Source organism: Loxodonta africana, chromosome 1 (assembly GCF_030014295.1).
Source record: "Loxodonta africana isolate mLoxAfr1 chromosome 1, mLoxAfr1.hap2, whole genome shotgun sequence".
NCBI classification, from domain to species: Eukaryota; Metazoa; Chordata; class Mammalia; order Proboscidea; family Elephantidae; genus Loxodonta; species Loxodonta africana.
In genome coordinates, this window is record NC_087342.1 from 52,267,327 (window position 1) to 52,411,505 (window position 144,179).

General features: G+C 40.8%; 4 protein-coding genes across 26 annotated transcripts in view; 2 read left to right on the forward strand and 2 right to left on the reverse strand.

Moving 5' to 3' along the window:
* Positions 1-6,909: 6,909 nt before the first annotated feature.
* Positions 6,910-63,605, reverse strand: C1H6orf52 (chromosome 1 C6orf52 homolog). 19 transcript variants are annotated; one of them, XM_064280573.1, is made up of 8 exons: positions 63,456-63,604; positions 59,880-60,022; positions 56,402-56,500; positions 55,617-55,735; positions 55,209-55,389; positions 52,288-52,324; positions 50,835-50,897; positions 43,228-43,481 (listed from the first exon to the last, which is right to left on the reverse strand). In XM_064280573.1, exons 4-8 carry the CDS (start codon positions 55,685-55,687, stop codon positions 43,339-43,341), a joined length of 495 nt encoding a protein of 164 aa, XP_064136643.1. In that variant the 5' UTR covers positions 55,688-55,735; positions 56,402-56,500; positions 59,880-60,022; positions 63,456-63,604; the 3' UTR covers positions 43,228-43,338. The 19 variants fall into 19 exon arrangements, with proteins under 19 accessions (XP_064136665.1, XP_064136674.1, XP_064136643.1 ...); XM_064280550.1 differs by having other exon boundaries at positions 62,712-63,604; XM_064280541.1 differs by having other exon boundaries at positions 59,880-61,695; positions 62,712-63,604.
* PAK1IP1 (PAK1 interacting protein 1) lies at positions 63,368-82,970 on the forward strand. Of its 2 annotated transcripts, none has more exons than XM_010597572.3 (10): positions 63,368-63,789; positions 66,182-66,347; positions 69,303-69,423; positions 69,498-69,572; positions 70,091-70,143; positions 70,567-70,712; positions 70,806-70,903; positions 74,047-74,146; positions 76,395-76,518; positions 76,699-82,970. In XM_010597572.3, the coding sequence occupies exons 1-10, from the start codon at positions 63,706-63,708 to the stop codon at positions 76,953-76,955; spliced, it is 1,224 nt and encodes a 407-aa protein (XP_010595874.2). In that variant the 5' UTR covers positions 63,368-63,705; the 3' UTR covers positions 76,956-82,970. The 2 variants fall into 2 exon arrangements, with proteins under 2 accessions (XP_010595874.2, XP_003417902.2); XM_003417854.4 differs by having other exon boundaries at positions 66,185-66,347; positions 76,699-82,964.
* A 961-nt stretch (positions 82,971-83,931) lies between these two features.
* On the forward strand, positions 83,932-91,934 carry LOC100676540 (transmembrane protein 14C). Of its 2 annotated transcripts, none has more exons than XM_064280613.1 (6): positions 83,932-84,037; positions 85,763-85,831; positions 86,105-86,181; positions 86,978-87,079; positions 90,460-90,547; positions 91,421-91,934. In XM_064280613.1, the coding sequence occupies exons 2-6, from the start codon at positions 85,809-85,811 to the stop codon at positions 91,476-91,478; spliced, it is 348 nt and encodes a 115-aa protein (XP_064136683.1). In that variant the 5' UTR covers positions 83,932-84,037; positions 85,763-85,808; the 3' UTR covers positions 91,479-91,934. The 2 variants fall into 2 exon arrangements, with proteins under 2 accessions (XP_064136683.1, XP_064136688.1); XM_064280618.1 differs by having other exon boundaries at positions 84,002-84,037; positions 85,749-85,831.
* A 10,165-nt stretch (positions 91,935-102,099) lies between these two features.
* The window catches only part of MAK (male germ cell associated kinase), a 65,198-nt gene continuing 23,118 nt past the window's right edge, over positions 102,100-144,179 (reverse strand). Inside the window, exons 6-14 of one of the 3 annotated variants that reach the window (XM_023557688.2) lie at positions 139,907-140,078; positions 138,733-138,900; positions 135,979-136,290; positions 131,138-131,310; positions 127,509-127,657; positions 112,406-112,537; positions 110,559-110,633; positions 107,125-107,244; positions 102,100-102,375 (exon numbers count right to left, since the gene is read on the reverse strand). In XM_023557688.2, the coding sequence (XP_023413456.1) occupies positions 102,221-102,375; positions 107,125-107,244; positions 110,559-110,633; positions 112,406-112,537; positions 127,509-127,657; positions 131,138-131,310; positions 135,979-136,290; positions 138,733-138,900; positions 139,907-140,078 (1,456 nt within the window). In that variant the 3' untranslated portion in view covers positions 102,100-102,220. The remainder of the gene's footprint in view (positions 102,376-107,124; positions 107,245-110,558; positions 110,634-112,405; positions 112,538-127,508; positions 127,658-131,137; positions 131,311-135,978; positions 136,291-138,732; positions 138,901-139,906; positions 140,079-144,179) is intronic. The other 2 variants (XM_023557689.2, XM_064280634.1) reach the window with 2 other exon arrangements.

Sequence of the window (144,179 nt, forward strand, 5' to 3'; positions counted from 1 at the left end):
GTTCGTATATTGTTAGTTATGGTTTGTATCCTGTTAATGGCATTATTAGGGCCTCTAGAGTTGATCTTATTTTTTCTTCTATGATCTTTATAGTTTTTGGTTTTATATTTAGGTCTTTGATCCATTTTGAGTTAGTTTTTGTGTATGGTGTGAGGCATCAGTCCTGTTTCATTTTTTTGCAGATAGACATTCAGTTTGCCAGCACCATTTGTTAAAGACTTTCTTTCCCCCATCTGATGGACTTTGGGCCTTTGTTGAAGAACAGGTGACCTTAGGTAAATGGATTTACATCTGTGTTCTCAATTCTGCTCCACTGGTCAACATGTCTGTCGTTGTACCAGTACCAGGCTGTTTTTACGACCATAGCTATACAGTAAGTTCTGAGGTCAAGAAGTGTGAGCCCTCCTACTTTATTCTTCTTCAATAGAGCTTTACTTAGGGCCTCTTCCCTTTCCATATAAAGTTAATGATTAGTTTTTCTATCTTTTTAAAGAATGCTGTTGGTATTGAATCGAGATTGCATTGTATTTGTAGATTGCTTTGGGTAGAATTGACATTTTCACAATGTTGACTCTACCTTTCCATGAGCATGGTATGTTTTCCCATTTATGTGGATCTCTTTTGGTTTCTTGTAGTAGTGTTTTGTAGTTTTCTTTGCATAGGTCTGTCATGGATTGAATTATGTCCCCCCAAAAATGTGTGCATCAATTTGACTGGGCCATGAATCCCGGTATTGTGTGATTTTCCTATATGTTGTAAATCCTGCCTCTATCATGTTAATAAGGGAGGATGGGTGGCAGTTGTATAAGGCAGGACTCAGTTTAAAAGATTGGATTGCGTCTTGACGCAATCTCTCTAGATATAAATGAGTGAAGTGAGCAGAGAGACAGGTGGACCTCATATCACCAAGAAAGCAGTGCCAGGAGCAGAGCGTGTCCTTTGGACCAGGGGTCCCTGAGCAGAGAAGCTCCTAGCACTGGGGAAGATTGATGAGAAGGCCAACAGAGAAAGAAGGCCTTCCTCTGGAGCCGACGTCCTGAATTTGGACTTTTAGCCTACTTTACTGTGAAGAAATGAACTTCTCTTTGTTAAAGTCATCCACTTGTATTTTTGTTATAGCAGCACTAGATAACTAAGACAAGGGCTTTTACATCTCTGGTTTAATTTATTCCTAAATTAAATTTTTTTAGGGGCTATTTTTTTTATTATAAATGGTACTTTTTCCTTATTTCCTTTTTGTCACTCTTTTTATTGGTGTATAGGAATCCACCTGATTTTTGTATGTTTATCTAATATCCTGTGACTCGGCTGAATCTATTAGTTCTAGGAGTTTTCTTGTGGAGTCTTTTAGGTTTTCTACGTATAGTATCATATCATCCACAAATACGGACAGTTTTACTTCTTCCTTACTGTGATGGTTAAGACTGTGTGTCAACTTGGTGGGCCATGATTCTCTGTGTTTATACGTGATCACTCCTGTGATTAAATCTGCTGTGAGTAGCCAGTAGTTGAAAGGGAATTTTCTTTGGGATGTGGCCTGTATCCAAATATAAGGAGACGTTCTGGATTTTTGCTCACTGTGGATCCTGCGGCTATCTCCTGTTCGTCTGACTTCCAGATCTTGGGACTTGAGCTATCAGCTTATCTGCTGATTTTGGGATTCATCAATCTTCACAGCCTGTGAGCAAGAGCCCTGATCTCCAACCTACTGATCTTGGGTTTGCCAGCCCCTGTGGCTACACGAATCTAGAGAAGCCTCTATTCTGATCCACGGACTTGGGACGTTCCAGCCTCTACAATCACGTGAGCTGTTTCCTTGATATAAATCTCTCTGTATGTATTTACAAGCCTTACTGGTTTTACTTCTCTAGAGAACCCCACCTAAGACACCAATTTGGATGCCCTTTATTTCTTTTTCTTGTCTTATTGCTGTAGCTAGGACTTCCAACACAATGTTAAATAGGAGTGGTGATAAAGGGCATCCTTGTCTCACTCCTGTTCACAAGAGCAATGTTTTCAGCCTCTTGGTTTCGTATAGATGCCCTTTATTATGTTGAGAAATCTTCCCTCAAAACCTATTTTATTGAGCATTTTTACAGGAATGAGTGTTGCACTTTGTCGAATGCTTTTTCAGTGTTGATTGACATAATCAGGTGATTCTTTTATTATATTTATGTGGTGGATTACAATGATTGATTTTCTAATGTTGAACCCTGATATGACTCTGACTTAGTTGTGGTGTTTTATTTTTTTGATATGGTGCTGAATTCTATTGGCTAGAATTTTGTTGAAAATTTTTGCCATTTATATCAATGAGAGATATTGGTCTATACTTTTCTTTTTCTTTGGTGTCTTTGCCTGGTTTTGGTATCAGGGTTATGCTGGCTTCATACAATGAACTCTGAACTATCCCTTCCTTTTCTATGTCCTGAAATAGTTTGAGTAGTACTGCTGTAAGCTCTTCTCTGTTTGGTAGAACCCTCCAGTGGAGTCATCTAGGCCAGGGCTTTTTTGTTGTTGCTGTTGTTGGGAGGTTTTCTTTTTTAATATCTTTTTTAACCTTTTCAATCTTTTCTCTTATTATGGGTCTGTTTGGATTTTGAACTTCAGTTTGTGTTAGTTTGGGTAGGTAGTGTGTTTCTAGAAATTTGTCCATTTCCTCTAGGTTTTCAAATTTGGTGGAGTATAGTTTTTCAAAGTACTCTGTTATGATCCTTTTTATTTCAGTTGGATCTGTTGTAATGTCCCCCATTTCATTTCTTATTTGGGTTATTTGTGTTCTCTGCTGTTTTTCTTTTGTCAATTTGGCCAGTGGTTTGTCGATCCTTTCAAAGAACCAACTTTTGGTTTTGTTGATTCTTTCTATAGTTCTTCTATTCTCTATTTATTTCTGCTCTGATCTTTATTATTTCCTTTCTTCTGGTAGCTGTGGACTTCTTTTGTTTTTCTCTTTCTATTTGTTAGAGTTGTGTAGCTAATTTTTTTTGTCCCTTTTTTCTTTTTTGATGTGTGCATCTATTGCTATAAATTGACCTCTGAGCACTGCCTTTGCTGTGTCCCAATGGTTTGGTATGATGTGCTTTCATTCTCATTTGATTCTAGGAATTTTTTATCCCATCTTTGATTTCTTCTATTACCCAGTGGTTTTTAAGCAAGGTATTATTCAGATTCCATGCATTTTTTTCCCTTGCTCTTTCTGTTAATAATTTCTACTTTGATGGTGTTGTGATCAGAGAAGATACTTTGTATTTTCTCAATGTTTTGGATTTTGTTGAGGGTTGCTTTGTGGCCTAAGATCTGATCTATTCTGGAGAACGTTCCACGTGAGTTGGGAAAGAATGTGTACTGTGCTGCTCTTGGGTGGAGTGTTCTCTATATCTATGAGGTCAAGTTGGTTGACTGTGGCCTAAAGATCTTCTGTATCTTTGTTGAGTTTTTCTCTAGATGTTCTGTCTTTTACTGAGAGTGGCATGTTGAAGTCTCCTACTATTATTGTGGAACTATCAATTTCTCTTTTCAGTGCTGTTAATTTTATGCCTTTTGTAGACCTGTCATTAGGTGCGTATATATTTATTATGGTTATGTCTTCATGGTAGATTGCCCCTTTAATTACTATGTAATGCTGTTCTTTGTCTTTTATAGTGGATTTTGTTTTCAAGTTTACTTTATCTGAGATTAGAATTGCCGCTCCTGCTCTTTTTTGGTAGCTGTATTCTTGATGTTTTTTTCCATCCTTTAATTGTCTCTTGTAGACAGCATATTGATGGGTCTTGTTTTTTTTAATCCATTCTGTCACTATCTGTTTATGGATGCATTTAAGCCATTTATGTTCAGTGTGATTATTGATAGGTGTGAGTTTATCAATGTCATTTTGTAGTGCTTTTTTGTGGTTGTTGTTGTGTTGATGTTTTCTTTGTTCCTCTTACTCTTCTGTGCTGAATTCCTTGTTTGTGTATATTTATTTCTTTCATTTTTGTAGATTTTGCATTTACTGAGACTTTGTTTTTCTTCTTTGATTATTAAGTTTGTTAACTCTCTTTGTGGTTACCTTGAAATTTACCCCTATCTTTCTAAGTTTAGACTAGTCTTTTATTACTTCATCACACCTTGACATCCTGTCCTTCTGAAAGTTCTATCCCTACACTGTTTATTTCCTTTTGTTGTCTTGATTTACAGATTGACATCTGGTTCCTTGTAAATTTTTTAGTTTTATTTTATCCTTGAGAGTTCGTTATCTAGGTTGGTATCTGGTTGATGCTGTCTAATGTGCTAGATTTAGGTTGTTGTCTGATGTTGTTGGTTCTGTAACCGAAAGACTCCTTTTAATAATTCTTGTAAGTTTAGTTTGGCTTTTATGTATTTGCTTAACTTCTGTTTATCTGGAAATGTCCTAATTTTGTCATCATATTTGAGCGAGAGTTTTGCAGGATATATTATTCTTGGTTGGCAGTTTTTTTCTTTCAAGATTTTATATATGTCATCCCATTGGCTTCTTGCCTGCATGGTTTCTGCCAAGTAATCAGAGCTTAGTCTTCTTGTTTTCCCTTTGTATGTGACTTTTCATTTTTCTCGAGCTGCTCTCTGGATTCTTTGTCTTTGGTTTTAGCGAAACTGATTATGATAAGTCTTGGTGTTTTTCTTTTAGGGTCTATCCTACATGGGGTTTGTTGAGCTTTGGATAGCCAGCTTTTTGATGTTCATATTAGGGAAGTTTTCTGTCAGCAAATCTTCAATGATACACTCTATCTTTTCCGTTTTCTCCCCCTATTCTGGAACTTCAATCACACACAGATTTTTGCTTTTGTTTATATCCCACACCATTCTCAGGGTTTCTTCAGTTTTCATCATTCTTTTTTCTGATTTTTCCTCAAAAAAAAAAAAAAAAAAGTGGTATCCAAGGATTTGTCTTCAATTTTGCTGATCCTGTTTTCCATTCTTTCAAATTTGCTTCTAAAACCTTTTATTGCAGGGTCCATTTCTGAAATCTTGTTGCTTATCTTTTGAATTTCTAATTGTTGTTTTTGTACGATTTCTTGTTATTTATTTTGCCGTTTTGTTCCTGTATTACTTGCCTGATTTCTTCCATTGTTTGTCTTTTCCTTGATGCTGTCTGTAATTTCCATGATTTTGTCTATTTTTCCTTATTTTTGTCTGCATTTTCCTCCATCTGTTGGAGAAACCTGAATAGGAGAGTTTTGAATTCACTATCAGGTAGTTCCAGTGCCTTTTGTTATAGCAGAAGGTCCTCTGGTGTTTAATGCTGGATGCTTTCTGGAGGCATTCTCTCCTGGTTTTTTGTGTTTTGATGTTTTCTGCTATCTATGGGACATTCAGGAATTATTTTCTTTGTTTACTGATTGTAGATTTGATTGTTTTTGTCTTGCGTTTTTGTTTTATTTAGTTATATCTGGGCAGGTGGGTTGGGTGTGATTTGTTGCTTGCTCCGCTGTGGGCATGATACTTCTCACCACCTCTTCCAGATGGGCGGGGCCGGTCACTCAGCTATGCTGCAGCTAGGTAGGTTCAGCAAGGGTGGAGGAGCAGGGATGGGTCGTTTGCCAGACAAATTGGGGGCGATGGGATGGGGCTGGGGGGCATTGCAGGGTGGGGCCTGGGGGTGTGCATCGCTTCCACTCAGGGGTGTGGCACTCTGTGCAGGGTGCAGATAGACAGTAGGGAAAGGAGAGGTTGTGATATGTGTAGAGCTAAGTGGGTAGGTGGAAGAAAAGACAGAAGAAGGAAACAAGGGCAAAAAAATGTTTAAAAAAACCCAAAAATGAAGTAAAACAAATAAATAAGAAAAAAGTAAGTAAAATGGTGGTGTGGTAGGATTCCGTGGGTGGGGGAGGGACAGACCTGGTGAGGCTGTGTGTTGGAGGCTCTCTAGCTGAGCAGTGTGGCTCAGCATGTCAAGAAGTGGCGTGGTGGCCCACAGGGCTAGGTGGGCAGGGGAAAGGAAAGAGAGGAAACAGAGAAGAAACCAAGAAACAAATTTAAAGTTCATAAAAAAATTAAAATAACGACAAAAAAAAAAGTATGGTGGTGGGGGTGCTGGCCATTGGGGCACAGCAGAATTGCGGTGGTGGCAAGCTGTTGTCTCTCTCACTGGTGGCATGGCACGGCCTGTCAGGAAGGGGTGGAGGTAGCACAGGATCTAGGTGGGAGGGAGAAGGAAAAGTGGAACAATAAAGAAAAATATAAAATATGGCACTGAAGGAGCTGGCCTGTGGGGGCAACAGAGACCCAGTGAGGCTGTTGGCCAGAGGCTCTCCAGCAGAGTGGTACAGCACAGCCCACCAAGAAGTTTGGGGAAGCACACAGGGCTGGGTGGATTGGAGAAAGGAAAGGAAGGGAGAGGAAGAAACAAGAACAAGAAAACAATAAATAAAATGGCGCTGAGGGGGCTGGTTGGTGATGGCAGTGCAGACCAGGGGAGGCTGCACACAGTGACCCTCCAACCAAGCTGTGCAGCATGGCCCCTCCACATGGGGCAGTGGTAGTGCACAGGGCTGGGTGGATAGGAGAAAGGAAAGGAGAGAGAAGAAACAGAAAAAGAGAAAAAAAACAAAAAATAACAAACCAAAAAATCACAGCCTGTCAAGAAGGGGAGGGGATGGCATGTAGGGCTAGCTGGGCAGGAGAAAGAAAATAAAGGAAGGGAGAGAGAGAAAAGCAACAAAAAAGCCATTATGTGTGTGTGTATATATATATATATATAAAATAAACAAAAGAGCACAACAAACAAAACAAAAAATCACAGCCTGTCAAGAAGTGGAGGGGATGCCATATGGGAGAAAGGAAAGGAAGGAAGGGAGAGAGAGAGAAGCAAAAAAAAAAAAAACAAGATCAAGAAACAAACAAAAATACAAAAAAAAAAAAAAAAAATGGCACTAAAGAGGCCAGCTGGTGGGAACAAGGTGGACCCTGGCAGCAGTGAGATAGTGTTTCTCCAGCTGAGCAACAGTGACCTGTTGGCAAGCAGTGGGAGGCTGCACAGAGGGAAGAAGGATGGGGGGTGGGAAAGCGTATATCCCTCCTTACAGGGTGCTCTATCTTCTGCTGGGAGCTCCACAGAGTTGCCTTCTCATACTCTCTGTCTGCAGTCCTTGGTGGCTAAGGTCTAAGATGGTGAATCCAGGTGGCAGTGAGCTGGTATCTTTCCAGCCGAGCAACCATGGCCTGTTGGCAAGCAGCAAAGGCCTCATACAGGGAAGAAAGGTGTACGGTGGAAAGTGTATATCCCTGGTTACCAGGTGCTCTGTCTCCGGTTGCAAGCTCCATAAAGTTGCCTTCCCTACTCCCTGTCTGAGTTCTTTGGTGGCTGTAGCCCAACCAAGATGACGAATGTGGCCACATTAGCTGGTAGGGGACCTCCACTCCATAGCTGTCATCATTCTCTGTTCTCCTTCTGTTTCTTATTCCATTTGGTGCTTTATTTGGTTCTTACGGTTCCAAGATTGATGTTTGTTTTATCTGTTTTACTTAGTTTTGGGGGTCTTTCCTTCAGAGAGACGGCATGGTGCTTCTGTCTGTAGTGCCATGTTGGCTCCACCTTAGCAGTAGTTTCTTGATAGGAGAATAATTACCTGCAGAAAAGGGAACAGATATGCTTTAAAATCATAGAGGTCTCACAAAAAGAAAATCTTTGGTGGTTATGAGGGAGGGAAAAGGGGTGGAAGGGAAAAACACTAAATAGACAATAGATAAGGGATAACTTTGGTGTAGGGTAAGACAGTACACAATACTAGGGAATCCAGCACAATATGTCCAAGGAAAGGTCATGGAAGCTCCATAGACACTTTTAAACTCCCTGAGGGACCAAATTACTGGACTGAGGTAGGTGAGGACCATGGTCTTAGGAACATCTAGCTCAACTGGCATAATATAGTTTATAAAGAAACTGTTCTACATTTTACTTTGGTAAGTAGCATCTGGGGTCTTAAAGGCTTATAAGCAGCCATCTAAGACACTGCATTGGTCTCACCCCATCTGGAGCAAGGGAAAATGAAGAAAATCAAAGACACAAGTGAAAGATTAGTTCAAAGGACTAATGGACCACAACTACCACAGCCTCTACCAGACTGAGTCCAGCACAACTAGATGGTGCCTGGCTACCACCACCAACTCCTATGACAGGGATCACAATAGAAGGTCCTGGACAGAGCTGGAGGAAAATGTAGAACAAAATTCTAACTGACAAAAAAAAAAAAAAGACCAGACTTACTGATTTGACAGAGACTGGAGAAACCCTGAGAGTGTGGCCCCTGGATACCCTCATAGCTCAGTAGTGAAGTCATTCCTGAGGTTCACCCCTCAGCTAAAGATTAGACAGGCCCATAAAACAAAACAAGAGTACATGGTCACACCAGCCCAGGAGAAAGAACAAGAAAGGACCAGAAAGCAGGTAAAAGGGAACCCAAAGTCGAAAACGGGAAAATATTGATGTGTCACGGGGTTGGCAACCAATGTCATAAAATAATATGTGTATTAATTGTTTAATGAGAAACTAGCTTGCTCTGTAAACCTTCATCTAAAGTACAATAAAAAGGATTCAGGGCCAAGATGGCAGAGTAGTCAGATACTTCCTGTGGTCCCTCTTACAACAAAGACCAAAAAAACAAGTGAATCGATTATATATAAAAATCTAGGAGCCCTGAACACCAAAGGCAAAGGTGAGGAGTATAACTGAGCGATAGATGAGGGAGAGGTTGTTTAGAAGCAGCGAGGATTTACCAGACCTGACCTGGCCAGCACCTAGCAGCCTGGATCAACGGACACATTTGGGCTGAGGCAAGCAGTAGCATTCAGGACGCATTTTCCACACTGGGAGAGACCAAGCAGTGAAGAGTCTGCTCAAGCCTCTGGATCCCGGGAGAAGCAGTGCTGAATCTGCCAAAGCTAAGGGCAAGCATCTAACCTACTGCAACGGATGAAAAAAAAAAAAAAACCCTTTCCCCCTCTGGGAAGTACCATTCTCCCATTCACCCACTCCCTCTCCACTCTGCTCCAACCCAGTCTGGCTTCAGCAACTGCCATGCCCCTTGGGTCGAAAGTGGAACCCATTGTGCTCCCAGAGCATTCTCCTAGCTTTGGAGAGGGAAGAGATTAACAAACAGGAAAAAATAATCTCCTAGCTCCCCTAATCCGGGAACTCTGGGCAGGCACAGCCCCTTTGCCTAGGCACAGGTATAAGGGGTCCACAGATTTTGAATGCCTTTCACCCTGGCCTAGACCTGTTGTTGTTAGGTGTCGTCGAGTTGGTCCTGACTCATAGCGACCCTATCACAATAGAACGAAACACTGCCTGGTCCTGAGCCATCCTTTCAATCGTTGTTATGCTTGAGCTCATTGTAGCAGCCATTGTGTCAATCCACCTCGTTGAGGGTCTTCCTCTTTTCTGCTGACCCTGTACTCTCCCAAGCATGATGTCCTTCTCCAGGGACTGATCCCTCCTGACAACATGTCCAACGTATGTAAGACACCGTCTCGCCATCTGTGCTTCTAAGGAGCATTCTGGTTGTACTTCTTCTAAGACAGATTTGTTCGTTCTTTTGGCAGTCCATGGTATATTCAATATTCTTCGCCAAAACCACAATCCAAAGGCATCAATTCTTCTTTGGTCTTCCTTATTCATTGTCCAGCTTTCACATGCATATAATGCGATTGCAAATACCATGGCTTGGGTCAGGCGCACCTTAGTCTTCAAGGTGACATCTTTGCTCTTCAACACTTTAAAGGGGTCCTTTGCAGCAGATTTACCCAATGCAATGTGTCTTTTGATTTCTTGACTGCTGCTTCCATGGCTGTTGATTGTGGATCCAAGTAAAATGAAATCCTTGACAACTTCAATCTTTTCTCTGTTTATCACGATGTTGCTCATTGGTCCAGTTGTGAGGATTTTTGTTTTCTTTATGCTGAGGTGCAATCCATACTGAAGGCCGTGGTCTTTGATCTTCATTAGTAAGCGCTTCAAGTCCTTTTCACTTTCAGCAAGCATGGTTGTGTCATCTGCATAACACAGGTTGTTAATGAGTCTTCCTCCAATTCTGATGCCATGTTCTTCTTCATATAGTCCAGCTTCTCGTATTATTTGCTCAGCATACAGATTGAATAGGTATGGTGAAAGAATACAACCCGAACGCACAGCTTTCTTGACTTCAAACCAATCAGTATCCTCTTGTTCTGTCCGAACAACTGCCTCTTGATCTATGTAAAGGTTCCTTGTGAGCACAATTAAGTGTTCCGGAATTCCCATTCTTTGCAATGTTATCCATAATTTGTTATAATCCACGCAGTCACATGCCTTTGCATAGTCAATAAAACACAGGCTAACATCCTTCTGGCATTCTCTAGACCTGTGTGTGCCCATTTCAATAGCATATGTCCTCATTAGCACAGTACAACAGTGTACATACCTGAAGCCTATTTTCAATTGCAATAGACAAGGAGGAGTGGCAGATTCATGACAGTTGACACCACTCTTCCCATTAAGCAAGGTATTCACCTACCCATATCAGGGGCCTGAGGACTGGTGGCTCCACCCATTCTTCCTATCCACCCGCGACAGGGGTCTAAGAATACATGGTGCCTCCCAGTCCTTCGATCCAATAGCATTGGGTTCCCAAAATCCAGCTGCAAAACTCACTCCCTGCACGCTCTAGGGAAGAGGGACACGTCAGCCACATAAGCCGCAGGGGCAGCCGTCAGCCCCCTAAGTTGCTTAGCACATAACCCCCTATTGCAGCCAGATAACTGTGCCTACTCCAATCACCCGTACATAGCCCTGCCAGTCTAGAGCTGTAGGTGAGAGCCTGTACCACACACTTGGAGATCAACAACCTGGACACCTGAGCTGAATCCACACAAGAAAAGTAAACAAACTTCTGGGCTCACATACCTAGTAACAGCTCTAACCACTTCGTCACAGGACACGAGAGCTTCAAAGATGCCAATAATCAAACTAGCTCACATGACCAGCTTATTTGGGCATATCAAAACAAAACAATAAGCTAGGACACAGTAAAAAAAGATAAAATACATAAATATAATAACTTATTGATGGCTCAGAGACAACAGTCAATATCAAATAACATAAAGAGGCAGACCATGATGGCTTCAGCAAGTGACCAATGCAAAGAACCAAGAAACTTTCTCGAGGAAGAGAAGGTCTTGGAGTTACTGGAGGTCAAATTCAAAAGATTAATATACAGAACTCTTCAAGAGATCAGGAAGGAGATCAGGCAAAATGCAGATCAAGCCAAGGAACACAAAGACAAAGCAACAGAGGAACTTAAGAAGGCTATACAAGAGCATGATGAAAAATTTAACAGGCTGCAAGAATCCACAGAGAAACAGTGAACTGAAATCCAAAAGATTACCGATAAAATTTCAGAATTAGAAAACTCAATAGAAAGTCATAGGAGCAGAATTGAAGCAATGGAAGTCAGAATCAGTGAGATTGAAGATAAAGCACTAGACACCAATTTATTTGAGGAAAAATCAGATAAAAGAATTTTAAAAAGTGAAGAAGCCCTAAGAATTTTGTGAGACTCTATCAAGAGGAATACCCTACGAGTGACTGGAGCACCAGAATGGGGCGGGGGGGGGGTGGGTAATGGAAAACACAGACAGAAATTGTTGAAGATATTTTGGCAGAAAACTTCCCTGATATCATAAAAGATGAGAAGATATCTATCTAAGAAGTTCATCAAACCCCACACAGGGTAGATTCTAAAAGAAAGTCACCAAGACATGATCAAACTCGCCAAAGCCAAAGATAAAGAGAGAATTTTAAAAGCAGCTAGGGATAAATGAAAAGTCATCTACAATGGAGACTTAATAAGACTAAGCATGGACTACTCAGCAGAAACCATGCAGGCAAGAAGGCAATAGGATGACATATACAAAGCCTTGAAGGAAAAAAAAATTGCCAGCCAAGAATTATATATCCAGCAAAACCGTCTGTCAAATCTGACAAAATTAGGGCATTTCCAGATAAATGGAAGTTAAGGGAATTTGTAAAAACCAAACCAAAATTATAAAAAATACTAAAGGGAATTCTCTGGTTAGAAAGTCAACATCAGATAACAACCCAAGACTAGAACACAGGAGAGAACAACCAAATATCAATCTAGATACAGAAGTCACAAAAATAAATCAAACCTAAAACACTGAAAATAGGGAAACAGAGACATCAATATGTAAAAGATGACAACATTAAAACAAAAAAGAGGGACTAGACCTGTCATATGGAGAAGAAATCAAGGCGATATTAAGAAATAAAAGATAGGCTTTAAACTTAGAAAAATAGAGGCAAATGTTAAGGTAACCACAAACAAGACTAACAATCCTACACATCAAAATAAAAAAGAAGAAAAACATAAAGAATCAGCAAATACAAAATCAACAACAGTGAAAAAGATGAAAAGAAAATACATGAAGAAAAGCGACTCAGCACATAAAATTAAGTGGAACAAAGAAACTGTGAACAACACACACATACAAATACATCAAAATGACAGCACTAAACTCAAAGTTATCAATAATTACACTGAATGTAAATGAACTAAATGCACCAATAGAAAGACAGAGTGGCAGAATGGATTAAAAAAAAAAAAACACGATCTGTCTATATGCTGCCTACAAGAGACACACCTTAGAATCAAAGACACAAACTAAAACTCACAAGATGGAAAAAAAAAAAATACATCAAGCAAACACCAATCAAAAAAGAGCATGAGTGGCAGTATTAATTGCTAGCAAAATAGGCTTTAAAGCAAAATCCACCACAAAGGATACAGAAAGACACTTTATAATGATCAAAGGATCAATACACCAGGAGGAAAAAACCATAATAAATATTTACCCATCCAATGACAGGGCTCCAAAATACATAGAATAAATTCTAACAGCACTGAAAAGGGAAATAAACAGCTCGACAATAAAGTAGGAGACTTCAACATACCACTTTTGGTGAAAGACAGAACATCCAGAAAGAAGCTCAATAAAGACACGGAAGATCTAAATGCCACTGTCACGGATTGAATTATGTCCCCCCCAAAATTTGTGTATCAACTTGGCTAGGCCATGATTCCCAGTATTGTTGTCCTCCATTTTGTGGCTGTAATTTTATGTTTAGGATTAGGGTGGGATTGTAACACCACCCTTACTCAGGTTACCTCCCTGATCCAAGGTAAAGGGAGTTTCCCTGGGGTGTGGCCCATACCACCTTTTATCTCTCAAGAGATAAAAGGAAAGGAGAGGGAGCAGAGAGTTGGGGACCTCATACACCAAGAAAGCAGCACTGGGAGCAAAGCACATCCTTTGGACACTGGGTCCCTGCAGTGAGAAGCTCCTCAGTCAGGGGAAGATTGAGGACAAGGACGTTCCTCCAGAGCCAACAGAGACAGAAAGGCTTCCCCTGGAGCCAATGCCCTGAATTCGGACTTGTAACCTACTAGACTGTGAGAAAATAAATTTCTCTTTGTTAAAACCGTCCACTTGTGGTATTCCTGTTATGGCAGCATTAGATGACTAAGACAGGCATAATAAAGCAACTTGACCTCATAGACATATATAGAACACTCCACCTAACAGCAGCGAAGTATAATTTCTTTTCCAACTCACGTGGAACATTCTCCAGGATAGATCACATATTAGGCCACAAAACAAGCCTTAACACAATCCAAAACATCAAAATATTACAAATCATCTTTCTGAGCATAAAGCCATAAAAGTAGAAATCAAAAATAAGAAAAGCAAAGAAAAAAAGTCAATTATGTGGAAACTGAACAACACCTTGCTCAAAAACTACTGGGTTATAGAAGAAATCAAGGACAGAATAAAGAAATTCATAGAATCAAATTAGAATGAAAACACATCCTACCAGAACCTTTGGGACACAGCAAAAGCACTGCTCAGAGGTCATTTTATAGCAATAAATGCACACATCCAAAAAGAAGAAAGGGCCAAAATAAAAACATGAACCCTACAACTCAAACAAATAGAGAGTAGCAAATATGCCCACGGGCACCAGAAGAAAGGAAACAATAAAAATTAGAGCAAAAATAAATGAAATACAAAAACAATTGAAAGCGTTGACAAAACCAAAAGCTTATTCTTTGAAAAGATCAACAAAATCAATAAACCACTGGCCAAACTGACGAAATAAAAACCTGAATAAGAAATTAGATGGATGATACCAAATGAGACCTAACTGAAATTAAAAGAATCATAACAGAATACTATGAAAAATTGTACTCCAACAAATTTGAAAACCTAGAGGAAATGGACAAATTTCTAGTAACACACTACCTACTTAAACTAACACAGAGGTAGAACAACTAAATAAACCTATAACAAAAGCAGAGATTGAAGAGGTAATTTAAAAACTCTCAACATAAAAAGCCCTGGCCCTGATGGCTTCACCGGAGAATTCCACCAGACTTTCAGAGAAGAGTTAACACCAGTACTACTAAATGTATTTAAAAAAAAAAAAAAAAAAAAATTTTTTTTTTTTTTTTTTTTTTTAGAGCATAAGAAATGGTGGAATACTCCCAAACTCATTCTATGAAGCCAGTATAGCCCTGATACCAAAACCAGGTAAAGACACCACAAAAAAAGAAAATTACAGACTAATATCCCTCATGAACATAGATGCAAAAATCCTCAACAAAACTCTATCCAATAGAATTCAACAAAATATCAAAAAAAATAATTCACCGTGATGAAGTGGGATTCATACAAGGTATGCAGGGATAGTTCAACATTAGAAAATCAATCGGTGTAATCCATCACATAAATAAAACAAAAGATAAGAACCACATGATCTTATCATTGATGCAGAAAAGGCATTTGACAAATTCTAACACCCATTCGTGATAAAAACTCTCAGCAAAATAGGAAGAGAAATTTCTCAACATAATAAACGGCATTTACACAAAACCAACAACCAACATCATCCTAAATGGAGAGACTCTGAAAGCATTCACCTTGAGAATGGGAGCCAGATAAGGATACCGTTTACCACGATTCTTATTCAACATTGTGCCGGAGGTCCTAGCCAGAGCAATAAGGCAAGAAAAAGGAAAAAGGGCAACCACATTGGTAAGGAAGAAGCATCCCTATTGGCAGACGATAGGATCTTATACACAGAAAACCCCATAGAATCCACAAGAAAAGTACTGGAACTAATAGAAGATTTCAGCAAAGTATCAAGATATAAGATGAACATACAAATCAGTTGGATTCCTCTACATCAGCAAAGAGAACTTCGAAGAGGAAATCACCAAATCAGTATCATTTACAATAGCCCCCAAGAAGATAAAATACTTAGGAATAAATGTAACCAGAGACATAAAAGACCTATAGAAAGAAAACTACAAGGCATTACTTCAAGAAGCGAAAAGAGACCTACATAAGTAGAAAAACTTACCTTGCTCATGGATAGGAAGACTCAACATTGTGAAAATTTAAATTTTACCCAAAGTGATCTACAGATACAATGGAATCTCGATCCAAATTCCAATGACATTTTTTAACAAGATGGAGAAACGAATCACCAACTTCATATGGCAAGGGAAGAGGCCCCGGATAAGTAAAGCATTACCGAAGAAGAACAAATTGGGAGGCCTCACACTACCTGATTTTAGAGCCTATTATACCGCCACAGTAGTCAAAATAGCCTGGTACTGGTACAACAACAGACCAATGGAACCAAAACAGCCCAGTACTGGTACATAGACCAATGGAACATAATTGAGAATCCAGATGTAAATTCATCCACCTATGAGCAGCTGATATTTGACCAAGGCCCAAGGCCCATTAAATAGGGAAAAGATAGTCTCTTTAACAAATGGTGGTGGCATAACTGGATATCTATCTGCAAAAAAATGAAACAAGACCCATACTTCACACCATGTACAAAAACTAACTTAAAATTAATTAAAGACCTAAATATAAAATATAAAGATCATGGAAGAAAAAATTGGGACAATACTAGGAGCCCTAATACATGGCATAAACAGAATACAAAACATAACTAACAATGCACAAACACCAGAAGAGAAACTAGATAACTGGGAGCTCTTAAAAATCAAACACTTATGCTTATCAAAAGATTTTACCAAAAGAGTAAAAAAAACAACCTACAGGCCAGGGAAAAATTTTTGTCTATGACATATCCATTCAGGGTGTAATCTCTAAAATCTACAAGATACTGCAAAAACTCAACAACAAAATGACAAATAACCCAACTAAAAAAATGGGCAAAGGATATGAACAGGTGCTTCATCAAAGTAGGTATTCAGGAAGCTAACAGATACATGAGAAAATGCTCACCATCATTAGCCATTAGAGAAATGCAAATCAAAACTACAATGAGATACCATCTCACCCCAACAAGGCTGGCATTAATCTAAAAAATACAAAATAATAAATGTTGGAGATGCTGTGGAGAGATTGGAACACTTGTACACTGCTGGTGGGAATCTAAAATGGTACAACCACTTGGGAAATCAATTTGGCGCTTCCTTAAAAAGCTAGAAATAGAAGTACCATACGATCCAGCAATCCCACTCCTTGGAATATATCCTAGAGAAATAAGAGCCATCACACAAATAGATATATGCACTCCCATGTTCATTGCAGCAATGTTCACAATAGTAAAAAGATGGAAACAATCTAGGTGCCCATCAACAGATGAATGGATAAACAAATTATGGCATATTCACACAATGGAATACTACGCAACCATAAACAACAAAGATGAATCCTCAAAACATCTGAGAACATGGCACCCTGAATTTGGACTTCTAGCCTCCTAAATTGTGAGAGGATAAACGTCTGTTTGTTAAAGGCATTCACTTGTGGTATTTCTGTTATAGCAGCACTAGATAACTAGGACACTATTGTTGCAACCACTGTGTTAATTCACCTCACTGAGAGTTTTCTTCTCTTTTGCTGACCCTCTACTTTACCAAGCTTGATGTCCTTCTTCAGGGACTGGTTCCTCTTGATAACATGCCCAAAGTACATGAGAGGAAGTCTCATCATCTTTACTTCTAATGAGCATTCTGGCTATACTTCTTCCAAGACAGATTTGTTGCCTTGTTGAGTTGGCTACAATTTCCTTTAAAATGTTGACTATAATAGTAATAGTAGACATCTTTATTACTGACTTTCTGAAATATTCTGCTGAGATTTCACATTTAAGAATGATGTGGTTGATAAAAGGGTCAATTAGTCAAGAAGATTTAACAATCATGAATATATATGCATCCAACACTGGGTACCTAAATATATAAAGCAAACACTGACAGAATTGAAGGGAAAAATAAATAGTACTACAATAATTGTTGGAGACTTCACTACACCACTTTCAATATTGGACAGAACATCTATAAAGGAGATCAATAAGGAAACAGAGGACTTTAATGACACTATAAACAAACTAGACTTAACAGACATAGAATACTGCATGCAAAAATAGCACAATATGCATTCTACTCCACCGCACATGGATTACTCTCCAGGATAGACCACTTGTTATGTCACAAAACAGGTCCTGATAAATTTTAAAAGACTGAAATCATACAAAGTATTTTCTCTGACCACAACAGAATGAAGCTAGAAATCAATAACAGAAAAAAAAAACCTGGACAATACAAAAACATGGAAATTAAACAACTCAGTATTAAACTACCAGTGGGTCAAGAAAGAAATCAGAAGAAAAATCACAAATTTCTTAGAGTCAAATGAAAATGAAAGCAGAATGTATCAAAACTTAGGGGATGCAGCAAAGGCAGTAAGTACTCAGAGGGAAAGGTATAGCAATAAATGCCTACATGAAGAACGATCTCAAATCAACAGCCTAACTCGACAACTCTAGGAAAGAGAAAACTAAGCTAAATTTACCAGAAGAAAGGAAATAACAAAGATCAGAGCATAAATAAATAAAACGGAAAACAGAAAAACAGTAGAAAGAATCAATAAAACCAGAAGTTGGTTCTTTGGAAAGATTATATTGACAAAGAAAAGATGCAAATAACCAAAAAAATACTAATAATAATAATAAAAGAGGGGACATTACAAAGGACCTGATAGAAATAAACAGAATTACAACGGGCTATTATGAAAAACTGTATGGGAACAAACTAGATAACCTAGATGAAATGGACAAATTCTTAGAAGCACACAACCTACCCAAACTGACTCAAGAGGAAGTAGAAAGTCTCAACAGACCCGTAACAAGTGAAGAGGTTGAATCAGTGATCAGAAATGTCCCCAAAACAACAAAAAAAGTCCTGGGCCAGACAGCTTCATTGGGCAATTCTACCAAATATTTAGAGAATTCTACCAAATATTTACACATCAATACTGTTTAAACTCTTCCAAAACATAGAGAAGGAAGGCATATTTCCTAATTTAGTCTATGAAGCAAACATACCCATCATACACAAACCAGACAAAGACACCACAAAAAAAGAAAATCAGAGGCCAGTATCTCTTATGAATATAGTTGCAAACATCCTCAACAAAATACTAACAAACAGAATCCAAAAGCATGTTAAAAGAGTCATACACCAGGACCAAGTGGGATTTATTTCAGGAATGCAGGATGGTTCAACATTAGCTAATCAATCAACATAATACACCATATCAACAGAAAAAAGGAAAAGAAGCACATGATCATCTCTATGGATCCAGAAAAAGCATTTGATAAAATGTAACACCCTTTCTTGATGAAAACCAAGAAGATTGGAATAGAAGGGAAATTCCTCGATATGATTTGGGGCATATATGAAAAGCCAATAGCCAATATTATACTTAATGGAGAAAGACTGAGAACTTACCCCTTGAAATTGGGAACAAGGGTGCCCACTTGAACCATTTCTAGTAAATATTGTATTAGAAGTCCTAGCCAGAGCAATAGCACAAGGAAAAGTAATAAAAGGCATCCAGATTGGAAAAAAAGAACTAAAATTACCTCTATTTGTGGAAGATGTGATCCTATAATAGAAAATCCCAAATAGTCCACAAGAAAACTTCCAGAGCTAATTAGAGAAATTTAGCAAAGTTGCAGCAAACTAAAATCGATTGGGTTTCTACACACCACCAAGGAGAAACCTGAAAGGGAAATTAGGGGAGGAATTCCATTTACAATAGCATCTAAGAGAATAAAATACCTAGGAATAAATCTAATCAGGAACGTGAAGGACTTACACAATGAAAACTATAAAATATTGCTTACAGAGATTAAAGAAGACTTAAATAAATGGCAAGATCTTCTGTGTTCATGGATTGGAAGACAATATTGTTAAGATGTCAATACAACCCAAAGCGATATATAGATTCAACACAATCCCGATCAAAGTTCCAACAGCCTTCTGTACAGAAATAGAAAAACAAATCCTCAGCTTTATATGGAATGGCAAGAGGTCTCAAATAGCTAAAACAATGTTGAAAGAGAAGAACAATGTAGGAGGACTCACACTTCCTGATTTTAAAATACACTATACAGCTACAGTAATCGAAACAACCTGGTACTGGTGTAACAATAGACACACAGACCAAAGGAACAGAATTGGGAGTCCAGAAATAAACCCACACATTTATGGTCAACTGATTTTTGACAAGGGTGCTAAGTCCATTGGTTGGGGAAAGAGGGTCTCTTCAATAAATGGTGCTGGGAAAATTGGATTTCCACATGCAGAAAAATGAAACAGGATCCATGCCTCACACCAGACACACAAATTCAAAATGGATTAAGGACTTAAGTGTGCAATTTAAAACTGTAAAATTCTTAGGAAAAAAAAAGTAGGGGCAGCAGTGTCAGTTGTGCTTTTAACAATGGATTATCTAATAACAAAAGCACAAACAGCAAAAGACAAAATAAATAAATGGAACCTCACGACAATTAAAAACTTTTGCTCATCAAAAGATTTACCAAAAAAGTGAAAAGACAAGCTACTGACTGGGAGAATATCTTCAGAAACCACATATCTGACAAGGATCTAATAACCAAGATATATATAAAACTTCGACAACTTAACAACAAAAATACAACCCAATCAAACAATGGGGAAAGGACTTAAATAGACATTTCACCAAAGAGGACATTCAAATGGCCACCGAACACATGAAAAGATGTTCAGTGTCATTAGCCATCAGAGAGATGCAAATCAAAATCACAATGAGATACCATTCCACTCCCACCAGGATGGCTAATATTTTAAAAAAACAAAACAAAATAACAAATGTTAGTGAGGATGTGGGAAACTGGAACTGTTATCTATTGTTGATGGGAATGCAAAATGATACAGACATTGTGGAAAACAGTGTTGCAGTTCCTCAAAAACCTAAAAATAGAACTACCATATGACCCAGCAAACCTGATTCTAGGTATATACCCAAAACACTTAAAACCAGAGACTCAGAGACTTGTACACCAATGTTCATTGCAGCACTATTCAAAATAACCAAAAGGTGGTAACAACCTAAATGTCCATCAACATATAAATGGATAAACAAAATGTGGCACATACATACAATGGAATACTACTCACCCAGTATGAGAAATGAAGTCTTGATACATCCTACAATATAGATGGACATGGAAGACGTTATGCTAAGTGAAATAAGCCAATCACAAAAGAACAAATATTGTATGACTTGACTTACATAAAAATAAAAGAAAATGCAAATATATAGAGAACAAAGCTTATTAGTGGTTACCAGGGGGCAAGAGGGAGGGGGAAAGGGGTTGTTAACAGTGATGGAAATATCCTATCACGTTGATTAAGGGTAGAGTCACACAGCCAATTAGTATAATTGTTGTCAATGAATTGTACGCATCTAAAAGTTGAGTTGGCAAAGGTTGTGTGATATATTTACAACAATGACCAAAAAAAAAAAAAAAGAGTAGCTGCTGAGGCTGCTTATATACAACCAAAAACCTCATGGGATTTGGTTTCTTGATTTGGAGGTTTAGGGTCATGGTTTCATGGGACATCCCAGTTAATTGGCCCAATAATTACATTTAGTGCATCTGTCCTACCTCTTAGTTCATTGCATAGTGCCTGTGGTCTTAAAAGCTTGCAAGCAGCCACCCAAGGCACAACAATTGGTCTATATTCACCTGGAGCAACAGAGGAAGGAGAGTCAGGAATAGAAGGAAGATACGGAATATATGGCTAATTGCCTCCAAGAACAAGCACCTCTTTTGCCATGAGACCAGAAGAACTGGATGCAACCCAGCTACCATTAGTGAACATTTTGATCAAAGGTTCTGTAGAAGAATCCTCATCAAAAGGGAGAAAATGCGCACAGAATTTCAAATTCTCATGGACTCCAGGCTTCCTGGAGCCACGAAGGTTGGATGAACCCTGAAACTATTGCCCTGCCATAATCTTTAAATCTTAAACCAAAAAATCCCCTGAAGTATTCTTAAAAACAATAATTTAGCTTAACTTTAGTAAAAAAGTATCTGCGTTGAGCATTAAGCTTGTTTAAGAACTATCTATATGGGATCCAAGTGACAACATCAACTCAAAAGATTAGATAGAAACCTTAGATGACCATGATTTTATGTTAATGTAGGAGCTACAACTCAGAAAAGGAAGGCGATAAAGCTTGTACAAATCAAAGAATGTTTAAGGTTTAAAGATTATCTCAGGGCAATGGTTTTAGGGGTTCATCCAGCCTCCATGGCTCCAGAAAATCTGGATTCTGTCAGAATTTGGAATTCTGTCTGTATTTTCTCCCTTTTAATTAGGATTCTTCTACAGAATATTCACCAAAACATTCAGTAATGGTAGCCAAGCACCATCCAGTTCTGGTCTCATGGCAAAGGAGGCAGTTGTTCATGGAGGCAATTAGCTACACATTCCATTTCTTTCCCCCATTCTTGACTCTCCTTCTTCCTCTGTTGCTCCAGGTGAATAGAGACCAATTGTTGTACCTTGGATGGCTGCTTGCAAGCTTTTAAGACCATAGGCACTGCACAGCTAACTAGGAGATAGAACAGAAACACTAAATGATGTTAGGCTAATTAACTGGGGTGTTCCATGAACCCATGACCCTGAGCCTCCAAATCAAGAAACCAGAACCCATGAGGTGTTTGGTTGTATGTAAGGAGCCTCACAGCTGCTCTTGTTTTTTTTTTTTTTTTTTTTGGTAAATACATTTATCACACAACCTTTGCCAACGCAGCTTTTTACAGGTGTACAACTCACTGACAGCAATTAATTAGCTCTGCAACCTCACCCTTAATCAATGTGATTTTTCCATTGCTATAAACCAAAACTCACTACCCCATAACCAATAGCCCCACTTTTCCCTTCCTCCCACCTCAGTAACTACTAATAAACTTTTGCCTCTATTATTTGCCTGTTTTTGTCTTTTTATATAAATGAGGTCATAAAATATTTGTCCTTTTGTGGTGGACTTATTTGACTCAGCATAATGTCTTCAGCTTCCACTCATCTTGTAGCATGTATCACGACTTTATCTTTCTGGCTGAGTAGTATCCCACTATACTTTGTTTATCCATTCACATCCTATTCTCATTGATATTAAAAAGGTAGAGATTTTTGGTTTTGTACCTCTGGAAGTATCTCCTCACTTTGACAGATGTGCTTTTCTGGCTCTTTCTGAGATTTGTAGAAATGAGCATCTCCTCTCTACTTCCCACATGCACTTCTGTTTGATCTTCACTGCTTTGGAAGCCTTTCCATATACTTTGTGGTTTAGAATTTCAATTTCTTCCTTTTTTAACAAATTTAGTTCCTAGTTCTCATTCTCCTAGTAGCTTTTAGATATTATCCAAAAAGAAGGATTATCAATGTCTTACTGCCTTCTTTAAACTAAATGTCCCTGTACTTGTTCTTAGTTTGCTTTATTAATTCTTTTTTCTCAGGTGTTAGTGCTGTTCATTGATTTGGGGCTTCCCTTTAATGTTTTAGTTTTCTTCAATTTTTTTTTTTTTTGGTGTGGCTTCATTCTTAAGATTCCTTGTTCTCCTGTTTGTGAACACTAGTTAAGTTCATCATAGTCTGTGATTATGAGAAAAGTACAGGATATGTTTTCAGGTAGTGAACATTGTGTAATTTTCTGCTGTCATTCCTCTTGGGTGTCACTAGCCATTCAGGAACTACCTGATTTCTCTTTCCCACCCATCTGCACAATGAGTTAGCAAGCTTTTTCTGTAAAGGAGGCGATAGCAGTAAATGCTTCAGAATTTACAGGCCACATATGCTCTCTGTCACGTAGTCTCCCTTTACTATTGTTCTTTTTAACAACACTTTAAAATGTTCAAAACACTGTTAGATTTCAGGCCAGGTAAAAAAATTCAGAGGCCATATCTGGTCTGTAGACTGTAGTTGACCTTTGATCTGATTCTACACTCACTGCTCCAACCTAGATGAATACCTCTGCTTCTTATATTTAACGTAAGTGGAGGATGAAAGACAGGACCGACTTGTCGGGTTTTTCATAGTTTAGTTTTTTTAATCAATTACTCTGACTTTTGCCCTGGGGTCCCATCTTCTTCCTTCTGAGCCTTTCTTCTGTTTCTGAGCCTGATGCACTCCCAGGATCTTCCTACTCTAACCAGAACTCCTGCCTGCCATAAGCTTTGAATTTTAATAGACACTCTTAATCCTGTTCTGTTTTCTTTCCTCTAAAGGTCTCCTGATTTTACTCTTTTTTGTTATTAATGACTAATTCTATTTAAATATATATGTATCATATATATATATTCTAAAATAGATATGCAGATAGAAAGACAGGTAAGATAGATGATAGATGGATAGATTCATACATACATACATACTGATGGATATCTTTACTGTCATATGTAGAAATTAGGAGCGGGAGAGGCAAATACACCACGTTTGTCCAACCTTTGTCCCTACTTTTTAGGGCAATTTTCTTCACAATTACCATAAGCTTCAAAAACATCATCAACAACTACTTAGACTTAACTATGAGTTTAACTTACTTCTCCATGTATCATTTATTTATTGTATTCATATTTTCAATTCTCTTTCTTAGATTCATATTTTATTAAGTTGGAGTAATTCTTTAATAAATATTCTGAAAAAGGTGCGAACTATTTGAGCTCTTGCATTTGTTTCACTCTTGAATCATAGACTAGTTGGGTAGACATTCTGAATTTAAAATAACGTCTCCAGTGGAACTCTGCTTTGACCACTTTTATCATCAAGTGTTGCTAAGGAGAAATCTGATTCAATGAGATCCTTTTCCTACATAAAGTAACCTATTCTCTCTCTTTATACAGAATCTTTTAGAACTCTCTCATTGTCTTTGAAAACATAAAATTTCACCAGGAAGTGTCTGCCATGTAGATTTTTTAAAAAACTACTTTGCTTGGCACCCAACTGACATTTTCAATCAGAATATTTTGATTTTTCTTTAGCTCTTGAAAGTAGTTCTCTATTATTTCTTTGATAGGTTCTCTGTCACTCAAATAGAAGCCTTGGGGTGTTGCCGCCTGGGAAAGGAACTTGACAAGCCATGGCTGCAGCAAGTAGAGCAGTTTACATTTAAAAATTAAATATTAAATCTCTACTGTACTAAATTTCAATATCTCATTAAGTAAAATATTAATGAAAGTTGACCAAGGAGAGAATGGTTCTGATTTTGTTTTTAAGGAAAAAAAAAAAAGAGCACAAGGAAATACAAACTGAGCAAAGGGAACAAACATGTGAATCCGTAGGTCCCGAAGAATCTACATTGTTTGGTAAACCTCTACAAGTTTTGGTGACTTATTTCACTTGCTACTGCCTTTCTCCCCGTTGATTCTATAGGTGTTCCTGGGTCTATGGCACAAGGAATCTCAGATACGAGTCTTAGAGCTGTGAAGTGGAGTTTCCAGGAAAATATTCATAAAGGCTGCCATGGTAAAAATTTCTCATTTTTTCCCTACTGGAACTACATTTTAATTATTAGAATAAAGACAGGGAACAAGATGGCATTTAGCATGATAGTGTATGGCTAGAAGGACTGTGGAAATGATTGTGACTGGGTCATAAAACAAATGCGTCACCTTGTTACCATACAGGAGAGAAGTCCTGTCACAAGGAGGATAGTAACCCACTTCCTAGTTTGCAGGTGCCAGGGTTACTGACAAAAGCATGACTTACACACAGGCATTGGGTGTAACAATTCACATATAGAAGACACAGAGCAAGGTCAGCTTTAATAGTGGGCATCCGTCACTTCCCACAGCAGCCTACCCAGGGAGTTGGTCTGCACATAACTCTTCTGTGCTGCAAGAGAAGGACCCCATTCTCTCGCCACCAGGAACAGATAAAGAAGTGCAGTTGGCCAGGTGCCATATAATACACACATGTTTTATTAAACAGTTCCTGGGAATGTTGACATGTGCTCAGGGCAGGAGGAGAGGGATGTGCTAATAGCCTACCAGCTGCTATGGGATGTGTTTGGGTCAAGACGTCCCAATAAAAGGGAAGCAGCCCACACTGTCACCCCATCCAAGAAGCCAGGATGACACATCTGTTCCTAAGCATAAGGTTCATCTGTGGGTCACAGGGAAAGGCAGCAGGCTGTGCTCAGACTGCCCCCTTCCACAGAGTGATCGAGAATTAATAGCGCTGAATGCATTACAGCATACTTGCAGCAATTATTTCATCTTATAGATTTATAATTTTAGAACTTTGAGAAGCTTTGGAAATCATCTAGTCCTCTTCACTGGGAAACATGGAACCTGAAGCCCTAGATGATCAAATGACAAGCCCAAGATCAGCTACTGAGAGGGAGAACAAGGAATGGGATATGGCCATCCTGACTTTGAGTCTAGGATTTTTGTTACTATAACCTGCTTCCCTCCTAAATCTGTTTTCTATAGTAGTATCTATATGGAACTGGGAACACTTTGGAGTGTTAGGAAAGTTCCATAACTTCTAAAATTTAACTAACCTTCCCTGCTCACACACATCTGTTTGATGTGGTACAATTTACAAAATTCTTTGGCATATGTTATCTTCTTCTCTATGAGTTGAAATTGACTCGACGGCAACGGGTTTGGTTTTGTTTTATCTTCTTCCCAGCTCATGCATCATCCCTAGTGCATATACAGGCACTGAAATGACCTGGTAGTGGTTTGTGAATCATAAACAGAGATTTTCTCTGGTCTCGCCCTTAGTCACCTTAAGAAGAATGGTTTCTGGAAAGCCCCTCCTCTCTTCCTTCTCTTTTTTCTCTCTCCGTTTGTGCCAGAAACTGACAACTCATTTCTCTGTCAGAGTTTCCACAGCTCGGTCTGTGGAGGATACCGCCATGTGACAAAGTTTTCATTGGTCCTTAGAAGAATGAGAAAAGAAACACAATGTAGCAGGCTTTTCACTGAGCCATATTTCCTAAGTTTAAAGGACTGTCCTTTATTTGAAATTAAGTCCTTTCTCCTTTGTTTGTATATTAAGATAAAAAAAAATACCACATGAAAAAATGAAATGATGGGAACAGTTGATGTAAGTTATTTAATTAAATGGTAAAACAAAAAATTAGTCATTACATATGGATCCTACCTTTTTTTTTTAATTTCTAATCCATGAAATTTAAATGTCTGTGAGACACTGCTTTTTTTAAAAAGTGCCTCCAAACCATTATGGACTGATGTTTTTATAAAATATGTAAATGAATTATTAGAAAAATAAGATGCTGCTTGGACTTGGCAGCAATGTCAGGTTGCTATAAAAGTTTCCAGACACTCTCAATTTCTGCATTTATCTTGCTGCAGACTAGTAAAAGTCCGAGGACCAGTCTGAAGACCACACTTTCAGTGCCTTGATCTAGAACTTCATGCTCTTTACAACACCAGGTCCTGCAAATATTAACACGGGAGATGGGCAAAAAGCTTCTGTAGCCCAGTCCTTTTGGGAAATCCTGAGAAATACTGCAGAAATTTCCAGAACCTTCCATATAATAATAAGAGGAGTAATATGCAGTATTTCTTGAACTTGTTTGACTACAGAACTACCATTTCCTTTTTGGTAGAAACCCTGGTGGTATAGTGGTTAAGAGTTCAGCTGCTAACCAAAAGGTCAGCAGTTCAAATCCACCAGGCACTCCTTGGAAACCCTATGGGACAGCTCCACTCTGTCGTATAGGGTCACTATGAGTCGGAATTGACTTGACAGCAATGGGTTTGGCTGGGGTCTTCGTAATGTATCTCTCCTAACTCTAGTGTTCCATGGATTGCAGTTTGGGAAACAACACTCTGGGCCATAGCATCTGTCTGTTTCCTAGGAAAGACAGTTGATGTCATCTCCCTCTTTACCAACTTTGTATTTAGAACATGGAGATGGACCACACGGGAGGGTGTGGAGTTGTTGGTGTGCCCACACCTCTTCCCACAACATCATCAAGAAGCAAGATGAAACCAGTGTTTTCCTCTTTTATGCCAACTGTTATCACCTCTAAGCCTTGCCTTGTTTGTATTACCTAAACCTGCTGTTATCATGAAAACTCCTCTGGCTTGCTCTCTTTCCCTTTTCTCCAATCCAGCTTGACCAACCCCTTCCCACAGCCATTTCCCTCACCTGTTCCTGTTGTGCCCTGTGAATCTGCCATTTTGTTGTCAGTAAAAGCCATCTTTATCCTTTAAATTCTTTACAGTGTTGCCAAAATGTTCTTTAAAACCACAAATCTAGCCATGCCATGCCATTGCTTACAACTCTTCCCTATATCAAAGGTGAAGGATCCTTTGGACAAACAAGAGCATCAGCGTCCCTCTCCAGACCCATGCTTACCAGCCCTGAGCTATGCCCCACTGTAATTGTGTGGCCAGAGTCTGTGAGCTGTACAGGTCTCAGTTTCCCCCACAGGGTTGGAGAGCAACTAAAACAGTAATAGAGATGAAAAGAAACAGCTGAGGAAGGAAGAACATTCTGAGAGCAGGCTTCTCAAGGAACTGCCAGCCTGATCTCTGGGTTTCTATCAAGGTGAAGAGTTCAGGGGAGGAAGTGGGAAGTTTGTGGCTTCTAGTTCTAGCTTTGCATGTGAAAGCTGGATAGTGAATAAGGAAGACTGAAGAAGAATTGACACCTATGACTTGCGGTGTTGGTGAAGAATACTGAATATACCATGGACTGCCAAAAGAATGAACAAATCTGTCTTAGAAGTACAACCAGAATGCTCCTTAGAAGTAAGGATGGCAAGACTGCGTCTTACATACTTTAGACGTGTTGTCAGGAGGGATCAGTCCCTGGAGAAGGACATCGTGCTTGGCAGAGTACAGGGTCAGCGGAAGAGAGGAAGACCCTCAACGAGGTGGATTGACACAGTGGCTGCAACAATGAGCTCAAGCATAGCAACGATTGTAAGGATGGCTCAGGACCAGGCAGTGTTTCGTTCTGTTGTGCATAGGGTCACTATGAGTCGGAACCGACTCGACGGCACCTAACAACGACAACAACAGTTCTAGCTTGGATAGAGGAGGCACTCAATGGGAGGTGGACTATTAGAAGCGGAGTAGATCCCTTAGGACAGATGAGTTTCACTTTGGATGTACTGACTACAGACTCATTAAACCAAAAAATCAAACCCGTTGCTGTCGAGTAGATTCCAACTTATAGCGACCCTACTACAGGACAGGGTAGAACTGCCCCATAGGGTTTCCAAGGAGCGCCTGGTGGATTCAAACTGCCGAACTTTTGGTTAGCAGCCATAGCTCTTAAGCACTATGCCACCAGTGTTTCCAGACTCACTGGGAGAAGGGAAATAAGTCACTTTGCTTCCTAAACTTCCAACTACTTGTGCAGCATAACAATAGTGGGTCTTCCACATAAGACGATGAAGTCACTGATGACTTGAAGAAAATCCCTTCATAATGGTGACCAGCATGCACTGAATGATCCATACTTGTGTACATTGGCTATATCAAGATGGTTAGGTGAAACCAAGGTGCAATTTGAGACAATAAAAACAAAATCAAATAGACTGCCTCATATAGAGGTTTATTTGTACACCTTGACCTCATTATAACTTCCATAGTGCTCTGTATGTAAAATACTTTGTATTTTACTAGTTCAGGCAGTTCTCTCCTCATTAGCCTAGGCACCCCACCAGGACTGACTAGAGGTCCAATTCGTCCTGTAAATCTGAAGTGTTTTGTACCAGTAATATTTGCTTATTGAATGACTTAGTGCTATAATTTTCTATACCTTCTCAGTTTGAATCTTGAATTCTCCCACAAAATTCTATTTCAGACTCAGCCTTGCTGCCTTCGAAAACCAATTCAATTGATAGATTAATTTGCAATAATGAGTTCTCATTGAAAAACTAACAAAAATATATCTTATACAATTAGCAATAATTTTAGAGACTGATAATCCAAAATGCCATCTGTCTCAGAAATGTTTAAGAGTGTTGTTTTGGCTGTTGTTTTACTTTGTTTCTTTCAATGTCTTGTTCTTTTGCAGGCCACTATTGGCAAGATATGTGTGTCTATGGGCCTGGTGACTTAAAGTGGCTCTATAACTCTTCAAGCATGTTTGCCAGCAAATTCGATTTGGGGAAATACCCACTTGCTGTGGAATGCCTAGAACTGAGGATTCGAGAGAGAACCCTAAATCAGAGTGAAGTACCCCTGGCACTAGAATGGAAATTTTTCCCACATTACAGCTACTTCAAAGAAGACAGCATGAAAAAACAATAAAAGAACCAGTAGCTCTCATTTTGGACTATGTGTTCTACTTTCTTCGTAACTCTTAACTGCGGCACATGGCAGACATGCGGACAGCCTAGGAAGCTGCAGTGGCAGTATCTCCAGGTCACTGTGAAAGTAGAAGACAGAACAAAGTTCAGCTAACTGCACTTGACCCTTAACCACAAGTGGCTGCTTCTTAGCACTTAATTCCTGAATTAGCTCATTCTAATCAAAGCCATAAATACTTACATCCTGACAATATATATGTTGTGAAATACCCTTCTAAAGGATTATCCCCTCTGAGATTAAATCAGTGGCATCTCCCCTCTTCCTAAGAGAAGGAGGAGTCCAGCTACTTCATACATAGGTAAGGACCGAAAATTATCTTAAAGCAAAGCAGAAACTTCTTGTTGTGCCAAGATTTGCTAAATGCCTGAACGCTGAGTTAACACAAGTGTAAAGTCAAGAGCTTTGTTATCCTGGGACAAAGGTTCAATGAAACCCTTTGAATTTTGACAGATTTCTGACAATTAGTGTTACTTCTTAGTGGATGAACTGGTCACCAAGAAGGAAGGAAACAGTGGAACTGGTTGCTGAGGTGGAAAAGGTCTGGCCCTCCTGTGACCAGCTTGCCTCTTGTGAAGTGACCTCATGAAAGAGTTGACAACATTGATGGAGAAGGGCTATACGATTTGGGGCTCAGGTCTTTTTGTACAAGGTGCCCTGTTAACAGAATGCAACCCTCAGACACTGGTTTGTCCTGAAAACCTCCGCAAGAGGGTTCTATTCTAGCACCGGTGAGGGCAGCCACATCAGGGGGGTTGGCCTCCACCAGCCCACCTAGGACCAGACGGTCACTAGTGTGGGCAAAAACTTCATACCCTACACCATTCCCCAGAGCTAAATGCTCAAAACTTATCCTCCATAAACAAAATGTGGTATATATGTACAATGGAATATTACTTACCCATAAAGAGAAATGAAGTTCTGATGCATGCTACAACATGGGTGAACCTCGAAAACATTATGCTGAGTAAAGTAAGTCCATCATAAAAGAACAAATATTGCATTATCTTACTTACATGAAATATCTAGAATAGGCAAAGGTATGGAGACCCAAGTTTTACTAGTGATTACAGGGGCGGGGGGCGGGGCACACATCTGTCAGTTTGTTGTACTGTGCTGGCTTGCATGTTGCTGTGATACTGGAAACTATGCCACCGGTATTTCAAATATCAGCAGGGTCACTGAAGGTAGATAGGTTTCTGCTGAGCTTCCAGACTAAAACAGGCTATAAAGAAGGACCTCATGGTCTACTTCTGAAAAAATTAGCCAGTGAAAATCTTATTAACAGTGGTCGAAGACTGTCTGATACAGTACCGAATGATGAGCCCCTCAGGATGGAAAACACTCAAAATACCACTGGGGAAGAGCTGCCTCCTCAAAGTACAGTTGATCTTAATGACATGGACGGAGTAAAGTTTTGGGAACCTTCATTTGCTGATGGGCACTACTCAAAATGAGAAGAAACAGCTGCAAACATCTGTTAATAATAGGAACATGGGATCTCCAAAGTACGAAACTAGGAAAATTGGAAATAATCAAAAAAGAAATGGAACATCGGTACCCTAGGCATTAGCAAGCTGAAATGGACTAGTATTGGACATTTTGAATTGGGCAATTATATGGGCTATTATGCTGGAAATGACAAATTGAAGAGGAATGGCATGGAATTCACCGTCAGGAAGAACATCTCAAGATCTATCCTGAAGTATAATGCTGTCAGTGATAGGATAATATCCATATGCCTACAAAGAAGACTAGTTAATAAGACCATTATTCAAATGTACACACCAACCACTAAGGCCAAAGATGAAGAAACTGAAGACTTTTACCAACTTCTGCAGTCTGAAATTGATCAAGCACGCAATCAAGACGCACTGATAATTACTGGTGATTGAAACGCAAAAGTTGGAAACAAAGGAGAAGGAACAGTAAGTAGTCAGAAAATATGACCTGGTGATAGAAATGATGCCGGAGATCGTATGGTAGAATTTTGCAATGACTTCTTCATTGCAAATACCTTTTTTTCCAACAACGTAAACGGTGACTAACACGTGAACCTCACCAGACAGAGTACATAGGAATCAAATTGACTACATCTGTGGAAAGAGATGATGGAAAGGCTTAATATCATCAGTCAGAACAAAGCCAGGGGCCCACTACTGAACAGACCATCAATTGCTCATATATAAGTTCAACCTTGAGTGTACATATACAAGTACAACCTTGAGAGTATCCTACCTGAATTTAGAGACCATCTCAAAATAGATTTCATGCATTCAGCACTAATGACTGAAGACCAGACAAAGTTGTGGGATGATATCCAGGATATCATATATGAAGAAAGCAAAATGTCATTAAAAAAGAGAGGAAAGAAAGAAAAGACGAAAATGGATATCAGGAAAAACTCTGAAACTTGCTCTTCAACATAGAGTAGCTAAAGCAAATGGAAGAAGTGAAATAAAAGCTGAACAGAAGATTTCAAAGGGCAGCTTGAGAACACAAAGTATTATAATGAAATATGCAAAGACGTGGAATTAGAAAACCAAAATGGAAAAACACGCTTAGTTATTTCCCAAGCTGAAAGAGCTGAAGAAAAAATTCAAGCTTCAAGTTACAATATTGCAGGAATCTACAGGGAAAATATTAAATGACAGAGGAAGCATCAAAACAATATGGAAGGAATACACGGAGTCACTGTACCAAAGAGAATTGGTCCATGTTCAACAACTTCAGGAGGCAGCATATGATCAACAACCAATGGTACTGAAGAAAGAAGTCCAAGCTGAACTGAAGGCACTGGTGAAAAACAGAGCTCCAAGAATTGATGGAATACCAGTTGAGTTGTTTCAACAAACAGATGCAACGCTGGAGGTGCTCACTCGTCTATGCCAAGAAATTTGGAAGAGAGTTATCTAACCAACTGACTGGAAGGGTTCCATATTTGTACCCGTTTCAAAGAAAGGTGATCCAACAGAATGCAGGAATTATCGAACAATATCATTAATGTCACATGCAAGTAAAATTTTGCTGAAGATCATTCAAAAGCGGTTGCAGCGGTGCGTTAACAAGGGAGCTGCCAGAAATTCAAGCCAGATTCAGAAGGGAACGTGGAATGAGAGGTATCATTGCTGACATCAGATGGATCTTGACTGAAAGCAGAGAATACCAGAAAAATGTTTACTTGTGTTTTATTGACTATGCGAAGGCATTCAACTGTGTGGTTCATAAGAAATTATGGATAACATTGAGAATGGGAATTCTAGAACACTTAATTGTGCTCATAAGGAACCTGCACGTAGACCAAGAGGCAGTCATTTGAACAGAACATGGGGGTACTGCATGGTTTAAAGTTAAGAAAGGTATGTGTCAGGGTTGTATTCTTTTACCATACTTATTCAATCTGTATGCTGAGCAAATAATACGAGAAGCTGGACTATATGAAGAACACAGCATTAGGATTAGAGGAAGACTCATTAACAACCTCCGTTAAGCAGATGGTACAACCTTGCTGGCTGAAAGTGAAGAGGACTTGAAGCATTTACTGATGAAGATCAAAGACCACAGCCTTCAGTATGGATTACAACTCAACATAAAGAAAACGAAAATCCTCACAACTGGACCAATTAGCAACATCATGATAAATGGAGAAAATACTGAAGTTGTCAAGGATTCCATTTAACTTGGATCCACAATCAACAGCCAGGGAAGCAGCAGTCAAGAAATAAAACAACACATTGTGTTGGGCAAATCTGCTGCAACAGACCCCTCTAAAGTGTTAAAAAGCAAAAGATGTCACCTTCAGGACTAAGGTGTGCCTGACCCAAGCCATGGTGTTTTCAGTCAACTCATATGCATGAGAAATGAATAAGGAAGACCAGAGAAGAATTGATGTCTTTGAATTACAGTGTTGGCGAAGAATATTGAATATACCATGGACTGCCAAAAGAACAAGCAAATCTGTCTTGGAAGAAGTACAACCAGAATGCACACTGGAGGCAAGGGTGGGGAAGACTATGTCTTACATACTTTTGGACATAGTCATCAGGAGGGACCAGTCCCTGGAGAAGGACATCTTGCTTGGTAAAGTAGAGGGTCAGTGAAAAAGAGGAAGACCCTCAACAAGACGGACTGACACATTGGCTGCAACCATTAGCTCAAGCATAACAATGATTGTGAGGACGGCACAGGACTGGGCAGTGTTTCGTTCTGTTGTACACAGGGTCACTATGAGTTGAAAGCAACCGGAAGGCACCTAACAAAAACAACAGGGATGAGGGATGGGAGGAAGGGGACCCATTGTTTAGGAAGCAGTGAGTTTCTGTTTATGGTAACAGGAAATTTGGCAACAATTACTGGAGAGGGTTATACAACATGATTAATGTAATTGATTATCACTGAATTATATACATGAAAAAATGAATTAGCAGATGTTGTGTTATATATATTTTGTACAACAAAAATAAATATAAAAAAAAATCTTATTCTCATGATAGCAGTAAGTTCATAGAGTTAGTCCACATCCCGTCTCCCAGGTCCAAAGCCCTCTTGCTTTATAAAATGTGACATTTATTGACACAGGGAAGACAGGGAAGGATCCATTACAAATGTGCCTGCCCTAGGATGCTGTGATCATTAAGATTGTGCGTCAGTCTGGCTGGGCCATGATTCTCAGCAGTCTGGCAGTTATGATGTAGTTTGTAGTGATGATGTGATCACTTCCATGATGAGATTTGATATCACGTGATCACCTCCACGGTGACATCTGCTCTGAGTAGCCAATCACTTGAAAGGAAATTTCCTTGGGGGTGTGACCTGCATGGAATATAAGTGAAGTCTCTGGCAAGGCTCGAGGGCTGTTGCTCACTCTGGATCCCGCAGCTGGCTCCTGTTCGTCTGATCTCTGGCTCTTGGGACTTCAGCTAGCAGCTTACCTGCAGTCTTGCCTGTTGATCTTGGGATGTGTTGATCTTCACAGCCTGTAAGCAAGAGCCCTGCTGTCTAATCTGCTGATCTTGGGTTTGCCAGTCCCCGTGGCTATGTGAATCAGGAGAAGGCTTTGTTCTGACCCACGGCCTTAGGACGTTCCAGCCTCTACAAATGGTTAGCCATTTCCTTGATATAAATCTCTCTCTCTAAATATATTTATATGCTTTACTGGTTTTGCTTCTCTAGAGAACCCAGATTAAGACAGATGCCTAATGGCACCCAAGATGAGTCTTCCTATAAGGCTAGACACACTTAATGTGGAGCATAAAAGCAAGATCTGTACTGCAAAAATAAATGTGGGCTTCTTGCATAGAATGCATGGAATAGAAAGGAATTGGAATGGATGAGCTCACCCTGAGAAGTGTGCAGAGATAGAAAAGAACAAGGCCTGGGCCATATTAACTTAAGGAACAAAAATGGAGGAAATAGCATCCAAGGCTTCCTAACCAAATTAAGGATTCGATTTAATTAGGACGCTTTTGGTTCCGATGAGGGAGATTGACAACGAAGGGAATTGGATTGGAAGCTTTGTGATTAATGAGAAGAAGACGGGTAAAGAAATTGAAACACCAGAAAATAAAACAACACCAGGACTCTCTCCCCTTAGCATTAATATCTGCTTCTCTCTATAAATCAGCTTTATCTCATAGCAGGAAACATCACCACTAGCAGCTTCTTGGCCTCATCTCTTCCAGCTTCACCACCAGGGGACTGGATTTCTCTTCAATTGCGTGCAGTTCAAAAAGTTCTAGGGAAGAATTGCTTAGTTCAGTTTCGGTCATGTGATCAATCACCTCTACCAATCAACTGAGGCAGATACTATGATTGGCTTAGGTTGGGTTGGAGTCCACTCCTAAACTAGTCATCAACGGTGACCAGAAAGGAAGGGTCAGATAAAGATATGGAAGGTACAAGAACTGAATGAATCAAGCACTTCCTAGAAAAAGGTAGGAAAAGGCATAAGCAGACAAACCAACTGTCCACTGTACAACACCCAGACCCCTGAGGCAGAGGCCTGTTTATTGGAAGGAGAGAGCAAAGGAAGTAGAGACAGTCCCTGTCCTATAAGGGGGTTTTGTTCTGACACCGTCATAAGTTGGTTCTGACATAAGTTGAATACCTCATTTTTTTTTTTTTTTTTTAGTTTTCATTATTATTGTCTTTTATTGTCAGAGGAGCCCTGGTGGCAAAGTGGTTAAAGCACTCAGCTGCTAAACGAAAGGTGAGTGGCTTGAACCCACCAGCCACTCCACGGGAGAAAGATGTGGCAGCCTGCTTCATGAAGATTAAAGCTTAGGAAAACTTATGGGGCAGTTCTACTCTACATTTTTAGGGCGGGGGGGAAACACAGTTCCAATATGGCCTCACTTACATTTCTGATCTTTGGAGTTGGCTGTCTCCTGGGCCATGTCAGTTCTCCACATGGCTTCTCATCCTTTAGGCTTAAATGGGCTTCTTCACATGATAGTGGCGGTATTCCAAAAGAACAAGCCCCAGTGGGCTGGCACTGCCTTCAGGTTGTTCCCCTTATAGTCACAAGATGGCTGCAACAGTACCAGACATCACATCCAAATATAAGACCCAGAGAAAGCAAAAGCACCTGTCTTTTGTTTCTCCTTTTAAAGTGAGGAAAACTACTCACATCTCTTTAGCCAGAGTTTTGTCATATGTCTACACTCAAACCAACCACTGCAAAGAGGAATGGGACCGCTGCAACTGGCTTAGACCACTTGTGATGGTTAAGGTTGTACATTAACTTGGCTGGGCTATGATTCTCAGTGGTTTGGCAGTTATGTAATGACATAATTTGGCAGTTATGTAATGATGTAGCTATTCTTATTTTGTGATATAATGTAATCACCTCCTTGACGTAATCTGATGTGATCAGCCAATCAGTTGTAAGGGGCATTTCCTCAGGGGCGTGGCCTGCATTCAATATATATGGACATTCTGGCAAAGCTTGCTGGCATTTGCTGGCTCTGGATCCTGCATCTGGTTCAACATCTTCTGACCTCTAGTTTTTGGGACTTGGGCCAAGGACCTGCCGTATTACTTGCCAATCTTGGAATTCCTCAGCCTTAGCAGCCTGTAAGCCAGCAGCCTACTGTCTGACCTGCCAATCTTGGGTTCATCAGCTCTTGCAGCTACGTGAGTCAGGAGAAGCCTCCAGCCTAATACCTGACCCATGGACATGGACTTGAGACTTGCCACCCTGTACAACTGTGTGAGCAACTTCCTTGAGATAAATCTCTATATATACTCATACAAATATATATACACACACACTTCACTGGTTTTGCTTCTCTAGAGAACCCAGCCTAAGGCATTTGGTACTGCGAGTAGTTCTAGAGAAACAAAATTCTAAGGATGAGTTTTCTAAATAGGTCCTCAAGTCTGGTTAGTCTTAAAGATGTTGATGACTCTGCTTTCAGTAGTAAAGAGGGGACTGCTAATCCATGATGTGAGGTGGCAATAGAAATAAGCAAAATATCACCACCAATAGATCAGGTATTGGTGAGAGGTGAGGCTCTGGGTGATCTCATTTTTAGTACTTTTCTACAATTTTGTCAGAATGAGAAGTATAAGGAAGCTGGTTGGTTGGTCCCACTTTGACTATAAAAGTAGTGAAAGAGATGAGCTCAGGGCTTCAGACTCACAGTGCCACATAAATGACCACGAAACTGCCACTTGGATCCTGAAAGAAAGCTGTATTTCTTGTTAACAGAGCTAATAAATTGCCAAAAATCAAACCCAGAGTCTTATGAGTGGCTGGATTACAACACCAATTGGATTCCCACCCTCAAATGGTGTCAGAAGTTAAAGTGACAGCATTGATTGGGAAGAAATGGGATCTGAGACTTGGGTTGGGGACATATGGGCAAATAATCAGGAAGCAGGGTACAAGGAGCCTCTAAATTCCATTGAATCACTCCTGCCAATAGAACCAGCTTTCTCACTCCCATCTGAAGAGATTACTCCCATTTTTGCCTGCTAAGCCACCCTCTCCAGTAAAACCATTAGCCCCTCTACCCCAATCTGATAACATTAACCCAGATTTGTCTGAAGAGCCTACGTCTGAGATATCACCTGGGGTGGCATCTGAGTCATTGCCTGGGGCATCACCTGAGGCAGATGACTTACAAGACATTGCTGAATGTTCTTAGAACAAATCACCTCCATCCATTTCTCCTTCTAGACCTGTAACTAGACTTATGACCCAGCGAGCCCCAAAAGGTGAAGTATAAAATGTGACCCAGGAGAGGGAGGTACGCTATACTCTAGAAGAACTGCTTGTCTTTTCTAATATGTACAGAAATCTGAGGATGTGGGAAAATGTGCAAGGAACATAAAGTTGGATCAGTCTGAGTTTATTGATATGGATTCATTAAGCACAGATTCTTCATTTAATACTTCAGATTGAAAGGTTAGGAAAGGATCTAATAGTTTATTTGGTTGGGTCACTGAAGCATGGCTTATGCGGTGGCCCACACTAAATCAAGTTGAAGTACCAGAACTGCCTTGCTATACTGTAGAAGAAGGTATCCAAAGGCTTAGGAAAACTGGCATGTCAAAGTGAATTTATCAGGTCAGACCCACAGACCTTCATATGGAGTGCCCAGAGGATACACCTTTTACCACAATGGTGAGGAGTAAATTTGTGAAGGGAGCCCCAGCATCCTTGAAGACTGCTGTGATTGCTAGTTGATGTAAGTCATATTTGACAGTGGGAACTACCCCAACTGAATTAAGACACTTAACTACAATGTGGCTTGTTGGACCCCATAATGGTTAGGGCCCAAGTGGCAGCACTCAATTGACAAAGACAGGATGGGTATGGTTATTGTAATGTACAGCAGAATCAAAGCGGTAATCAGAATAGTCTGACTCATACTGACTTATGGCTTTGGCTACTTAGACATGGTGTCCCTAGGAGTGAAATAGATAGAAATTCTGCCAAATACTTACTTTATCTGTACAAGTGGAAGAATTCTAGATCAAGTGAATGGCAGTCTAACTTAAATCACCAGAATAGAGAGTCACAGCCCCACAACAATTTCCAGACTTGAGCCAGTTTACAGACCCACAGTGCCTGGAATAAAGGGGAAGCCAGGTCCTCTTGAGAAAGGACTCCAATACACTGCCAAAAATTTATGCTGTTAATCTTTCTCCCAGCCTTCCCCAAAGGGATCTACGGCCCTTTAAGAGGGTGAGGATGACTGTTAATGGAGGAAGAGGAAATAATCAGACTTTTTGGAGATTACTGGATACTGGCTCTGAACTGACACTAATTCCAGGAGACCCAAAATGTCACTGTGGTCCACCAGTCAGAGTGGGGGCATATGGAGGTCAGATTATTAATGGAGTCTTAGCTCTGGTTCATCTCACGGTGGCTTCAATGGGTGCCCAAACCCATCCTGTAGTGATTTCCCCAGTTCCAGAATGCTTGATTAGAACAGACATACTCAGCAACTGGCAGAACCCCCACATTGGATCCCTGACAAGTGGAGTTAGGCTATTATGGTAGGAAAAGTCAACTGGAAGCCATTAGAACTGCTCCTACCTAGGAAAATAGTAAGCGAAACACAATACCACATTCCAGGAGGAATTACGGAGATTACTGTCACCATCAAGGACTTTAGGGATGAAGGGGTGGTGAATCCCACCACATTTCCATTCGACTCACATATTTGGCTTATGCAAAAAACAGATGGATCTTGGAGAATGACAGTGGACTACTGTAAACTTAACCAGGTGGTGACTCCAATTGCAGCTACTGTTCCAGATGTGGTTTCATTGCTTGAGCTAATTAATACACCTCCTGGTACCTGGTATGCAGCTATTGATCTAGTCAATGCATTTTCCTCTGGAACACCAGAAGCAGTTTGACCTCAGCTGGCAAGGTCAGCAATACACCTTCAGTTCCTACTTCACACATATATTAACTCTCCAGCCCTCTGTCATAATTTAGCCTGCAGGGACCTTGATCACCTTTCCCTTCCACAAGGTGTCACACTGGTCCATCACATTGATGACCTTGTGCTAGTTGGACTTAGTAAGGAAGAAGTGTCAATGACGTTGGATTTAATGGCAAAATGTTTGCATGCTAGAGGGTGGGAAACTAACCTGACGAAAATTCAGGTACCTTCACCTCAGTGAAATTTCTAGGAATCTGGTGGTGTGGAGCATGTCAAGATAGTCCTTCTAAAGTGAAGGATAAATTGTTACGTCTGGCCCCTCCTACAATTAAAAAGGAGGCAAAGAACCACAACCAGCTCAGGTGCTTGCTGAGAGCAAAGGGAAAACAGAATAGGTGGTGGAAGATGGTAGTTCTAAATACTAGTTACAACCATGTGACCAGTTGCAGAAATGAGGACTGTAATTGTTAGGAGTATTCCTTCCTTGCATGCATGCATCAAGTATTTTTGTCTTCTTCACTCATAAAATATAAGATGTGAATGGACCTAGTGTATTTTCAGTTGCATGCATGTTAGTTGTATCACGTTAGGCGCCAAGTATGACTTTGTCTTTATTTAAAGATTGTGTATGGTTTAAAGAAATGTCAAGTCATACACAGTGCCAACAGGTGCCAAGTTGACAAGGGGTTGACTGTGGTGGTTAAGGTTGTGTGTCAACTTGGCTGGGCCATGATTCTCAGTGGTTTGGCAGTTATGTAATGATGTATTTTGGCAGTTATGTAATGATGCAGTGGTCCTCCATTTTGTGATGTAATCACCTCCTTGATGTGATCTGATGTGAGGGCAGTTTCCTTGGGGGTCTGGCCTGCATTCAACATATATGGACATTCTGGCAAATCTCACTGGCTTTTGATCATTCTGCATCCTGCATCTGGCTTGTCATCACCTAATCTCTGGTTCTTGGGACTTGAGCCAGCAGCCTGCTATTTTACTTGCTGATCTTGGATTTACCAGCCTCCACAGCCCATGAGCAAGCAGTCTGCCGTCTGACCTGACAATCTTGGGTCTATCAGCCCTTGCAGCTACATGAGTCAGGAGAAGCCTCCAGCCTGACACCTGACCCAAAGACATGGAACTTGCCAGATTCTACAACCTCATGAGCCAGTTCTTGACATCTCTCTCTCTTTCTATATATATATATATATATATATATGTATGTGTGTGTATATATGTATATACACATACGTATGTGTATGTATATCTGTCTGTCTGTCTATCTATCACTGGTTTTGCTGCTCTAGAGAACCCAGCCTAAGATACCACTGAAGAGCCATTCCCTGGAGCTGGAAGCACTGCTAGTCCCCCAAAACATGAGGCTGTAGGAAGGTGGATACCTGAATAAATCAGGGCTCTGTATGAAGGTGGGAATTTGGAAACCTTATGTTGGAATAGGGAATACAAAATGAGAATCTCACCCTCTGTTCAAGAGAGAATTAAACTGAACCAGTTGAGAATTTCTCTGGGCCAATGGTTCTCAAAATGTGGTACCTGGATTAGCAGCATCAGTATCACCTAGGAACATTTTAGAAAAGAAATCCTCAGCTCCCACCCCAGACCTCTTGAACCAAATTCTAGGGGAGGCGCCCAGGAATCAGTGTTCTAACAAGCCTCCCAGGTGATTCTGATGCACCCTAAAGTTTGAGAACCATTGCCCTATTCCAGTGATTCTCAATCGAAGGTAGTTCTGCATTGTATCTGGCGATCTCTGAAGACATTTCTGGCTGTCACAACTGGGGAGTGGGTGCTACTGGTAGGGGGTAGAGGTCAGTACAATGCACAGGACAGCCCTCCAGAGCAAAGAATTAGCTAGCCGAAGACGTCAATAGCGCCAAGGTTGAGAAACCTTGCACTATGCTATTAGGCAGAGGAAGCATGTCACAAGGGCTGCTGCCCACCTGGCTCTCCATATTAGATTTAGGTCTTTGAGTCTAGTTAGCCCAAGGATTAGCATCTCCTAAGCATCCTCACTCTCAGGGGGGCACTGGGGGCTCAGTGGTAGAATTCTCACTTTTCATGTGGGAGACCCGGGTTCGATTCCAGGCCAATGTACCTCATGCACAGTTACCACCCGTTTGTCAGTGGAGTTTTACAAGTTGCTATGATGCTGAATTAGGCTTCAGCTGAGCTTCCCAACTACGACAGATTAGGAAGAAAGGCTGGTGATCTACTTCCAAAAGTCAGCCAAAGAAAACCCTATGAATCATAATGGAACACTGTCCCATCCCCAACTGATCACAGGGATAGCGCACGACCAGGAAGCTTCTGTTCCATTGTGTGTGGGGTCGCACGAGTTGGGGGCCGACTCGATGGCAGCTAACAACAATAACAACAAGCACTTGCACAGCAGCAGAGAGCTCAAATTCCCTTTGCCCACAGTCTGACCAAGTCTCCTTCTAAGCAAGAATTCTCTGGGCCTTCAAAATTGTCAGCTCAGTCTCAGGGTTTCATTAGATCCTTCCACGGCAAAGCAATAAAACAGGGCACAGAGTTTATCTTCAGGACCAAACTTGACATATTTTATAAAGTCAACAGTTAATATACGCATTGACATTTTACAACTGGCTTTTATGGGGGACCAATTCCTCTATTGCAGAAGGTCAACAGGCTATTTTGACCAAGCAAATATTTTCTATCCTTAGGGATCTTTCTGTTCAAGTGAGACAAGTGAGTCCCCACTGTCTTCTGCTGCCACATCTAGCTCTCTGTCAGAAGCCCAAGGGTCAGGACATAGAGGAGTAAGATCAAACAGCCAGTTCCAAACTACATTTCCTACACAAGGTATAGGCAAGACATCTGGCATTGCTTGCAAATAGAATTTCTCCCTGTTATGGATTAAATTGTGTTCCCCCAAAATATGTGTTGTAAATCCTAACCCCTATACATGTGAATGTAATTCTCTCTGGGAATAGGAATTTCCATGTTATGTTAATGAGGCTATATCTGTGTAGGGTGTGTCTTAAGACAATCACTTTTGAGATCTAAAAGGAACAGTTTAGGCACAGAAGCCAGCAAGGACAAACTGGGGATGATTGATGCCATGTGGAGATCACCAAGGAACTGAGGAACAGAAGCTGAGAAGGACAAGGACCTTCCTGCAGAGCCAACAGAGAGAGAAAGCCTTCCCCTAGAGCCAGTGGCCTGAGTTCAGACTTCTAGCCTCCTGAGAAAATAAATTTGTGTGTTAAAGCCACTCGTGATACTTCTATTACAGCAGCACTAAGAAACTAAGACTCACCATTAGAATTTAATGTTAGAGGGAAGCAGCGAATCACAGTAGCTAAGGCCATAGTCAGTTCAGCTCAGGCCTACCTTCTATTAAGCCTACTCTCAAATATCTATCTTATGTGCAGCTTGTTCTACTATGATAATTACACGAGCCCTCTGACACTTATTTAATATACCACACTGTCAGGAATGGATGTGCTGGTCAAGTTTATTTACATTGCATTCAATCATGTCAATCACATTTAAGTTCCTGGAAGTTTGTATTTACAAACAGAATCCAGTACATTTTTAGGAGTATACATTCCTGGGAGAATCCTTTTTTTTTTTTTCTCCTCTGCAAAACCAAAAATGGAAATAGAATGATAGGATACCAAGCAGCTGAATGAACACCTTGCCTCACTCTGGGGTCTTCTCTGGGATTTCCGAGTGAACTGTATCCAGAGGTTGCCAGTGGCAGTTCATGAGGGAGTTGTAGAGTTCTTCGCTCTTCACCATAAACTCCTTGTTTAATGTCTCAATACTGACGTGAAGATTTGGGTCTGCAGAAGTCAATAATGCATACGGACAAAAAATAGAGTTTTACAGGACACATATCAGAAATGGTTTAAAATTAGAGAGGGTTTTTTTTTTTCCTCACATTAGTAGGAAGCATTGCAGACATTAAATGTTAAATGTTTTAAATTGTGTGTCTCCCTTCAATTAGACTTGAAATTTGAAATTTAAGCTGAAAAAGTAGTACCACTAGCCTCAAGAAACAACCTGTAAATGGGGGAGGAGGTGGAAATAAAGGAACAGAGTCAAGAAACGCTTTGGAAATGAAATGGACAAAACCTGGAGAGAGCCTCAATATGGGGAGAAAGAGACAAGGAGGGTCAAGGATGAGCCCTGCGTTTCTGGCAAACACACCTGGGTGGATTCAGTGCCCAACGCTGAGCCAGGACCAAGTCAGACCAAAAGTAAAACACGCTGCTTTACCTGCTTAGTTAACACATCAGTGTAAGTGAATAAATTATATGTAGCAAGTAATTTAGAAATAGAGGAGAACCTGGCCTGCCTTCTCTGGAACCTGAAACTCCGTAATAAGGAGGTGGCATTATGTTACACAAAGGCATGAGACCTGGATTTTCATTCCAAGGTTGCCACATTTCCAGAGGTTTCCATGTTTGTCAAGGTTAATGACTTTTTAAATGCAATCAATTTTTTCTCTCCTTCTAGCAAAGGTCATTGAAAAAGCCCTTTCTGTCTCCTTTGTAATTTTTGCAAGCCTTAGCTCATTCCAGACTGTCATTTACTTCCTAATACTCACATAAGCCAGTTGCTGTTGGGTCGAATCTGACTCATGGTGACCCCATTTATGTCAGAGAAGAACTCTGTCCGCAGGGTTTTCAGTGGCTGATTTTTTGGAAGTCAATCACCACGCCTTTCTCCTAAGGCACCCCTAAGTGAATTGGAACCTCCAACCTTTCGGTTAGCAGCCAAGCACATTAACTATTTGAACCACTCAGGTTCATCTATTCACTTGTGTTTGTATGCTGGTCAGTCTTCTATCATTTTAGAACTGAGATCATCAAAAAGTCCCTGGACATCATAACTTTCATGAGCTACTTCCAACTTTGCTTCATTGGAGGCATTTGTGACTGTTTTGTCTGATTCTTGTGCTTTACAGTGCTCCACCCCTCTTGAGCTTCTGGTCATAAAATTGAACGCTGCTGTTTTTTTCCTGGAGCCCTGGTGGCCTAGTGGTTAAAAAGCTTAGCTGCTAAGCAAAAGGTCAGCAGTTCGAATCTACCAGCCGCTCCTTGTGAACCCCTGTGGGGCAGTTCCACTCTGTCCTACGGGGTTGCTGAGTCATAATTGACTCGACAGCAACGGATCGTGGGTTATTTTTTTCCTGAGCTTTCTGAAGTTTTCTTTCCTAAAGTCATGCCCCAGCGTCCTTTACTGTTACAGGCATTTGTTTAAGAGCCCCTGATTCAGATGGTTCAAGGTGGGGAAGCAGCGTCGGCCACATGCTCATGAGTACCCTCTATCCTCTAACTTGTGGCCTGGAAAACAGTACATTCTGGTCAGCTATGTAGATCCGATTGTATGATCAAGGTCCTTCCCGGGATGTTAGCCATGCACTGTAATAAACCAAAAAACCAAACCAAACCCGTTATCATCGAGTCAGTTCCAAATCACAGTGACTCTATAGGACAGAGTAGAACTGCTCCATAGCATTTCCAAGGCTGTAAATCTTTACATAAGCAGACTGCCATGTCTTTGTCCCATTGAGCAGCTAGTAGGTTGGGACTGCCAACCTTTTGGTTAGCAGCAGAGTGCTTTAACCACTGTACCACCAGGGCTCCTTGAACTGAAATAAATGCCTATAAAACACAAACTAAGGGCATTATCCCTAAACCTGTGGGCCTTCTAGACCTATGCTGTCAAATACAGTAGCCACCAGCTACACACGGCTATTGAGCATTTGAAATGCTGCTGCTGGTCCACACTGAGATGGGCTGTAAGTGGAAAATACACACTTGAATTTCAAAGACTTGGTATATAAAAAAGAATGCAAAAATCTCCTTGATAGTTTTTTAATATTGATTACTTGCTGAAATGACATTTTGGATATATTAGGTTAAATAAAGTATATCATTAAAATTAACTTCACCTGTTTCTTTATGTAATTTGGCTACTAAAAAAACCCATCTCGATGGATTTGGGGCTCCATCACATTTTTACTGGACACTGCTGCTCTGGATGTGTAATTAGCTAAAACAGGAATAGCTGTTACGTGTCAGACACAATTAAAACATTAAGAGAACTTTAGGTGTGTCATCCTCACACTTCCTATGACGTAGGTTCTACTGTCATCTCCATTTTACAGACAGGAAAACCGATACACTGAGAGATGAAGCAATTTGTCTGGAAACACAGAGCTCGTAAGTGGGATTTGAACCCTGGCAGTCTGTCCAAAAGTACATTCCGATTGTATGTTTTCCTCTGTTATTTTTATACACTGTCTGTATAATGGATGGAGGCAGGAAGGCTGCACTCATACTTGAACCAGAATGAAATCCCCCTGAGAACTAGAATAGCAGCTGCCATCAAGTCAGAAGTGATTCATGGCAACTCCATACATATCAGAGTAGAACTGAGCTCTATTGGATTTGCAATGGTTGATTTTTCAAAAGTAGATAACCAGGTCTTTCTTCCAAGGGGCCTCTGGATAGACTCAAACCTCCAACCTTTCAGTTAGCAGCTGAGCTTGTTGACTGTTTTTGCTGCCCAGGGGTTTTGAGAGCTGGAATAAACCCCCTTTATTCATATTTATATCAAAGTACTAACACTAGAACTGCCAAGCAGCGTTTAAAGAAGATGTCTTTTATTTTGGCCCTTTCCTTTTTTTGAAGGAGTGCATTTATTGCTATAAATTGACCTTGAGCACTGCTTTTGCAGTGTCCCAAAGGTTCTGGTAGGATGTGTTTTCATCCTCATTTGATCCTGCGAATTTCTTTATTCTGTCCTTAATTTCTTCTAACCCAGAAGTTTTTGAGCAAGGTGTTGTCCAGTTTCCGTGTATTTGATTTCTTTTCCCTACTTTTGCTGTTATTGATTTCTACTTTTATGGCTTTATGGTCAGAAAAGATGCTTTGTAATATTTTGATGTTTTGGATTCTGTTGAAAGGCTTGCTTTGTGGCCAGTATGCGGTCTATTCTGGAGAACGTTCCATGTCCTTTGGAAAAGAAAGTATACTTGTCTGCTGTTGGGTGGAGTGTTCTGTATACGTCTATGAGATCAAGTTGGTTGACTATGGCATTCAGATCTTTGCCTTTATTGAGCTTCTTTCTGGATGTTCTGTCCTTCACTGAAAAAGTGCTGTGTCGAAGTCTCCTAATATTGTGGCGCTGTCTATTTCTCTTCAATGCTGTTACAGTTTGTTTTATGTATTTTGGAGCTCTGTTGTCGGGTGCAAAAATATTATGCTTATGTCCTCTGGATGTACTGACCCTTTAATCATTATATAGTGTCCTTCCTTCTCCTTCGTGGTGGATTTTGCTTTAAAGTCTATTTTGTCAGAGATTAATATTGCCACTCTTGCTCTTTTTTGATTGTTGTTCGCTTGATATACTTTTTTCTATCCTTTGAGTTTTAGTTTGTTTGTGTCTTTAAGTCTAAGGCGTATCTCTTGTAGGCAGCATATATATGGATCACGTTTTTTTAATCCCTTCTGCCACTCTCTCTTGATGCACTTAGTCTATTTACATTCAGTATAATTATTGATAGGAATGAATTTAGTGCTGTCATTTTGATGTATTTTTTTTGTGTGTTGTTGACAGTTTCTTTCTTCCACTTAATTTTCTGTGCTGAGTCATTTTCCTTTACATATTTTCTTTTCATCTCTTTCATTGTTGTTGATTTTGTATTTCCTGAGTCTTCATGTTTTTCTTTTTATGTGCAGGACTGTTAGTTTCCTTTGTGGCTACCTTAATATTTACCCCTACTTTCCTAAATTTAAACCAATCTTTTATTTCTTTTCATATTGCCTTGACTTCCTCTTCATGAAAGATCTATGACTACATTTTTTAGTCCCTCTTTTTGTTTTAATGTTGTCATCTTTTACATATTGGCATCTCTGTTTCCCTATTTTCAGTGTTTTAGCTTTGATTTATTTTTGTGACTTCCCTATCTGGGTTGATATCTGGTTGTTCTGTCCTGTGTTCTAGTCTTGGGTTGTTATCTGATGTTACTGATTTTCTAACTGGAGGAGTCCCTTTAGTATTTCTTGTAATTTTGGTTTGGTTTTTACAGATTCCCTAAACTTCTGTTTATCTGCAAATGTACTAATTTTGCCATCATACTGGAGAGATAGTTTTGCTGGATATATAATTCTTGGCTGGCAATTTTTTTTCCTTCCAGGCTTTATATATGTCACCCCATTGCCTCCTTGCCTGCATGGTTTCTGCTGAGTAGTCAGAGCTTAGTCTTATTGATTCTCCTTTGCAGGTGACTTTTCATTTATCCCTGGCACTTTTAAAATTATCTCTTTATCTTTGGTTTTGGAAAGTTTGATTACAGTATGTCTTGGTGACTTTATTTTGGGATCTACCTTGTGTGGGGTTTGGTGAGCTTCTTGGATAGATACGTTCTCATCTTTCATGGTATCAGGGAAGTTTTCTGCCAATAAATCTTCAACTATTCTCTCTGTATTGTTACTCCTCCCCTCCCCCCATTCTGGTAATCCAACACTCCCTCCCTCTATTCTGATAATCCAATCACTTGGAGGTTATTTCTCTTGATAGAATCCCACATAATTCTTACGGTTTCTTCATTTTTTTAAATTCTTTTACCCAATTTTTCCTCAGATGAGTTGGTGTCAAGTGCTTTATCTTCAATCTCGTTAATTCTGACTTCCATTTCCTCTGCTCTGCTCCTATGACTTTCTATTGAGCTGTCTAATTCTGATATTTTATTGTTAATCTTTTGGATTTCTGTTTGCTGTCTATAGATTCTTGTAACCTGCTGAATTTGTCATTATACTCTTGTATAACCTTAAGTTCTTCTATTGCGTTGTCTATCTGTTCCTCGGCTTGTTCTGTGTTTTGCCTGATCTTCCTGGTCTCTTGGAACAGTTCTGTATATTAGTCTTTTGAGTTCTACCTCTGGTAATTCTAGGTAATTATCTTCCTCTGGAAGGTTTCTTGATTCTTTGTTTTGGTGGCTTGCCAAAGCCATCATGGTATGCCTCTTTATGTGATTTCATATTGACTGTTGTCTCTGAGCCATCAATAAGTTATTATATTTATTTGTTTGCTGTGTCCTAACTTCTTGTTTTATTGTTTTGATATGCCCAAATAGGCTGGTTGTGTAAGGCAGTTTGATTATTGGTGTCTTTTAAGTTCTCACATCCCATCTCCAGGTGGTTAGAACTGTTACTAGGTATGTGAGCCCAGGAGTTCATTTACTTTTCTTGTGTGGATTCAGCTCAAGTGTCCAAGTCATCAGTGACCAAATGTGTGGTACAGGCTCTCACCTACTGCCGCAGATGGGGCGGGGTGATTGGAGTAGGCACAGGTATCTGGTTGCAGTAGGAGGTCATGTGCTGATCAAAGCAGGGGGCTGGCTGCTTCTTCTGAGTGTCTGGGTGGAAGGCGTGTCCCTGTTTCCTACAGCACATGCATAGGTGAGTTTTGTAGCTGGACTGTGGGCACCCAATGCTGCTGGTTGTAAGGTCTGGGAGTCACCACTTATTCTTGGACCCCTGTGGAGTGGATGGAGCCACCAGTTCTCAGGCCCCTGATGTGGGTAGGTGAAGACCCTGCTTAATGGGGAGGGTGGTATCAAATGTCACAAATCTGGCACTCCCCCTTATGGCAGATACAGATGAAAATAGGTATCAGCTACATACCCTGTTGTACTGTGCTAATGAGGGCCTATGCTGTTAAAATGGGCCCACACAGGTCCATGCAGAGGTGAAGGGCATTCAAAGTCCATGGAACTCTTATGCCTGTGCCTAGGCAAAGGGGTTGTGCCTGCCCTGAGTTCCTGGCTTAGGGGAGCTGGCAGGTAATTTTTTCCTGTTTGTTAATTTGTTCCATCTCCAATGTTGGGAGAATAGTGCAGAGCATGCAACAGGTCCTACTTCTGGCCCAGGGAGCACAGCAATCGCTGAAGCAGGACTGGAACATAGAGCAGAGTGGGGAGGGGCCAGGAAAATTAGACAGAGGTACTTTCCAAAAGAGTTTTTTTTTTTTTTTATTCGCACGGTAGTCTAGACTTTTGTGTTTCCCTTTCACCATTTCTCACTGCTTCTCCAGGGCTTGGTCTCTCCTGATGTGGAAAAGCGCCACTGCTTGCCTTAGCACTCATGCCAGCCGATTCAGCCTGCAGGGTGCCAGTTCTGGCCAGGCCAGGTCTGGCAACTTCTCGCTGCTTCTGAACTGTCTCTCCCTCCCTCTGCTGCTCAGTCTGATTCCTCAACTTTGTTTTTGATGTTCAGGGCTCCTAGATTGTCAAATATAATTGATTCACTTGTTTTTTCAGGCCTTGTTGTATAAGGGACCACAAGAAGCATTTGACTACCCTGCCATCTAGGCCCCACCCTTAGAAGATGTCTTTCAAACATCAATTTCATTTCATTTAATAATGAATACTTACTAATATGCCAGACTCTGTATTCATCACTGTGGCTACAAAGACTAATACTGCTCCCTTCTTCAGTAAAATCACAAAGACAGTTGGGGGATCTGTCTGGGGCAGGAGGTAGACAGACAGTGTGATAACAAACAGGCATAGGTGTTCTCTGTGTTCCTCCTCTATTTCTCTTTCTCATAACTTAAACATTAAAAAAATAAAGGAAAGCAAAACTTTTTCTTCTCTTCCTTAAATAAGGCACATTCAGAAAGATGCAGACAAACATCGTTCTTTTCAAAATACATCAAGGACCACAGGCAGACGTGTGGGCCTAACACTGTGGGTGGGCCTGTGAGAGCCCCCGGGAGCCAATGACCCTGTAGGAAGCTGGAAGCCAAGACCTCTACAATCTTCCTTTCCCCCTTAAAAAACAAAATCACCCTTAAAAAAAAAAAAAAAAAAGCACCATTAATCCTTAAGTCTAAAGTTATAGAGAAAACGGACCTTAAAAACAACTTACTGTCTTTCTATTGTTAGGGAATGTCCCCATTTCTCAGTCCTTCAGAAAGACCCAGAGTAGCAGTTTAGCTGAAGCTGTTCCCATAGAAGCTGTTTCCAAAAATAGGACAAATTGCTGAAGAGACTGGCTTAGGCAATCTACACTGGAATTTTCCAGTTGGATCTCTCAGTCTCTAGCAAGTTGAGTGAATGAACAGCTTAGAAATAAGGTTACGTTCTGTTTTCAACCTCTGTAGCACAGGGCTTACATTACCTTCTAATGGGTCTTCATCTTGGTTTTCAGCCAGAGCTGTGGTTCCCTGAAACAAGATCAGTTCTGTAAGAAAAAACAATTTTACTAGTAAAAAGCTTAAGATCACCACATGCTTTTTTAGAAAAATCTAGTTCTCAAAAATAATATCTAAAACACTAAGCTCCCTTTCACTCAAATGTGTTATGAATTTTGATTAAAAAAATCTTTAAATGGATATGACAACTATGAAATGGGTGAACAGAGTCAATAGAAGAAGTCACAAAGGAGAAGCAAGCCCAACAAAGGCCTCTGGCCTCCCAGAAGCTTCTAGAAACTAACTGGCATCCTAGGGAGCCAGGCTAGGACCCAGACACCAGGGACCCTGGAATCCAGACCCATAGCCTCTCTACCAGGTGCCCCACCCTCTGCCTGGAGCGATGCCTTTCCTTCCAGGAGACGATCTGCCAATTCTATAGGAGCGCATTCTCCTCATGGTCTTCTAATCATACCCCAGCCCCATGTCTCACCCAAGGACCAGTACAATAGATGCTTAAGGAAATGCAGAGGCTACAGAAAAGCAAACCCAATATGTTCTTATATAGTCAGAGAAGTAAATTCCAGAAACACTCCAGGAATAAATCTAAGTTGGTTAACCTAGGCCCTATTGGCTCTCCTGGGGGGAAAAAAAATTTCTTGACTCTTGTCTATCCATATCTATTGAGAACCTATTTTTGTTAAGGGCATAAGGGTGTCCCATGGAACCACACCATCCAGGAAGGACGCTTAGCTCCTGGCACCAGTAAGTTTAATTAAGCCTCTCTTGCTAATAAGAACAAGATTCTATTGAGAGCCAAAGATCCACTCTTTCTCCTTTCCAATCTCTGCGGAATTATGCCCACTCCCCCTCCCCCGTCTGAAATACATCCTGGCTTGGAAAACATGCTATATATTTACCATAAATTTAATCACACCATCTGTATTTTTTCTATTTAGAAATGGCTAGGACAACCAGAATCTGTGCTTAAATGAAGCTTTTCCTATGATACGATGTCCACGTTTCCTCCTTTTCAGTGTATGCTGTGGTGAATGTGGACCCTAAGTTACCAGAGTGAGAACAGAAGCCATCTGGAAATAGAGCATTTTCTCCGGAAGTGACACAAGGGAATTAAAACTCCAGCAGCAGACAGGATAGCCACTCAGCCCACCCCATGTCTGGAACTCCCTGAAGAACTACAGCAGATCTCTTCTCCCCCAGACTGAGATGGAACAGAGCCAAACGAGACACCAGTGCTTTCTGAGGCCCACCTGGGCAGTGTATGCTGCTGGTTTTCCCGTTAGTGGTAGTTTGAAAAAGTTGAGCTGATGGACCTCCAAAACCGGAGAATCATTTTGAAGGCAACCATTTTCTCTAATCATAAGCAAGTTACAAGGACAGGGCACTCGGTGGTGGGGGGGGGGGGGCCTAATCCATTACCTTGGGGGAGATAAGGGCCAAGGACAGGTGCATACCGCTGTGGAGGAAAAGGGGAGGTGAGAATAGGGCTACGGCATCCCATAAAGGACACACTTTAAAAAAAAAATAGGGAAGACTAAAATGAGGAAGTGTGACTAAAAGAGGGGCCACCACAGAGCCTCGCCATGTTTAGTTCTGCTAACCAGTCTCCTAACTGGGAACACATACCAGGGCGGCACAAATGTGGTAACCACAGTCACTCAACAGAGAACATTTATAATTCTATTTCACAAGTGACAAAGTGCAGACTGTGGTAATAATTTGACCAGAGAGTGGGAGACAGATCCAGAATGTGCCAGCAACAATGGGGAGAAGAAAGGAGAGAAGGGTGGCAGGGAAAGTAGAAAGGTGCTATTTCTTAACTTTCTCCTAAACGGAGAGACATGAGATAACTTTCATTTCTGAAGCTGATAATATACTCAAACTTTACTTCCCTATTTAAAGATATAAAGGTAACCACTAGAAGACAGACCACCTCCTAAATAAGAGCAAAAAGGGAAGTATGACAGAAAAAAATAAAGCCTCAGACAATATAGCAAAAAAAAAAACAAAAAACATGATGCAAAAGTGACTTGATAGCAAGTTTATCTGTTAAAACAGTAAAACCCAAATTTAGGTAAAAAAGAAAAAGGAAAGATAGCCAACTAGATATTTTACATAAGAAGCACACCTAAAACAGACATGAAAAATTGAAAATGAAAAGTTGGGATAAAAATATCCAGCAAATGCAAGTTTTAAAAACCAAGGGTCTAGATTCTAAATTCAATTTAAGTGTTAAGGTAAAGACCATCACGAAGAGGGTATCACTGCGGATATGCAGGAAACAAACTAGGGAAAATATTTACAACACTTTGACAGCAAAGTGCTACTTTCCCTAATATCTTAGAAGTCCCTTAGTAGTTCTAGGCTATTAACTAATAGGTTGGCAGTTCAAACCCACCCAGAGGAACCTTGGAAGACAGCCTGGCGATCTGCTTCCCAAAGGTCACCATCTTAAAAACCCTGTGGAGCAGTTCTACACACGGGGTCGCCGTAAGTCAGAATTGACCCAACAGCAACGAACAACAACATAAATCTCTTACATTCAAGAAAGAGAAAGGGGCACAATCCAATAGATGAAAAGGTCACAGAACACAGACAGCCAGTAAACGTTTAAAAAGATATTTGCCCTCGGTAATAGACAAATGCCTTTCTCACTTTGGGGACTGGCTAATTGTACATCAAAAGCACCAAGAAGCAAACACACCCACAATAGTGATGAAAAGTGTAAACTTATGAAGACTTTCTGGCGAGTAAATTGGCAATAAACTCCCCCCCCCCAAAAAAAACCCAGTGCCATCGATTCTGACTCATAGCGACCCTATAGGACAGAATAGAACTGCCCCATAGAGTTTCCAAGGAGCGCCTGGAGGATTCGAACTCCTGACCCTTTGGTTAGCAGCCGTAGCACCTAACCACTATGCCACCAGAGTTTCCAAATTGGCAATAGCTGTTAAAAATTGCAAATGTTATTTCCTTTAACCTAGCGCTTTTGCTTTCAAACATGTATTATTAGCAAAAAAAAAAAAATTTCAATTGCTTGAAGATAGGTAAATGGAAGTTTGTGAAAGCGCTACAACAGATGCCAGTCAATAAGAAAACCAAAACCAAACCCACTGCCGTCGACTGCATTCCAACTCATAGCGAGCTGACAGGACAGAGCAGAACTGCCCCATAGGGTTTCCAAGGACTGGCTGGTGGATTCGAAATGCCAACCTTTTGGTTAGCAGCCGAACTCTTAACCACTGTGACACCAGGGCTCCCAGTTGATAAGAGAGGAGCTAAATCACAACATACCTAAACGCACACTTTTTTAAAGAAAGCTCTCAATACAACATACAAAGAAGAGGAAAGCTAACCAGTAAGTACTGTATAGTCTGTCCATTCTTATCCAAAACATCTCACCTCCCCAGAGACAAAGCCCAGCCATATTGGATTAGCTGGAGTACAGGGGGAAAATCTAGAGGGTGAAGATTCACTTTAACAGGGCTTTCCTGTAGGTTCGGAGGTATTTTGGGGTGTGGGAAGGCTTTCCCTTTCTCCATGGTCTCTTTGAATATAGTTTTTAAAATACATTACTTTAGTCATCAAAATATTTCAAATCTCCTTAAAGTGTGTTAATGTTTGCTGTTATAACCAAACAAAACAAAAAACTACTTCCTGTCCTACTTTCAATGTTTAAGAGTAAAATCTGCTGAAAGATGACAATTATTTTGTTTGTGGAAGTGAGAGTTTATAATTGCTAGCAAGTTACAATTTCTTAAGTCATCTGCTTTATTTACTCTAGTGTTAACAGTACCACTTGCCATCAAGTTGACTCTGACTCATGGCGGCCCTGTGTGTGTCAGGGTAGAACTGTGCTCCACTGGGTTTTCAATGGCTCTATTTTTTGGAAGTAGATCATCAGGCCTTTCTTCCAAGATGCTTCTGGATGGACTCAAACCTCCAAGCTTTCACTTAACAACTGAGTGTTAGCCGTCTGCACTACCCTGGGACTACTGATATTAACATCAAACCAAAACAAAACCCATTGCCACAGGGTCAATTCCAACTCAGCAATCCTACAGGACAGAGCAGGACTGCTCCATAAGGTTTCCAAGGCTGTAATCTTTATGGAAGCAGACTGTCATATCTTTCTCCCACAGAGCAGCTGGTTCCAACCTCTGACCTTTCAGTTAGTAGCCAAGCACTTAACCACTGCACTGCCAGGGCTCCTGGTATTAACATGGGGGGCGGGGGGAACATGGCTGTGGGAATTTGAGGGGACTTGGATGAGTGAAGAAATGAGAATATTTACATACTGGGCACACAAACAGCACAGGATTCATTTCAGCAAGAGATACCTGAGACATAATAACCGACGTTCCAGCTGGGTGTTCTGGGGTCTCCCTCGCAGAAAGAATGTGTCCATTTCCGCCCACGGCGCAGCCATAGCTGTAGCCAGAGAGAGGGTAATTGCCCTGTCCTCCCTCATACCAGTGGCAACAGTGGTAACTTTGGAGTGGCTGGACTCCTCGCTTCACCCTAACGTCAGAGGGGAGATGAGAATGATGAGAAGCCATCAAACTAGGCAGGATGACTCAAAAAATCCGGGGACTTCTTTCCAGGAAGTTTCAAGTAAGGACAATTTTGGCCTTAACTGTTTAATAACACCTATTTTTAAAGTGATATTTTGTAAGTCATCAAAAATAATGTAAGAAACAGAACACTGGGGGCATTCACTTTCATTCAGAGCTGGAAAAAACCCTTACCTTTGCCAGTCCCAGTAGTAATGATTTTGTTGAGCTGTGTCAAAACTTGGAAAACTCTTCTGTCCAGCCATTTATCCAGAACTTTACACAATGAGACGAGGAATCCACAATTTTTGCTCCTGTGAAAAGAATTCCAGCTGCTCTGCTACGAACTCTCAATCCTGGTGAAGTTCTCCCATGACCACCTCAGAGGTAAAAGGTGATTAAACGTATCAGCAATTCCTGCTAGGTAATGAATTGCTTGACTTTCAGGCAATGGGTAAGCTGTGGGTGGGGGCAGGGGTGCATCAGGGTCACCTGGAGGAACTTCTGCAAACTCTTCCTTTCACTTCAAGCGGCCAGCCCCTCCCCACCTGTCAGGCCCAGGAAGCCAGCCAGAACCCAGGCAGGGGACAGAAGGAGGTTGGGTGGTTTCATCACACCCCTGCCATAATAGGTAAGAAAGTCACTTAAAATTTTTCTTATTGTGGTGAAATATATAGTACGTAACAAAAATTTGCCATTTTAAAACCATTTTTGAGGGTACGACTCAGTGACATGAATTACATTCACCTTGTTGTGCTACCATCACCATTGTCCATTTTCAAAAGCTTGTCATCATCCCAAACAGAAACTCTGTACCCCCTTAGGGAGTAACTCCCCATTCTCCTCCCTCCCACCCGCAGTAACCCTCATCTACTTCCTGTCTCTATGAATTTGCCTATTCTAGAAAAGGAAGTCGCTTTTTAATTACTGAAACTGAAGATAAATGTCATGATTTGATGTCCCGTCCCCCCTCCACTTACCTAAGAATAGCTATTGGAACCAACACCATACAAGGGTACTTTCTGATGTTCTAGGGGGCTTTTTTATCCCCTTCAGGTTAAAACCATTATCACAACCAGCTGGAAAAAATCAACAGGTGTGGGAAGAAGTGGTTATCACATTCTCTAAGTTAATGACAGCACCGGGAACATTTTTAAAGAATTGTTTTGTGGTTCAGTATTTTTAAAAAAGAACCATATAGAGAGCAAGATTTCTCAAGCTTCCCATTGCCATCGAGTTGATTCTGACTCATAGCAACCCTATACGACAGAGTACAACTGCCTCGTGTTGTACATAGGATCACCATGAGTCAGAACCAAGGCTTTGAACTGCTTAGTTCAGGTTCGCACCCCTGCTGAGAATCGGCATTTCTAACAAGGTACCTGGCGATGCTGAGGCTGCTGGTTAGGAAATAGGGACCAATCATGAGAACCACTAGTACAGCCAAACCAAACCAAACCCACTGTCGTCGAGTCGATTCCGACTCAAAGCGACCCTATAGGACAGAGTAGAACTGCCCCATAGAGTTTCCAAGGAGTGCCTGGCGGATTCGAACTGCTGACCTCTTGATTAGCAGCCATAGCACCTAACCACTACACCACCAGGGTTTCCACTAGTAGAGCAGTGGGTCTCAAAATTTACTATACATAAGAATCACCTGGAGATCAGACTGAATCAGAATCTACATTTAACAAGATCCACCTAACAACAATCTCAAACTTCAACACTCAGACAAATCACCTGGGATGTCTTTCAATGCAGATTCTGACTAGACGGATTTGGAGTGAAGCCTGAGATCTGGCATTTCTAGCCAGCTCCCACACACTTTAGGTAGCAAGGTCACAAAATGTCAAGACGTAAGAGGACAAATTTTAAGTCTAAATATAGACACTTGAAGAGTTTGGTTATTTCCCTGCAGCTTGTTTTAAAATAACCATTCCACTAAATAGTCAAGTTCTTGATGTATTCTATATTTACCAATAATCTGAATTCAAAATTCAGATTATTGGTAAATATAGAATGTCAGCTGTGGCAGACATTGCTAGGTGCCACCCCGCATTCAGGCTCCTTTTCTTCCTTGATAACAAAACCTCAACTTTATTTGGTGTCAGTAATAAACCCCAAACCCATTGCTATAGTGTTGATTCCTACTCATAGCAATCCTATAGGACAGAGTAGAACTGCCTCATAGGGTTTCCAAAGCTATAATCTTTACAGAAGCGGACTGCCACATGTTTCTCTTGAGGGGAGGTTTGGTGGGGGCTGGGGGGCGGGGGAGCAGCTGTTGGTTTTCAAAATTCAAATTCAGATTTCAATTCAAAATTCAGATTATTCAATCATTCGCCAATTATTTACTGACCCCCTACTATGTGCAAGGAACCCTGGTGGTGTAGTGGTTAAGCATTCGGCTGCTAACCAAAAGGTCGGAAGTTCGAATCCACCAGCTGCTCCCTGGAAACCCTTTGGGGCAGTTCTCCTCTGTTCTGCAGGGTTGCTATGAGTCAGAATTGACCCAACGGCGACAGGTAGCTACATGTACTATGCGCAAGTCCCTGAGCGTCACAAGCGGTTTATGATAGGCTGCTAACCTAAAGATTGGCAGTTCAAACTCACCCAGTGGCACTGTGGAAGGCCTGGCGGTCTGCTTCTGTAAAGATTACAGCCAAGGAAACCCTATGGAGCAGCTCTACTATGCACATGTGGGGTTGCCATGAGTCTGAATTGACTCAACAATAGTGGGTTTTTTTTTTTTTTTCAACTATGTGCAGGAGTCCCTGGGTGGTGCAAACAGTTATCACGCTGGGCTGCTAACTGAAAGGTTCAAGTCCACCCAGAGGGTTTTTGGGTAGAAGTGCCTCAGAAGAAAGGCACGGCAGTCTACTTTCCAAAAATCAGCCCCTGAAAACCTTATGGAGCAGAGTTCTACTCTGACACACATACGGTTACTGTGAGTCAGAACTGACTCGATGTAGCTGGTACTGCTGGTATAGTCTAACATGACTTCTCATGTCTTCAAGGGAATTTTTATTGATTAGCAGCTGTGGCAGACATTGCTAGGTGCCACCCCGCATTCAGGCTCCTTTTCTTCCTTGATAACAAAACCTCAACTTTATTTGGTGTCAGTAATAAACCCCAAACCCATTGCTATAGTGTTGATTCCTACTCATAGCAATCCTATAGGACAGAGTAGAACTGCCTCATAGGGTTTCCAAAGCTATAATCTTTACAGAAGCGGACTGCCACATGTTTCTCTTGAGGGGAGGTTTGGTGGGGGCTGGGGGGCGGGGGAGCAGCTGTTGGTTTTCAAACGCTGCAAGCTTTTAACCACTGCATCTCCAAGGCTACTTTGATGTAACAGGCCCAGCTAAAGGACTACATTTCCCAGCTCCCCCCGCCCTGCAGCTAGAGGTAGCCAAGTGGCCAAAGTCTGACTAATAAGATGTAAACAGAACTGTTCTAAGGGGCTTCAGGAAGACTGCATAAAGGGAGTTTGCTCAGCTAAAGAAGCCTTTTTGTCCTCCACCCTTTCTCCAGTCCTAGTGCTGAGAATACAGATGTGATGGCTGGAGCTAAAATAACTGCAGTTATTTTTTTTATCTTGGACTATGAGGTGACATCAGGAGGAAGTCATGCATGAGATTACTGGATCTGAAAGAGAGAAGGCATCCGAGTACTTGATAATTGTGGAGTCCCTATTATCAGCACTAGATTGCCGCCTCAGACTTCTTTTATTTAAGGAACAGATGTTTTGCTTAACATGATTCCTAACTACTGTAGCGGTTTACACATCAAATAAAACATCAGTTAAGGGACTTAAGATTTAAGCAATCTTTTTGTAAAAACGTAGTTTTTTTTTTCTTCTCCTCATTTTAGGACTGACTTTATTTTGTACAAAGAAAACCAGAATTTTGACTATGAATGAGTGGGAGATGAGGCTGTAGTTGGAAGGGTATGTGGAAGTTGATCACTGATAATGAGGTGATAGGAGGCTAAGGAACGGAAAGGCCCAAGTATCATGTTGAAACCACACAGAAAGATAGCTGGCAAGAGCTGGGGTGCAGAAGACCATCCCCAAGGTTCCACAGATAAAGATGAACACTCAGGGGCTCTGTAGATGACACTGACATAAATATTTCCCTCTCTGAAAGCCCCAAATACAAACTTCTCCTCTCACCTGGATTATTCCGATGAAGCAAGTGAAGCAAGTTTGTATCAGGACAGATGGCATCCAGGGGAAGGAGACCACTATCTCTGCATCTCCTTGGCTCTAAGTACAAATGGGACCAAAGCCCTCTGGGGAGTACAACCTTATGCAACTCCTGAACTCCTACAGCCTAGCAGATAAGCTACCTGCCACATCAAGAAGTATAACTGAACAGGAATAGTCGATTTTCACAGCGCTGCTAACAGAGCCAGTTTTCCCTCTACTGTTTTCTGCTGTTAGCCCAGGATACCCACCTTACCACCAAAAGTAAACAAGTTGCCATCGAGTCAATTCCAAGTCATGGCAGCCTCATATGTGTCAGAGTAAAACTGCGGTCCACAGGGTTTTATGGCTGTGACCTTTCAAAGTAGATCGCCAGGCCTTTCTTCTGAGATGCCTTTAGGTGAGTTCAAACCTTTCAGTTAGTAGCCCAGTACTTAACCATTTGCACCACCCAGAGACTTATCACCACCCCCTAAAAAGAAAAACTGGCTGTGTTTTTATTTTCTTCAGCAAGCCAAACAAAGTCTGGCACTGAATAAATGTTGGAATGAGTATATCAATGCATGGGTAAGTGCAAAAAGCTTTTCAGTCAATAACTTAAAAGCAAAACAAAACAATGCTGCTGTGCAAAATGTGTTGATTAATGAACTCTGAACAATTGGTTGTTTCTTGGCAACTGTAGTTTTCACAAGGATAAGATTAAATGGCTTTTTACATCCTGTGTTTGGAGAGAGAACAGAACAAAGGTTTTACAGGAAGTATGCTCCACTCCAATCCAGTTGGACAGGTGTATAATCTTGCATGGTGTATTTTTCTCCAGACAATGAGAAACTGTGACCTGAGCAAGTTATGAAACTACTGCCATGGCAATGAATAAAATGGAATGCTGCTCCTTCCTTCTCTGTTAAAGAGAATCTTCAAGGCCAACCATTCTCGACATTTCATTATTTGCAAGTTAATGTTGGATTAGTGCATTCTGCCTTTATGAGCCACTAATCCCTTTGGAAACCCTGGTGGCGTAGTGGTTAAGTGCTATGGCTGCTAAACAAAATGTCCGCAGTTCAAATCCACCAGGTGCTCCTTGGAAACTTTATGGGGCACTTCTACCCTGTTCTGTAGGGTTGCTATGAGTCGGAATTGACTCGACAGCAGTGGGTTTGGTTTTGGGTTTAATCTTTTTGAAAATTTACTTAAATTTTACCAATGCTTTCCTCCCAAAATCCACATACACACAGTTTTGCGTATCACTTCACGGATGTAAAGTCTCTAAAACCTAGCCATAAATCCTGCAGATTAAGAACACGTGGGCCAGACACGCTAAGGTCCTTCTGAGCTCTACAATTAGTTCCACTCATTTCTAAAAGTAAAAAGAATAAACAAAACCACAGAGTTATGCCTATATTGCTTTGACTCTGGATTTCATTCTAAAACCCACTAATATATATTCTAAAAGATTCCTGATTAGAGCAAAAGGCTTTTCAAACCATAAGGCTCTTCTCTGAAATCTGACAAATACTGGAGCAGGTGTTAAGTGTGACACTCTGGTGATAGATACTGAATATAGTAATTATGCTGTAGAGTGTTAGGTTAGAAATTAATTTCAGAATATATACATTTAACTATTGCTGTACTTTCCAAAGGGCCACTGGTGATACAGTGGTTAAGAGCTCGGCTGCTAACCAAAAGGTCAGCAGTTCAAATCCACCAGCCACTCTCTGAAATCTGTAGTCTGTCCTGTAGGGTCACTAGAAGTCGGAAACCACTCAACCGCAACGAGTTTACTTTCCAAGCAACAGATCAGATTTCCTTGGGAGGATGAGGCAGAGTACACGGGCATCCAACAGAATATACAAAGCATGTGATTTGTAAACATCAGTTTTATTCAAAGTTGTTTTTCTTTTTGGATGGCAGATTATTTTGCATTAAATATGAACACATATGTCATGGAGTAAAATGCAATAATCATATTTTTTAAGATAAAATGAGACAAAAAGATTTTCTACTTACTCCTTTGGTGCATGACCAATAGACTCCCACCCAGGAATTCACACTTTGACTTTAGTAGTACTTTGGTGGAAATAGTTAAGAAACAATAAATTAAAAAACAACTTAAATAAGATAATGTGACTTTTTGTAACATAGTGAAGATAACTAGCACAAACAAAGTGAGGGGATTATAATTCTCAAGAGACTGAGAACCAGATGGGCTATAGCATTTCAGGTTCTGAGGACAGACTATTACTTATGGAGCTGCCACAGCTGATAGAAGACATGGCCTTCCTGGAGCTGCAATGACAGCCCATCAAAGCATCCAGTGAAGTCATTCTGACAAAGACCCAAACCAGTATCAATTAAAACAACAACAGTACAACCAAATGGGTTGCGGTGGAGTTGATTCCAACTCATAGTGACCCTATAGGATTCCGAATTGTCAGTACATAATTGTTTTAATTGATCCCTGGCGATGCAGAGGTTAAGAGCTTGGCTGCTAACCAAAAGGTCATTAGTTCCAATCCACCAGCCACTCCTAGAAAACCCTATGGGGCAGTTCTACTCTGTTGTACAGGATGGCTATGTGTTGGAATCAACTCCACCGCAACGGGTTTGGTTTTTCTTCTTTTCTGATACTGACAATTCACAATATCAGAGAACAAACGTTCTTGGCAGCAAAAAAGGTCTGAAGTGCTAAAAGGATTGCATTACATTTCAAACGGGGTTGAAGATTTGACATCCAAGTATGCATCTAACACCTGCTTTCCAAGTCGACCTGCAATGGCATTTATGAAAACTAATTATGCGTCCCTGGGCGGTGCAACTATTTACGCGCTGGACTACTAACCAAAGGGTTAGAGGTTCAAACCCATCCAGAGGCACCTCAAAAGTAAGGCCGAGCAATCTACTTCCAAAAAATCAGCCACTGAAAACCGCTGGAGCACAGTTTTACTCCGCATACATGGGGTCGAAATGAGCCGAAATTAAGGGAGCAATTTACTCTATCGGAAGTGTGTAAAACTTATAGTTTCTAATACATCCCTAAATCTCCATACCGTATGAAAACCTCCAACGTAAAAGGCAATATTTACCGTTTGATTTTGCCCCTAACCGGCGACGTTCCTTCTGGAATGCTCCCCTTCTGTTAAGTCAGTCAGTTTTTATTATACCTCCCACGTGGTGCGTCCTCCTCCCTATAATGTGCCCCAACCCTACAGGTCCCAGGTCCGATCTGAGAGTCAGCTCCAAGAACCAAGCTGGAAGGAAAATTGTGCTGTGCGGGACTGCGTGGCCCGCGCAGACGGGAGTCCGGGAAGCGGACTTGCAGAGCCCGGACTTCAGTTTTGCACACCTGGCCCTAAAGTCCGCCGACTCCGGTGACTGCGAAACCTAAATCCCAAACCTCCTTGTCCTCCTACGAGAGAATGTGTGTGTGAGAGAGAGGCTCGTTCCGTTGCTTCCTGCACAAAAACGAAACCTAACTCCCCTTCACCTGTATCACAGCCCACATCACCGCATCCGCCGCACTAGGCCGCCGCGACAGCCTCCTCCCGCTTTAGGCCGGAAGTTGGCCCTGCTCCTGCCTGAGAACGTCAGGGAAATGAGGGGCCTCCGCAGAGAACGTCCTGCCCCGCTTCCCTCGGACGCACCTAGCTCACGAACCAAAAAAGCCAGTGCCGGGGAGTCGATTCCGACTCACAGCGACCCTATAGGACAGAGTAGAACTGCCTCATAGAGTTTCCAAGGAGCGGCTGGTGGATGTCAACTGCCAACCCTTTGGTTAGCAGCCGTAGCACTTAACCACTACGCCAGTTTCCTAGAATATGTCTGCGTACCCCAATTTTTTTCTTTTTACAATAAGAACCATATCCTCACGTGACGTTGTCTCCTCTTCTTTTCTTGGAAAACCTGCGTCATCTCCGAGCGCTGAAACTTTTCACGGCTGCAGGCGCCTAAAAGGCAGCCCCATGGCCGTGACGTATAATTTGCGCGCCGACGAAGGAAAGCCCCTGCTCCTCTTGGGCAGAGCGCGGTACACTCCTTTACGCTGTACAGGGCTCTTTGAAGAGACACGTGCGCTGTTGAATGGAGCTGGTCGCTGGTTGCTACGAGCAGGTCCTTTTTGGGTTCGCTGTGCACCGGGAGCCCCAGGCGAGCGGCGACCTCGAGGTGAGAGCCGACTCCTGGAGGGGCCACCGGAGGCGGGGGAGGGGTCAGGTTGGTTCCCACGTGGCAGAGGTAAACATTTGGGCACCTGATGTTTGTCGTCTGATGTCTGTGGATTAATTGGTGAATCAGACTCAGAGACTTAAATAAAAAGTTAGCCTTTTAAAACCTGGAGTAGGCATTTCATAAGAATGATCATATGTATTAGATTAGAGAAAATGCCCACAGTAAAGGAAGGAATCTGGCATTTCTGAACGCGGGCAAATGAGTCGTAGATTGTGGGTTTAAGGGTTGCTCCCATAAGCAGACCGCGGTTTAGCTATTCAGAATTTAATGAACAGTTCGCTCATTCAGTTCAGTTTTTGTTCTGGAATTGTACAACGTATTAGAGCTGGGTCAAGATAAACTCAAAATAAAATGACACCAATTCGTTGGATTATTCATTGAGCACTTACTGTGGGCTAGGCAGTGGAGGTGCAAAGATGGGGAAGATATGAATCCTGAAGACATCCCCTCCATAATGGTGAAGGACTGGGGAGACGGAGATAATTATGTTACCAGATTATGAATAAAAATGTTAAATGAATTGCCAGTAGTCAAACAGGTAGGACATGCCCGGGATTAGAAATTACTCTCCTAATTTCTAGCTGGTACTATTCTTTTCCTTTTCCTTTAAGTAATCCTAGGTATCTGTTAGAAACCTATTTCATGTTTATCGTTAACTAAGGTGTGAGTCTGGAACTAACCAGAAAACTGGAAGTATATGACTTGACTAACGGCTTTTGTTTATTTTGTTTTCTAGTCTAGTATAAATCAGTTTTTGGCGGTTGCTTAAAGGTGACATGTCTAAATAGTCAAAGATGATGCTATTAATTGTAGGTTCTTTGTAATAAATTTGTTTACAATGTTCCAGACATATAATAGTCCTCATAGCAAATCTCTAAGGAAGGTAGAGTTATCCCCGTTTTACAGATGAGGAACCTGAAGTTTAGATAAGATCTGCTTAATGCCAGGCTGCAAATAAGTCCCCAGATGTCTTTGACTCTTGAAGCTCTTAACCATTATCCGATGTTGTTGTGTGCCTCTATAGGACAGAGTAGAATTGTCCCACAGGGTTTCTAAGGCTGGAATCTTTACAGAAGAAAGCTGTCACATTTTTCTCCTGCACAGTGGCTGATGGGTTCAAACTGCCAACCTTTCATTAGCAGTGGAGTGCTTAACCACGGTGCCACCAAGCCACCTTCATTACCCACTGCTTCTAAATCTAGACAGACAATTGCCTAAACAATCAACATTGCTTTCATAATGTGTACAGGCAGGAGTTATTCTTTGATTTCTGGGTGTAGCAGCCCCTCAAGAAAGTTGTGCCTTTGTGCAAAATTATGGAGGACCATCTGTTGCTTTTAATTAGGGATTTATTTGCAGTAACACATCTTAACCTGTGTATTCAAAGAAGTTTGTTGTTGTTTTCTTTCTTGGGTTTACTTGTTTGTTTTTTGGCTGATATTTCTTGGTGTGTCTCCTTTAATGTAAGGCATACTGTTTGTGTATTCTGCTGTCATTCTTTGCACTGATGCAATCACACTGTGAAATCCAGAAGTTACATGGCAGTGAGTGTAATCGTTGGTGATTCTTCACAGCTTATATTGGTACTAATGCAAACATCTTACCCTGTTAGTTTTTCTTTATAAACTTGTTCTGTATTTGTTTATTGTCTGCCTAATGGAAAGAAAGCTCCATTAGGTTAGGGACTTTGGTCTTCTTTGTTTACTGCTATATCTCAAGTAAGAAGTGACTCGATGGCACCAAACAACAACAACTGCTTAAAATAATGCCAAAACCCGTTGCCATCCAGTTGATTCCGACTCATAGTGACCTTATAGGCCAGAGTAGAACTGTACTTTAGAGTTTCCAAGGAGTGGCTGATGGATTTGAACTGTCAACCTTTGGGTTAGCAGCCGAGTTCTGATAAAACCAAAAAAACCAAACCTGTTGCTGTCAATTCTGACTCATAGCAACCCTAGGCATTCGGTATTTGAATCAATAAATTCAAATCAGAATTTAAATATTTGAGTGAAAGAATGATACAGAAGTCTCACATGTAAGTAAATATGTAAGGAGTTAAAGATTTGGAGGGAACTTTAAAAGTCCCTCTAGTCCAGTCTTCATGACCGTGTCCTGGAGTCATGATACCTGGCATTCCTGTCTCACCTTCCACTTGCCTTCCTTATTCCATTCTCAGGTGATTTTTTTTTTTTTCGATCTACATATTATTGTGTAGTTTCTTCTCCATTGGTGATATCCATTGGTAGTTTTCACAGATTGTGGAACCGTTTATCTGTCTCTGGAGTACTTGGATGTGACTGTGGCACTGATGGTAGGTTTTACTCTTCAGCAGAAATGGACCGCTGTGGCTGACTTCACTCACCATGCCCACACTGCTTCCTTGTCAGCCGTGGCTGTGAATAGTCGTTTTGTAGTCACTGGGAGTAAAGATGAAACAATTCACATCTACGACATGAAAAAGAAGATAGAGCATGGGGCTCTGGTGCATCACAATGGTAAGACAGCTGTATTGTTTAAGATAATATGGGGACACTGTATTTTACAATGTGCATTTAGGCAAACAGTTCATTAAGCCAGTATTATGGAGCAGATCCTGTGCTACAGGACATACAGATGAAAAACTTGGTCCCTTGCTTTCAAGTTGCTTACAGTCTGCCTTGGGAGATGTAAGGAAATGCTTAACTTAGTCAGGGAGGGCTGGGGTGGGGGCTTACCTAAAGGATCCTTAAAATTACATCTGAATTCAATCTTAAAAGAGCATTGTCAGTTGTTGGCTGGATGAAGTTTGCAGGGCGGGGAAAGGGATTCCAGGCAGAGCAGGCAGTGTGAGGAGCACAGGGAGCAGCATCATAGCAATAGCTAACTTTATGGAGGGAATGTCATGTAGCCAGCACTGTGCCAAGAAGGTACAATTAAATCTTCAGTTTATAGAAGGGAAAACCTCAGTTCAAAGATGTCACCTCACTTGCCCAAGGTCATAAAACACTGAAATTAGAGCCTGAACTTAGGTCTGGAGTCCATGTCTTTAACCACTGGTGTCCTTGGGGAACTGTGAGCAGTTCGGTGTTCTGAGGTTGGGGGTGGCTGGAGAAGTAGATGGGACCGGATCACAGAGGTCCTTGTGAAGCACAGGTCAGGAATTGAATGGGGAGGAAGGGAGTGGCACAAGCCTGAGGGAAGTGTTGGTAGTTTCAATAGGGAGAGGTGCCATCTGAGAACAAGCAAAGAGACCAATGACTGTCCAGTTCAAGTTGGAGGCTATGGGTTGAGAAACACCAGTTTGTAGGGTATTTTGAGTTTCTTCAGCAATAAGCCACAGATATTTCTATAGGGAGAGGAAGTTACTTGGTTTGTGCAATAGCAGGATTGTGTTACAGGGGATTGAGAATTTTGATGAAAGGCTGTCTGTCTAGAGAAAATGTGGTGTCAAGGGTCCATAGATCTCTGAAATAAAGCAGATGGAATGTGAGTGAAGGAAGGCCTGAGACAGCAGAAGGACAGGAGGTTGTGGTCAAAGACTAGCTTAACAGAGTTTAGGAGTTCTGACACGAAGCAGCTTGAGGTGATAATGCTGTCCAGGTTGTAGGTGTGGGGGACTAAGACATTCACAGAGAAGATGAATGTCCCTGTAGTTGAGGAGGTCAAGGAGCAGTGATTCTCAACTCGTGGTTGGGTTGTCCACACTGATGGTGAAGTTGCCCGGGATAGTTGCAAGATCAAGGCATAGAAAGACCGAACTTTTTCTTTTTCTCAATGTTGAACACTATATGCTGTTTTCGTTGGATTTTCTCAAGGGAAGGAGAATGAGAGGTCTAACTTGTGTTTGAGAAGAAGGGAAAGAAAAGGAAGAACTCAAAATTGCCGAATCAAGTAGATACGTACTTAGTTCGGGGAAACTCAGGCATGGAAGTTGGTTCCTGCAGTGACAAGCAGAGAGGATAGGTAGCATCAGTCTCTTTTATTAGACAGTCTTTAGCTACGTTGACAGGTATCTTGCTCTTTAACAGAAGCTAGGCTTTGAGTGATTTCAACATGTGCTTCTTTTCCCTTTGGTCTCCTAATCCCAGTTCATCCAAGGAAGCTTCTTTCTCCCTTAGGCTTGGAAGAAATAAGATAGATCTTATCTGTCCAAACCCGTGAGTACAAGTGTCCAACAAGAAGAAAAGGACTCACCTAGAAAGGGTTTGTTTGGATGGGGAAGGGCTGAGGTAGGGCTACTGGTTTCCCCCATTCCTTGTATAGATCCTGTTTTTCCAACAGTTAGTGATTGATAAGCTCTATTCTAGAGAACAGATCATCATGGGCAGAAGCAGCAGAAGATGTGGGAAAGCAAAATCTCCCGAGTAAGAAATGGGATAATAGGGAAGGTGGAAAACCAGGCAAGATCACTGAGTTTCACACTTTGAGAAGCAGGTGGTACGCAAGCCCACATATTGTTAGTATTTTTGTTGGGTGCAAAATATTCATCAAAGGTGCTTGGGCTCTTCCAATATAAAAGGCAGTGTAGAGATGGACCAGGAGAATGCAGACATGGATAATAATGGATCAGGGGTGGACAGACTTATTCTGTAAAAGACCAAGCTGTAAACATTTAGGCAGTCTCTGTCGTTAACGACTCCGTTTTGCCATTGTAGTGCAAAAGCAGCTCCAGTGGAAAAGCATTTCCAGAAAGAGGCCGCAGGCCTGTTGCAGACCCCTGAGCTAGAGGACAGTTAAGCTGGGAGATGCTAATGTCAAAGGAGTGGGGGTTTTTTGAGGGTAACTGTGTGATGGTGTGGATCTGCTGTGGGGAGCTAGAAGAAATGCTGGCTTGTTCTGCCACCTTACCCCCTCCAACCTCCAAGTTTCTAGAGTTGTAGGGGCAATTCCAGGTTTCAGTTTAGGCAGAGGGAGTAGAGTATTTTGTGAAGGGGTTGAAAAGATGTAGGAAAGTTTATCATGGAGAGGAGATGCTGGGGGCATAGTTGAAGAACGTGAGTAACATTTTATAAAATTGTGATGTAGATGAGAAGTGTGTAGAAGGCGAATCAGTTACCAGGAATTATCATCTGGAGTGATAATAATTGGATTGTGGAGGATTGGGTAGCGAGTGCACTGTTTAGAATGTGAAAGTCACATGGTTCTACACCTAGGTTGGTTCTCTATTGTAGCTAGATTTGGGTGACTTCCTGATCAAACTGCGCTAGCCAGCCGTCTCCTGAATGTGTGACTGTGGAGACACAAAGCGAGAAAGTGTGGACTGATTAGTGCAGACCTGTATCTACAACTGGAGAAACTCTCAGCTGAAACTATTTGCATAGGCTTGAAGCTACGTATATGTTTTTATAATAAAAACTTAATTTCTTCAACGAAGGCATTGCATGTTTTACTTACTGCACCATAACCTTCAAACCAGGAATGGAGTTTGCATTCAAAGTGAATATTTATTGCCTGTCTTGAATTCTCCACAGGCACAATAACTTGTCTGAAGTTCTATGGCAACAGGCACTTAATCAGTGGAGCAGAAGATGGACTAATCTGCATCTGGGACGCAAAGAAATGGGAATGCCTCAAGTCTATTAAAGCGCACAAGTGAGTCCGGCCTTCCCCCACTGGTCTTCCACTGTCACAGCAAAGTTGGCAGCTAACTGGTAGTTTTCTTTTAGAGGGCGTGTGACCTTCCTCTCCATTCATCCATCTGGCAAGCTGGCCCTGTCTGTGGGTACAGATAAGACATTAAGGTAAGTCATTATGACCAAGGGCATTTTTGGTGAGTTTTAGTCTTTATTCTCCAAGTAAAACAAGAACCATGCACCAAAGCATCTTCTACTACAATAATTACATACTGTGTTTGTATTGTTTCCCTGCTATTAACCATGTAAGGATATTGTGATACGGGGAGAGGTTGAAACCTGTCCGTGATGGCAGGATACAGATGACATGCTCTGCGTTAGATACTTGCTTGTCATCGTACTCTGTAAAGTGAAGAGGAGGTTGGTCCTAAAAAGAAATGCTTCAGGAAGTGAAACCTTTTGAAAATATAACGGGTGCAACATCGTAAAAGGGTATGGAGATAGAAGGAGCTTTACTCTCGTTAGATAATTAGTATTTCAGGTGTTACTACAAGGAAAATGCAGGCCCTCTAAAAAGCCACGCATTTAGTGAAACTCATTTTTTCTTTTATGCAAATCTTCATTATGCTTTACACTTAGTAAGTTTAATTGACGATCATGCCATAAGTCAGCTTCCTGTTTTGCAGAACATGGAATCTTGTGGACGGAAGGTCAGCATTCATAAGAAATATAAAACAAAGTGAGTATTTTTGTTTTAAAATGTATTTTGCAATAACTTGACAGAATATGAATATATACACACTGTTGTGTGAATGTGCATACACAGATTTATTTTCCTGCATAATGGTGGTTCTTCTGAAAACAAATACTTTAGCTTACTTTATTTTCCCATTTTAGATCTGATTTCTCTTGTGGCTCTGCCACCCACTAGCTGCATGACTTTGGATAATTTTTTGAACCCAGTTTGTTATCTATATTATTTAACTTGGAAAATGTGTATCAAAAGTCTATTGTGAAGATTAAATAAAACAATGGATGTGAAATATAAATAGATAAATGAAGTATAAATATTGCTGTTTTTATCATTACTATGATCATTTTATTTTTTACTTGTTGAACAAAAGATGCGTTCTGTCTTTTTGTTTTTTCTTCAAACTTACAGATGCTCACATAGTTGAATGGTCCCCAAAAGGAGAGAAATACATAGTTGTCACGATGAATAAAATAGACATCTACCAACTGGACACTGCATCTGTTAGTGGTACCATCACAAATGAGAAGAGAATCTCCTCTGTCAGGTTTCTCTTTGTAAGTGACCAGCAATCAGTGCGAGAAGGTTAGCGGATATGGTGCTGGTCAGAATTAGTGACAACGTTCTGGATATTCTTTTCTCTCTCCCAGGAGTCTGTCCTTGCAGTGGCAGGAGATGAAGAGGTTGTAAGGTTTTTTAACTGTGATTCACTCATGTGCCTCTGCGAATTTAAAGCTCATGAAAACAGGTATTTTTACCAATATCTATGTATGTGTAAGGAACCCTGGCGATGGAGTGGTTAAGTGCTTGGCTGCTAACCAAAAGGTCAGCAGTTCAAACCCACCAGCCACTCTGCAGGAGAAAGATGTGGCAGTCTGCTTTCATAAAGATTACACCTTTGGAAACCCTACAGGGTGGTTCTACTCTGTCCTGTAGGGTTGCTGTGATTCGGAATTGGCTTGATGGCACATGACAACGTGTGTGTAGTCACGGTAAATTTCAGTATGTAACGATTTTTCAAAAAGCAAGGTGTGTATTTTTTGCGAATAACTGCAGCAGAGATCGATATATCTACATTATGTGATTTCTGGAGTCATGGCAAATGGTGTGTTCTTGGTCATAGTAATGCAAAAGTGGTGAAATTTTACCAGGATTAATCATTTGCTCAAGATACTTATTTCTCAAATAAGTATCTTGGGACCTGAAATCAAGCATATTTGAGCAAATAAGGAATTTAACAATCTTGGAGTTTTGTCCCTATCTTAGATACCTAGTGCTGCTGTAACAGAAAATACCACAAATGGGTAGCTTTAATGAACAGAAATTTAGGGGAATGATTCTTTGTCTACTGTGGGAAGAGGTCCTTGTCTCATCTCAGCTTCTACCCGTAGGCTCCTTGGCGATCCTGTGGCATGTATCTTCTCTCCGTTCATGCTTGTTTACTTAATCTGCTTTTATATCTCAAAAGAGAATGACCTATGACACGCTGTATGCTAATACTGCCTCATTAACATAACAAAAGCCATTCCCAAATGAGATTGTAACCACAGGTATAGGGTTTAGGATTTACAACACGTATTCTTGGGGGATCACAGTTCAGTCCATAACAGTCCCTGACCTTTTTCTTATCCTTTTACTTTTTCCCCCTTGCCTCTCTCTGCCCGCTCCCGCACTATCTTTCCCCTGCAGAAGAAACTAAATAATTTATTAGAGTCACTGTTTTGTGCCTGTCCCATAGTTAGATGTTTTATTTTTTGTCTCTTTTAATGCTTATGGTTTCTAGAGGGTAAAGTCTTAGAGTGGTGGAGTAACGTGGCCAAGATTATTCAACTCTAAGGCGGTGAAGCTGAGATCTAAACCCAGTCCCGTCTGACTCAGTGTCTCTGTTTTTTCCACTGTAATTTTGAAAAAGTTGGTAATGTACAGAGTTATAGTTTAATGTTTCATTTGCATATTTCTATATGTCTCAAATCAGTCTTAGTTCTTGTTTTTTGAACAATAATTAAATTTTTAAGACATCAGTCTTCGTAAATACTGAGAATACTGCAGTCAGAATAGGGGCCTGCTTGTCCCCTGTACTGGGAAGTGAGCACATTCTCAAGGAGCCATTATAAGTGCAGTGAATACACTTACTGTATCTTACCATTTGTTCATTTGTTTCTCAATACTTACTGAGCATCCATTACGAAGTGCTGTGCTGGGCAGGTAACAGTGAACAGAAGGGCAAGGGCTTTCCCGCTCATGGCTCTTACTGTGCAGGTTGATGAAACACAAGTAAACAGATGACTGTAGCAGGAAGGAAACAGAAAAGTATTATGGTTAAATGAGGGTAATTTATTTAGATAGGATGGTCAGGGAAAGAGGAGTGAGACAGGAAGGATGAGAAAGGAGCAGGTTTTAAAAAGAGCCATGAGAGACCCGCAGACAGACAGGAGACATGACTAAGGGGGAGGGCCACAGGCGCACGGCCTTACAGGCCAGGGTAAGGAGCTTAGATTTTATACTAAGTGCTTTTTTAGATTTTGGTCTTTTTTTCTTTTTTTTCCTTTTTACTATGGAAAAATACAAAGGCAGACAAACTAGCCTAAAGAATTACATACATACATATATATATATATATATATATATATATATATATATATATATATATATATACACTTCACCACCCAGCTTCAGCAATGACCAGTTTATGGCCAGTCTTATTTCTTCTGTATCCTCAATCACGTTTCTCACATGGGAGTTTAAAGCAGATCCCAGCTTTGTAGCATTTTAAGCCTGGGGTTAACATGATTGATTTACATTTTTTGAAAGATTGTTACAGAGCAAGAATGGCAGCAAAGAGGCCAGTTAGGTGACCTCTGTAACCCGGAAGAAAAATGAAGAGTAGCTTAGACTAGGGTGGAGCCCCTAGAGATGAAAAACACGGAAGCCTAGGAAAGGCCTTGAGCCTCTCTATTGGCACACTTACCTCTCCCTACTGAACTTGTTAGTTTCTTGAGGTGAGGGGCTTTGTTTCACTTGTCTTTGTATCCTTTGTGCTATCCTGATTGTTTGTTTATAGTTGTCTGTCATCTCTAAGACCACCACCAGATGTGTTGGTGTACTAATTGGACTCAAGACTTTCATAGCTGTACTCAGAACTAAGATTTATTACAGTCGAAGGATATAAAGCAAAATCAGTGCAGGGAAAATCCACATGGGGTGAAGTCTGAGGGAAACCAGGAGTAGTCTTCCAAGGGCCCTCCCCCAGTGGAGGCACACAGCGTGCTCTTAGTTCCTCCAGCAGTGAGTTGTGGGAACACGTGTGAAATGCTGTCTACCAGGGAGGCTCACAGAGACTCAGTGCCTGGGGTTTTGACTGGGGCTGGTCACCTGGGCACTCTGCCCAGGATGTACCAAAATTCCAGACTCCCAGAACAAAGGCAGGTGTTCAGCATAAACCACATTGTTTGCACAATCTATCTGGGCACAGTGAGCCTCTTTTATCAGTTATAGTGGTGGGACCTTTCCCAAAATCCAGGTTCCCAGACACTAGCCAAGGGCCGGCGTTGTAAGCAGACCTTTCAAAGGATAGCAGTGCAGTCAGGCCTGCTCTGTCAACTCTTTTTTGCACACTATCTTTGCAACTTTTTCTTAAGATATGGTTGGCAATTATGTCCTAGAATTTAGACCTAAATAAAATTTACCTATAGGGTTGCTATGAGTCAGAATTGACTTGACGGCAACAGGTTAATGGGAATGTGAAGCAGTTAATTTCAGGCACCATTCATTGAACACAATTTGGGAACGCTTGAAGCATTGAAAAAACAAGAAACTGTGTGCGTAGAAATTTCATAACATTATTGCCCTGTTTGAAAGAAAGGATCTTTTATGTTAGTACTTCTGTCCTAGGGTGAAAGACATACTCAGTTTTGAAATCCCAGAGCATCACGTTATTATCACAGCATCAAGCGATGGGTTCCTCAAAGTGTGGAAGCTTAACCACGATAAGGTCAGTATTTTAGCACAATGTAAGTACATTTTAGTGCAAGTCTCACTATTAGTTTAAGTGAGGTAGAATTGTCTTTTAAGGGTCTTAAGACATAGATGTTTCAGTAAGCTTTTCTGATTTCTCTCAGGCATAATTGATTTTTGGTTTGACAGGGAGGCTTCCACAGAAGTGCCTCAGAGGTTGACTTGTGAGTCTGAGCTGACAGGATCCCAGACTTCCTCTGCTCTTTTAGTTCATGAAGCTCTGCTTCCATCTCTTCTGCATATTGCGGTTCTTTGTAAGGTTTTGTTAGATAAAAATACTGCCATTGCTAAAAGAATTTCGGAGAATACTGATCTATTGAAGAACTAATAATAGTTTTGAATCAGGTAATTGGAAAATTCCTTTCTAAAATCTCCTTGCTGTAGCCTGTCTGTCTTGATTTATTGATTTTCTCACAAACACACATTCTGAGAGAGTGATTTGTTAAGGGTCTACTTTGTGCAAGATGCTTTGTTAAACCCTAGAAATGAACAAGACGTGGCCCCGTCTTCAGTGAATTTACAATTTCTATGTACTTCTGAGATATTTGGGACATGGATGACAGAGTTAAACCAGTCAGGAATTAAGAGAATGGATTCTTTTCTAAACATCGTAACAGAAGTTAAGGAGATTATAGAAGAAGTAGATAGGCTTGTATTAAATTTAGATTTTGTAACGTGGCTTCCAGTGGGACTCAATAGTTAGTCCAGAGTTTTTTGGTGAACATGAAACTAAAGAAAAGGTCATGGCAACCCTCATTTCCTGAAATATTCCTACTATACACAGAGAATATCTCGAGTGCTTATCTTTCTCATGTCTTCGGATTCAGACTATCCCCTAGACAAGTTGTCGTGGTCAGGTGCCATCGAGTCGATTCCAACTCATAGCAACCCTGTGTACAACAGAATGAAACACTGCCTAGTACTGCATCATCCTCATGATCGTTGCTGTGTTTGAGCCCATCATTGCAGCCACTGTGTCAATCCATCTTGTTGAGGGTCTTCTTTTTGCTGGCCCTCTACTTTACCAAGTGTGATGTCCCTCTCCAGGGACTGGTCCCTCCTGATTACAAGTCCACAGTACATGAGACAAAGTCTTGCCATCCTTGCTTCAAAGGAGCATTCTGGCTGTCCTTCTTCCAAGACATACCTGTTTGTTCTTCTGGTAGTCCTAGGCAAGTGCCGAGTATAAATTGCTAGATTTGCTCCATTGAACCCTTCTTTTACATACTCCTTTGCTGTCAAGGAAACCCTGGTGGCGTAGTGGTTAAGAGCTATGGCTGCTAACCAAAGGGTTGGCAGTTCAAATCCGCCAGGCGCTCCTTGGAAACTCTATGGGGCAGTTCTACTCTGTCCTACAGGGTCGCTATGAGTCGGAATTGACTCGATGGCACTGGGTTTGGTTTTTTTGTGGTTTTGCTGTCAAGGCCCCCATTTCATATATGGTCCTTTACACATGTCAGTAGTACCAGGCAGTTGTTCCATGTGGACCTGGGAGCCATTCTCTCTTTCCATTATGTATTTAGTTTCCTTTTTCTCTTTATCTTAAATTTCTCTGTACTGTTCACGTGATGTTGTGGAGGTAGAGTGTGTAAGACACTACGTGTAGCATATTTCATTTATGAAAGCGCTTGACCATCGTGTTTCCTCTAGCAATTTTATGGCGAATCTCATTTTGGAAAATTACCACAATTTTTTTAAGGCCTTTTGCATGTAATTTTTTTTTAATATAAGTGGACAGTCAGCTACAACTTACAGTTTTCATTTGTCATGTGTTAGTCAATTTACTGTAATGGGGGAATTTAAGTTTTATTTTATGTCTTAAAGTTGTACTTTATTTTTATAAACCCTGTAATTGAAGTAAAAGGGAAAGGAATTGTGAAGAGATTTGGCTTATAATTATTTCTTCTTTTCCCAATTTATAGACTTTTTTTTTCCTATTTTAACATTTCTGGAAGCAGGATTTCATTTTTAAATTTACAGGTATATTTAATCTATTTAAATTTACAGATGTATTTAAATACATGTTATTATAGTTAATATATTCAGGTAGCTCCGAAAAGGCTGGTAATAAGTTGACTGTACATCTTTTAACCAGTGATATTTTACACTGAAGAAATACAGTAAGTTTTAAATTAAGGTAACGTGGTTATGGATAAAGAAAAGTAATTATTTAAAATTCCGTCACATTAAGTATTTGTTATGAATTGGTATTCTTTCTGTTGTAGGGAGTTCCCCCATCTCTCCTCTGTGAAGTAAACACTAAAGCCAGGCTGACCTGTGTGGGAGTGTGGTTGGACAGAGTGACAGACAAGAAGCAAAGCCTCCTTCCAGCTGCAGAGCCTTCCCCTGGTAAATGAAGTCGGTCATTTTTTCAAATTTGAGTAATCTTTTACCTCTTGAATTGGAAGTAGAAGTGGAGATTCGGATAACATTGCTTTGTTGTCAGCCTGTGTTCATTCCATTGAAAGGGGGGGAAAAAAAAAAAAAACAACCAACCAGTCTTTAAATGCACTGTTTCTTGTGTTGCAGTAAGTAAAGACCAGTCCCAAATCCACCAGAAGGAACCTGGGGATGAAGTGCAGGAAGAAGAAAGGCAGTCAAAACCTAACACAAAAAAAGGTGGTTTAACTGGAGACAATGGTAAACCAAAGAAAGAAAACAGCCTGGTGTCTCCCAAGAAGAGGAAAATGGCAAAAATGCTGGAAAAGAAGAAAAAAAGGAAGAAAATACAAATGATACGGCAAGTTGCAGCCTTCTCCTATGAGAAAACTTCTTTGCCTGAGTAAAAGCAAAGAATTTCTTCTTTTGGAGAAAGTGTACAGCTTTAAAAATTACTTCTAGGTGTGTTTCTTAAACAGTGATACAATTATTTTTGACAGGCAATATGTATTATGTATCATGGTGGTAGCAGCTTTCTCCTAAGAGAAAACTTTTTTTCCGAGTAAAAGCAAGGAATTTCTTCTTTTGGAGAAATTATACAGCTGAAAAAATTACTTTTAGGTGTGTTAAACCGATAAAAATCTTTTTGGCAGGCAACATGTATTATATATCACAGTAGTACATACTATATGTAGTATATAATTTTACTGTTGTGTAAGCAAATAAAAGCTTTTTCTCAAAATGTTGTAATTTCAAATAATACAGAATCTTGAACACGCTCTTTACCAGAGATGTATAGGGGAGTTCAAAATTTTCTCCTTAATGTAGGGAGAATGGAAAAACCACCTTACTTTGGTTTCTTCAAATGGTTCTAGTAAATTATTTGTTGCTGTTGTAATTTTAATGCAGATTTTGTTCATTTTGGTACCAAAGGGTATAAAAAGATTTTCATACCAGCGTATTAAGACACATTTAAAAAATTATATATAAAGCAAATATATGTATGTACATATGTATATATAAAACGTATGCCTAAGTTTAGGGTTAAGTACATAAAGAAGGTTAGAGAGAGAGGTTGCCAAACTCTTACCAAGCAGTGGATGACAAGATAATGAGGAAAACAGATTTCCAATTTTGTTTTCATCCCTTTCAGGGCATCAAAAAAATCACATCCCACTCAATATGGGGAAAGGACTTAAATATACATTTTACCAAAGAGGATAATCAAGTGGCCAACAAATACATGAAAAGATGCTCAACGTCATTAACAATTGTTGTGTGCTAGCAAGTCAGTTCCTGCTTAGCCACCCTATAGGACAGAGTAGAACTGCCCCGTAGGGTTTTCTAAGCTATAATCTTTACGGGTGCAGATCACTAGGACTTTTTTCCCAAAGAGCAGCTGGTGAGTTCCAATCACTGACCTTTTCAGTCAGCAACTGAGCACTTAACCGTTTGTGCTACCAGGGACCTCACCCCTGTTTGAATGATGATGAATAAAGAAGAAAATGGGAAACAGGTTTTGGAGAAACTGGAAGCTAAATGTAAAATGGAATGTAAAATAGTATAACTGCTGTGGAAAACAGTTTGGGGGTTCCTTAAGAAGTTGGACCTAGAACTACCATATGACCCAGCAATCCCAATTCTAGGTAAATGCCCAGAAGTGAAGGCAGGAGTGCCAGCCTGTACACCAGTGTGCACTGCCGTACTTCTCACAACATTGAGGGAACGTTTCCGCCAGAATACTCCCTCATATCGCTCCCACCTTAACCCTGGAGAATCACAAATCTATTCTCCACTTCTATAATTTTGACAAAATTATAATAAAGAGGATGATACATTCACTCAGCATAGTTCTCTGGAGATGGATCCAAGTACTAACTCTCTCTTCTCCATTCCCACTCACCCTGGTAACCACTAACAAACTTTGGTTTTTATGCATTTGCCTACTCTAGATATATCATGTAAGAGATCATATAGTACTTGTCCTTTTGCAGCTGATTTCTCAGTATGTTTTCAAGGCTAATCCAATCAAAATATGTATCAACTTCGTTTCCCTTGATGGTGTAGTAATATTCCATTGTCCATTCCCTGGGTTGTTTCTACCTTTTGGCTGTCGTGAACAATGCTGCAGTGAACAAGTATCTGTGTTCCTGCTCTGAAGTCTTGGATATAAACCTAGGAGTGGAATTGCTGGATCGTGTGGTAACTCTAAATTAAAAAAAAATTGCCAAGTATTTTCCACAGCGGCTATACCATTTTACACTCCCACCAAATGCGTGAGAGTTCCAACTTCTTCACATCTTAGGGGTGAAGTGGTATCTCATTGTGGTTTTGATTTGCATTTCCCTAATGACTTGGAGCATCTTTTCATGTGCTCCAAGATGTCTATTCAGATTCTCTTCCCATTTTTTGTTTGGGTTGTCTGTCTTTTTGTTGTTGAGTTGTAGGAGTTCTTTATATATAATCTGGGTATTAAATCCTAATCAAACATGGTTCCCAAATATTTTCTCCCATTCAGTAGGTTGTCTTTCCACCTCCAGGGGTGTTGATCATACTTGTGACAGGAGTCCTCTGGTCTCACCATGGAGTTAGGGCAGCTCTGCTGTTTATTAACTGTGACCTTGTACCAGTTAAATAACCTCTCTGCCACAGTTTCCTCCATCTCTAAAATCAGGTGATAGTAACGGTCCTTAGCCCATAGGGTTGTTTTGAAGATTCAATGAGTTAGTACATGTAAAGCACTTCAGACAGCCTGGCATATGAGTTGTTGTTAGGTGCCACAGAGTTGGTTCCAACTCATAATGACCGTATGTACAACAGAAAGAAACCTTACCTGGTCCTGTGCCATCCTCACAGTCGTTGCTATGTTTGAGCCCACTGTTGCAGCCACTGTGTCAGTCCCATCTTGTTAAAGGTCTTCCTCTTTTTCGTTGACCCTCTACCAAGCATGATGTCCTCCAGGGACTGGTCCCTCCTGATAACATGTCTGGCGCAGTACATCAATTGATTTCTAGATTGCTACTTCCTTGGGCTGTATATGTTTTTGCCAAGAGGGGCAATGGTGGTTCAGTGGTAGAATTCTCACTTTCCATGCAAGAGTTCAATTATCAGCCAGTGCGTCTCCTGGGCAACTACCACCCATCTGTCAGTGGAAGCTTGTGTGTTGCTAAGATGGTATACAGGTTTCAGTGGATCTTCCAGACTAAGGTGGACTAAGAAGAAAGGCCTGACAATCTGCTGCTGAAAATCAGCCAACGAAAACCCTATGGATCACAAAAGTCCTATCCCCAACCGACCAGGGGGATGATGCTGGTCTGGGCAGCATTTCACTTCATTATGCGTGGGGTTGCCATAAGTAGATGGCACCTAACAACAACAGCGTTTTTGCTGATACTGTTATGGCTCCAATGCATGAGACAGGAGACATGGCAGATAGGATGGGCTGAGAAATTAGGTGATATTTTTCATAATTTATAGTGTTAATCCCACAGAGAAAGGTTTATTGACTGGATGTTGCCCATAAAACTTTAAGAAACTTCTTAAGATCTAAGAGTTCACATTGTGCATGTTCAATAGACATTACTTGAATTGAAACATTGTAATTTGGGACTCTAGATGTTTTTTGTTCAGGGTCCCATTAGTTTGTAAAGTCAACACCTTAGAGGCTGCAAAGATGACAAAACAATGCTTAAAGCTCTATTCCTTCCTCATGAGCTCTTCTATTGTGGAGATGGTATCTACTGCTGTAGGGGTGTGTGTGTGTGTGTGTTCAGCAGACAGTCCTGACTAAATGGCTGTGTGAAGAAAAACCTGATAGGTCCCAGTGATCAGAGACTAAAAACAGTCTCTCACACAGTCTTGGTCACACCCTAGTAACAGGCTTGTGAATCACGGTTCCAGTACTTCAGTGGGTTTCTATTTGAGAGCTGAGCTACCTCCTAGAAAATATTAATATCAACTAAAAACACAACTAAACACAACTTGTTTGTTTAATCACTCTGGGAGTAATTGAAATACAGTAGAAACCAAATTAATTTATATTTTGATGGACTGCACAGTCATAAAAGAGCTGTATGTTTTGGTTGAAAGATTACACAACGAGGCATATAGTGTAGGGCTAGGAGTGAGCCTAAGAGCCCTGGTGGTGCAGCGGTTAAGTGCTCAGCTGCTAACTGAAAGGGGAAAAAGATCTGGTGATCTGCTCCTGTAAAAATTAACAGTCTAGAAAACCCTGTGGGGTGGATGGTGCCCGGCTACCATGACTGAACATTTTAATCAAAAATTATAAGAATCCTGTTCAAAAGGGGAAAACGCAGAACAGAATTTCAAATTTCCACGGACTTTCTGGGGCCATGAAGGCTGGATGAACCCTTAAAATTATTGCACTGAAATAATCTTTAAACTTTAAGCCAGAAACACCCCATGAAGTCTTCTTAAAATCAAACAACAGTTTAGCTTAAGTAGTAAAAAATGTCTGCCCTGAGCCTTAAATTAAGCTCTTTTAAGAGCTATATGGGATCAAACTGACAACCACAATTCCAGAGATTAGATAAGAACCTTAGAGGGCAGTGAGTTTATGTTAATTGGGGAGGAACAGCTCCAAGAATGTAATCAGTATCACTGAATTGTACGTGTAGAAACAGTTGAATTGGTGTTTGCTGTGTGTATTAACAACAAAATAATTTTTTAAAGCTATATTAAAAAATAAAATATGGGGCAGTTCTCTACTGTCCTATAGTGTTGACTCTGAGTCAGAAAGGACTCAACAGCACATAAGAAGAATGAGTCAACCCAGACCCAACCAGGTGCTACCAATGGAGTCAATTCCAACTCATGGCAACCCCATGTGTGTAGAATAGAACTGCTCAATAGGGTTTTCAAGTTTTGGAAATAGATTGCTGGGCCTTTCTTCTAAGGTCCCTCTGGGTGGCTTTGAGCTGCCAGCCTTCGGGTTAGTCCAGTGTTTAACCATTTGAGTCACCCAGTGAGTCAAACAGACTTAATTTCAAATAACAGTTCTACCAGCGACTAGGTCTGTAGGCAATTTATAGTTCTCTGAGGTTCAATTTCTTTAAAAAAGCAGGGAAGGTGGCTGTAGTGTCACTAGAGGGATTGACAGGTGACATTGTCAGAGGGGGTGCCAGCAAAATGACTGTCTATAAAATTTTTGTGCAGTGTTTTGGCAGAAATTTATTTTTTATAAAAATATCCCTGTAGTTCTAACAACAAAAACATTTTTCATAAGCCAGCTTACATGTGTCAATATACCTACAAAGCTAAAACTCTATGCTAATTTACTTTTTGAACCTTCTAATGCGTTCTGGTCTGTGAGGCATCAAATCGTGTGATTTCGTATGTACCCGCTACTACAAGCATGTACTCTTGTTTTCGTTGCTGCAGGTGGGTTTTATTTTTTAGTGATTTATCTTTTTGACTTTTTTATTGTACAAGACACAATGTTTTGTGAAACAGGTTGCCAAACCCATGACATGTCAACACTCTCCTCCACCCCGAGTCCCCCATTTCCTGTCCCCCTTTCCTGCCCCCTTCTCCCTTCTAGTCCTTGCCCCTGGGCTGGTGTGCCCATTTAGTCTCATTTTGGTTTATGGACCTAATTTTTGGCTGAAGGGTGAACCTCAGGATTGACTTCATCACTGAGCTATAAGGGTGTCCAGGAAACCCTGGTGGCCTAGTGGTTAAGTGCTACAGCTGCTAACCGATGGGTCGGCAGTTCGACTCTGCCAGGCGCTCCTTGGAAACTCTATGGGGCAGTTCTACTCTGTCCTATATGGTCGCTCCACAGCACTGGATTTGGTTTTTAAGGGTGTCCAGGGGCCATACTCTCAGGGTTTTTCCAGTCTCTATTTATCAGACCAGTAAGTCTGGTCTTTTTGTGTGTGTGTGTGAGCTAGAATTTTTTTGTACATTTTTCTCCAGTTCTGTCCAGGACCCTCTATTGTGATCCTTGTCAGAGCATTCAGTGGTGGTAGCCTGGCACCACCTAGTTGTGCTAGACTCAGTCTAGTGGAGGCTGTGGTAGCTGTGGTCCTTTGGACTAATCTTTCTCTTGTGTTCCGTTTTCTTCATTCTCCCTTGCTCCAGATGGGGACTACAGGTGTTTTTATAGTCTTTGATTTTGCCAAATTTTCTGGTGTTTTAGCTCCAATATTGTGGTAATTAGTATTTGTGAGGAGCCCTGGTGGCACAGTGGCTAAGAGCTACGGCCGCTAACCAAAAGGTCGGGAGTTCAAATCCAGTAGCCACTCCTTAGAAACCCCTATGGTGCAGCTCTACTGTGTCCTATAGGGTTGCTGAGTCGGAACCAACTCGATGGCACCTAACAACACCAACACCAACAGTATTTGTGAACCTGTATCAATAACTTTTTTTGAGAATAAAGCAGTAATTAAAGGAAAAGGAAAAGGAGAAAAATCAAAAAAGGCTTCGGCTCAGTTACTAATAATGTTGTAACTAATAATGTTAACGATGTAGAAAGATTTCACAATTTTGTTAGTATTCATATAATCTAGGAAATATTATATTTAAGCAATTTACATATTCTATGATTAATGCTGACAATAAACATTATTAAGGCTTCTATATAGTCTGGTACAGGAGGAGGGCCATTGGGGAGGGGGGTGACACCAACCCTAGTAATGCCACTGGGAGGTGGGATCATGATGCATAAGATACGTAAGGTTTGAAGCTTGCCGTATGCATAGTGAAGAGTCTCTAAACCCTTTCCTGTTGGTTAAGACAAGTCCCACTGTTCATTATTCAGGAAAAAGTTTCCAATTAATATAATTTGCTGACGGTTTGCATACCGAAGTTACTCAGAGTTCCTAGTCGTTTTCAGCTTTGGCTGGTTATAATCAGCTATAAAACCTGGGCTTCAGTGTTGGTATCTCGAAGGCATCCTCTGCAGCCTGATGCAAAGTTTGGGTTTCCGACTTTTGGCCACGCCGAGCTTCACGCTGAGACTGGTGCCAGTCGGCCCAGTCCGCGCCCCGCCACCGGAACGCAGTGCCGGAGCCAGGATTCCCTCCCCATGGTAGCACGTCCCGACTCCCCGCCCCGCCTCTCGCCGCGCAAGGGTCGCAGGGCACGAGCCAGGCTCCCGCCCCACGCTCGCACACGCCAACTCCTCGCCCCGCCCAGCCCCGGGCCCCGGACGCACAGAGCGCGGCCGGACTCACACCCCACGCTGGCACGCTCGGACTCCCTGCCTCGCCCCGTCCCCGCGCCCTGCGCCTAGACGCACAGAGCGTGTCGGAACTCACGCCCCACGCCCCGCCCCGTCCCGCGCTCGCACGTCCCGAGGCCCCGCCCCGCCCCGGCCTACGCTCGCACGCCCCGAGACCCCGCCCCGCCCCGGCCCTCCACTGGGACGCACTGCGCGCGCCGCGCCGTTTCCGGAAGGACCGAGAGTCCCCGCCCTGAGGCCTCTGCTCGCCTGTGCGCCGGAGCTGAGTTCGAGAGAGCAGTTCGGGTACTTGGCTGTTGTTATTTTCATTTTATTGCTGTTTTAGTTGACTTTTGGGAATTGTCTAAGAGGTTTTGCTCTCGCCTCTTTTATGCCCCCCAATACAAGTGAGGTTTAGGCGGCGTCGTGGGTGCTTTTTCTGCTTTCCTTGAATTAGGTTGTAAAAGCTGCCGAAACACCGAGCTCCTCCGATAACGTAGTAATGATTACTTTCTTGGAGATTTTATTGCTCAATGCCGCTTCGAACTAAGAACTCCACTCACGATATTGCCACCGCTTTTGTGAAAGTTATTAGAACAAAAGGGATAAACATCGTGCTTTTTTTTTAGTCTTATTAGGTTTACTGAATACAAAATGTACTTTTTCAAGAAAATAGGAGTTACTTTGCCGAGAATGCAGTGTCTCATGTAATTATGACTTGGATTTCCGTATATTTAACACCCCCCCACCCCACCCCCATCTAGCAAGAGCTGTTTCTTGCTGAATGCGAAAATAAATGACTGCGTAAAAAGCTTTACGAATGTTGTGCATTGATATAGCTTGATTGTTGGGGCAAAGGTAAAACTAGTCCCCTTTCCACCCCCCCTCCAAAAAACAAATATTTGAACTGAGGGTGCAGAAGGTATTTGGTTTTCGTATTTAATAATAATTTGGGTTAATTGACGGAAAGGTTAACTCCTTTAAGGTGCCTAGCTGGTCAGTGAATATAGCTCAGTTTCTTGTGGGTTTATGTTACTAGAATTGAGATTTTTACAAAAATGGTTGTGTCTGTTCAGCATTTACTATGTACTAAGTACTTTTTTATATATAAGTACTTTTTTAGAGCCCTGGTGGCACAGCAGTTAAGTGCTTGGCTGCTAACCGAAAGGTCAGCAGTTCAAATCCGCCAGCCACTCTGTGGGAGAAAGATGTGGGAGTCAGCTTTTTTAAAGATTGCGGCCTTGGAAACCCCGTGGGGCAGTTCTTCTGTGTCCTATAGAGCCGCTATGAGTCCGAATTCGACTGGACTGCAATGGCTTTTTTGGTTTAAGCACTTTTTACGTATTACCGCATTTAGTGCTCACAACAACCCCCGGAATTGGTACCATTGTTATCCCTGTGGTACAGGAAAGGAAACTGGGGCCTGGAGGCATTGCTTAGCTTGCCCAGGACCTCTTAGCTACAAAGTGCGGGGATGGAACTCGGACCACTTCTTTCTGCCTGGCAGAGATCTGTGCCTTTAACCGCTTTTGTCTTAGTCATCTAGTGCTGCTGTAACAGAAATGCCAAGTAGGTGGCTTTAACAAAGAGAAATTTCTTCACACTAAAAGTAGGTTATAAGTCCAAATTCTAGGTGTCAGCTCCAGGGGAAAGCCTTCTCTCTCCGTGGGCCTTTTCATCAGTCTTCCACTGATCAAGGAGCTTCTCAGGTGCAGGGACCCCGTGTCCAAAGGATGCGCTCTGCTCCTGGTGCTGCTCTCTTCTTGCTTCCCCTTCCTTTTATCTCTTGGGAGATAAAAGGTGGTGCAGGCCACAGTCCAGGGAAACTCCCTTTACCTTGGACCAGGGAGGTGACCGGAGTGAGGGTGGTGGTACAGTCCCATCCTGATCCTCTCAGCATAAGATTACAATCACAAAATGGAGGACAGCCATGTAATACTGAGAATCATGGCCTAACAAAGTTGATACACACATTTTTGGGGGGACATAATTCAATCCATGATAACCTCTGAAGCAGCCCCTCCTTTGCAGGTGCAGGCCTGGTATCCCCTCAGCTGGACAGAGTGGGAAGAGAACAATGCAGAAGGAGCCTGGCCCACTGTAAGTACACAGTAAATGGGAATGGAATATCCAGGAGCTTTCTTCAAACCAGAGTTCCTTTCCCAGCTGCAGAGGGCCCTGAGAAGACTGAACACTGGACATGTCCAGAGAACTGGGTGTGAGTCCCAGCTCCGCCCCTGACAGATTTTGTGACTTTAAGCTAGTCCTCTAACTTCTTTGGGCTTTATTTTACATATTTGTACAGTGAGAGAATTGTTTAGCGTTTGCTTTTAAAGCGTGGTTGGCACTGATTTCTTACTCTTGCGTTTTCAGAGTGCCCTTACATTGGCTTGGCTTTGGCTACGCGGCATTGGTTGCTTCTGGTGGGATCATTGGCTATGCAAAAGCAGGTATGGTCTGAGTTACTTGATCTCTTAAGACCTCCCCCATGTTCCTGATGAAGAGCAAGCCCTCTAGGTCCCGGAGGAAGAGTCTTGTTGGAGTTAGGTTTGCTCTAGCCCCTCTAGCTTGAGTGCAGACTTAGTGTCAGTCCCAGAGCTCCTTCTATAGTTGACTTTGGTTATCTGTTGAGCTAAGCCAGGTTTGCTTCTTGTAGAATTGTTCGTTTTTGCCTCTTTATCTGAAGTTGCTGGCAGGGTGGTAGTAGATTGTGGTTATCATTGAGTACCATACATCAGCCTTGGCCTCAAAGTGCCGTCTGCACTCTCCCAGCAGGACTCCTCCAGCCTTCACCTCCCGGTGTGTTGACGGCTCCTCATTAAAGAGGGTGTGGCCATGCCAGTGAACGTGCCTCCATCCCCACGACACACACATTGGAACCCCTTATTTTCTGGTTCTGTTCTTAACTGACTGACCCTCTCGGCCTATCCTTTTTTGACTTAACTGCAGTCCTGCCCACACACAGTTCTAGCCCTTGATGGGTGAATCTGACCTGGTTAGGAGCTCTTTTCTCTGTAGATGGAAGAGTCCAACCTATGAGAGGAGAGGGGCATAGGTGCTTTACCCTGACTTCCCTGGCAAAATAGCGGATACCCCCATTTACCTGGTGGGACTCCTTGGTGATGCACTGTGTTGAGGGAAGTTCTGTTTGTTTTGTTTTACTGTAGGGGAGGGCAGTTTGGTGGATTCTGTTAATGAAATAAGAGTCTGACATTATAGTGCAGATGTGTGTTTGCTTCCTTCTAGGTAGCGTCCCATCCCTGGCTGCCGGACTCCTCTTTGGAGGATTAGCAGGCCTGGGTGCTTACCAGCTCTCTCAGGATCCCAGGAACGTTTGGGTTTTCCTAGGTATGTTTGTTCCAGTGTCTCCTTATTGTAATTATATGTCCAGAATACTGTTTACCTGAAGGCCCTGGTTTGGTGGGATGTGGCAGTTTATTCACATATAAGACAGCTTCACTGCTTCTGCAGGGTTCGAGGGAAGTTTGAAAATAAGGGGAATTTGTATTTGTTTTCTGTTTATCTTTTACACGCAGATCATGGGAAGCTTTTCATACTTTGTGAGAAATCAGTATTTAAACTTGTACAGGGTAACCATTTTCTGTTAACCATTGTGGTTGCCTGCTGAAGACTGTCTCTTTGATAAAGTGCTATGAAAATATCAGCTGTCTGGGTTAGGTTGGTATCATTACTTCTTTCCAATTTGAAGATCACTTAACAGACTCCTAACAGTAACCTGAACGTGTAAGACCTAGGCCTTGCCTTCGAGGAGCTTTCAACGTCATTAGGAGCCTAAGACAGGGACCTAGACAGCAACTCTGGTGCTGCGGGAAAGTAGCCATGAGCAGCAACACACGGAGTTCAGGGAAGGAAATATGACTCCTTGTCAGGGTGACTGGTGGCATATTTTTATTGAGCTCCACCTGTGTGTGTGACCTGCTGGGAGGCTGGGTTTCTCACTGTTCACACAGACGCACAGCGTGGGGAAAAGCAGTGCTGGCCCTTACAGACATGGTGAGGTGAGCAGGCGTGTTAATGGGGTTTGCAGGTCAGCCCTGGGCTGGGAAGGGTGCTCAGTGGTGGCTGATTTGGGGCATGCTAGGGAAGGAAGACAGGCCCAGCTCTCAACTGCCTCACAGCTCCCTCACTTGGACTCCGGAAGGACTGCCCGGCTACTGAGTTTTTTCCAACCTCTGATTCTACTGCTCCGCTCTCCCACTTGAGAGAAAAAATAGAAATCATCAGATGGAGACCCCTTGTTTTCATGCCATCAGCCCCCAGAGTTTCCCCCAGGCCAGTCCCTCCACCTGTGCTGGGATCTCATTCTGTCCTGCCACTCAGGAGTTTGCATAAAATACAGCTCGTGTTTTATACCCCCTTTCAGATGGATCCTTCGTACTGATGTTCATGTGTGCTCATAGCTCACCCATTTCACAAAGAAAACAGGAGATCTCTCTTGTTTGACCCCACTTCTTTCTCTAGCTACTGTCTTAACTCTTTCTCCCCGCTTACAAACTTCTCTTAAAAAATTGTGTATACTCCTTGTTTTCCACTTCTTATCTCCCACATGTTCTTGACCCACTTCAGTCTCCCATTTTTGCTCCCTTTTGTCTGTGGAAATAGCTGCCAGTAAACCCTATTTCTCAAAATTCACTAGACCCTGTTCAGTCCTTGTTTTACTTGCCCTGTTAGCTGTGTTCAACAGAGTTGACTATTTTCCACTCTCCTTTTTATCTCCTTATTCTTTTGTTTTTGTAGATCCGTTGTCTTAGTCATCTAGTGCTGCTATAACAGAAATACCACAAGTGGGTGGCTTTAATAAAAAAAAAAAACTTATTTTCTCATAGTCTGGTAGGCTACAAGTCCAAATTCAGGACGTCACCTTCAGGGGGACACTTTGTGTTGGCTCTGAAGGAAGACGCTTCTCATCAGTCTTCCCCTGGACAAGGAGCTTCTCCGCACAGGAACCCCAGGTCCAAAGAATATGCTCTGCTTGGTGGTATGAGGTCCCCACTCTCTGCTTGCTTCCCTTTCCTTTTATCTTTTGTAAGATAAAAGGTGGTGCAGGCCACACCCCAGGGAGACTCCCTTTACATTGGATCAGGGATGTGACCTTTTAAGGGTGTTACATCCCACCCTAATTTTCTTTAACATAAAATTACAATCACAAAATGGAGAATAGCCACGCAATACTGGGAATCGAGGCCCTAACCAAGTTTACGCATAATTTTGGGGAACACAATTTAATCCATGACACCCATCTATCTCTCCGGCCCTTAAATATTGAAGTTAGTAAGGCCTGGTCTTTTTATCTTCTTTATACTTTTTTTCTTGACAATGTAATTGAAGCCCGTGGCGTTAATTACCACCAGTACACAAGTGACTCATAAATTTCTCTCTCTTTCAAGCTTTTCTTTCTCATACATACAGGTGCCTAAAGGCACCAGAACCTCAGCACACCCAACACTGACCTCAGGGTCTCAGAGCCATCTGGTCTTCTGGTCTCCATCCATTCAGGTCTTGATTGTTCCCTTCCCCCAGCCTTTGTCTGATTCATCAACAAGCCCTAGCAACACCACCTCCCACACATACCCTGAATGGTCCCTTTCTCCCATCTCTCCTGCCACCCTCCTGGCCCCAGTTATCTTTCTCTCTTGCCTGCAGTTCTGAGGCTGTTCCTTAAGGTGTATCCCTACGTGCTCTCTGGAGTCCCTATAGCTTTTTATCCATGGTGCAGTTGAAATTATGTTTTCAAAATCCAACTCTGTACACACATTCCTTTGCATAATATCATCAGTGGCTTCTCACTGCTTAATATGGCCCTGTGTGGTTTGGTCCCTCTTCTTCTTGAGCCTTTTCTTGATTTCTATACCGAGCCATCCTGGCTATCCAGTTGCTGCAGTGTGCCACGCCCCTTGCACTGCAGGGCCTTTGCAAGCACCATTCCTCCTGCTTAGAAGATGTTTTCCTCCCCTCCAGCCAGCTCTCTCCTACTTTGGTCACAGATCCCAGCTCAGTCATCACTCCTTCAGTAAATCATTTTATGTCTTCCCTGAAAGATTGGTGCTCCTTACTCTATTATTTATATAGCATTAATTTCAGAGGAAAGGCCTGGCAATCTACTTCTGAAAACCCACCATTGAAAGCCCCATGGAGCACAGTTCTACTCTGACACACGTGGGGTCACCATGAGTTGGAGTCGACAGCAACTGGAACTGGGTAGAATGAATTATACCCATAGCATAAATTATAATTTTGTGTGTGATCCTTTACCACCTGTCCCATCAGACTCTAAACACTCTGAGGACAGAAGCTGTGTGGTGACTGTCGTGTCCGCCAGCCCATGCTGTGGTGCTTGCACAGAGTAGGGGTCCATAGAGACTGAATGGGAAGAGAACAGAGTGGAGGAAACATTATCTGCAGGGCGTGGCTAGGGGAGGACTAGCAGCAGTTTTGGAGGAAACTGTTAAATACTCTGGTAGATGGTGGTGGGAGACGAGGCTGGACAGGCAGGCAGGGCCCAGGCTGTGAGGGCTGGTATGCCAATGTTTGTCCTTAGTCTCTTCGGCTGTGGGTGGCCTTGACAGTCCCACCCACCTGGGGGAGTAGGAGGAAGTGTGGGATTGAATCTGGACCTTGAAAGATGATGGGACTCTGGTCACTTCTTTTGGTTCCCTCACTTATAAGATGTAACGATATTTAACCATTCTCTTACTCTTTTCCATTAGCTACGTCTGGGACCTTGGCAGGCATTATGGGAATGAGATTCTATCACTCCGGAAAATTTATGCCTGCAGGCTTGATCGCGGGTGCCAGGTACTTCATGTTCTGTTGCTGCTCTTTACCACTGTAGGGTTTAGTTCATTGCCTGAGATATGTTATAGGTTCAAAAAGTGACTGTCGCAGCATAGCTGATGCTGGGCATCAGCTGAAATCGTTTAATTTATACACAAACTGGAAAGGCTGCCAGAACAGTAGCCGATTTAGTGTGAAACGTAGATAAGGATATTAATTCACGGAGGCAGTGGTCCATCCTGGCTCCTCTGCAGTGGCAGAAGCTTCATGCAAAGCCAAGACTGCAGCCCTTCGTGTGACCTTTAGAGTGGGTGTCACTTTTCTTAGTTGTATAGGTATCCTTTGCTAATGATTTGATTGAATTCTGTTTTCTAATTAACTTTGGCTGTAAAACTTAGGCCAAAGTGTTTTTAGAATGTAGCCCTTAAGTTTAATATATCCTGAAGGTAGGAGAATTTTAAAAACCCATTTTGGGAAAAGCTTATCCAGCTTTGATCATAGTTATGCTGTCAGCATGGTGTTTTATACATAAAACAGAGGAGCCGTGTAGACCAAGGTTGAGACCTGAGCTCTAATCAATCCTGCCTTGACCGTTCACTAGCTCTGTGGCCGGAGGGAGGCCCAGGTCTCTCCAGACTTCAGTTTCTTCATCCCTCAAATTCTTGACAGTTGGACTAGGAGCTCCAGCTCAGGTGTACTACTAAGCCTTCAGGGCAGACTGCCCCGATAGTGTTTTTTCCTTGGTGCCCTCAGGGATGGAAGTTTCATTGTGGAGGGAGCAACATGTCATAACCAGTGTGGTTGTGAGGCACCTGCAGAATCTAGTTTCTTTAGAGAAGGGTGAATGGCTCCTTGTCCTTTACCTGACTCTGTTTATGTGTTTCTTTTGAACAGTTTGCTGATGGTTGCCAAACTTGGATTTAGTATTATCAGTAGACCCCATCAGTCATAGTCACGTCCCAGCTGGAACTCAGGAAGAATTAAAAGCCTCCACGCTAACTCTGTTTTTAATGTGAGAGACATAAACACAAAAGGCTTCAGTGTTTTCACATATTCTGACCTTTTACTTAAAAAAAAAAAAATAGCACTGAACTTTGCAGGAAAAAATCAGTTGTTCTCATTACAGCAACGCTCCAGAGGTGGCGATTGTCTTGCACCCTCATGTAATTTGATTCTTGTACATTGATGTACTCTCTTCTTCCTGTAACTGGAGATAGATTCTCAGTGGGCAGAATGTTAGGTTTCAGCATTTGGGGCCCTGGACCTCCATGCCCTCCTCCGAGGAACAGCCTGAGGAAGATCTCTTAGGAGATTGCAGATAGCCATCTTCTGCTCATCTTAGGGCACAGACTGATCTGAAATTATGTTGCATGATATAGCAATGGAAATAAAGTTTTACTGTAAATAACGTTTCCTGTGGTGTCTTCGTTGCCAGGGCGTCCCAGAGCACAGGATGGGATGGGATAGCAGGAAGATAGAGGCCTGTGGGCGTATTCAGTGTTCTATTCAGGAACAACCCATTTTGAATAATTTAATGACCAAGGAAAGTTAGTTTGTTTATACACTGCACTGAAGCTTGTTTTAAAAATGACCCGTAGTGGGGATTTCTGAAATTCAGACTGTGCAGCAAAAAAATAAAAGTTTTGTTTAACGAGTTTCTTTATAAACATGAAGCTAAAAGGCCTGCCTGCACTTGTCACCTGGTCTGGTCTCTCCTGTGGGTGCGGTAACTGGACACTGATACGTTCTCACTTCACTTTGTTTACTGCAGCGTCGGGAGTTGACTCTCAATCGGGTACCTCTAGCTTTGATTTTTCCCTGCTTAAAGAGGAAGGGATAGTTGCTACTTATCTCCACCCTGACCAGTGTTGGGTGATTTTAGAATATAATTCAGGCACATATTAATCAGTGTTTGCTTAAGCTCCTTTGAAAGTGACGCTGGTTTTCTCATCCTTTTTGTATGACATGGTTTTGAGTACCTTCTCCATCCTTGTGACTCCCCAGATATAATACAACCTGACAACCATTCTTAAAGCCTCATGCCCAGAACTCTACATAAGTGGGGTCTGGCCCGGGTAGTGTGTTCTGGACTACTTTTCGGTTAACTAGCATCAAAGAAAGCTTTTCGGACAGGCCCATCACAGCAATGACTCAACTTTTGTTCTACTGAAACCCCAGGTCTTTTCTCACATGCTGCTATTCATAATAATTATACGTTGTGAAAGGGTTGGTGCTGGATTGAGACAGCACACTTGCAAATGTTTAAATGAAATAAATGATTCCCTAATTCGTGGCATAGCCAGTAGTTGCTTTTTATCATGTAGTTGTGCCAAATTCATACTTTAATAAAGACATCCATTTACAAACAGTTCAGTGGTTGCTGTAGTATGGTTTCATGCCTGGCGAATCCGATTATTGTAATCTTTTCAAATGTTACAATCACATAGGCAGAACATTTCATTATCTCTTAGATATTTTTTAAGATTGATTTTAATGTGTTTGGGAGAAATAATTGTAGTTAGAGGTACAATGGTCAGAACACCCACAGGTGGTCTGGGTGATGTCTTGAGCAGTGAGGAGCCATCTGAGAGAGCTAGCCTTCCTCTTCATGCTTGTTTCCCTGAACACCGATGCTACTTTGTGAGGGGCAGGTAGAGGTAAATACCAGTAGTAGAAGATGGCCATGTGGCTGTTAAACAAGGGGAAGCTTGTGTTAAGTATAATTGGTTATGACACGTTGCTTCCTAGACATTGAATCGTATGAGTTATAGACCAGATACACAGATCCAGGTGGTTCAGAATAGGAAAGCATTGGTCATTCTGTATTCATGAGAAACGTGTCTTGGTTATAGGCTAGCTCGGGTGAGCATGGACATAGCTACTTAAAATATGGTTAAATGTGAGGACTTAATATGTCAGTATTTTCTGTCTTCTTCCAAACCCAGATAAACATACACTGCCAGTTAAAAAAAAATAACCCACTGCCATCGAGTCGATTAGCTACTGACAAATAAGGGCACTTGTGATGGTGTGGGCCATCCAAACAGACCATGGACCATCTGTCTTAGTTATCTAGTACTGCTATAACAGAAATACCACAAGTGAATGGCTTTAACAAACAAATTTATTCTCTCACAGTTTAGGAGGCCGGAAGTCCAAATTAAGAGTGCTAGCTCCAGGGGAAGGCTTTCTCTTGTCAGCTCTGTAAGAAGGTCCTTGTCATCAATCTTCCCCTGGTCTATGAACTCCTCAGCACAGGAGACATACTCTGCTCCTGGCTCTTGCTTGGTGGTAATGAGGTCTCTCTTCTTTCTGCTCGATTCTTTTATATCTCAAAAGAGATGGACTCAAGATACAACCTTATCCTGTAGATCGTGACCTGCCTCATTAATGTAACAGGCAGCTCACTCCCAAATAGGATAACCACAGGCATAGAGGCTAGGATTTACAACATATAAGGTAACCACATCAGATCAGAAACTGGAGGGCAACCACACAATACTGGGATTCATGGCCTACCCAAATGGGCACATGTTTTTGGAGGGACACAGTTCAATCCATGATACCATCCAAAGCTATCATCCTCCAGGGCTTCCATAGATAAGACTTTGAATCAAGATGGTAGCCTTGATTTTTCATCTGTTACGATCACCAGCCCTAGGGGAGGGACCCAAGCATCAGACCCTTGATGACAAGGTTCTCTGACGGTGAGAATTAGTTTAGGCCCAAAGGAGATCTCCATGTGCCTATTTGGTTCCCAGCAATCAGCTTAGGAAATTCTAAGGCTGCTCACAGACAGGAGGCGAGAGGACTTCACCGCGTGGCAGCACTGATTTACAGTGGGGGCATAGAGAAGGAAGTGGTCAGTTCTGTTTACAGTCTAGGGGGTTCAGTGGTAGCATTCTCGCCTTCCATGCAGAAGACCTGGGTTTGATTCCTGGCCAATGCACCACAGGCACAGCCACCACCTATCTGTTAAGAGAAGCTTGTATGTTGTTATGATGCTGAAAAGGTTTCAGCAGAGATTCCAGACTGAGACAGATGAGGAAGAAAGGCCTGGTGATCTAATTCTGAAAATGAGTCAGTGAAAACCCTATGGATCACAACAGTCAATCAGAAACTGAACATGGGGATGGTGCAGGACCAGGCAGCATTCTGTTCAGTTGTACATAGAGTTGCCATGAGTCAGGACCAGCTTGATGGCAGCTGACAACAGAGTTAATGAGGTTGTTTAAAAATTTAGATAAAATATGCTTGTGATAAAGAATGCACACAGGATCAAAGGGTATAACACATTGCCGTTGAGTCTGTTCCCACTCAGAGTGGTCCTAGAGGACAGAGTAGAACTGCCCCATAGGGTTTCCAAGGAGCACCTGGTAGATTCAAACTGCTGACCTTTTGGTTAGCAGCCAAGCTCTTCACCACTGCACTACCAGGGCTTCAACAGCATATAAATATATCCGTTTTTGTTACTATTAACATAAATAAGGGCATAGTAGTATACATAGTGTTCTAGACTTTGCTTTTCTCACGTAACAATACCCTTTCCGTATCTGCACATAGAGATGAACGTAATTCTTTTTAATGGCTTTTTAACTGTATGGATATTACATGATGGAATTTACCATTCCTCTTCTGGTAGAAATTTTGTTTAAAGCCTTTTGCTATTACCAAGAATGCTGCACCAAGGAACAAAAAAAACAGCACCATGTAAATCCCAGTACACACGTGCAAATGAATCCACAGGTTACGTTCCCAAAAAAAGGAGTCAAAGCCTATCAGCATCTTTTGCTTGCCCTCAGAAGAGATTTACAATCCCACCAGCGGTGGCTGAGTGTGTTGCCCTCATCCTTGCTAATGTTGTCTTTTATCAGATTTTTTTTATCTTTGACAGATTCAACCAACCTGCAAACTTTTTCGGTAAAGGATCAGATAGTAAATATTTCAGGCTTTTTTGGGCCATACTGTCTCGAGTCTCCCTTATTAGAGCAAAAGCAGCCGTAGACAACACATAAGGAACGAACATTGCTGTGCTCTGACTCAGCTCTTTATGGACCCTGAAATTGGAAGTTCACAGGATTTCCACACGGCATGAAATAGTAACCTTATTTTGATCTTGCTTTAAATACTTAAAAATATAAAAACCATTTTTAGCTTGCTGGCTGTACAAAAACGGGCAGTGGGCCGGATTTGGCCCACTGTCCATAATTTGCCACCCCTAAGACTCGATGGCACTAGTTTTTTTTTTTTTTTTTTAATCTAATTGGAGCCCTGGTAGCGCAGTGGTTAAGAGCTCGGCTGCTAAACCAAAGGTTGGCAGTTCAAATCCACCAGCCACTACTTGGAAACCCTATGGAGCAGTTCTACTCTGTCCTATAGGGTCACCATGAGTCGGAATCAACTCAATGGCAACAGGTTTTTTTAACTGAAGCCAAAAATACTGTTTTGTGTTGAATTAGGAGTTATGAAGCATTTTTTAATATATTTATTGACTAGCTATATATATATATTTTAGGTGAACTATCTTTATGTATCCTTTGTCTACTTTTTTTTTTTTATATGACTTTGGAACTCTTTAAATAATAAGAAAATTTGTTGTTACATAAGTTGCAAGTATTTTCTTCTGGTTAATTTTTTGTCTTTTGATTTTATGGTATTTTTGTCATGCAGAAATTAAAGTTTTTTGTGAAATCAAATTTACCACACTTTTTCTTTATGGCTTTCAGCTTTTGTGCCTCATTTAGGAAAGCATTTCACATTTCAGGACTCGTAAAACAAAATTTTCTTTCAAAACTTTAATAGTTTTATCTTTTAGGTTTCTGGTTTTAATGCCTTTAGAATTTATTTTTGTGTGATGGTGCAAGTTAGAAATTTGATAGAATTATTTTCTCCAAAAAATAGCCATTACCTCAACATTGCTTTGAAATGCCACCTTTACGTGAGACTGATTCTGGGTTTTCTAGTTTCTTTCATGGATCTGTTTGTCTTCTGTCTCAGTGCCAGACTGTAATCACTGCAGCTTTGTACTGTATTTTGATATTTGGTAGGGCAAGTATTGTTGCTTTTTAGATTTTTGTTGATGCATTTATTTTTCCAGATGAACTCTAGAATCAGCCTTTTAATTTCAGTTTTTAAAATTTACTTGGAATTTTGATTGATTGCAGTGAATTAGATAGATTAAGAAGCGATTGGTTTAAAATATTTTTAATCCAGGAACATAATATGGCCCTTCAGCAACATTTTAGAGTTTTACTCAAAAAGTTTTTTGCATTTCTAGTAAGATTATTGCTGGATATTTTATAGTTTTGTTGCTATTCTGAATGGAAACTATATAAATATATATATAGATATATATATATCTACATATATCCTAGTTAGGTATTAATCTGAAGAAAATGTATTTCTGATTTTAATGTAAATGCTTCTATTGACTTACTCAAGCATAATACACCTCACTTATCGATCATCTTGTTATCCAACATTTTGTATTTTTGATAATAGTAAAAAATCTGCTCTATTTTGTGCATTAACAATGTACGTCTGGCAGTAATGAATGCTGAGGTGCAAGGTCAGAGTAATGCTGACTGTGATGGTTAAAGCTGGAGTGTCAGCTTGCCTGGGCCATGATTCTCAGTGGTTTGGCAGTTAGATAATGATGTAATTTGGCAGTCATGTAATGATGTAGTCATCCTCCATTTTGTGATCTGATGTGGTCATCCTTCATTTTTGCCTTAATGTCAATTTTCACATAATGACATAGTCTTTGGAACATACCCATATCATTAAGTGAGGAAGGAGTGTACTTGCCTTAGGTTTTTGTTAGCTATTATTTAGCAAGTTCTATGGCTTTATTCGCCATCACTACTAAGATTCAACATTGTTCTGGAGGCACTAGACAAAGCAATAAAATAGGAAAGATAAACAATATGGCTAGAGATAGAATGGTGACACAATGTGAAGAATGTAACCAGTGTCACTGAACTGTACATGTGGAAATTGTTGGATGGATGTATGTTTTGCTGTGTATATTTTCACCAAAAATAAATTTTAAAAAAAGACAAATATGTGATATAAATTAATAGGGGAAAGACATTAAACTGTTTTTTACAGCTGATATAATTGTCTATTTAGAAAATCCAAGACAACTAAAAACTTGTTAGAACTAATGAGAAAGTTCTATAAACCAGCAGAAAACAAGATCGACACCAAAAATCAATTGCTTTCTGATGAAATTCTCTCCTATACCATTGCTAATACCCAAGCCCCACCATTTTTTACCTGGGTTATTTCAGTATCTTCTAATAGGATTCCATGCTTTGGCTCTGCAACTCATTTTCTACCAGCAGGCAGAGATGTATTTCAAGTATAATCAGACTCCTAGATGTAAACCATTCAGTGGGCTTCTCGCTACATATATATCCCTCCTGTTAATCTGTCTTACAACATCCTGTTCTTTTTCTTGGTGACCCTCATCACAATTTGAAAATATATAATTTTTTTGTTTATTTAATGTCTGCCTCTTAGAATATGTGTTTTTTTGAAGGCAAGGAAAAAGATTTTTTTGTTGTTACCATACACACTACACCTAGTACATAGTAGAAACTTTATTTGTTGAATAGATGGGTTAATAAAATCTACTTTTAAACTAGACTTTATATTTTAATGTTTTGTTATAATCCATTACTGTAATTATTCATTTTGATGCTCAACTTGTTCCCCATTTGGCCAGTGGAAGCCTTAATTTAATTCAATGCTGCATGGCACAAAATGTAATTATTCACAATTTATATCTTTTTGGTGAATTGAGCCTGTTAGCCATATACAATATCTGGGGCCCACTTATTGCTTCTTATTGTGAGATCTTTTTCTGTATTATTTCATTGTAGGTAAGTCTCATATAAACAGCATATAGTTGGGATTTTTCCCTTCACCTAGTAGCAAAGTCTGATTGTAAATTGAGGACTTACTCATTAACCCATTCATTTATTACGGTCTTATTCTTGCTATCTTATTTTACATTTGTACTTGCTAGGGTTTTTTTTTCCCCCTGAATCTTAAATTTTCCAGTTTTTGCTAGATTTAACACAGTTTTATTTTCCAAATCCATTTCCTACCTCCCCTCCCCCCTGAGCACCAGAGAATAGCTATTTTAATGATTACAATAAATGTTCATTTCCTTGTCCTTTTGTACAATATTCTGGGAGGAAAGTTTAGCAAAATCTTCTAGCTTACTGTTTGATGGCCTGCCCTATCTCTCATATATGGACTGTCCCCCAAACTCTGATCCCTTGTTTTCAAAACAGCCAGTTCTACATTTCTGGTTGTAATATCCCATAGATTCTCTCTGTGGATGCTAATTATATTTACTCTAAAGTTTTTTTTTTTTTCTGTTTCCTTTACTAACTCTTTGCTCAGTGAGGTTAGTTCTTCTATGCTTCTCCTATGTTTGATTTTCCTCAAACAAATGTGGATTTTTTTGTTGTATTTGTAGATAAGGATCTGAAGTGGTAAGTGTAGTACACAAAAGAAATCTCTGTTCACAGAAATGAATTAAAAATGCAGTCACAGGGGCCTTGGCAGTGATGATCACTGAAGTTGTATATGGCAGTTAACCCGTTGCCTTCGAGTTGATTCCGACTCATAGCGACCCTACAGGACAGAGTAGGGCTGCCCCGTAGGGCTGGTGGATTTGAACTGCCAGCCTTTTGGTTAGCAGCTGAATGCTTAACCAGTGTGCTGCCAGGGCTGTGTGTGGCGGGTAGAAGGGGGACCCAAAGCCCCCTCAGGGAGCCTCCCATGAAAGGCCTCCCATTAGTGGCTTTATTCAGGGGTCCGTGGGTGGGGAACTGGCACATTGATTCTGTAGCCCTTCACTTTACCTACCTCGTGGGTCCAGGGTGCATATCCATGCCTTTCCCCCACTGTCTCTGCTTCTGGGACTTGAAATAACCACCTCACCTTTGGGAGGTCCTCTCTCTTTTGTCTCTGTGGAGCTGTAGGGTCCTCATCACTGTTAGGTTTCAACACCAGTCTGGGCCCATCTGCCTCATATCCTAAAGCATGTCTTCACCTTCTCTTGCGTTGATGGCCTCTCCTAGTTTTCCAGTGATGTGATCGATCTTATTTACATACTTCTTTCATTTCAGTGAAATTTGGAAGAGGAGGGGAGATAAATGCATATGTTCAAACATACTTCTTGAACTGGGGAGTGTTCTCATTTTAAGAAAGCTAATTCTGCGGTATGGAAGCTGCACGTGTGAGGAATGAAACCAGAGTCACGGATTTTAGGCAAAAGGCCCTCGTACAGTCTAGGTGAGAGGTAATGAGGACCTTGGTGAAAACAGCAGTAGTGAAGGCAGAGAGCACATCTCAGAAACACTTAGGTGGCAGAGGTGACTTAGTGATTCATTAGATCTGGATATATCCAAGTTGCAGGTTGGACATAAATGCTCTGGCCATTTTAGTTAATTTCTTAGGGGAAGTCAAAAGAAAACAAATTTTAAAAATACCCACCATAGAATCCAGGAAGTCCCTGGGTGAGGAACGGGATCTGTTCCTAAGTCTGTCTTTGTAGGTTAAATTTGGATGAAAGTCGGAACAGGTACATAGGGCTCTTATTTAGTGTCAGTCAAATGTCTGTCTTAGATACAGTACATATTTTACCTTCTTATGCACATAAAACACTTTCAGACCACCCAAGGTTTTCATGAGCATCACAAACTAGTGTCTGTGTTCATTAGTACAAACTATTGTATTTAACTCAAATTTTTAATATAATAGGTTTTATGGCTGTCCATTCTTAAGTACGAGTTGTCCATAACTTGGACGTTCGTAACCCAGGAACTTCCTGTAATGTCAACTTAGATCAAATATACTTTCCTATCACAAATTATAGTGGTTGTATGAGCAAACCTTAGTTCTGTATCTTCATTAAAAGTCTAATATTTGTCATTTTCATGTATTCTAGTAATTGATTAAAATTAATGTGATTTCCCTTAAAGTTTTCTTATCTTCTTAAATTTCTTTATAAAAATTCAAATTTAAAAAATACTGCTGGATACCAAGACAGAGCTCTGTGGAAAATATTGCCTGGCTTTCATTCTGTCCAGGTAAGTATACTGTATCAGAGTAATTAACATGGGAACCCTCCACTTCTGGTTTAGCATAAATTATCAGCTCTGACACAAGTAGCTATTTATAAGATTTGTACCAAAGACACCTTATCCCCAGTGACAGGCCCTCAGCTATAAATGTAAATTTTAAAATGTAAAGAAAACACACTAGTGAACCATATTTATTTTAATATCTATTCAGTTTCTCTGCAACACAAAAAAGTATTTTAGCTTTGAAACATTAATTAAAACTGTACAAATACACACAGCCATAAAGATGAAATGTGTGGCACATTACCATCAGAATAAATTACTCTGTAGATGTTAACATTTTTCAACAAGGCGAGCAGAAACTTCCGTTGCCAAAACACCGTATTATTATTATTTATAATGTGCCTTTGCACAATGCTCATAAGATGACAGCAATTCCATTAGCATTTGTTACAAAGTCATACAAAACATAAAAATATCAGCAGCTGGTAACATTGTTGTTCTTTAAAAAGAATATACAGTACTAATGTTCAGTCCATAAAATGGCAGGTTTAAATAGAATAGTCCTAGATTCAAAATGTCTACTTTAAATACCAATCTGGAAATAAAACCAAGGGGGAAAAAAAGAAGTCCCCAGTGATATCACTGCCATTGCACCTGAACACATCTGCTCTCAGAGCCAATGTCAAGGTCAGAGCAGTCAGTGACCTGCAGCAGCAAGAGTTTGCTTTGGGGGACCAGCTCACACACCTCATCTTTTGTCTGGTAGGAACATGGAAGTATTTTGAAAGTCTGATGAACAAACGTCTTACACAGTTTCAAGAACTTTCTTAATGACGTGAAGATGAGAGAAGCTTTGCCTGGTTAATTCTGAAGTCACAAAGCCAGTGGGCTTTATAGTCATCAGGAGTTAACAGCAGTTACACTGGTCAAGGTCAAACAATAGACTCTTTCGCCACTAAAATCACATGGCATAATTTTGGTGTTCTCGATGTTAAAGACAAACTTATTTCTAAGAAAGACACTGTGCTCAAGACTGGAGTTACCATTGCTTCCAGGACTTCAAAGTAAAACAAATGATAAATTATAATCTTTGTGCCATTGCCAAGAGGTAGAGGCTTAGCCAAATAGGAACCAAAACTGACAGCCCACAGAGGTCTACCGTTGCTATGAAAAAACAAGACAAAACCTCTGAGGCCGATCACTGCAAAACAATGAAATATTAAGTAATTAGGCAAATATACAACAAATGAACACTAAATATTTAGTTTCTGGAGCATTTTAAAAAATAGCTTCTTATTATGTTTACTATATATTAATTTGTAGATCAAATATCTGATACTTTGGCAAATAGTTTATTCAATACTTTGTAAAGTCCTACCCATATATCAGCATGTGGGCAATGATGCTAAGAAAATGCATTTCACTGCTAGGAAAGAAAGAAAATAGGAGATTATTTTTGCTCCTTAAAGTACCCACTGTACCATATTTCTTCCAGAGCTCAGTAGAAATAGACATCTGTAGACATTTCCCAAGGTCGGTGACTTGCACAAATTGGGGGGCAATGCTTCGGGCTCCGCGCCAGCACCTCCTACCTATGGCCTCCGTACTTGGCCACCCAGTCTGTCCTTCCGTGCACAGAGGGAACTGGCTGTGCACGGCTCACAAGGTTTAGATTTTTTGCCGCAGGATTGTAAGTAGGTCCTGAAAGCTGCCCCCGACCAGTTTTTGTGTTCCAGGTATATTCTAAAAGAAATAAAACTAGGAATTAGAATTTTGTTCATTTGATGATCAAATCCAATATTAAGTAATTAATCCTGTCATTTTATGGGGGATCTTTTGAATTTATTTTTTAATTATTAACCCTGGTCTTTGAGGGTTTATTATGTTGACACTAATTAGAATTTTCAATAGGTTAAGAGCCAACATTTCTGAGTTATAGCTCTGATGGCTGACATTTCTGATCTGACCAAGGAAAAGCTCTTGGTTCAAATTAAATGGGCGACACCCACAGTGTTAGAGAATTTGTGAAATCACACTGGAGTTAAATCTAAATGATATTCAAAATTCACAGTATTAATATAGAAAGTTTATTTGTAATTTTGAGTCCTGTAAATCTCTGGCTTCACGGTGTTACAAAGTGAGCTTCTGTGATAGATTTTAAAAAACAAAGAGGTGGTTCCTTATAGTCAAGCAACTTAATTTCTCATTGGGAAAATTGTGTATGATAACATGACCACTTTAAAACACAAAGATGTACATTCCTAGGGTCACAAATCTTTAATCACAAGGCTGTTTTAGTCATCCATTTAGCTGACTAAAGCGTTGTTAAAATCTGCTAAACATTTGCTCTTATCTGAACCACTTATAAAGATGCTTAAACATCTCAAAAGACAAAACAACAAGTCATTTTAGAGAGAACGCCTTCTATACTCCCTCCTTCATCCCCCTCTCCAATGCCAGTTGAGAGCTGGATGTCATAGGTATTCTGAGGAGGGATATTTGATCTTTCTATTTGGGATTTAAATTATCTTTTCACACTGTGTAGTTTCCATCATTCTTGGATTAAACTCTAAATGTCAATATGGAATGAGTGGGACGTTCTTGTACATTTAACACTGGCACAGTGGGTAAAGTGCTCAGCTGCGAACCAAAAGGTTGGCGGTTTAAACCCAGCAGCTGCTCTGTGAAAGATATGGCAGTCTGCTTCTGTTCAGATTTATAGCCTTGGAAACTCTATGGGGTAGTTCTACTCTATCCTATAGGGTTCTATGAATTGGAGTCAACTTGATGGCAGTGGGTTTGGTTTTTGGTTTTATACCGTGTTTCCTTGGGTGGTTTCCCAGCTGTTTTCTTCTTAGACTGTAACACTGGGAGCAGAGGAGATGACAGCAAGTGGGTCCTGATGTGCTGCTAAACTCAGTTTAAAGCCGACAGGGATTAAGGAGGACCCAAGCTTGGTCAGCACTAGGAGCAGCCAACCGTCACTGTCTACTGTTCTGTGGTTTGGTTGGAGAAGGGTATTGCATTCTACTCTTACTCGGCTTGAAATTCTCAAAGCCACTAAAAAACTACAAAACAAAGGCAGGGACAATGTGTCTAGAAGGGCCCATTAAAATGCACTATGTTTTCCAGGAACAGCCCCTTAGTTATGGCTCGTTGGAATATAAACAAGAATTAGTCTGTTAAATTAGCCAGCTCCCCCACATCAGATGCGGAAGTCAAAATGGTACCACGTGTGTAGGAGAATGCATGTACAGGGTATGGGGACAGGGAGCAGGGAAAAAAAGGCAATGGGCCCTGAGACTCAGATGGGGGAAAGGGAGAGGGGCTAAGCTAATAAGAGGGGCTGTTAGCATGGAGAAGCAAGGGGCTTGGGGAACAACAGAAGCTTTTCCCAGGTAGCCTAAGTTCAGTCCTAAACACACTTAATGGAAACTGTGCAGGCCAATATTTTTTAAAAACTTCTTTGAGGAGAGAATTGCTTTGCCAAGGGCTTAGAAGGTGGTAGTATTGACATTTAAGATCCTTTTCCAGGAACCCTGGTGCTGTAGGGGTTAAGAGCTACAGCTGCTAACCAAAAGGTCGGCAGTTCGAATCCATCAGCTGCTCCCTGGAAATCCCATGAGACAGTTCTACTCTGTCCTGTAGGGCCGCTATGACTACGATTTGGAATCGACTCTACAGCAGTGAGTTTGGGTTCTTTTTCCCCCCAGAAATAATAATGGTTTTAGGACTCAAGCCCTCTTGGTGAAGAAGCTAGAGGCTGGCAAAGGAGCCCAGATCTTGTGGCCGGGCCAGGGATGACTTTGTTCCTCAATCCAACTCTCCTGCTCAGGCTGCTAAGTGTAGTCGGCCTAGCCCAGCAACACCAGCTGTGCCTTTATTCTAAAAACTGTTTTTGTCCCATCAAGGGCATTTAACCTCTTATAAAATTGTTTGCCAAAGAAAAGGACTTTGTCTCTAGTTATGGATTTAATTAGCACCACTACTATATAACTCTTAAAGCCAAAAAAAACCCCAAACCTGTTGCCGTCGAGTGGATTCCGACTCATAGCGACCCTATGGGACAGAGGAGAACTGCCCCATAGAGTTTTCGAGGAGTGTCTAGTGGATTTGAACTGCCAGCCTTTTGGTTAACAGCGGTAGCTCTTAACCACTACACCAGCAGGGTTTCCCATATAACTCTTAGTGAGATACAAAACCTGTGTAAAATGGAACCTTCTGGAATAGAGTCCTTGGGAAGCCTGAAGGAGCTAATGTATGGAGAGCACTCAGAACAGGGCCCCACGTCCCTACAGCGTAGCTGCATGTGAAGGGATACGCCACTACGTTGTTATTTTCAAAGCAGGAGATGAGGAGGTATTAGGAAGTTTGGGATGAAAGATTGCATCGGGAGGAAAGAAGATGAAAATAATTTGACTCTGCATTTCAAAAGAAGGGGGGTGAGGAAGAAGAACAGAGAGGGAGACTCTGCAAGGAACGGAAAATAGTCGAGTAAATACGGTAATGACCTGGTTTTATTTTCTTGTGGGAAACTGTCACACAAGTGGGAGGACTGGAAGACCCATCTCTTACACAACAGTGTTCCTAAGGATTTGCAATTACCACTTGAGAGTGATTAATATTTACTTCTTTTTTTTTTTACCTTTCCTCCTATCACCATCTGTAAGAAAAGCTGATAAGCAGAGTAAATGAAGAGATGAAAAATCATGAGAAAGCATTGACTTAAAAAAAAAGAAAACAGGAATATGCGTGGTAATCTGACAGAATAATAATTACTACATATAAGCCTTCAATATTTTACAAAAATATTTTAAAAAATCTCTACCCTCAATTTCTAAGAGCAAGTACCCAGATAAAATAACTTGAAGCATTATGATTTTCTGCTTTTATACTAAAAACTGCTACTAAGTCACAGTGAGTGGCTCATTGTGAGCTGGGCTTAAAATATTTGAGGCTTTATAAAAACCACTGCTCTAGATAAAATGTTTACTTACATATTTTGTTTTGGCAGAGAGATAATGAAGCAATTCTTTTCATGGATAAGGTAACTAGGTACTGGTAATTCAAGCAGTTATACTGTGGTAAGAATCCCTGGGTGGTGCCGATGGTTAACACGCTCAACTGCTAACTGAAAGGCTGGGGGTTTCAGTGTATCTAGAGGCACCCTTGAAGAAACGCCTGGTGATCTGCTTCTGAAAAATCAGCCACCGAAAACCCCATGGAGCACAGCTGTAGTCTGACACACATGGGGTTGCCAGGAGTCGCAATTGTGATAAGAAATGAAAAATTACAGAATTCCAGTGCATTTCAAAAGAAGTGCATTTATATTTTTATCTCCAATTGGGTAAACTTTAGTGACTGGCAATTCTAACCAGGGGTTTTCACATAAGATCCTGATTAGGATAGGCCCTCAGAATACTATTGGTGTAAACTTTTTAAAGTATCCTCCCAAAGTTCTGATTATCTGCCTTAGTGCTTATTTTAGGTGCTTTAATAAGAATATCTACTTTAGAGTAAGATGACCAGAGAATGTTCATAGTCAAATACAGCCAGCTCAAGCAGAGAGGCATCACCCTCAATTTCAAGTGCATAAGCTTGAATGTGGCCATCATTTGCCACGTCACTGGTGGGCAGCTGGTCTAAACTAATTATATACCATTGGAGGGTGGGGGAATAAACCCTTTCACCACGTAAAATGCACAGCGAAACCCATGGTATCCAAGTTCTGCCACAGTTTATCTCTACGATCCAAATTGGAACTATAGGGAAACCACGTGTAAATTGATAAAGAAGTAGAGTATCAACATTTGTTAAGCTTTCACTCTGCCACCTGGGCAGAAAGCTCTGAAAGTGCATCGTCTCACTGGGTAGCGAATACATTCTTTGGGGTCAGACAGAGTTTCTCTCACAGCTCCACCCTTCACTAGCTGCGTGACCTTAAGTAAATTGTTGTCGTTAGGTGCAGCAGCCGAGTTGGTTCAAATTCATAGTGACGCCATGTGACAGAGTAGAACTGCCCTACAGTGTTTCCTTCGCTGTAATCTTTATGGAAACGGATCACCAGGTCTTCCTCTCATGGAGCTGCTGCGTGGCTTCGAACGGTCTACCCTATGGTTCACAGCCAAGTGCTTAACCATCGCGCCACCAAGGCTTCTTTAAGTAGATTACTTAATGTCAATTTTCTCCTCTGTAAAAGAGAGATCTGTCTCACCAGATTGTGGTGAGGATTCAGTGGGATAATCCCATTTACACAGTGCCTGGCAGAGAGTAAGCACTTAATGAGAGGCTGCTCTTTCTTCTTACAACTATTAGACTCTCAAACTACATCTTTGGAAGAAAAATGGGACATGTTGCCAAAAACAAGTAGAACTGTATTAACAAGGTAGCCTAATTTAAAAGTCTTAGGAAAACTGACTTTGTAAACTTAAAGAAAAAGAAATAGCTCCTCTCTGGTCAGAAATCTAAAAAACTATCTAAAGATGCTCTTACCTGAAGCTGTTGCGCCAAGAGGTGCTAAATGGATCCTTTGGCCAGCTGACCCAACTTCTTTTTTGAGAAAGGAAGGAATATATCCTGACTGATTGTAAGCAGCATAACTTCCAAGATTTCCTAGTAAAGTGTCATAAAGTTTCATAGTCAGAGGTGGATACTGTAAAGCACCTACAACCTCTAAACACGATTCTTCTGAGCATCTACTATATTCCAGGCACTGGCCTACGCTTTGCACAGATACTCTTACTCAGTCCATATAACAACCCTCTTATGCATATTATTATTCATATCGTGTGGCTCTTAGGTGTCAAGTAACTTGCCTGAGGTCTCAGTGAATAAGTGATCCAGTTAGACTCTAAGCCTGAGCCCAAGGCCAAGTTCACCCTGAACACACCAGGTATTTTTATGACTCCCATTCTTACCATGAGGGTGTAGTTCGTACCAGGAAGCCCGTTCTCCGAATCCCTCTCTGTGCCTTTCTTCGTTTTGTAAAATCATTACATTAAGTGCACCTATTCTCATAGGGTTGTTGTAAGGACTGAATGAAATATTACGCAAAGCACGTAGCACAGAATCTGGTATTCAATGAATGTCAGCTGTCATCATCATCATCATCACTACTGCTGAACAATTCATCAGAGAGCAGCTTGGGGATGGGTTGGAGGGAGATCTAAAGTCAGGAGACTAGTCAGAAGGTCGCTGCTATGGATGAAACGAGAGAGGAGTGGGTTGACAGGGTGGCGTAAAAGGAGGACTATAAACCCTTAGTGTCCTGCTGTTATGGGTAGAATTGTGTTCCCCCAAAATATGTATTGGAATCCCTATACCTATGGATGCAATCTAACTGAATGCAATGTAATCACCACCTGTAATGTAATCTAAGGTAATGAATCAGTTGAGATCATACCTAAACTGAATCGCTTTTGAGTTATAAACAGAGCAGTGCAGACACAGGGGGAACAACAAATGCTATCTGATGATGACAAAGGCAGGTGAATCCACAAGCCCAGGAACTCTAAGGACTGCCGACTACTAGAAGAAGCTGAAATAGATAAAGAAGCACCCCCCCCCACCCCCACCCCCACCCCCAGCCACACTCTGAATTCAGACTTCTAGCTTCTGTGAGAAAATAGATTTCTCTCCTGTAAAGCTACCCACTTGTGGTATTTCTGCTACAGCAGCACGGGCAAACTAAGACAGTTGTTTGGGTGACTGGTGTATTATTTAAAGGAAGCAGCCCAGGGGGGGAGTCAGGCATGGGCAAAGGACCTGTGCCTGTGGGATATTCAGATGGTGGAGTCTGGGAGACAAGCTTGGGATTTGTAATTATCAGGGTATGGTGGGCACAGAGCTATGGGCATGGAGGAGCCAGCACAAACACCCAGAATAGAGCTCCAAGGAACACTGACAATAAGGGCAAGCAGAGAACGGGGCCGTGTGACGGAGAGAGAATAGACAGTGAGGTAGAAGGTAGGAAGAGCTGGGTGTGAAAATTCAAGTGAATACGTAGTGTGAAGAAAGGCGCAATGCCAAGCAAGCAGAGAGGTCTGCTTGGAAGCAGGCGAGCACTGCCCATCGCAGGTGGCCATCAGGAGAACGTTAGGACCTGGAGGGAGCTGCTTCAGTAGAATGAGGAGCAAACAGGAGGTAATGAGAGGAACTGAATGAGTGTAATTTCTCTTTCAAGGAGCCTTGCTACGCAGGAAAGGAGACAAGTTGTTTGTTAGCTAGAAGGGAAAGCAGGGCTCTGATCTCCATGGTGGTTTCAGAAAACAGCTCATCTGGCAGCTACTGCTGAGGCACTCTGACGTAGTGTGATCTGCTCACTGTCTGGCCCCTAAGCTCTGAATCCCTGGTGTCTGTCACGGTGCTATGCAGGGTGGACAGACGCTCAGTGGTGTTTGCTCTTGAATCAGCAGATGCCAAACCCCACTGTTATTTATCAGAACCTTTTTAAGGGATGCTGACGCTATGACAGCTAATGACCAAGGATTTCATACAGTAACTCCATGTTCTCTGCCTCAACTGTCTTTAACACTACTGAATTTTGCATCAGCACAGTGGCCAAATTTGCCCTTTCTTTTCACCTCAGATAAAAACCGAAACCAAAGTCATTGCTGTTGAGTTGATTCCAACTCATAGCGACACTTTAGGACAGAGTAGATCTGCCCCAGAAGATTTCCAAGGAACACCTGGTGAATTTGAACGCTGACCTTTTGGTTAGCAGCCAAACTCTTAACTACTACGCAACCAGGGTTTCCTTTCACCTCAGATACTCATTCTAAATTGTCAATCAGTCCTTTACTTCAAAAAACTTTTTAAAAGGAAGTTCAAGGCAGCAATCCCATTCCATAGCAGCTTCAGAACCTCTCTCTTGCACTCATCCTCATCATCAAACACTTAACTGCTTGCTTACTGTGTGAACAAATCCTATGGTTATATAACAATGTTGGTAGTTGCCATTGACTCGATCTCGATTCTGACTAGGTAGGTAAATATTATTTTCTTCATTTTATAGATGGGAAAACTGACTTAGGGAGCTTAAATAACCTGTCCAAAATTACACGGCTAGTGAGTGACAGAATGGGGTGATGTCAGACTCTAAAAGCCATGCATTTAGCAATTCTACAATGCTTCCACCTGTTGGAGAAAGAAGGGTCAAAGGCAAAAAGCGAATGGAAAATTAGGTCTTCTTAAATTACTTTGGCTTGTCTTATAGTCTGAAGTGCCTTGTGAGATGCAAATTTTTAGGTGGGAGCCAGTGGTTAACACTGTCTAAACCAGTGACACTGAGCCCCTAGGACTCATCATCTCTTTAATCTGGTTAATTTTTTTCTTTTAAATGGTTAACATTTAAGAAATGATCTTCAGAACTCTTTTAAAACTATTGCAGGAATTAAAAAAAAAAAATTGCCATAGAGTCTCTGACTCATATCAACCCTATAGGACAGAGTAGAACTGTCCCATAGGGTTTCCAAGGATGTAATCTTTATGGAAGCAGACTGGCACATCTTTCTCGACAGAGCGGCTTGTGGGTTCGAACTGCCGACCTCTGCGTTAGCTACTGAGTGCGTAACCACTGTGCCACCAGGGCTCCTATTCCAGGAACACTGATTGTAAAATTAGACAAAAAAAGCCTTTCAATTTTCTTTTTCAGTAGAATTATTTCCTTAGATTCCATACATTGCCATAATTAACTTAAGAAGACAAGCACGGAGCTTTCTGGGAGAGAATTAGTCCTAAATCTCCACTACTGAGGTTCCTGAAGACATAGAATGTGTGTTTTTCCCCAGTCCTGATCTGATTTCTAAACCAGGTGACTGGCCATCACTGTGGCCTTTTATGACTTAAAAGGGCTTATGGGAAAATGTAGAAAAGAAAAATTGGATCAAGAGATTCAAACAGCAAAGTGTTTAACACCCAGAAATTACCTTGTGGGTCCTCTAACTTGTCGAGAAAGCTTTCCTTGCATGACAGTTTTTCAATTGGTTTAATTATGCTTTCCTCTAAAGAGAAGGCAGATGGAAGGAGAGAGTGAATAGTAAGGAGATTGTTTTAGGAAAAGCAATGGAAAACTGGATTTGCTGATTCATGGAGGGATACGGAGAGACCTCTGAAAATGAGAAATGTTCCCATGTGTCTGTCACAGCTTTAATTTGATGCCAACTGTGTATGTCCCCTGATACTCAAAGCTGCAGTGCTGCAGTGCTATTGTTTAAAATTATTTGTGTAATTAGTTGGTTCAGAGTGAAAATTATTTTAAAATAACAGAAAAAATGAGCAAGTTCTACTGCTGCAGAGCAGGACGTCTCAGCCCTAGTAGGTGGCTATGGCTGAGTCCTTAGCCTCTGGGAAGCTTGTAAAGAGTCCAGAGTGGGCTGATGTCACATTAGAGCACCTTAGTAGACTACTCACTTGCCACAACAGTATTCTTTGAACTTTTTTGATACAACATCACCTACATTTAAAAAAAGAATTCTGTTCCTCTTAACATACTTTTAAGTTGATACCTACAGTTTTTCATCTTAAGTTTTGCAGTGACAGAGGAGGTAAATTCTGGCATATTGTAATTACTGGCATCTAAAAATAAAAGGATCACACCTTTCCTTTAAATATAACTAGTGGATTCCCAATAACAGTGATTTTATGGTCATCAATATTGATTTAAAATATATGAACAAATTCCTTTTTAACAGTCAGAAATTTTATATTAATCCTTTTTCTCCTTAAAATTGAATTTTCATTCACATTCCCCTGAGCTTTATCAAAATATATTTTTAGGCTTCAAAGTTTTTAAATTGATCCCCCAAAATGTGTACAAATTAGAATTATTCAAAAAAAATTTCTTGTAACCATAAGTATATTAAAATACTGTTTTCTGGATATGGTTGTAGCTGTAATAATTTTTATATATAATTAATCAAACAAGATAAATATTACAAATTATGATTATTATATGTGAGAAATAAGTTATTTTTCTGAAGCATCTCTTAAGGAGAAGGATAAAACTATTTTTCAAGTGGTTCATGTATCCAGAAATGAATATTCCTTATTGCCAGAAGTTCGGCTGATTGCTAGGGTTCAGCATCAACTCTACTTTTCCTTCTTGCCTCCTGTTTTAACGTGTTTTCATCTTTATAGACGGGAGCACTAGGAAACTTTGTCAACATAGATAAACAGCTGGGAATGAAAGGTTTTGCTACAGCGTTGTCACTAAATTCTTTGAACCCCTTCTTAAGTCACAGGCTAAACATCAGATAGAGGACTTACCACAAAAAATCCTTTCTAATTATCTGTCAGCTAACAGCTCAACTAGGTCCTCTTTCAATTTTTTGAAAGGTAAGAACTAGAAAACACCTGACGTAAAAGAGGATCTGTTCCCCAGTCATCAGTTATTTCATTTCTCAACACTGACATCAATATATCAAACTGTCTTTTGATTGGCACCTCAGATATTTTTACCCCTGGGGACGCTGGAAGAGCACCTTAGTCTGCGGTGCGAAGTAGTCCTGTCTTTTGTCAAGTGGGAGGAGGACAGCTTGAATAGACACACCTTTCTCAGGTAGGTCAGGCTTAGGAAAGAATCCATATAGAAGTTTAGAATCTGGCAAATGATTCCCTTAAAACTGTCTGTGCTCAGGTATTAGTTGGAAAATCTTTACGTGTACCCCAGGGGTACATGAATCCCAGCTGGAAGAAGACAGCTGCAATAAATTTAAAAGTTAAAATCTGTAGGAGAAGAAAATGTAAATTTATTTGAAATATATTCTTGCTTTACCTGCATTATTCCTTTTGAAAGCAAATTCTGCCCCAATGGGCGCCAATGACTTAGGAAATAACTGATTATTCCAAGTGTACGGGTTCACGTCTTTTCTACTGGCTATCAGGGACACATTCTTAGGGTTCACACCTTAGGGGAACAAAACAATCATTTCAAAGGTGAGTGTGTGATCATGTAACTCGAAGGAGAAATATATAATACATTCACAGACTAGAAATAAGTTGAGAAAGAGAATGGAAATAAATTTAGGTTAAAATTTGGCAAATACTTGCTTTTTTAAATTTTTTTTAACATGATGTACTTCATAAGCGTATTTTCTACATGCTAAGAAATAATATACATTTGACATTCTTGTTAAAGGTTTTGTAAAAACTGAGGTGGCACAATTTTTCTTCAAATAGATGGTGTTGCCATGTCATTCACTATGTGTAAGACCCTGGAGGAGCACTTACTGTAGTGGGGGAAACAAACGGGACCAAGAACTCAGTGGAGCCTTAGAGGCACCAGAGCAGATGTACAGAGACCCCTCTGTAAGGCTGACCTGTGTCTTAGACACTTAGACATCATAAAGTCTAAAAGAGAAGGTGCTGAAAATGCACTTGGGAAGCAGCACAGTTTAAATCTTTATAATTTTCTGAAATCTGTGGTATGTCGAGTCAACCTTGGTTTAGGTACTAGTGGTCAAAGTGGGTTGTTTTAATCTTTTTTTTTTTTTTTTGAGATTTGAAAACTACTTGATTTGTTTCCTTTTCACTTAACCAATTACATTTGATTAAACTTCTGAGATGGGGGGAGCCATAATACCATCTAGGCCTTTGGCTCATATGTGGAGAGTCTTCTTTAGCTGGTACAGAAATCACCACTGAGGACCCAATTAATTTAGAACAGTAACAACTGTTTCCAGGCAGTGTGAGCTTTTGCTTCTCACAAAGTGAATTTGTTAGGAAGGTCTCATATTTATGAGATATATAATAATAACCCTTGTTTTGAAACCGTAAGTACTTAGCCTCAAATGTTACCTATTATTGGTTCTCTAAGAAACACTCCATCTGGTAAGTCATTACCCTTTCTTATAGGTTATAATTGCTTATTTTGGCCTCTAATAAAAGAATTATAATAGGCAACTACCTGACAATAAAAAAGATGCACTGTATGGCAATTACTCTTATTAAAAACATCTTTACCCAAAAAGAAAGTGCAAGCTGGAGGAAAAAATTAATCATCTCTTTAAATGAACACTGTTTGGCTTCTGAATATTTAAATTATTTTTTAATTCAGTTATCCTTGGCAATATTCCTAAATAGTTGGGTTTTTAAAGTATATATACTATTGAAGATAATTGGTTTAATTCCAGACTCCAATTTTATTGGAAATAGACACATCCTTGAATCTTAAATCATTTGTTAGTTTACAAGCTTTTATTGGGCACCAAAGGAGGTTAAAAAGCCAGTTAGCAAATATATACTGAGCACCTACTACATGCCAGGCCATGTTAGTGGCAATGGAGAAAAAGCAGAGAACAAAACAGACCTGTTCCTACCCTTTGAGGTCCTATGATCTACTCCAGTAAGAAGGGAGATGTTAAATAGTTACAATTAGCAGTGTGCAAAGTGTTTAGAAGAATCTAGTGCAGAGAGGGCAAATGACAGAAACAAGTAAGCCGGTCTTTCCTTTTCTGAAAACGTGATTTTTAAGCTGAAACGTGAAGGATGCTGAGGACTCAGCTAGAGGCATGGGGAGGTGCTATGCCTGGGAGAGGCAACAGCAGGGGCAGAGGACCTGAGAAAGGGAAGAACTCAGAGAAGGTCAGCACAGATGGAGGAAGAAAAGGCAGTGGTACCAAAAGAGGCTGGCAACGGGAGTGGGGGCCCGATCATGTAGGACTTCGTATGCCATGGTAAGAAATTTAAAATGCATTACAAGAGACAAGTATAGAAAGGACACAGGGCATTATATAAACAGGGTAGAAGGAAGCATGTAAGTGATGGATGGGACTAGAGAAGTATCCACAGATCAGGGTTTCAAAAAGCGCTAAGGTGTGACCTGCTCTTCTGGGTGTGAGTGTTCTTCCAGTGGTCAGTGGTTCGTGCTACAGAGTCCTTGTCTGGGAGCCGCGAGTGAGACCAGAGGGCACCAATGCGAGAGGGTTAGTGTTTCCTTCACATACTCTATTCGTAACTACCTTGTAATACTTAAGTAGCTAAGGCTTACAGGGTGAGCTGAGAGACGAATGCAGTCCCATTGTAAGTAACAGAAAACAGAATCTCAAAGTCTTGCTCCAAGAACACAGCCGGTCAGTAGCAGGTCAATAACTATGACTCTTGCATCTCTTTCCCTGAAGGCCAGTGTCATAGATCTGCCAGTCCTTGTAGTACAATGTCATGCTGCCCTGCAATTATACAGTACATTTCTCCAGCTCCCATAATCCTAAATGTTGATGCTTAATAAGACCTCTTATACTTGGCTTTATGGTAAAAAAGAGAGGGCCCCAACGATAATATTCAGGGCTTCGAACTGTTCATTCTAGTTTGAACCCATGCTAAGAATTTGCATTTCCACCCTAGAGATACTGAATCAGAATCTACCCCAGGGAATTCTTATGTATAATAAATTTGGAGAACCACTGCTCTACTACGGTTTCTTAGAAGTGGTCCCTAACCAGCAGCATTAGCAGAGCCTGGAAACTTGTTAGAAATGCAAATTCTCAGCAGGGGTTTGAACCAGAGCAAACTAGTTTGAAGCCCTGATAGTATTCTTTTTTACTCCCAAAGGTACTCAATTAAAAAAAAAAAACTATATACAGAGAGTGATGGAAAATTCAGGAATGGTTAATGGTAATGGTTGAACAACATGATGAACATATTTAATGTCACGAACTGTACATGTGAAGACTGATGAAATGGCAAATGTTTTGTTACCTATTTACCACAAAAACAAACAAAAAATAACCATGGATCATAAACAATTTCACAGGTCACCTCATACTTGGTTTCTATCCTCTGTACTGAGCCTGGTCCACATTAGGTGCTCAATAAATGTTTGTCTAAGTGACTTGAACTGAGCTCAAGTCTGCTCTCAAACTTCATCCAGAGCTTAAAGGGCCATCTTCAAGACAAAGAATGCCAGCTGGGCAACAGAAAGGCTCAAGTTTAGATTTCCAACAATTCTTCTGAATTTTGGGTATGTTCCTGAAGTCTAATTATAGCCATGCTTCTGACCCGAAGTAATTTAGAATTTGCTAGATGTTTTTACTTCAAAAGGAAATGTCCAGACCAAACAGGCCAGATCGGACGCCCTTGAGACACATTCCTGAAAATCACATGAGGAAGCAGAACTATGAAATGGGGGCAATTTGGATCCATCCTTTGCCAAAAATTTACAGTTGTCTTTCCCACCACTAGATGGCTCACTGCTCTATGGATCTGCTGAACTTCAGTCAGACAAATGGACCGGGTTTTTAATACAGCAAAGTGTCCCCCAGGAATCTGTAGTCCAGGAACTTTCTTACATCTCTGCTTTTGCAGTCAGGTCACAATTCTCTCATTGTTTCAACACCAAAACGTACAAACCTACAGGTCTCTAAAGAGACCAACTCTGTTTTTCCTTTAATTATAACGGAAGTATCTCTGCTCCTTTCTCAAGTGGACCCCATCTCTTATGTGCCTGATTCCAGCTCCTCTCTTCTTAAGGAAGTCTGCCACGCGATCCCTCCCCTCCTCTACTGCATTGCTGGTTCCCCCTCCGTGCACGCTCTCCTTCCCTCCACACGCACATCTGCTCCACAGCTTCCTCCTTTAAAGCGCCCCTTCATGGCACGGCCATGGTTCCATTCCTTAGCGCCTCTTCACAGCAATGTCTCTAAAGAGCTGTCTACATTTGCAGCCCCCAATTCCTCTCATCACCTTTCAACCCTGGTTCCCCCTCACTGTTCCACTGAAACTGTCCAGTGATGCTTAATGTCATCAAAAATCTCTGTGTTGTCAAATTTAATTGGACATTTCCAGCCCATCCTACCCAACAGCTCAGCACCAAGCAACGCTTTCTTTTAGGTCAACTCTTCCTTCTTGACCTCTGGGGACCCCCTTTTCCTGGCCCCCTTCATCTGGCTGCTCCTTCTCAGTCCCTTTTTAGCTTCTCCTCCTCTACTGCTCCCCCCTCTAAAGGCTGCCTATGGTTCTTCCCTCTCAGAATATCTCCATCACTAATCCTATCCAATATGGGTTTAAATACTGTCTGTATGGCCAAAACAAAAACCAAACCAGTTGCTGTCAAGTTGATTCCAACTCACAGTGAACCCATGTGTGTGCTCCACAGGGTTGTCAATGGCTGATTTTCATAAATAGAATGCCAGTCCTTTATTCTCAGATGCCTTTGAGTGGATTCAAACCTCCAACCTTTCAGTTAGTAGCTGAGCACTTACCTGTTAGTGCCACCCAGAGACTCCCAAACCTGTCACTCCATACCCAGGTACCTCCTCAGAGGTCCAGGCTCTTCTGTCCAACGGGCTGCTTGACCTCTCCGTACTGGAAGTACCTTGAATGTGACATCCCCAAATGGCACTGGACGCCGCTTCCCCACCCCATCCGGCTCATCCTGAGTCTCCCCATCTCAATAAAGGGTACTACTGCCTCCCCAGGCTTCAAACCCCAAGCTCACCTTTCCCTTATTTTCCACTAACAATCCATCAGCGAGTCAATTTCCAAAACATATCAAGAATCCTTTAAGGCATCATTTTCTTTTCCCTGGATTATTGCAATAGCTCCTGACCTGGCCTCCCGCTTCCAGCCCTGTGCTCCTATAATCATTCTTTACAAGGTAGCCAGGCATTCTTTTTAAGGCATAAATCAGATGTCATTCACCTCCTTACCAAAAAAAAAAAAAAAAAATCAAACCCATTGCCATTGAGTTGCAGTGGTTAAGGAGCTTAGCTGCTAACCAAAAGGTGGCCAGCTTGAATCCACCAGCCAACCCTTGGAAACCCTGTGGGGCTGTTCTACTCTGTCCTATAGGGTTGCTATAAGTTGGGTTCACCTCCTTATATCCTCCCAAAGGCTTCCATTAGACCAGGAATCAAATCCTAATTCCCCATGTCCTAAAACTGAAAAAAAAAAAAACCTGTTGCCAACTCATAGTGACCCTATCGCAACCCTATAGGACAGAATGGGACTGCCCCCATAGGGTTTCCAAGGAGCACCTGGTGGATTCAAACTGCTGACCTTTTGGTTAGCAGCTATGGCTCTTAACCACTACGCCACGAGGGTTTCCCCACGTCCTAAAGGCACTACATAATCTGAACCCTAGTGGCTTTTCCCTACCTCCCCTCCTACCACTCTGCCCTGGCTCACTGTGCTGGCATAGTGTTTCTCTTTCCTGCCTCTGCCTAAAACATAAGGAGCCCTAGTGGTGCAGTGGTTCAACACTCAGCTACTTACTGAAAAGGTCAGCAGTTCAAACCCACCAGCAGCTGTGCAGGAGAAAGATGTGGCAGTCTGCTTCCGTAAAGATTACAGCCTTGGAAACCCTATGGGGCAGTTCTGCTTTGTCCTATAGGGTCGCTATGAGTCAGAATTGACTCGACGGTAACGGGTGATGGTGGTGGCCTGAAACATCTTTTCTCAGCTTTCACGTGATTGCTTCCTTCACGTCTCTGAGGTATCAGTGCAGACGTCACCTAATCAAGGAGATTCCATTCCCACTTTCATCTCCTTGTTTTCATGAGAGCACTTATTTATTATCTGCCAATTTTATTTTTCTCTCTCTCCTAGGATATAAACTCCTGGGGAGCAGTTTTGTTAATGCCACAATGGACCGAACTGTGTCCTCCCAAAACATATGCTGAAATCCTAACCCCTGTGCCTGTGACTATGACCTTATGTGGGGTTTCTTTTGTTATGTTAATAAGGCCATACCACAGCGGGATGGGCACTAAACCTAATCTCTTCTGAGTAATGTCTTATACAAAGAGAAAACAGACACAGAGAGACACACAGGAGGAAGAGCCTGTGTGAGGGACTGTCCACAAGCCAAGAAAGACCAAGGAGCACCCCAGGCTACAAACAAGGAGGGACCCTCACCTACAGCCAACGCCCTCATTTAGACTTCAAGCTTCCAAAACCGTGAGACGATAAATTTCTGTTCTTTATAGCCAACTACTTGTGGTTTTCGTGTTACAGCAGCATTGGGTAACTAAGACAAATGTTATAGATCCAATGCCTAGAACAACACATATTGGGCACTTAATATATATTCCTGAGTGACTGAATAAGATGAATGAATCAATCAACTGGATCGAGAAATGAATGCTTATGGTACCCACTCATCCTAGAATGTTTTCCGCTTTTCTACATGAGGAGCTGGTCGGTACTCATTCTTTAAGAAGCAGCACCCTCACCTCTTGCATAAAGGTTTTTCCATGCTCTCCTCTGTGCCTTCATGCTCATTACTGTTTGTTACAGTCAACTGTTTAGAGGGATCCATGAGAGCAGGACCTGCCTCATTTCCTTTTGGGAATCCCCTGCACAATAAACATGTTGTTGTTAGGTCCCATTGAGTTGGTTCTGACTCACAGTGACCCTATAAGACAGAGTAGAACTGCCCCATAGAGTTTCCAAGGAGCGACTGTGGGATTTGAACTGCTGACCTTTTGGTTAGCAGCTGAACTCTGAAATGAGGAAGCTTCTGAAGTGAGGAAATGACAGGATGAATGAAACACAGGCATTTCTACGAAGTGCTACCATAGGGGTGAGAAACAAATAAGCAGCGGTGGAAGTCAGGAAATGACTTAATTGTCCAAGAAGCAGTATCATATAATCTTTTCTGGTAAGAAAAGGAGCCCTTGTGGTGCAGTGGTTTAAGCGCTTGGCTCCTAAGCGAAAGGTCAGTGGTTCGAATTCACCAGCCACTCCTTGGAAGAAAAATGTGGCAATCTGCTCCCGTAAAGATTACGGCCTTGGAAACCCTATGGGGCAGTTATCTGTCCTACTGGGTCACTGAATTGGAATTCACTCAATGGCAATGGGTTATTTTTTAATGATAAGTACAATATTTGGCTAAATGGTAAATCTATATCCTGCCTCAGGGAGGCATTTAGGTGTACACCTTGGATGTTACTCCTCCAGAAAGTTCTGACTAGAAAACTAAGAGTAAGGTGACCTTCAGACTGGTATGGGGGTCTTAAACCTTCTGATGCCCATCAGAGCACCCTGGTTTTCTCAGACTCCCACAGCAACCTAAGATGAAGCAGCCTAAATGACTACTACCATTTTTACAGTCTGATTGTACAGAAATGTGCAGGCAAATTCTTATCCCATTAGTGCAACTGTATAAAAATGCCTGGTATAAAAAATCAGAATAACTTGAAAAACTTTTTTCTGAATTTCAAGAATCAAAGTTTAATATTACAAATAAAATCATCTTTCTCAAACTGCGGGAGGGTTTACAGCTGTGAATTTTTGACACATGAGGGAAAAAAAGGGATTTTAAAGTCAAGATTTCCAAAAACTCATAGAATATTTCCAATTTTTAAAAAACTAAAAGAATAAATACAAAAGAGACCAGAAAATGCCATGTTCACATCTTATACTAGTAAAATTTTGCCGTGTAGTAAATTTTCTAATTCTCATCCCTTGCTCATAGGAGTCAGGCTCTCTCTTTAGCTATTTTAAGGACACTTTTTTTTTTTTTCAAATTGTGCTTTAAGTGAAAGCTTACAAATCGTCAGTCTCTCATACAAAAATTTATACACACCTTGCTGTATACTCCTCGCTGCTCTCCCCCTAATGAAATAGCACACTCCTTCTCTCCACTATTTTCATGTCCATTCAGCCAGGTTCTGACCCTCTCGTCTGCCCGCCAGACAGGAGCTGCCCACAAGAGTCTCATGTGTTTACTTGATCCAAGAAGCTCACTCTTCACCAGTATCATTTTCTATCCCATAGTCCAGTCCAATCCCTGTCTGAAGAGTTAGCTTTGGGAATGGATCCTGCCTTGGACTAACAGAAGGTCTGGGGACCATGAACCCCGTGGTCCTTCTAGTCTCAGTCAGACCATTAAGTCTGGTCTTCTTACCAGAATTTGAGGTCTACATCCCATGGCTCTCCTGCTCCCCTCAGGGGTTCTCTGTCGTGTTCCCTGTCAGGGCAGTCATCGGTTGTGGCCAGGCACCATCCATGTAGTCTCTGGCCGTTTGTGGTCTTATGTGGCCGTTTCTGTCTCTTCGGCTCATAATTATCTTGTGTCTTTGGTGCTCTTCATTCTCCTTTGCTCCAGGTGGGTTGAGACCAATTGATGCATCTTAGATGGCCGCTTGCTAGCATTTAAGACTCCAGATGCCACTTTCCAATGTGAGACGCAGAATGTTTTCTTAATATATTTTATTATGCCAACTGACTTAGATGTCCCCTGAAACCATGGTCCCCAAACCCCTGTCCCTGCTATGCTGGCCTTCGAAGTGTTCGGTTTATTCAGGAACCGTCTTTGCTTTTGCTTTAGCCCAGTTGTGCTGAGCTCTCCCGTATTGTGTGTTGTCTTTCCCTTCACCTAAAATAGTTGTTATCTCTATCTAATTAGTGAAAACCCCTCTCCTTCCCTTCCTGCCCACTCTCATAACCATCAGAGAATATTTTCTTCTCTATTTAAACTATTTCTCGAGTTCTTATAATAGTGGTCTTATACAATATTTGCCCTTTTGCAGCTGACTTATTTCACTCAGCATAATGCTTAAGGATTCTCCTGTAAATTCATTTGGAATTGTTGTTGTTGTTCGGTGCCGTCAAGTTGGATCCAACTCATAGCAACCCTATGCACAACAGAACGAAACACAGCCCGGTCCTGAGCCATCCTTACAATCATTGTTATGCTTGAGCTTGTTGTTGCAGCCACTGTGTCAATCCACCTCATTGAGGGTCTTCCTCTTTTCCGCTGACCCTGTACTCTGTCAAGCATGATGTCCTTCTCCAGGGACTGATCCCTCCTGACAACATGTCCAAAGTATGTAAGACACCGTCTCACCATCCTCGCTTCTAAGGAGCATTCTGGTTCTACTTCTTCTAAGACAGATTTATTTGTTCTTTTGGCAGTCCATGGTATATTCAATATTCTTCACCAACGCCACAATTCAAAGGCGTCAATTCTTCTTTGGTCTTCCTTATTCATTGTCCAGCTTTCACATACATATGATGAGATTGAAAATACCATGGCTTGGATCAGGTGCACCTTAGTCTTCAAGGTGACATCTTTGCTCTTCAACACCTTAAAGAGGTCCTTTGCAGCACATCTACCCAATGTAATGCATCTTTTGATTTCTTGACTGCTGCTTCCATGGCTGTTGATTGTGGATCCAAGTAAAATGAAATCCTTGACAACTTCAATCTTTTCTCCGTTTATTAGGATGTTGCTCACTGGTCCAGTTGTGAGGATTTCTGTTTTCTTTATGTTGAGGTGCAATCCATACTGAAGGCTGTGGTCTTTGATCTTCATTATAAGTGTTTCAAGTCCTCTTCACTTTCAGCAAGCAAGGTTGTGTCATCTGCATAACGCAGGTTGTTAATGAGTCTTCCTCTAATCCTGATGCCCCATTCTTCTTCATATAGTCCAGCTTCTCGTATTATTTGCTCAGCATACAGATTGAATAGGTATGGTGAAAGAATACAACCCTGACGCACACCTTTCCTGACTTTAAACCACTCAGTATTCCCTTGTTCTGTCCAAACAACTGCCTCTTGATCTATGTAAAAGTTCCTCATGAGCACAATTAAGTATTCTGGAATTCCCATTCTTCGCAATGTTATCCATAATTTGTTATAATCCACACAGTCGAATGCCTTTGCATAGTCAATAAAACACAGGTAAAAATCCTTCTGGTATTCTCTGCTTTCAGCCAGGATCCATCTGACATCAGCAATGATATCCCTGGTTCCACATCTTCTTCTGAAACCGGTCTGAATTTCTGGTGGTTCCCTGTCGATACACTGCTGCAGCCGTTTTTTGAATGATCTTCAGCAAAATTTTGCTTGCGTGTGATATTAATGATAAAAAAATACTGTTCTATAATTTCCACATTCGGTTGGATCACCTTTCTTGGGAATAGGCATAAATATGAATCTCTTCCAGTCAGTTGGCCAGGAAGCTGTCTTCCATATTTCTTGGTATAGACGAGTGAGCACCTCCAGCGCTGCATCTGTTTCTTGAGACATCTCAATTGATATTCCATCTATTCCTGGAGCCTTGTTTTTCGCCAATGCCTTCAGAACGGCTTGGACTTCTTCCTTCAGTACCATCAGTTCCTGATCATATGCCAACTCTTGAAATGGTTGAACATCGACTAATTCTTTTTGGTATAACGACTCTGTGTATTCCTTCCATCTTTTGATGCTTCCTGCGTCGTTTAATATTTTCCCCATAGAATCCTTCACTATTGCAACTCAGGCTTGAATTTTTTCTTCAGTTCTTTCAGCTTGACAAATGCTGAGCGTGTTCTTCCCTTTTGATTTTCCTTTTCCAGCTCTTCGCACATGTCATTATAATACTTTACTTTGTCTTCTCGAGCTGCCCTTTGAACTCTTCTGTTCAGTTCTTTTACTTCATCAATTCTTCCTTTTCCTTTAGCTGCTCAATGTTCGAGAGCAAGTTTCAGAGTCTCCTCTGATATCCGTCTTGGTCTTTTCTTTCTTTCCTGTCTTTCCAATGACCTTTTGCTTTTTTCATGTATGATGTCCCTGATGTCATTCCACAACTCATCTGGTCTTTCGTCACTAGTACTCAATGAGTCAAATCTATTCTTCAGACGGTCTCTAAATTCAGGTGGGATATTCTGAAGGTCATATTTTGGCTCTTGTGGATTTGCTCTGATCTTCCTCAGTTTAGCTTGAACTTGCATATGAGCAATTGATGGGTCTGTTCCACAGTCGGCCCCTGGCCTTGCTCTGACTGATGATATTGAACTTTTCTATCATCTCTTTCCACAGATGCAGTCAATTTGATTTCTGTGTGTTCCATCTGATGAGGTCCACGTGTACAGTCGCCATTTATGTTGGTGAAAGAAGGTATTTGCAATGAAGAAGTCGTTGGTCTTGCAAAACTCTATCATTCCATCTCTGGCATTGTTTCTATCACCAAGGCCATATTTTCCAACTACTGATCCTTCTTCTTTGTTTCCAACTTTCACATTCCAATCGCCAGTAATTATCAATGCATCTTGATTGCATGTTTGATCAATTTCAGGCTGCAGCAGCTGATAAAAATTTTCTATTTCTTCATCTTTGGCTCTAGTAGTTGGTAAATAAATTTGAATAAATTATTAACTGGTCTTCCTTGTAGGTGTATGGATATTATCCTATCACTGACAGCGTTGTACTTCAGGATAGATCTTGAAACATTCTTTTTGATGATGAATGCAACACCATTCCTCTTCAGGTTGTCATTCCCAGCATAGTAGACTATATGATTATCTGATTCCAAATGGCCGATAGCAGTCCAGTTCAGCTCACTAATGCCTAGGATATCGATGTTTATGTGTTCCATTTCATTTTTCACGATTTCCAATTTTCCTACATTCATACTTCATACATTCCAGGTTCCGACTATTAATGGATGTTTGCAGCTGTTTTTTCTCATTTTGAGTGGTGCCACATCAGCAAATGAAGGTCCCAAAAGCTTTACTCCATCTACATCATTAAGGTCGACTCCACTTTGAGGAAGCAGCTCTTCCCCAGTCATCTTTTGAGTGCCTTCCAACCTGGGGGGCTCATCTTCCAGCAGTATATCAGACAATGTTCCACTGCTATTCATAAGGCTTTCACTGGCTAATGCTTTCCAGAAGTAGATTGCCGGTCCTTCTTCCTATTCTGTCCTAGTCTGGAAGCTCAGCTGAATCCTATCCTCCATAGGTGACCCTGCTGGTATCTGAACACTGGTGGCATAGCTTCCAGCATCACAGCAACACACAAGCCCCCACAGTACGACAAACTGACAGACATTTGGAATATGTTACTAATAAAATAACATAATTTCCCCTCTCTATCTGTTTCTCTATGGAGATGTCTATTTTTTCTAATCTTGTAACACCGGTTTTTTCAGGTCTACTTCCCAAGTCTCACTCTGGTGCCACAGAGCCTAAATTATTACTTAAAACAAAACAAACATTATTTAACCAACTTGTTATTGTTAGCTGCCTTCCATTCACATCTGTCTCACAGTGACCCTATGTACAAGAGAATGAAACACTGCCCAAACCTGCGCTATTCTCGCAATCACTGCTATGCTCGAGCCCATTGTTGTAGCCACTGTGTCAGTTCATCTCGCTGAGGGTCTTCCTCTCTTTCACTGACCCCCTACTTTACCAAGCATGATGTCCTTCTCTGGGGACTGTCCCTCGTGGTAACATGTCCAAAGTATGGAGGGTAAGTCTCACCATCCTTGCTTCTAAGGAGCATTCTGGCTGTACTTCTTCCAAGACAGATTTGTTCGTTCTTCTGGCAATCGATGGTATATTCAATATTCTTTGCCAAAACCATAATTCAATGGCGTCAATTCTTCTGTTTCCTTATTCATTATCCAGCTTTCCCACGTGTATGAGGCAACTGAAAATACCATGGCTTGGGTAAGTCACACCTTAATCTTCAAAGCGACATCTTTGCTTTTTAACACTTTAAAGAGATCTTTTGCAGCAGATTTGCCCAATGTAATACATCTTTTGATCTCTTGACTGCTGCTTCCATGGGTGTTGACTGTGGATCCAAGTAAAATGAAATCCTTTGCAACTTCTGTTTTTTCTCTACTTATTATGATGTTGCTTATTGGTCAGTTGTGAGGATTTTTGTTTTCTTTATGTTGAGGTGTAAACTGAAGGCTGCAGTCTTTGATCTTCATCAGTAGGTACTTCAAGTCCTCTTCATTTTCAGCAAGCAAGGTTGTGTCATCTGCAGGTTGTTAATGAGTCTTCCACCAATCCTAATGAGTTTCTCAGATTATTTGCTCAGTGCACAGACTGAGTTAAGTTTAGTGAAAAGATACAACCCTGACACACACCTTTCCTTATTTTAAATCATGCAGTATCTCCTTGTTCTGTTCAAGCAACTGCCTCTTGGTCTATGTATAGGTTCCTCATTGAGCACTATTAAGTGTTCTGGAATTCCCATTCTTTACAATATTGTCCATAATTTGTTATGATTCACACAGTCAAATGCCTTTGCACAGTCAGTAAAACAAAGGTAAACATCTTTCTGGTATTCTCTGCTTTCAGCCAAGATCCATTTGACATAAGCAAAGATATCCTTTGTTCCAGGTCCTCTCCTGAATATGGCTTGAATTTCTGGCAATTCCTTGGAGATGTACTGCTGCAACCGCTTCAGCAAAATTCCACTTGCATATGATATTAATGGTATTGTTTGATAATTTCCGCAGTCTGTTGGATCACCTTTCTTTGGAATGGGCACAAATACGGATCTCTTCCAGTCAGCTGGACAGGTCGCTGTCTTCCAAATTTCTTTGCATAGATGAGTGAGTACCAACCCACTTAGATCTTTGCAATTGCTCCTCAACAATATCTTCAAAGTACCCAGAGTTACATAGGTTTAGCTCTGCCCTTGATACCTTCAGACCCATCTCTTCCACCTCTCTTAGGCACATTTCAGCTTCCTCCTTACCAATCAGTATAACAGTGCACCCTAAAGCCCGGATTTTCTTTTCATAAGTTTATTTCAACCTATTCAACATATGTTGGTAAACCTACACACCCAGTGTGACTTCAGTTTTCTATACCCTCCATTTCTAAACCCTTTGCTCAGCTCCATTTTTTCCTTTCCCCAATTGTTGACAATAAGAGTAGATCCCTATTGGATTTGTGGAACTGAAATTAATATGGTTGCCTAAAAGATATACAAAAAAGTATGTTAAGCATGAATCTCTTGCTGCTAACAATTTAGCTTCAAACTTTCCTCTCATTTTCCCTACCCCTATCTGCCCAACAAGCTTCTGGGAAATTAAAGGCTATGGGCTGACTTTAGGAGACTTAGACGTGAAGGGCAACTCTTTCTCAGATGAACCCAGGAGCCTGCTGACTGCATTTGGAAAGCTATAAATGGTCATGCCCACAGAAACACAAAAGAAAAAATCATCGTCTCTTGTTGGACTAAAGATATATCTCTACAGATGGATACACAGTGATTTAAAAATTGACTCTCTTTTAAAGTGTATTTTTAGATTTTGTTTTTTAAGTGGATTTAGAGAAAATGCTACTTGAAAGCACATCATAAACTCTCCCATGCTGTCCAGATCTTTCTCCTAATCTTCAAATTCATATATCGAACTGTCTATCAGATAGATCAACTTGCATGTTCAACAGGCATCCCAAATTCAACTCCTGATTCTCTACTTCTACAATCCTATCCTCTCCTAATCCCTTGTTCTCAGTTAAAAGTATCACTGCCCAGTTGCCAAGTCAAAAATCCAGAAGCCAACACTAATTCCTTACATTCTTTCACCACCACTCATGCCAATCTATCAACAAGTCCTATTGGTTTCCATTGCCAAGATATATCTAGATTTTATCTACTTCTATCTCTGTTTCTACCACTCTGGAACAAACCATCACTCTCCCATCTGAACATCAGCAACAACCTCTTTCTTAACTATCTCCTGGCCCCTCTGAGCTCCTAACATTCTCTACCCAGCAGGCAGAATGACCTTTTAAAAAGATAAATCAGATCATTTTAGGAAACAAGGTAAAAACTTCTGCATTGTATAAAAAGTTACAACAGGTGTGCAGAATTGTTTTAATAAAATTTAGCATTTACTAACTCTATTTCCTAGGAAGTAATGTAATCTTTTTTTTTTTTAAACAAAATCTAGTCTCCAAACTATAGCTTTGGTGAATGGGAGTGAAGGAATTCTTTTCTGAAGCACATTCATCATCTTGGTTTTGGCTGCTATGCATTTCTTGAGCAAACATCAACAAATAGCAAGGGCAGGCTGAAGTCAGCAAAGAACACTGTGATTGCACTTTTTATTCCTTTGGTGTCCTTTCTTTGAAGATTTCAAGACATTTGGGTCTGGATTAACCATATTCTAGTTTTTTAGTCAACATTTTATTTTCTCTACTTACCTGGAAGGTATCTTGATTGTTTCAAGTAGTACTGTTTAGCTGTTGAAGCAGTTGACAATTCAGAATCAGATTTTAGGGAAGCAGCGGCAGGTAAGTTCTTGTTTTCCCCTGCTGAGTGGTTGGCGCCCAAGGGTACAGACTCTGGAAGCCTGCAAAGTCAACGTAAGCTTTTATCATAGCACGACAGCTACCATGTTCTCACCCACCCTCTGTAATCCTTTTCAAACCAGTCAATGGGATCTCCTCTCTTAAATGGTTTCCATCAGGCTCCTTTCCGTCATAGAAATACTAAATGATGAGCTTTACCTTCAGCTTACATCAGGCAGCACATTAAAGCAATTTTAATACTAGACAGTGTGGCAGAAAGCTGCATAATTGAGCAGCAAATTGCCTATGTATAATATATTGGCATCTTTCCTACAACTGCTGTGGATGGTTGTGGATTTATAATGTGGGGAGATGGCCCACTGAAAGGGAAGACAATCATAGCCCTCTTCAGCTGTCTACTAAAATAATTTATCATCAGTTGTTTGGGGCTTGGTTTGGGTTGGGCTAAAGGTACTCAAGTGGGAAAAGTCATATAAAAGCTTCCAAACAAAATTTTCAATTAGCCCAGTGACGTATGTAGAAAATATGTGTTTGTTCAGATGTGTCTATTCCCAAGTAGGCAGAACAGAGCTGTCCAATGGCTAAGCACCCAGCTAGCTCTTTAGAACCAACCAGTTCCTACTGAGTCCCACTCATGGTGACACCATGCAAAATCACGTAAAATTTTTATGCATGGGTTTTAAAAATAAGATGGTACCACAGAACATTCTAGTACATTTAAAAAAGCATCAATTATTTATATAGTCATTGCTAGCTTCAGCTACCTCAGTGGTTATAAATGTCTATGCCTTCTACCACAGGCTGAAATACCCTATTTGTAATGTCAGTTTTTTTCCCTTAAGAGAAATATGTATACAAGGAAAGGCAGAAAGTCTTCTGAGTTGAAGGTAACAGTCTTCTGACTTCTCCCTTTGTTTGAGCTCTCCAAGACTGCTACACCCTAGTGCAATATAAGATTTGAAATGACTGAAGGGCTGACTTCCTTGGGTAAAGTAGGAGGATTAAGTAGGTTTATTCTCATTTTTTTTTTAATTTACCTATGGAGTTATCTTTATCGGTGTTCTTTATTTTTTGATGTGGATTTGAATTCCTGCATAGTGGCCTTTCATTTCAGCCCATAGGACTCCCTTTAGCATTCTTGTAGGGCAGTTCTACTAGTGACAAACTCTCTTAGTTGTTTATCTGGAAATGTCTCAATTGCTTCATTTTGAAGGATAGTTTTGCTGGATATAGAAATTCTTGGTTGATGGTCTTTGCCTTTCAGCACTTTGAATATCACATCCCACTGCCTTTTGATCTTCATGGTTTCTGATGAGAAATAGGCTGTTAATCTCACTGAGAATCCCTTGTATGTGCCAAGTCACTTTTTTGCTATTTTCAGGACTCTCTCTTCGTCTATGGCTTTCAATCATTTCATTATAATGTGTCTCAGTGAGGATCTCTTTGAGTTTATCCTCCCTCACTGGGGTGTGTTATGCTTCTTTGATGTGTAGATCCATGTTTTGTTTTGTTTTGTTTTTAATCAAATTTGGGAAGTCTGTGGCCATTATTTCTTCAAATATTCCTTTTGCCTCCCTTTCTTCTTTACTTCTAGGACTCTCAATATGCATATGATGGTACACTTGATGTATTTTTCTTCCATTTCTTCTTGTTTCTGCTCCTCAGTGTGGGTAATCTCAATTGACCTATCTTCAAGTTTGCTGATTCTTTGTTTTTTCTGCTCATTCCTGCTGCTAAACCCCCTCTAGTGAAGTTTTCATTCCAGTTATTGTAATTTCTACTCCAGAATTTCTGTATGGTTTCTTTTTACAAATTCTTTTATTGATATTCTCTATTTTGTGAAACAACTTTATCATTTACTTTAGCTCTTTGAACATATTTAAAATAGTTGATTTAAGGTTCATGTCTAATAAGTTCAATGTCTAAGATCCCTCATGGATAGTTTCTATTAACCTATACATATTTTTCCTGTTAATGGGTTGTACTTTCTTGTTTCTTTGCATGTCTCAAAATTGTTTGTTTAAACTTAAACATCTTCAATATTTTAATGTATTAACTCTGGACATAAGATTTTTTTCAGTGCTGGTTCAGGAATTTTATATGCTTGGTCTCTGAAATTCAACATGTATGTGCAAGGGGTGGGGGAGTTTAGCTGGCTTAGCTGACATAAGTGGTGGTGCTTGACCTCCCTGTGGCAATGGTAGGGGGGCTCTCTACATCTTTCCCTCACCAGTGCCTTTGCACAGGCACTCCAAGGTATCTTGTTATGGGCCACTTCCTTTGTTCCTGTCAGTCTGAAGTATTTACTTCAGCCCATTGCCCTTGCAGTTCCTCCCAATCCTAGTGTCTGTCCGTCTTGGGCCTCAGTGAGTTTTAACTTCACTCTCAAGCTGTGCCACAGTCTCCCCTCAATTCCTCCCAATTGCGTGGCCCACAAACTCCCATGGCCAAATTTTGTTGCCTTGAAAAAAAAATCAGGCTACAGCTTCCTCAGATTAGCTCCTTTTCTGTGTTCCCTGTTTGAGGTGTCACCAGCCCCGTCCCAAAATGGCTGCGATGAGCAAGCACTCCTGATTTTAGTGGGTAGGATCTCCTAGCTTCTGTGCTGACACTGTTCTTCCTCTCCCCCCTCTTCTGGACACAACCCTATTCTCGAATACTTCAGTTCTGTCCAGAGTTCTGAGATCTCAGTCTGTATTTGTTTTTATTCATTGTTCAGTAAGTTAGTTGCTGGTGCAGTAAACAGGAACATCCACTCACTTCACCATTTTGCCCCACCTCCTCTCAAATTCATATTTTTAGGAAGGAGTCTCTATGGAAGTTGAGGATCTAAAAATTGATTGGTTAAGCATTATCCAAGAATATGCAACTCTTATAGAGAGTCTTCTCTACAGTCAAGGGTATGCATACCCCTAAGGTGAAGACCTCTTCCCTATATAATGCCAAACAGCTGTTAGATAAGTTTCCCTGACTCTTGTCACTACTTTTCTCTCTATTCTTCTTCTGTGCCAAAGAAGAAAAAAATTCAAAGTATCTTTCCAAAATGTTCAAAATTTAACCCATCCTCACTTCAAAAGTGAATAATGTGCTAATGATGATGTAACTTCTAAAACAAAAAGGAAACGGATGGAGATATTAAACTTCTAGAAAAAGTTTAGAAAATTATGAAAAAGTTGAAAATAGCAAAGAAACTAATAATTACATCTGAACACCATCAGAGGAAACCATTAACTTTAGAGATTGGGCTGGTTCTACCTTCTGCAAACAGGCATCTGAATTTTAAATGGGAATAATGATGATCATAATTTATAACTCCACAAAAATTTAACAAGAACTCCCTACCCCTAGAAACATAACCCTCATCCATTAATAGTGAGAATCACTACTGTGAGAAGTCAAGATTTTTATCTTTTCAGAGGTATGTATAAAGATTTGGGAAAGCAATATTAAATTATATTTATATTTAATGAGTAAAGTTGATGCATGATAAAAACATTTTCCTGAGGAATTTGAAATCTTACCGAAATGGAGAATCTTTTTTCCTCTTTTCTTCGAAAACACCTATGCTTGGCTTCTTGGAATGGGAGGCTCCAAAATCACAGTCCTCAAACTCTTCCCAACTATCTCCAGACTTGAACACGGTCTGGCCCCAACGCCTGCGAGTGCTTTTATGACCCAGTGTGCCATTTGGCCTCTGTACGGAAAATCCATTATCATAACCTTTTATAAACAAGTGACTTTTATAAACATGTCATTATATTAAGACACTGTTTCTATCCTCAAGGAGCCTTCCATATAGTTGAGTTAACATATAAAGCCAGAAGACCAAACTAATTGCTGCTCAGTCAATTCCGACTCATAGCAGCCCCACGTGTGTCAGAGTAGAACTGTGCTCTGTAGGGTTTTCAATGGCTGATTTTTTGGAAGTACATCATAGGCCTTTCTTCTGAGAGCTAACATAAACACACATCTAAAAATATAAGCAAAAATAGGTAGCGAATACTAAAAATACAACAGGAGATGAGAAGGTGTATAGATCTTTTTTGAATTGGGTTGGGGGATGATTTGAATACACCCTCTCCTCACTTATTGACATGGTTAGGTTCCAAAGAGCAGGTCATTATGTGAAATTGGTATTATGTGAAAACAGAGGATAACCATATCAGATCACAAAATGGAAGATGACTACATCATTACATAACTGCCAAATTAAATCATTAATAACTGCCAATTTTTTTTTAATTATATTATTATGTAACTGCCAAACCACTGAGAATCATGGCCCAGCCAAGCTGACGCACAATCTTAACCATCACAGCCAGAGTGACTCTTGCCTCACTTCCCGGTGTTGTTACTGCCAGATATATGTCATTAATGTGCAAAATAGTCAGATAGGTTTACTATTGTCACAAATGCAGAATGTCAGATAACAAGATAGTTGGTAAGTGAGGAGAAGGTGTACTTAGGATCTGAGCTGACCCTTCAGTGATGTGATAAATCTGGAAAACTGCTATTGGTAAGTGACTTAACTTCCTAAATCCTTAAGTTGCTAATCCTTAAGTAGGGATATAAGGTATTTATTTAGTGTTTCTGAATTTACTGGTAAAATAGATAAAAAATCCTTAGCACATAATAAGAGTTACTAAAAGGTAGGTATTATTATTATTGTTACTCTAGAATTAGAAAAGGAAACATATAAAGTAAGGCTCTTTAACTGCCAGAGTTTGTTCGGAGAAGAAAGAGCAGACCAAGTTTACTGAAGAGATGGTTTGTTCTGGAAGTACTGGAGGATAGAGTTGCAAAGACAGGCTGATGCTAGATTATGAAGGGCCTTGAATGTCTGTAATTTTAAAGGAATTTTGTATGTAGAAGACTGTAGAGGGCAAATATAAATAATTTTCATAAAGCAGAAGGTGGATTTTTTTCAAACTCCACATCAGTAAGTTTGGTATAAGATGAGGAAAAAGATTGTAAGGTCAATTATTAAAGGGAAAGTTTGTGAGCACTAAGGAAAAAAGCATTAAAGCAAACCGAACCCACTGCCGTCGAGTCGATTCCGACTCATAGCAACCCTATAGGACAGAGTAGAACTGCCCCATAGAGTTTCCAAGGAGCGCCCGGCGGATTTGAACTGCCGACCTCTTGGTTAGCAGCCATAGCTTTTAACCACTACTCCACCAGGGTTATATGAAAACCAAAAAAACAAACTCGTTGCTGTCAATTCATACTTATAGTGACCCTATAGGACAGAGTAGAACTGCCCCATAGAGTTTCCAAAGAGTGGCTGGTGGATTCGAACTGCAGACCTTTTGGTTAGCAGCTGTAGTTCACCACAGCTCTTAACCACTGGCCGCCAGGGCTCCTTAGATCATATAGCCCACCATTTTTCATAAAGAGCAAACAATGAATTCATTTGACGTAGTGCAGCTGGACTTCAGAGCAATGCGGGTGACAGGGTCATTCATGAGATCCTTATCAGTAAGATGAAGTAATGAAAGGACAACAAAGGTGGATTAGTACATTGTTCAATAATCTGACCAAGAGTATTGAGTCATGGATCAGTGTCAACCTGGTAGAAGGTTCTAGCAGCCTGTCCAAAGACTCACTGCTATTCTGGTCATCATGAAGATACCAAAAACAAACAAACAAACAAATCCATAGATGACAATAAGTTGGGCAAAATGGTTAAACTTAGAAGACAAAATTAGAAGCTCAAAAATACTGATGAGAAATTTGAGTAAAAGTGAGGTCCTACAACTTTCGAATCTTAGAGCTCAAACACAGAAGTAGAAAATGCAGAATATATGATCTAGCACAAGCATTTGTAAAAAAGACACAATCATGGATTTTAGTTCACAGAATGTTAATTCCAGCTCTGGAACTCATTAGCTACATAAAAATTCTGGGCTAGATGACTGGGTGTTTCAATTTAGAAGATGCACACAGGGGGCCTAAGATGGCACATGGCACTTAGTAACTACTCAATAAATTCTTTCTGCCCTCCCACTATGAGTCGACAGTTTAACGTGTCTTCCAAGAAAAAAATACAATCTTTGGTGCCGTGAGTGGACACGGTACTGGGACTTTGGAGGTGATTGGTTCTGTTTTATACTCCTGACCCAGCTGTCTACTGCTAATTCTGGCAGCCTCACTTCTCTGAGGGAACTAGGGATGCTTCTCTTAGAGAAAAGCAGAGGGGCAGATGATATAAGGGCTATCTTCAAATATCTGAAAGGCTGCCTTCTAGAAGAGTGAATAGCTTTCATTAAAAGCTACAAAAAAATAGATTTTTGCTGAGTATAAAGAAGAACGTTCTAATAGACTGTCCCACAGATGAAGCGGATTCCTTACATTACTGGAGGTGGTTCAAACACAGTGTGCAGAATTATTCATTCATTCAACAAGTATTTACTGAGAATCTACCACGTGCCAGGCAGCATTCTGGATTCTGGATCTATATTGATAAACACCAAACAGGCAAAACCCCCTACCCTCATGGAGCTTCCATTCTAGTGGGAAAAGCAGACAATAAACATTAAAAAAAAAAATCAATAGCATGTGATCGGTGCTATTGTGGGGGAGACTCACTTATGTTCGGATGGCAGGGAGGCTGGGGACTGGCTGGGGAATCAGTCACAGGGCTCTTTAAAGTCTCTTTCATCCCTAAAATGCCAAAATGCAAATACATTTGGGAGTACACACTTTGAGAAGACAGCTAAAATCCTGGGACTGTATGAGTTCCCTGAACTGAACAAAGGGGGCAAAGAGGAAGTTTTATATTTAGCCTGACACTTAAAAATCCACTCTGTACATCAGCATTTAAAACAGTGTAAAATAACTGTTAAAATTCTTTGGATTCAGGGGAGATAGGAGGGTAGAGAGGGTTAGAAACTGGCAAAATTGTCACAAAAGGAGAGACTGGAAGGGCTGACTCATTAGGGGGAGAGTAAGTGGGAGTATGGAGTAAGGTGTATATAGGCTTATATGTGACAGACTGACTTGATTTGTAAACGTTCACTTAAAGCTCAATAAAAATTATTATAAAAAAAATTCTTTGGATTCAGGATCAGTATTCTTGAGTACGAAGAGCCATGGTGGCAAAATGGTTAAGCACTTGGCTGCTAACCAGCATTTTGAAACCACCGGGCAATCTGCTTCCATAAAGATTACAGCCTTGGGCGAGGTCATGGAAGCTCCATACACACATCCAAACTCCCTGAGGGACAGAATTGCTGGGCTGAGGGCTGTGGGGACCATGGTCTTGGGGAACATCTAACTCAACTGGCATAACATAGTTTATAAAGAATATGTTCTACATTCTACTTTGGTGAGTAGCATCCGGGGTCTTAAAAGCCTGTGAGCAGCCATCTAAGATACTCCACTGGTCTCACCCCTTCAGGAGCAAGGAAGAATGAAGAAAACTAAAGATACAAGGGAAAGATTAGTCCAGAGGACTAATGGACCACATCTGCCACGGCTTCCACCAGACTGAGTCCAGTATAACTAGATGGTGTCCAGCTACCACCACTGTCTGCTCTGACAGGGATCACAATAGGGGGTCCTGGACAGAGCTGGAGAGAAATGTAGAACAAAATTCTGACTCACAAAAAAAGACCAGACTTACTGGTCTGACAGAGATGGAAGAAACCCCGAGAGTACGGCCCCCGGACACCCTTTTAGCTCAGTAATGAGGTCGCTCCCAAGGTTCACCCTTTGGCCAAATCTTAGACAGGCCCATAAAGAAAAATGAGACTAACAGGGCACACCAGCCCAGGGACAAGGACTAGAAGGCAAGAGGGGACAGGAAAGCTGGTAGTAGGGAACCCAAGGTCGAGAAGGGAGGGTGTTGACATGTCGCGGGGCTGTTAACCAATGTCACAAAACAGTATATGTACTAATTGTTTAATGAGAAACTAGTTCGTTCTGTAAACCTTCATCTAAAATACAATAAAAAAAAAAAAAAAGAATGTTAAAAAAAAAAATTACAGCCTTGGAAACCCTATGGGGCAGTTCTATTCTGTCCTGTAGGGTTGCTATGAGTCAGAACTGACTTGACAGCAATGGCTTTTTTTATTCTTGAGTACCAGACTCTTCAATTCTTTCTTTGAATTTCTTTGCATCTAAGTAACAGTTAAAGAAATTCTGTAGAAGGCAAATTTTAAGCTTATTACTTTTATTGTAATAGGTTTTCTTTTTATAAACCATATTAGAATTTTAAGTTATCTCCTGTCAAGTTCCATCAGCGGAAGCATGGGCTTTAACAGAGAATAATCTTTTATATCTTCCCCAACATTCTTAGAAATGGAATCCTAATTGAACTAGTTAAACAATTTCATTTAAAATGCCATTATCAGCAACTTACAGTTGGCATGTTCTTGAGGATACTTGGAAATAGTGTTTGCGGCGGTTTCTGTTGACTCTGTTGCTTTGGAGGTTGCTGGACGCTCGAGTTCTGCGATGGCTGAATGGACTGCAGTGGCTGATGGCTATTTTTGGGCTGTGGCTGTCCGACAGTCTGATCAATTATGTCTGGGAGAGGCTTAGGTTCTAGTTCAACTAAAGATGGATTCGATTCTAGGGGCTGCAGCTGTTTATTTAAAGGCTGTTTTGATTCCTGATGATGTGAAGAGGTGCCTAATACTTGACCAACTTGGAAATACGGGTGTTTCAATGCCTATAAAAGCATGAAAATAACAACAAATGGAAAATGGCTCCAGTTAGGTGTATGTCACTAGCCTAGGCAAGCTTAGATAAGCTAAGGTTTTGAAAGTAAAGCTATCTGGAAAAAAAAAAGATTTGAGAAATATATTTCATTTTTTTTAAATTAAAAAGTACAAATAGGAAGAATATAAAACTCACTTGTAATATTAACACCCAGACAAAGCAACTGCTCTATTTATTTAAAGATTTTGTATGAAACAAAATCTAGTTTATAAACATTGGCTAAATTTGATGTAATTAATTCAACCTAAAATGCTAGGTACTGATCATTGTTTAAAGTACATCCAAGGGCATTCAGAAATGAGTTAAGAAAACCTTCCAGAGAGCTTATTTAAATGATTAATTACAACTTTATATAAAATCCAGATCTACTCTTAGCCTGAGTATAACAACATACCTACCAGCAACTAAAGAATTCTAAGAAAGGATATTCAAACATATGTGTGTTACAGCTTTTATCAACACTTCAGCAAGAGAAGAAAGTTATGGATAGAAAATATAAAACTACAATTAAAAATGATCCTTGTTTGAGTTTTGAGTAGACTAGTCACTTTGCTGCCATCACTTGGGGGGAAAGGTCCTCTGATGACTGTGTAGACTAATGGGGACATCTGGCCATGTCTGGAGCCCTGGTAGTGCAGTGGTTAAGAGCTCGACTACTAACCAAAAGATTGGCAGTTCAAATCCACTAGACGCTCCTTGGAAACCCTATGGGGCAGTTCTCTCTGTCCTACAGGGTCACTATGAGTCAAAGTGACTCGAAGGCAATAGGTTTGGCTTGGTTTTTAGAGAGACTGTTGGTTGTCATGACTGGCAAGCAGGGAGGGCAGCACTCACAACAGAATTATCTGGTAAAATTTCCCTTTCAGACTGCTCATTGTTGGTGTATAGAAACCCAGCTGATTTTTGTTTGTTGACCTTGTACTTGCAACTTTACTAAATTCCTCTATTAGCTCTAGAAGTTTTCTGGTGGGCTCTTTGATGTTTTCTACATATAGGATCATATCATCCCCAAACAGAGATAATTTTACTTCTTGTTTCCCAGTCTGGATACCTTTTATTTCTTCTTCTTGTCTTACTATTCTGGCTAGGACTTCTAATACAACAGAAGTGGTGAGGGTGGACACCTTTGTCTTGTTCCCGATTTCAAGGGGAAAGCTCTCAGTCTTTCTCCGTTAAGTATAATGTTGGCTTCTCATATATGCCCTGAATCATATTGAGGAATTTTCACATATGCCTTAACTATTCTTTCCAATTTGTTCTTCAAGATGACTTTTAGAAAAATTTTCTCAAATAAAAACAGAAAAATTTTTGTAGTCTTCATACTGAATTTACATTTAATAATTGTAAGACTACAACAAAGTCGATTATTACTTTTTAATGTAAGCCCTTTGTGTAAATCCATGACATTCCAAAGACTATGAGACTGGAAATACCATATTTTTACACAAATAACACAACGCTTTCTGAATCTGTTTGCTGGCTGTGCCCTCCCTCAGTGAGGAATTCTTGCAAGCGCACTAATCTGTCTTCATAGCAACATGCAAAAAAAAAAAAAAAAAACTGGCATAGCAGCGCCTATGAAAATACCTTGCAGGGGAAGGGCATGGCCAGCAAACAGATTCAGAAAGTGCATGTTATCTGCATAAAAATACGGCACATCTGTAGATGTATAAGGTAGTCACATAGGTGACAATGCTGTCCTCTTGTTGAAGCCAGAGAATAGCCTTATGGAGGGATGAAGAAGTCCCTTGGTTAAGTGCTGTACTAATAGCCAAAAGGTTGGCAGTTCAAACCCACCCACAGGCACCCCAAAAGAAAAACTTGGCAATCTTCTTTCGAAACATCACAGCCCTGAAAACTTCACGGAGCAGTTCCACTTTGCACATGTGGGCTTACCATGAATTGGAATCGACTCAATAGCAACTAACAACAACAACAACAAATAGAAGGATGAAAAATTCAAGTATCTTACCACTGAACCATCAAGGAGGGCACAGAAAAGTCTACTATGCTGTAGAGTTTAAGAGGTGCCTTTTTGGTACTCATGGCAAATTTCTTCCTAACTAGCCTGTCACATGCCTGAACATTCAAGATTGATCCACTAAGCCTTTCTCAACCAGGATTCTTCATTTGAACCACAAAACACAGGAAGTTATTGGAGTGACAATTTTTGCAATTCTCCCCAAAATGGTATATAGTTAGAAATTAACTCATGACATACATTGGATGCCTCAGGGCTTTAGGGAAAACCTCAAAATTCACCAGCTTTACAATTTGCAGATGCTCAGTCTGCCTATGAGGACCGTTAAAATCCATAGTGAGTAAAACATTCAAGTACGAAGAGTTAAAACTATGTTATTTTACAAAGGTATTACAGGCAGACTGGTCTTACCTGGCTTGCTGTTGGTCGTTTCTTTGGGTCCCAATTCAACATTTCAGTCATGAGCTGAATCGCTTCATTACTGGCATTGGGAATGAGAGTTCTTAAGTTTATAGGAACGCATTGGGGAAAGCGGAAATTCATAGAGGATGCAAGTTGGTACCCTTCTGGCCAGTCACTCTGTGTAAGAAATATGTAATGGGGGGGCGGGGAGGGTAAAAAAGAAACCGTTGTGTTTAGTAATCAATTTTAAACCATAGCAATAACATACAAATGACTCGTGTGAAGACAGAGCATAGATGTGAGATTCATGTAAATAGATGTGACGCTAAATTAGCAAACAATATACAATTTAGAAAGAACACTGAACGGAGAGAAAAAAATGAGAAAGTACTTTTGTAAATTTCAGAACGTTAAACAACTGTGTGGTATTTGGATCTTGATGATTCTGAGGATGCCTGGATGACCTTGAACAAGGAAAGATGTTTTACCAAGAGGCTGATTATTACAAAGATCCTTATTATAGAATCTATATTGTATCCAGTGTTAAAAACTGCACAGAGCTGGGAAATGACAATTATAGTAAAGCTTTACTAAGTTTACTTGTCTTATGTTAATTTCCCAGCACATACTAATTTAATTACGCTGCAAGTATACATACTTACACTTAGTACATTTCAGAAAGTAAGGTCTAAGCTGAAATGTAATAGTTAATTGAAAAGTACCGAGTTCAAGGAACCAAATACCCACAGCAGAGGTATATAAAAGGGAACAAGAAAGAGTTAAGAGAAAATAAGGTCCAGAACACCTGGCATTAAGGAGATGCCAAAAGACATTCCCAGAGCAAGTAGAAAGGGGCCCAAGCAAGACTGTCTATGTAGTCAACAATCCAGTCAATGTTACAGTCTAAATTTATAGGCGTTTTCTCTAAGTTGTTAAGGAAAGACAAGAACCTTTTGTCTTCAGTCCAGTGGAATTCTGCTTTGTACAGTCCTCACTCCACCCCATTAAAAAATAAGGATTAGAAGAATATTAACCATTAAAGCATAAGTCTATTTGAAAATGAAAATACCAAACACCTAGGCAAAAGTTAAAATCAAAAGTTATAAAATTAAAATTAAAGTAGCAACTTATAAATAATCAAAAATTACATATTAAAAAAAAACTTAGGGGCAAGAGTACTTACCTTTTTGGGAGTCCCTAAAACTTGGCAAATTTTAAAGATTTCATCAACCTCACTTGTCCCTGGGAAAAGTGGTCGTAATGTATATAGTTCAGCCATTATACTTCCAACAGCCCACACATCAATGGGAGAGCTATACACTGAAGATCTTAGTAAAACTTCGGGAGCACGATACCTACGAAAACAAAACAAAACAGGCTATTTTGACTGTGGTTTCAAAGATGGATTGGCAACAGAAGTCTATTTTGCTTATGCATTTCAATCAAGAAACAGGTATCAAGTGACTCCTGTATTGTATCAGGTATGAGCACTACTTCTTGGTACCAAATTGGACATAAACACATGTTCTCTGACCACATACCACTGGAGGGCTGGAGAAAAAATATAAATGAAATGTCCAAGTAGCGTAAAATAGGAGCTCAAATGAATACAGAAATAAGTGCTAATGTGATATATAAAGAAAAAGAGGAAATAGTTATCTTACAAAGTATTATATCCAGTACATATTCACGTAAAGGGTATAAACAAAACACTGACAGAGATACTCCCTGAGTTATGGAGCATTTTTTTCCCCTTCCTTTTGCTTACTGGTTTGAAATTGCTGACTCCATCAATTGATACCTCTCTGGAGACCACAGTATTTTTAACTGAGAAAATACTTTCTTTATAAGAGGAATCTAGTCAGCCCAATAGGAAGTCTGCTAAATGTATGGTATTCTCCATTCTGATTGTTTTTTGGATTGAAATATGTAAAGTTTTCAGTCCAAATATTTCACAGCACCTACTATCTTTTTGCTTCCATTCAGAGTTTTTCTTCCACAAATATTTTTACAAAAAAATATTCTTTTGAATATTTTGTCAAATTTAGACGCTGAAAAATTGTTTCCTTGTTGTTACTGTTAGGTGTTGTCAGGTTGGTTGGTTCCGACTCATAACGACCCTCTGTATCACAGAATGAAGCATTACCAGGTTCTCTGCCATCCTCAAAATCATTGCTATGTTTGAGCCCACTGTGTCAATCCATCTCATTGAGGATCTTCCTCTTTTTTTATGACCCTCTAACTTACCAGGCATGATGTCCTTCTCCAGGGACTGGTCCCTCCTGATAACATATTCAAAGTACATGAGACAGTCTTACCATCCTCGCTTCCAAGGAGTACTCTGGCTGTACTTCTTCCAAGACAGACTTGTTCATTCTTCTGGGAGTTCATGGAAGAATTCATTATTCTTCGCCAATGCCATAACTGGAAGGCACCAATTCTTCCTTATTGTCTAGCTTTCACACATACACGAGGCAAATGAAAATATCATGGCTTGGGTCAGGCACACTTTAGTCTTCAAAGTGACATCTCTGCTGTTCAACACTTTAAACAGGTCTTTTGCAGCAGATTTGCCCAATGCAGTATGTTCTTTGATTTCTTGACTGATGCTTCCATGGGTGTTGATAGTGGATTCAAGTAAAATGAAATCCTTCACAACTTCAATATTTTCTTATTTATCATGATGTTGCTTATTGGTCCAGCTGCGATTTTTGTTTTATGTTAAGGTGTAATCCATATTGAAGGCTAATAGTCTTTGACCTTCATCAGTAAGTGCCTGAAGTCCTCTTCACTTTCAGCAAGCAAAGATGTGTCATCTACATATCGCAGGTTTTTAATAAGTCTTCCTCCAATCCTGATGCTGTGTTCTTCTTTATATAATCCAGCTTCTCAGATTATTTGCTAAGCATACAGATTGAATAAATGTGGTGAAAGGATATAATCCTGATGCACACTTTTCCTGATTTTAAACCACACGGTATCCCCTTGATCTGTTCAAATGACTGCCTCTTGGTCTATGTACAGATTTTGCACAGCACAATTAAGTGTTCTGGAATTCCCATTATTCACAATGTTATCCATAATTTTTTATGGCCCACACAGTCAAATGTCTCTACACAGTCAATAAAACAGAGGTAAACATCTTTCTGGTATTCTCTGCTTTCAGCCAAGATCCATCTGATATCAACAATGATATCCCTTTTTCCATGTCCTTTTCTGAATCTGGCTTGAATTTCTGGCAGTTCCTTGTCGATGTACTACTGCAACTGCTTTTGAATTATCTTCAGTAAAATTTTGCTTGTGTGTGATACTAATGATATTGTTCGATAATTTCCACATTCTGTGGGATCACCTTTCTTTGGGATGGGGCACAAATATGGCTCCCTTCCAGTTGGTTGGCCAGGTAGCTGTCTTCCAAATTGCTTGGCGTAAACATGTTAGCACTTCCAGCGCTGCATCTGTTTGATGAAACATCTCAATTAGTATTCCTGGAGCCTTGTTTTTCGCCAGTGCCTTCGGTGCAGCTTGGACTTCTTCGTTTAGTACCACTGGTTCTTGATCATATGCTACCTCCTGAAATGGCTGAATGTCAACCAATTCTTTTTGGTACAGAGATTCTATATTCCATTTTCTTTTGATGCTTCCTACGTCATTCAGTATTTTGCCTATAGAATCCTTCAAAATTGCAACTCAAGGCTTGAAATTTTTCTTCAGTTTTTTCAGCTTGAGAAAAGCTGAGCGTGTTCTTCCCTTTTGGTTTTCTAACTCCAGGTCTTTGCACATTTCATTATAATACTTCACTTTGTCTTCTAGAGCTACTCTTTGAAATCCTCTGTTCAGCTCTTTTACTTCATCATTTCCTCCATTTGCTTTAGCTACTCTATGTTCAAGAGCAAGTTTCAGAGTCTCTTCTGACATCCATTTTGGTCTTTTTTTCCTATCTTTTTAATAACATTTTGCTTTTTTCATGTATGATGGTCTTGATGTCATCCCACAACTTGTCTTGTCTTCAGTCATTAGTGTTGAATGCATCAAATCTATTTTGAGATGGTCTACAAATTCAGGTGGGATATCCTCAAGGTCGTATTTTGGCTCTCACAGACTTGTTTTTAAGTTTATCTTCAACTTCAACGTGTATGTGAGCAACTGATGGTCTGTTCCAAAGTCACCCCCTGGCCTTGTTCTGCCTGATGATATTGAACTTTTTCATCATCTCTTTCCACGGATGTAGTTGCTTTGATTCCTGCATTTTCCACTCGGAGAGGTCCATGTATATAATTGCCATTTATGCTATTGGAAAAAGGTATTTGCATTAAGTCGTTGGTCCTGCAAAATTCTATCATGCTACCTCCGATGTCATTTCTATCACCAAGGCCCTATTTTCCAACTACTCACATTCTATTCACCAGTAATTATCACCCTGATTGCACGTTCGATCAATTTCAGACTGCAGAAGTTGGTAAAAATCTTCAATTTCCTCATCTTTGGCCTTCGTGTTTTAAACTTCAATAATAGATGTATTAACTGGTTTTCCTTGCAGGTGTATGGATATTATCTTATCACTGACAGCATTGTACTTTAGAATAGATTTTGAAATGTTCTTTTTGACGATGAATGCGATGCCATTACTCTTTAATTTGCCATTCCCAGCATAGTAGACCATATGACTGTCTGATTCAAAATGGGGAATACCAGTTCATTTCAGCTCACTAATGCCTACGATGTGAATCTTTATGCATTCCATTTCATTTTTGACGACTTCCAATTTTCCTAGATTCATACTTCCTATGTTCCACGTTTTGGTTATTAATAGATGTTTGCAGCTGTTTCTTCTCATTTTGTGTCATACTGCATCAGCAAAGAAGGTCTCGAATGCTTTACTTCATCTATGTCATTAAGGTCGACTCTACTTTGAGGAGGCTGCTCTTCCTCAGTTGTATTTCCAACCTGAGAGGCTCATCTTCCAGCACTATATCAGACAATGTTCTGCTGCTATTCATAAGGGTTTCACTGGCCAGTTTTTTCAGAAGTAGACTGCCAGGTCCTTCTTCCTAGTCTGTCTTCATCTGGAAGCTCCGCTGAAATTTGCCCACTGAGGGTTACCCTACTAGTATTTGAAATACTGGTGGCATAGTTTCCAGCATCTCGGCAACATGCAAGCCACCACAGTACAACAAACAACCAGATGCGTGGTGGCAAAAAATTGTAGGTGTCCTCAATTTCATTCCATTTCACTATAGAATCTAAATTTACCCAATTAAAAGTAGATGTTCCTTTAAAAAACTCTTCCTGCAAGATGAGATTTTTCCGAAACCTAATTATAAATTAAAAAAAAAAAAAAACCTGGTACACCATTTGAACTCTTATAACGGGTAACATGTTCATTTCCTCCTTTGCTTTTGTAGGGATAAATGTCAGGGTCTCCCTGTTTGCAAGTGTCATTTTCCCTGTTTCTG

Bases quoted from the DNA above. Each gene is read 5' to 3' on its own strand.
- C1H6orf52 (XM_064280573.1), bottom strand. From the start codon at position 55,687: ATGGCTGGACAGAAGAGTTTTCCAAGTTTTGACACAGCTCAACAAAAT. The intron at 55,390-55,616 runs GTAAGGGTTTTT...CTCTGACGTTAG, and splicing joins TACTACTGGGACTGGCAAAG to GGTGAAGCGAGGAGTCCAGC. The intron at 52,325-55,208 runs GTATCTCTTGCT...TTTCCTCCACAG, and splicing joins CGTCGGTTATTATGTCTCAG to CGGTATGCACCTGTCCTTGG.
- PAK1IP1 (XM_010597572.3), top strand. From the start codon at position 63,706: ATGGAGCTGGTCGCTGGTTGCTACGAGCAGGTCCTTTTTGGGTTCGCT. The intron at 70,144-70,566 runs GTGAGTATTTTT...TCAAACTTACAG, and splicing joins CATAAGAAATATAAAACAAA to ATGCTCACATAGTTGAATGG. The intron at 70,713-70,805 runs GTAAGTGACCAG...TCTCTCTCCCAG, and splicing joins CCTCTGTCAGGTTTCTCTTT to GAGTCTGTCCTTGCAGTGGC.
- LOC100676540 (XM_064280613.1), top strand. From the start codon at position 85,809: ATGCAGAAGGAGCCTGGCCCACT. The intron at 85,832-86,104 runs GTAAGTACACAG...TTGCGTTTTCAG, and splicing joins CAGAAGGAGCCTGGCCCACT to AGTGCCCTTACATTGGCTTG. The intron at 90,548-91,420 runs GTACTTCATGTT...TCTTTTGAACAG, and splicing joins GGCTTGATCGCGGGTGCCAG to TTTGCTGATGGTTGCCAAAC.